This window comes from Macrotis lagotis, chromosome X (genome assembly GCF_037893015.1).
Source record: "Macrotis lagotis isolate mMagLag1 chromosome X, bilby.v1.9.chrom.fasta, whole genome shotgun sequence".
Taxonomy (NCBI): domain Eukaryota; kingdom Metazoa; phylum Chordata; class Mammalia; order Peramelemorphia; family Peramelidae; genus Macrotis; species Macrotis lagotis.
Window position 1 is genome coordinate 239,977,997 of NC_133666.1, and position 110,116 is coordinate 240,088,112.

A 110,116-nucleotide genomic window follows, 5' to 3' on the forward strand; every position below is an offset into this window, starting at 1 on the left:
GGATAAGTGGCTTGCCCAAGGCCACAGCGGCCCGAAGGTCAGTAGTCGCCTAAGTGCCAGGTAGCGGCTTCTCCCAGGCCCTTTTGGGGCCAAATTGAACATCAACCTAGGAAACATGAGACCCCGGAAGGGCTTCCGGCTTGGGCCTCGGGAGGCTCCTCTCGCCCCCACGCACTCCTTTGCGCCTCGGCGGCGCTTTCGGACGATTCGGGGCGGGAAAGCGGCTGCCCCGAGGACCCCCCGCCCCGTGCCCCTCGGCCGGACCCCGGGCCCGGGAGCCCCCAGGCGCGGCCCGCCCGGGAGCGCCCAGGCGCGGCCCGGGCCAGCTCGGCGGGGAGCCGCAGGCCGCGAGCTTCCGGTCCCGGGGCGCCGGAAACAGCAGCCGCGCGGGCCGGGCCGGGCCGTGCGGGTGACGTCAGCGCGCCGCGCCGCCGCGCGCCGCCATGACGCCGGGCGCCGGCCACAGCCGTCTGCCTGCTGGGCCCCGCGCTGGAGGGCCGCCCCCCGCCCGCCGCGGCCCGCAGCGGGGACATGAGGAAGAGGCGGCGGCGGCAGCCACACGGAGGCTGGGCCGCCCGGCGGCGGGTGTAGCCCCGGGCCGGGAGCGGCACCTCCGAGCCCCCTTTGTGCAGTCGGTGGCGCGGGCCGCGGCGGGGCCGGCCACGGCGCCTCCCCTCGCCCGCCACCATGTTCCGCAGGGCGCGACTCAGCGTCAAGCCCAACGTGAGGCCCGGGGCCGGCGGCCGAGGCCCGGCGGCCGAGCCCCCGCGCGGCCAGGCGGCTCCGCCGGAGCCCGCGCCGCCCGCGCCGCCGCCGCCGCCGCCGCCCGTGCCCGAAGCTGCCGAGACCCCGCCGGGGCCCCCGCGGGACGAGGCGGCGGAGCGCGGGTAAGACACGGCGCGGCCGCGCGTGGGGAGGGAGGCCCCGCGCGCCCGCGGCGTTACCGGGCGCCGCCCGCGGCCGCTGCTGCCTCGGCCCCGGGGAGCCGGGGAGGGGTGCCGCCGGCCCGGGCCAAGCCGCTCCAGCTTGAGCGTTCGGGGGGCACAGCCGAGCACACTGGCAGCAGTTGGCACGGCCTGCCCGCCAGGCGGGAGACTTCAGCTGGCCCTTGAGGGAACCAGCAGGCATTGAGAAGCAGAGGATTTCAGACCGGGAGCGGGCGGGCATGTGTACCATCTCGTGGAAGGAACTTCGGTTACCCCCAGCCTTTGGGGATTCACTTATCTCTTTATCTAGTTTTTATTTTATTTTATTTTATTTTAGGTTTTTGCAAGGCAAATGGGGTTAAGCGGCTTGCCCAAGGCCACACAGCTAGGCATCTTTATCTAGTTCTAACCTTCAACACCACACACCCTTCCAGCTGCTTCTTGGACATCTCCCATGGAAGTTCCTGGGAAAATCAAGATGTCCAGAGCTGATGTCACCTCATTCCCCAAAGCCTCCATTCTTCCTAATTTGTCTATTACTATTGAGAGTACCACCTCGATTTATAATCTGTATAATAATTTACAATCTCAACTATTGACTCTCACTTTCTCCCTTATCCTCTCATCCAGCCTGTTGCTGAATACTGTGGATTTTACCTTCATTATCTGCTTCTCTGCCACTTACTCTGTTTCCTTGGGGTGGGCTCTCACTATCTCACACCTGGACAATTGCAATAGCTTCTGCCTAGTCATTCCTCAGTCCACATTTCCTCCACTTAGCTGCCAGATTAATATTCTAAAGCAGGAGTCAGACCATGACACCCTCTCCTTCCTCTCATTCCAGTGCCTTTATATTAACTCCACAATCCAACATAAAATACTTTCTCTGACTTTTAAAGCCCTTTGTAACCTGGCCCCCATCCTTCTTTTTTCACTTTTCTGAAACCTTACTTCCCTCCTTGTACTCTTTTTTTTTGTTATTCCTAGCATACCCATCTCTGTCTAGAATGTACTCTCTTCTTATTCTACCTCCTGATTTCCTTCAGGTTTCAATCTCACCTGTGCCACAAGTATAGCTTGTTTGTATATAGTTGTTTTCATGTTGTCTCATCAGACTGAGCACTTTAAGAGCAGAGACTGATTTGTTTGTCTTTGCATTCTCAGCTCTTAAAAGAGTGCCTAGTGAATTGTAGGCACATAAGAAGTACTTGTTGACTTGAGAAACAATAAGGCCAATATCAGAGGAATGCTTTAAGGGAGAGTAAGGTATCAGAAGACTGGAAAAGATAGGATGGGGCTAGCTTTTGAGGGGCTTTGTCAGCTAAACCTAGACCTTTAAATTTTATCTTAATAGGGAACCACAATTAATTGACTTGATCATTGATGTGGACAGACTTATGTTTTAAGAAGATTGCTTTAACAGCTAACTAGTGTGTATATATAGAAGTGGGAAGAAACTTGAGAAAGTGGGGAGAAATACCAGCCAGCTGACTATTGTACAGTAGTGTAGGTGTGGGTGGTGATATGGGGGGGCACTATATAGAAAAGAAACAACAAAGATAGAAATAACAGGACTTGATATATGATTGGATATAGGGGAGTGAAGAAAATGAGGTGTCAAGGTTGGACACCTAGGGAGCCCAAGTGACTTAGACAATATCTTCCACAAGAATAGTGAGATTAGGAAGAGGGGAATGTTTTGAGGTAAAGATAATGTTAAATTTTGAACATCATGAATTTAAGATATCCATTTTAAGGTATCCGGTTGGATATGCTATGCACAATTAGAGACCAGGGAGAGGTTAGGGCTGGACAAATAGATTAGAGAGTCACCTGCATAGAGATAAATTGAAACCAAGTGAAATTGTACAGAGGGAGAATAAGACCCAGGAAAGAGACTTGGGAGACCCAAAGTAAGGAGATAGAAGAATGATAGTCAGATAGGGAAGAAGAGAATCCATAGAGTAGTGTTATGAAAACCTAGAGAGAAGAAAGTCTCAAGGAAAAGAGCATGATCAGCAATGTTAAAGTCTGCAGAAGGATGACAATGGAGAAAAGACCTTTAGAATTGAGTATTAAGAGATCATTAGTAACTTCTGAGAAAACAGTTTCTTTTCACTGATGAGGTTGGAAGCTAGAGTACAAAGAGGAAAAGAATAAGAGGAAAGGAAATAGAACAGTCTATGGCCTGCTCAAAGAGTTTAGACACAAAAGGAAGGAGAGATAAAATGATAAGTAGCAAAAATGCATGGATAGATCAAATTTTTTTTTGTTTGTTTTCTGAAGTAGATCAGCAGTCCAGAGAGAACAACTGAGATTGGATTGGAGAGAAGTAGGCCTGATAGAAGGGCGTTCTGCTTGAGAAAATAGGATGGCATGGGTTTATTTGAGCACAGAGTTTGCTCAGGAGAAGGACCACCTCTTCTGTGAAACAGGGAAGAGAAGAATGAGTTAGTGGCAGAAAGTGTCTCAATGATGTAAGATGAGGAATAGGGAGAAGAGGAAGTTCTCAGTAAATAGCCTCCAATTGCTTTTTTTTAAGGTTTTTTTTTTCAAGGCAAATGGGGTTAAGTGGCTTGCCCAAGGCCACACAGCTAGGTAATTATTAAGTGTCTGAGGCTGAATTTGAACTCAGGTACTCCTGACTCCAGGGCCGGGGCTCTAGCCACTGTACCACCTAGCCGCCCCTGAGGATAAATTTAAAAATTTGATACATCTGCTGTAGTGAGTGGGTTAATGAATCAGTCAGGGAAGTGTAATAGCATTCCCTCACTGCTTTGGGGGCTTAGTTGACATTATGTAACATAAATTTGAGGCGAGCTTATTCAAGAGTTTCATGAGAGGTATAAGCATTTTACGAATATTATCTCATTTGTTACGAGTGTCAAGATCAGGAAGGAAGAAAATAATTTCCAGTGCAGTAGTAATAAACTTGGAAAGAACTGAGGATCCAAGGCTTTGGCAGTTACAGAGCAGGGAGAAGTGGAGTATTACAGATTATGATCAGATATAAGAATTTCAGAGTTCGTGACCTTAGATGTGGAACACTTTTGGGTGATGGCAAGATGGATAGTTATGAGGTAGAGGAGTAGCTCATCATAAATGAGTATTTTGAGGAATTCGAAGAGAGTAAAATAAGTATGTTGAAGACTTCTGGTATGAGAGCAAGAGTTAGAAAGAACAGAGAAAGACTGAGGTATAGATTCAACTAATTGAGGAAGGGAGGATGAATGCCCTGGAGATCTGTAGACCACAGAGATAGCATCATTGAGGAAGGAATAGGATGTTTTGCTGGAGTGAGGGTCCAGTTAAAAATAGTGTAAATTTGGGATGGACACCTCATTTATTTATTCACTCATTTATTTATTTAGTTTCCAATTATATGCAAACATAATTTTCAATATTCATCCTTTTGCAAATTTTTGTGTTCCACATTTTTCTACTACCCTTCCTTCCCCCCCCCCCATGGCAACAAACAATCTGATATAGGTTGTATATATACAATCACATTTAACATTTTTCTGTAGTCATGTTGTAAAAGAAAAATTAGAACTAATGGAAAAAAATTATGAAAGAAGTTTTAAAAAGTGCTCATAGTATACTTTGTATTCAGAATCTATAGGGTTTTTTCTTTTTTTTTTCCTTTTTTTAATCAAAGATTTTATTTATTTTGAATTCTACAATTTTTCCCCCCAATTCCACCTCCCTCCCCCCACCCCACCCCCCTAGGTTTTTTCCCCTTTGGATGTGAAAGGCATTTTCCTGAACAGATCTCTCAGGATTGTCCTTGATCACTGAACTGCTGAAAGGACTTGCATCCATCATAATTTATCATCTCCCAATGTTGCTGTTACTGTTTACAATGGACAACTTTTTAAATTTCTCCATGTCCTGTCTGTAAGAGCAAAAGAGTCAGTCTTTGGGAGCAGTCCAAGATTAGGACTTAAAATATATAGTAGGGATAGAACAGAGGACAAAGGATTTAAATGTAGAAGATATTGTAAAGTTGAACTGTCTCACCAAGGATTTGAGAAAGGGAAAGGAGGAAACAGATGATGGTCTAGGAAAGAACTGGAAGGTCAAAGGAATGGAGATCTTGCAAGTATCATGGTCTTAGTATAGATGGAACAATAAAAGATTATAATTTGACAAAATAATTTTAGAATTCATTAACAAGGAAAACACTTTGAGGTGATTAAGCTTAAGGGTTTGACTTGTTATCTGTAGTTGGGGTGGAATGGAGTAGGTCAGGTGAGTTAAATTAATTGAGGAACTGATAAGTTAGGGTATTTGAGAGAGTATTAGTATTGAATTACTTTAAAATGAAGAGAAATAGGAAAGAAAGACTGAATTAGTCATTGAGAAAGGGAAGAGACTGTTCTGGGCAATAGATAATAGCCACAAGAATTTGTATTGGGGGAATAATTCTGGATGGCATGAACTTCAGATGAAGAGATGATGTTTGATGAAGGATAGTAGAGGAAGTGGTAATGTGGAAAAGAGTAGTCTTCCATTCCAATTAGCTAGTTGGGAAGGATTTGTAAAAAAAGTAGCCAGTATTATGGGAAAGAGTGATAAATTTGGTGGTATTAAGAAGAGGGATTCATGTCTCAGTGAGGGCTAGAGACTAGGAGGAATAACAAAGAAAGAGATTTAAGATGAAAAGAAGTTTGGCCATCAGGAATCAAGTCTTAAGAGCAGTGGTTTCAAACTCAAATAGAAAGAGATTTCCTTCCCCCCCCCCCTTTACCTTCCCCCCCACACATATATATTGACTTAGAAAACTACAAGTTAATATTATGCTTGTATTGCATTTTTATTTTATCGAGCATTTCCCAGTTATATTTTCATGTGGTTTGGCCCTCTGTGTAGGTCAGTCTGACACTTCTGTTCTAGAGGACATGGGAAAAGGCCTGGTCTGGTGCAGTAGGGAGGGGATCTTGTTGTAACCAGTGTTTCTAGTGTACTTGAAGGTTTGCAGGTGCTTTACACTTGTTCTCTATTTTGAGCTTCCTTTGAAGGAGATACTGTTATCTCATCTTACAAGTTAAGTGATGTGTTCAGCCAGTAGATGACTCCAAGCCTCAGTGAGGGTAGAGACAGAAAAGTAAAGCACAAACAATATTTATGATACTCTAAGGGGCCTTAAGAATTCTTTATAGGAGAAACTGAAAATAATTTTATTTATAGCTAGGATGAAATAATTCTTTCTATAATTTGTTGTTTGATCCACTCAGTTTTTAAAATGAGGTTATTTAGTTTCCAATTGGTTTTGGGTCTGTATCTCCCTGGTCCAGTATTGCATATGATTTTTATTGCATTATGATCTGAGAAAGATATATTCACTATTTCTGCCTTTCTGCGTTGATCATTAGGTTTTTATCCCCTAGTACATGGTCAGTTTTTAATAAAATATTTCTAAAAACAACAAAAAAACCCCGAAAACTCTTGGAGACATCCTTCCTTTTACTCAAATCCCTGTCATACTTTCAAGGAAAAAACTCTAGGTTCTATAAAATGAATTCTAAGAATAGGCAAGATTCTTTGATGAACAGGATCAAACTCAGGTATTCCTGAACCCTTAGCAAAGCTGGTACAACTTCCACCTGCTCTATTCCCATCTACTAATGAAGCCAAACCACTTAGCTCCAGAATGAAGGAATCCTGGTGGCAAGCTTCACATTCATCATACCCTCCCATGCAGTTAGTAGCTCTCAGAAACTCTTTCATGATAGCTGTTACTGGCTTAGAGAAACTTAACCTTCAGCCTCCCTCATAACCTTAGCTGGACTCTCACTTTGGCAAGGCAAATTTTTCTATATCTTTGTCATTCTAATTCTTTTCTTTCTCTTCAAACTTTCCATGTCTTTCCCTCCATCAATCTCCTGGATGAGAACCTTACCTTGTATTTTATTGGAAATATTGTGACTATTCACTCAGAATTCCCTCTTCTCCCTTATCCTCATCTCACATGACTCAGATTCTCTCAGCTACTATTTCCTCCTTCACTGCTGTCTCACATGGAAAGATAACTCTTCTCTTTGCTTTCTACATGCTGTGCATCAATCCTATTCTAATCTGTCTTCTATTGTCATCTCTTTTTTTTCCTTTTTTTTCTGTTGTCATCTCTATCCCACCCTGTCACTGACTTCCCCGACCTTCCGCAAACCTCAGCAAAAGTCCCATCTTCACAAAACCTTTGCTGAACACCCTTACATCAGAGGTTCTCTCCAATTTCTCTTGTGTCTATCTTGTTTATATGTAATTGTTTGCATGTTGTCTCACCTATTAGTATGTGAACTTCTTGAGAAAAGCAATTGGTTTTTACCATTCTTTGTATCTTCAGTGCTTAACAGGAATGCCTGGTATATAAAAAGTATTTAACGAATGCTTGTTGTGTTGACCTTTGCTGCATTTGACATTGACTTGTTCAGGATGTTTTGCTTTCTCCAGATTTTCATAGCACAACTTCTCTCCTAGTTTTCTACCTTTCTATTCAGTTGCTTTGATCAATCAAATAGCCTTTGCTGGTTCTTCATCATGCACAACTATTAACTATGGGTTCCTCCAGTCTGGGCTCTGCCCTGGGTCCTTTTGTATTCTCTACTATTTGGCTTGGTGATTTCATGAATCTCATCAGTTTCCTTATGAGTTCTATACAGATGATTCTCTGGTCTCTATTTCTAACCCTAATCTCTTTTTTTGAACTAATGGCATCTGATTGAATAAGATTATACCACGTTTGTCTTAATAATTGTTTTAACTGCAAGGAATTTTAAAAATAAGAAAATAAATGCCCCGTAGTAAATATTTTAACTTAATAATGACACTTTTGTTGGTATTTCTACAGTGATGAAACGCTCATTGGGAATGATACTGGACAATCCAGTAAATCTTCATCAACTGCTTTACAAAGAAGAAAGCGAGTATCATCTGTGCCTAGTCTCACTAAATCTAGTGCCCTTGCTCCACCAGTTCCCCAGTCCTTGTGCACTGCTCAACAGGAAGCATCCCAATCAAGTCCCCTTCCAGGAAAAGAGAAACAGCCATGCTCAGACCGTTATAGGATACTTAAAGCTCAAAAGCTGAGAGAAATGCTAAGAGAGGAAATGACAAAACGAAGGGTAAGGACCTCCATTAAGAATGGGATAGGGAAAAAGAATGGCATTTTGATTCTAGAATTCTACTGGAGTTCTGTTCAAGTAACTGTAGACTATATCCTAGGAATTGTTAACCTGGAAAAAATTCCATGGGGTCCTGTATCTCTTGCAAGTAATTGGTATAATATCTTGATTCTTTTGGGAACATCTGTAATGAAAGACAATTAGGCTTGTAATATGAATTCCATTTCTTTTTATAGAAGACTTTTTTTCTTTTAAAAATGCCTTACCAGTTTTTTTAAACTACATTGTCATGTCTTAGTACTGATTGATAGAGAACCTTCCCTTGCAACAAAGTTGTACAGCTAAGCCAGACAAATTTATTCATTGATACTTTCTAAATGAATATACCTTGATTTGATAATATACAATCCATTGAGAGGATTTATTACACTGATTTGAATTATTAATATTAGTATTCGATATTATCATGGCTGTTATGTTTATTGTTCTTTTGGTTCTGCTCACTTCATTATGTATCATTTCAAACAACTTACCAATTTTCTTAGAATTCCTCAGTTTTATAATTTCTTATGACAAAATATTTCATTAAATTTTTATATAGTACAATTCAGTCATTTTTCTAATAAACATGAATCTGCATTGTTTCCAGGTTTTATTTTATTTTTTTGCTACCATAAAAAATACTGCTATACATATTTTGGTGTATATAGGTTCTTTCTATCTGTCTTTAACCTGCTTGGCTTATATCAGAACCTTGTTGCTATTTCAAAGGGTATAAGCTACTTAATCACTTTTCTATCATAGTTCCAAATTGATTTCTATGATGATTGGAACAATGTACAATTTTTAATTAAACTTAGTATAATTTAATTTAATATTTTTTTGTATTCTCATATGTAATAGACCGAATGAATAATATTTTCAAATAAAGATCTCCAAGTGATACAAGTTTTTACAGCAAAGAAAGAAAAATGAGAGAATAGAATTGTGTGGCCCCTCCTGAGAAAAGTAAAACACTCAATTTAGGCTAAAAACTCTGCAAAGTGTATTCATGAAATGCTTTTTTTCCTTACTTTTGGAATATTATCTGTCAAAAACCAAAATTAGCATTTATTTGCAAAGGGCAAATATTGGATACTTTCTTAATAAAGATAGGTAAAGATTCATGTTTTCCCCAGTATTATTCAATATGGTTCTAGAAATAGTAGCAATAGCAATAAGATACGAGAAAGAATAAAGACATAAAAATAAAGAGAAGACAAAACTATCATTCTTTGCTGTTTTTATAATAATTCATTCACGAAGAAAATTTTATGGAATCAGAAAACAAATGAATTGAGAAAAATAATGCTTCATTAAATTAGATGGCAGCAAAATAAAGCTGCATCAACTGGCAGCATTTTTATGTGCTAATATAAAATCTAGGAGTCAATATTAGGAAGGAATATTCCATTCAAAGAAAAATGCAAACTGCTTCAGAATCTACTAAAGCATCTTCAATATTTATGTAGATGTAATTATAAAATATAACTTAAATAAAGAACAACTAAAATAATTAGAGAAAAATGATGTTCCTAACTGGGCTAAATATAATAATAATAATAATAATAATAATAATAATAATAATAATAATAATAATAATGACTGTGCTACCAAAGTTAACATAGAATTAATTTAATAAAATGTTTTCCCATTCAAAGTACTAAGTGGACACATTATATAGAGTTAGATATAAAATTCATTTGTAGGCACAAAAGATTTAACATAGCTACAGGAATAATGGAAAGTGATGGAAATGAACAAAAAAAAGCACTTTCATATCTCAGACAAAGCAAAAAATCAACAAAACAATTTGGTACTATATAAAAAAAGTAGACCAGTAGAATGGACAGGAAAGAATCAGAAATAATTGAACTCAGAAAACCAGTTTTTGATAAACTTCAAAACATAAATTGAGAAGAACTGCTATAACTGCTATAAAGTAGTCTTTGAAATTCATTTACATCAGCATCTTATATTCCACAGTAAATTAAAAATGGTATAAAAGCTGAATGTTACTGGTTATGACATAAAAATTTAGAAGATAATCAGCCTAAACCTTTCACAGCTACTCCTAAGGGGTGAATTTAGGATTAAATCAGTAATAGAGGCAATTACTAATGATAAAATAGATCATTTTGGTTACATTAAATTTTGCCAGAACAAAATTGATAACAACTAGTATAAGAAAGGAAATGGTTGTCTGGGGAAATCTAAGAAATAGCTCTATACATATACAAACATAAAAGCCATTTCTTATTAGTCAAAGGTATTTGAGCATAGTGTTCTCAAACTAGTAACAATACTATGAAAGAATATGCCAAATCACTAATAAATGAGAGAAAAGCAAACCAAAATTACTTGAAGTTTTCAGGTCACATTCAATAAATTGGCCAAGATGACCAAAAAAAAAAAAACCAGGCTTAGTCAGTTTTAGAGGGGTTGTGGAATGATAGGTACACTAGAAACCCTGAATGTGAAATGGTGGAAACTAAAATGACCTAGCTTTCTTGGAAAGCAGTTTGGAATTAGGCAAAGAAAGTGACTAAAAAGTCCTCTTTTTATAGATTCTACTCCAAGGCACATATGCCTAAAGGAGATTAGAACCAAAGGAAGTCCTTATATGTACATATATATATGTATATGCCAAAATATTGCTAGTCACAATATTTGTCACAGCTATATGAATTTAATGGAATATTACTGTGCTGTAAGAAATTATGACCATGAAGAATTCGGAGAAGAATGGAAAGACTGAACTGCAAAGTCAAGCAAGCAGAGCCAGGAAACCATATACATAATGGCTACATCTTTGTAAATGAAAAGAACATTAAAACACTCAAAACTTAATGCTGTGAAATTATAATGAACAAATTTGATCTCAAAAAAAGAGATGAGATGTCCCTCAGTCCCCTGTTTTGCATGAGGTAGGAGGTCCTATGATTTTAGAGAAATGCACTTCTGACTTTTTTGAAATGTTAATTGGTTTTGTGAGACATCTCTTTCTTTTTTTATTCATTATAAGAATGATTCTGGGAGGAGTATGGGCTAGAGTATATACAGTGGGAAATAAAAGTTACGTGAAACAAGAAGTCCACTTTACCTGATAGAACAAAAGAAATTGAAAAAGCCAAGAACTTTTGTTCCTAAAACTACTAGGAAGAGCAGAATGAGAGAACCTCTACTCTTGTAGGTACTAGATAGAGAAAGGTAACTGCAGGACTCCTCAGTTGAATAGAAAGAAAAATAAGAGGTAACATTGTACTTTATGTTTTCGAAACCAGTTCTTAAAATCAGACATTCAGCCTTTTCAAGGAACAAATCATCTTTGGATCAAAGAGATTTCTGGTTAGAACTCATTGAGGGAAGGGTATGTTTTTTTGACCCTCCCCCCCTTTCCCTTACCCTGCCCTCATTCCATACAACTTGAAAGAACTGAACTTCAGTATACAACTTGATTTCTTTGGAGAATGACTGACCTGACAAATTCCTTAAGTTTGAAGAATTCCATGTTAAATGAGAAACCACATGCTTTGTCACTCAAATTAGATAACCTTAAAATCTGGGGGATTGTATACTTTTGAACATATAGCACAAATCAAAATGTATTTGCTTTACTATAAGCATATGTGTACAAATTAACTCACTTGTCCAGACTGGTCAGAGGTATACTTTAGACCAGCTTTCCATATACTTTTGAATTGTCTTTGTGCTTTCAAAACAGACTTCCCAGCTAGACCAGCTTGTTTTTTTATAGTTAGCATTTATTTAATTTGTTTATTTTAAAGAAAGATTTTATTTTGAATTTTACAATTTTTCCCCTATTTTTGACCAGCCTTTTAATAGTGTGCCTGTTTCTTCACAGTTCTGAAAGCATTGAATTTTATTGCTTTTAATTATCTTTGCTAATTTAAATATGATGTATTTCCAGATTTAATTTAACTTGAGAGGCAGCATGACAAATTAAAAAGACCATTCAATTTAAGTTATCAAGGACCTGGGTTCAAATCTCAATCCTTCAGCTTCCTGCCTTGTGACCCTGGGCAAGTCACTCCCCCCCCTGTCCTCACCTGGAAAGGTGAGGAACTCAATGACCTCTAAGGTCACTTTTACATCTCAATTTATGAGCTATTAATTTTTCTGATTATTAGAGAGTTTGAGCAGTTTCGCAGTTAAACTTATGAAAAATATATGTTAAACAAAAAATTTTCTAGTTCTTTATTTTAGGTGCATTGCTTGTTGCTATGCAAAAATTGTTTATTTTCAATGTTTTGTCTCTAATTTTTAATATATGACTATTTAAAAGATCTCTTTATATTTATGAAAGTACATAATATCCTGCCATCTTCTAAATTATTTAATGGATGTTTTAATATTTAGATTATTGAATCATTTTTGGATTTATTATGTGCTATTTGTGATAAATTGCAGCTTTTATCCCTGTTTCATCTTTTATTCAGTGTCTTGTGTAAAGTAAGGACATTACTATTTGTACTACTTCTCTCACTGAAGGGAAATACTTTGTAAATTGCAGTTTTGTTGTGAGTCATTTGAGTCATGTCTGACTCTTCATGATCTTACTTGGGATTTTCTTAGCAAAGACACTAGAATTTGCCATTTCCTTCTTCAGTTAATTTTGTAAATGCAGAAACCAAGGCAAACAGAATTAAGTAACTTGCTCTGGGTCACACAGTTAGTGTCTGAGGCCAGATTTGAATTCAGTAAGATGAATCTTCCTAACTCTAGGCCTGACACTCTATTCATTGTACCACTTGGCTGCTCAGTGCTGTATAAAAATGAATTGCCATTACCCTAAATTGATTAACTTACAACTTCTTAGAGAAAGTTTCATCTTTTTATATTCATGTTGAAAATGTTTTCCTTAAAATAAAATATGGGATGGGATCTTATTAAGGTAATTTCATTTGAGAAAATGGTAGATAATGTCAGGTTACATTCCATGTTTCAACATGCCTTAGATTTATATGTATAAAATAATACTAAATAATTGTGTGTATGTGTAGAAGCAATGGAAAAACAAATATGCTGGAAATGAAAGCCAAATGCCACCAGACCGTTCTAAAATGACTATGAGAGACCTGATATATTACCTGCCAGACAGCAATCCTATGAAGTAAGTCTAATTACACCTTTTTATATTTATATTGGTTTGGTTTAATGATCTAAGTAAGATTTCTATGTATTTGTTTAAGGTTTTCCCAATTTAAGGACTCAAATTTCTTGTCATCTATTTATAGCATATAAGTTCTTTCTCCTGGGTTGTTATGAAGTGGAAAAAAAAAGTTTTGATAATTAACTTTGGGGGAATGAGGCTTACTAGTGATGCCTAACTTTAAAGGAACAGATTGATAGTAAATCTTAATCTCTTTGAGATTAAAAGTATTTGTCTGATTATTGATTATATTAATTATATTATCATGAGATAACCAGAAGCTTAGTTCTTCTTATCTAAAGGGATTACAGGCAAATCCTTTACTCTGTGACTCACTTTTCTTATCTATAAAATGATCATGTTAATTCTTGAACTATGTGCTTCATGTAATTGTGAGGAAAACACTACATAAATCATAAATTGTCACATAAGTGTGCATTACATTTATGTTTAAGCTTGAATTTGAAATAATGGATACATCTTCAAAACTGACCGTGGAATAATTAAATGTAGTGATACTTCAAAGAATAAATCCTCAGGGAACAAAAGTCTTTTTAACAAAGTTGACCTGAGTTTGAAACTTCATTCTAGTGGGATAGAACTAGAGAAGAGCTGAGAGGAGACCATATTTGGGGGTATCAGAGACCATGCCTTCGGTGGTCAGAAAGGATCAGTCAAACGCAAGGTAATATGCAACCAGCACATGACTGGCTGGCTTTGCATTAATAAAGTTAGGAATCTTTACTAAGAAGGCAAGGAAATCCTAGCCTGCCTTTGCAAGCAGGGAAAGAATGTCAGGAGGGTAAGTTACTAAAAGTCTCCTAGATCAACCTCTACAGATTATTTTCTATCTAATAATGAAGTATCTGAAAAAGCATGTCATTGACATTGACAGGTAGAAGAAATTAAAAGTAATAATCATTCAAATTTGTCTTGTGTTATATATTGTTTAATAGATCTTCTTTGGAACAAGAAGCAAAAACTGAAAAATCTACAACAGTACAAACAAAAGAGTAAGCTTCCATTTATAATTTTCAAAGCTTCTATTACATATACTTTTAAAAATAATTTTAGTCACTTAATTAAGTCAATTAAAATCAAGTATAGTGGGTTGGATTCCATAGAATCATTATCAAATGTAATAATTCATTTGAATTGAAATGGGAAAACCATTTGTATGTTTCTGTTTTTAATTTTGACTTGCAATAAAACTCTTTAGGATTTTTTGGGAATTAAAAGATGGAGTATTGAGCATTAAACAACAATTTTTTGTGTGTGCAGGTTCATAGAGTGCTTTTCATTTGCATTGACTTTTTTCTCTTTATCTTTCCATTGACTTTTGGTAACTAATTCCCAAACAGTTACTCCAAAAGATAGAGCAGCATGCCATAGCACAAGAGATACTGGATTTGTTCACTCTTATACTTCCCTCTGTCCAATGTTTGTGATTTCAACAGTATGAATACTTGTTCCACTTATATAAACCACAGTCTTTCCATAATTTGAAATAGAGCTTTTTTGTTTGTTTGTTTTGGCCAGGTAATGAGGTTAACTGACTTGCCCAAGGTCACAGAGCTAGGTAATTATTGGGTGTCTGAGGTCTCTGAACTCAGGTTCTCCTGATTCCAGAACCGGTGTTCTATCCACTGCACCACCTAGCTGCCCCTTGAAATAGAGCTTTTAAAAATTGATGTGACCTGAGTGATGAGTCTGAACTTTCAAGATAGTTTGATCTTTAGATGATGAAAGTAGTTTGTCACTGGGTCCATGCTTTTCTGCCATGTTCGTGCCTGCTAAAGCTTTTGGTCCACTGTCAATTGATTTTAAAATTCTGAGTCATTGCTATATATAAAACTGATGAAGATTTTAGGACTAAGGTGGGGTCTTTTCATTTAGGCAGGAATAATTGAACTGAACTATTGGGGGCTCTCATTTCTTTTCTTTTTTTTTAAATTTCATTTTAAAGTTTGAACTTGCATATCAACAGTCCCCACACAACAATACCCCAATCAAATTCCATACACAATACAGCACAAAAAGGATTATATATGAAACCATGAATCTCCATCTCATACTGTTTCTTAAAAAGTTATTGCCACACAGTACTTTCAAAAGTGCCTCATTTGTGCTTTCTTCTGAACATTCTTCATGTATATATATATATATATATGCATATATATATATATATATATATAAAATATATATATATTTAGTTTTTGCAAGGCACTGGGGTTAAGTGACTTGCCCAAGGCCACACAGCTAGGTAATTATTCACTGCGCTACCTAGCCACCTATATATATATATATATATATATATATATATATATATATATATATATATATATATAATATATATTATATATATATAATATATATTATATATATATATTTAAAAATGTTTCCTTTGCCCTTTTGTTATTAGCATCTTCATTGCTAATCATTCCTTTCTCTATTTAAAAATATGAAAGGAAGGGGAAAAAACCTCTTAAACAAACACAGGCAAAATGAATATACCAGTGACTGTGTCCAATATTGAATATCATTCTGCATCTTTAGGATATCATATCTCTGTCAAGAGATACGTTTCATCATGAGTTGTACTGACTGGCTGGCTTTGCATTGATAAGAGTTAGGAATCTTTACTAAGATGGCACAGGAATCCCAGCCTTCATGGTTCATCATTGTATTGATCACAGTCTTTCAAAGTTAATTTGCCTTAATATTGTTGTAGTATAAATTGTTTTCTGGTTTTGCTCACTTCACCCTTATCAACTGATTTCTTTGAAATATTTTGTCATATTTTATGGCAATAATTCCACTAATTCATTTAACATAACTTTTTTGATGGTAAGGGTTGTTTTTTGTTTTTTAGGTTTTTTCAAGGCAAATAGGGTTAAGTGGCTTGCCCAAGGCCATACAGCTAGGTGTCTGAGGCCGGATTTGAACTCAGGGACCCCTGACTCCAAGGCCAGTGCTCTATCCACTACACCACCTAGCTGCCCCAACATAACTTCTTAATTGATATTTTGTTTTTCCATTTACATGCTTTTGTAGTTTTTCAGTAATTATCCATTTGCAAATTTATGAGTTACCCATTTTTTTAACATCTTCTCTTCCCTTCTCCCTCCCCTTAGTGGTAGAAGTTATACATATACATTTCTGTTTAACATATTTACATATTAGTCATTTTGTGTAAGAGGAATTAAAAGTAAAGGAAAAGAAATAAAAACCATGGGATAATAAGGAAAAACATAAAAGAAATTTGAAAAAATGAACATAGTATGCATTCAGATTCTGTGATTTTGTTTTTGTTTTTTTCCCCCTCTGGATGTGGATGGCATTGTCTTTAACAGGTCTCCAATGCTTGTCCTTGATTTCTTTTCTTTTTCTTTTCTTTTTTTTTAAAGTTTTTGCAAGGCAATGGGTTAGTGGCTTGCCCAAGGACACACAGCTAGGTAATTATTAAGTGTCTGAGCCGGATTTGAACTCAGGTACTCCTGACTCCAGAGCCGGTGCTCTATCCACTGTGCCACCTAGCCACCCCTTGTTCTTGATTTTTGATCTACTGAGAAAAGATGTATCCATCATAGTTGATATTTAACATAACTTTTTCAGCTATTTCCTAACTGATGGACATCCCCTTTCTAACTCTTTTCCATTACAGAAAGAACTACAGTAAATATTTTTTTACTTATAGGTCTTTTTATTCTTTAGTTGATCATTTTGGGGTACTGTCTAGTAGAAGTGGTATTGCTAATTCCAAAGGTTAGCATAGTTTAGTGACTTTTGGGGCTATGTTGCAAATTGGTTTCCAAATGACTGAACCACTTCACACTTTCACTAATGGTGCATTATGTGTCTTTTTTCCTGAAGCTCAGTCAACAGACTGACCTTTCTTGATATTTTGACACCCTTAGCACCCATCTACCATTTCCCCCCCCCCCCACCTATTTAGAAAATCATCCTTTGTGTTAGGGTAGTTCTAAGTAGTACTTATGTTAAAGCTGATTAGAAAAGTCAAATTGTCTTTTTGCATTGGGAAAACACTTGCCTGCCATGTACTTAGAAATACATTTCACTTTTAATCTTTGTCTAGTTAGTGATGACCTGACCTTGGTAGTTAAACATTTTTATAAGATCTTATTGATCAGCAAATGCTATTTCCACAATTGAATTAAACTTTTTACTTTGGGAATATTTTAGTCAGGAAGAGAAAAATATTCCAGATGCTGAAGGTGATGTTGAAGACATGGAAGAAGAGAGCAACGATGGCCCTTTACTTGTTCCTCGTGTAAAAGTGGCAGAAGATGGGACTATTATTCTGGATGAAGAAAGGTAAAGAAAGAAAAATTTATGTTTTTGGAACAGAGGAGAAATTACACTTTTTAATTCAGATCATCATGGGCTACTGCCACTTAATCTCATTCTGTTTCAGTTTTTTCATCTACATAATGTGTAAGTTTTTTTTTTAGTTTTTATTTTTTAGGTTTTTGCAAGGCACATGAGATTAAGTGGCTTGCCTCACGCCACATAGCTAGGTAGTTATTAAGTGTCTGAGGCCACATTTGAACTCAGGTACTCCTGACTCCAAGGCCAGTGCTCTATCCACTGCGTCACCTAGCTGCCCCTTGGATAGTTAGTTTGTACAAATGTTATTGGTTTGTACAAATGTTATTGGTTTTAACTGAGATATACTTATACACCATTTTGAAAATTTTAACTGTTGCCTTTTCCACATGAAGATAACATTAATTAGTTATCAGATTTTTTTTTCCACTTAGTGTAGTGGTGCTAGATTTATGCTGAGATGTTCACATTCTTTTTGGTCTTGTTATTAGGAAGGTAGCTTTGTGTGATTAATTACTGTAGTCTTGAGGTGTGGTTTATGAATGTTTACTATTTTTGATCTCATACACTTAACCTCATTACTGCTTTGTATCCAGTCAGATGAGATGATTGACATTTCAAGAGATTCACACAAATCTACCTTACCAAGGAATGGGCAAATACATTTTATGATTTTGAATGGAAATTTATTTGATAATCTTAATTTTTTTTTGTACTCTTAAGTTTAACAATAACTCACTGTAATCTTAGCATCTTGAAATTTCCTTTTTTTTTGTTTATGGTGTTAGTTTTCCTCGTTATAGTAAAAAAAGAAAAACAATAAATGAAGTAAAAAATGCACTTTATCACCAAGATTTGAGTGTCTAATACTATGTTCCAGATAGTGGTAGATCCAAGACATACATATATATATATATATATATATATATATATATATATATATGTGCATACACATATACACAATGTATGAAACAGTCTTTACCTTTATGTACTACTAATAAGGCAGACAACTTTGTCATGTATTAGGATATGCATAATAATTATAAAGAGAATAATTAAAAGATAAAAACTGCTATCATTTTCTGCATGGTAATTAAAAAATGTGATCTTAATTTTTGGCATTGTGTTCTTCATATCTTTCGAAATATTTGTGTCTTTCAGTTTAACTGTAGAAGTTTTAAGGACAAAAGGCCCATGTGTTGTTGAAGAAAATGATCCCATTTTTGAAAGAGGTTCCACAACTACATATTCCAGCTTTAGGAAAAATTATTATTCTAAACCGTGGTCAAATAAAGGTAATCATTGACCCATTTTGGTTAATAGTGTCTTATATGAAAACATTTTCAACATGATATCTAACTGTATAATCTATGATTATAAATAACAATGAGAGTAAGGATGTAGAATTTTTTGATGTTCAGTTGGTAAATTTACCTTTGGATTTTGCTTGTGGTTTTATTTATGATGGACTTGTTTAAATTCTAAATGTAAGTTCAACTCCCTAATTTAAATTTCTCCTTGTGATTTAGAACTAATCTGTTTTTCATTTCACTGTTGTTCATTATTGTAGAATGGAATAGTTTAAAATAAGTTAATATATTTCAGATGCTAATCTAGTAATTTTTCTTTGATATATTATTGGAGTCCTAGAAAGTTATATGGTATGAATCACTCTGACTTAAATTAATGTTTTTTTAAATGAAAACAGTCATGAAGGAGAAATATTTCTCTGAAGTAAGTAATCTCATGGCAGATATAAAATTAAGGTTCAGGTTTTTGGTTTTTTGGGGTTTTGGGGCTTTTTTTTGCAAGGCTATGGGGTTAAGTGGCTTGCCCAAGGCCACACAGGTAATTATTAAGTTTCTGAGTCTGGATTTGAACTCAGATACTCCTGATTCTAGGGGCCGGTGCTCTATCCACTGCACCACCTAGCCGCCCCTTGTTTTAGTTTTAGTTTTTAAGCAAAATATAATAGTTACATTTTTGGAGTTATTTTGCTGGACTTTCTAAATTACTGGGGTTTCTACTAATAAAATCTTATTTAATTCTATACTTGGCAACCTATTTCCTTTTTGCCTTTTGCTCACAATGACTTCCTCTTTTTGGTTATTTATTTAAATTCAACTTTATTTTGTTTTCAGGTCAACATTCTCTTTGAGCTTTCCCCCATTTGCAAAGCAAAGAATGCTGTGTTTCATTTATTTATTCTTAAATACATTTTTTCAACTTGGTCTGTTGTTTTCACCCATGAAAATGCATCTTTGATTTTATTGTGAAAAAAAGTAAAAATTTCAACCAATTTTGCTAGAAGGAGAGAGAGAGAGAGAGAGAGAGAGAGTTTTATAAATATGCTGATAGATTAACTTATTATATTAACCAGTTATTATAATTCAGGCAGTATGCCTCACTTGATATCAATTCAGGACTCCTTAGTTTTTATAGTCATTGTTTCTTATAGTGCAGTAATATATTCCTATACCATAGTTTGATAGTCATTTCTCTGTTGCCCCCATGATCATCACTTGCTTTGTTTCCATTTCTTTGCTGTTGACAAAAAGTACTGTTGTAAAAAATTTTTTTCAAAGATGAGGTTTTTCCAGTTTTGTGTTGTTGTATTTTATTGTAAGGTCACGCAGCTAGGTAATTATTAAGTGTCTGAGGTCACATTTGAACTCAGGTTCCACTGTTTACAGGGTCCTTGCTCTATTCATTGCTTTGGACTAAATTCCTATTTTTAGACATCTGGATCAAAGTGTATTTTTTCTTAACTTGATTGCAAATTGCTACACAGAATTGTTGAGCCATTCAATAAAATTTGAAAATTTCTTGTGATTTTTGATACTTTGTGGTTTTTTGCTGTAATCACTTTGTAATTTATTTATGGTTCTTCATATCTTTTGTCCTTATTTAAATTGGAAAAATGATTTGACTGATAAATTTGTTTTAATGCCTTATAAATTTCATGTTAAATTGTTTATCCCATTTACGTGGTTTTCCTTTTCTCTGGCCCAGTTTTGTTTCCAGGAAATTTCTGGATGAAATTTTTTTTTTCTACAAAAAGCTTTTAATTCAACAAATTTATCTCCTATATTTTTTTCTTTTTGCAAGGCAGTGTGGTTAAGTGACTTGCCCATGGTCACATAGCTAATTTTGAACTCAGGTCCTCCTGATTCCAGGGCTGGTACTCTGTCCTTTGTACCACCTAGCTACCCCTCCTATAATTTTTTCAAGGCACAGCTTATCAAGAATTCATTCATTCTCCCTGTAAAGCATATCATTATTCTTTGTCCTTTAATTTAATTTAATTTAAATTTTTTATTATATTCTTTTCTGTAGAAATGATTTTTTTATATATTACTAAAATATTTTTGTTTAAGAGTAAACATAATACCCCTTCCCTCAAAATATTGAGCCTCATGAGAACTAAAGGAAAGAGAAAAAATATAAATTTAATAATAATAATAATGATGATGATGTTGATAAATAGGGGCAGCTAGGTGGTGCAGTGAACAGAGCACTGGCCCTGGAGCAAGGAGCACCTGAGCTCAAATCTGGCCTCAGACACCCAACAATCACCCAACTCTTGTGACCCTGGGCAAGTCACTGCAACCCCATTGCCCTGCAAAAACCAAAAAATAATAATAATAATAATAATAAAATGTGCTTCAGTCTGTGTTCCAACACCACCAGCTCTGTTGTGGGTGGATCACATTTTTTTTTTTAGGGGTTTTTTTTTGCAAGGCAAATGGGGTTAAGTGGCTTGCCCAAATCCACACAGCTAGGTAATTATTAAGTGTCTGAGACAGGATTTGAACTCAGGGACTCCCGACTCCAGGACCAGTGCTTTATCCACTATGCCACCTAGCTGCCCCAGATCACATTCTTTATGATAAGTCTGTCACAAAAGCTACTCCCATATTTTTCCACTGTTGCCATTGCTGATTGCAACTCCATTCGTTTGTAATTCCCCACTACCATACACTATTTTCTCTCTGTCCCGTTTCTTAAATGTGCTGTAGGGTAGCTGAATGGCACAGCAGACTGATCACTGGCCCTGGGGCCAAGAGGCCCTAAGCCCACATACCACTCCTTAGGCCCAGCTACCACCCAACCCCGTGATCCCGGACAGGTCGTCCAATCCCAGCCCCTTGCAAGAAGTAAAAAAGAAAATGTGTTATATCTGACCACTCTCCCCCACGGTCCACTCTCTCCTCCATCACTCACATCCCGCCCCCCTTCCCCGTCCCCCTTCTCTCCTTCTTACTCTAGATGTCTATACCCCATTGAGCATATTTGCTGTTTCCTCTCTGAACCACTTCTGATGAGAGCGAAGATTCCCTCATTCCACCTCGCCTTCCCCCTCTTCCATATCATTGCAACAGTTCATTGTAATAAAAAAATGTTATTTTATGAAATATCTTAGCCTATTCCACCTCTCCTTTCTCTGACTCCCATTACATTTCCCTTTTAGCCATTGACTCAATTTTTACAATATTATATCTTCAAATTCAGCTCTCTCTTGTTCTTCATCTTCAAAGACTCCTTCTATCTGCTCTATTAAATGAGAAGTTTCTTATGAGTATTATCAGTATCATTTTTTTTGTGCAGGAATACATACAGTTCATCATCATTAAGTCCCTCATATTTTACCCTTCTCCACTTTCTATGCTTCACCTGAGTCCTGTATTTGAAGATCAAATTTTCTGTTCAGCTCTGGCCATTTTAACAGGAACATTTGAAATTACCCTGGTTCATTGGAAGTTCATCTTTTTCCCTGGAAGAGGACTTGCAGCTTTGCTGGGTTGTTGATTCTTGGTTGCATTCCAAGCTCTTTTGCCTTCTGGAACATCATATTCCAAGCCCTATGAGCCCTTAATGTAGTTCCTGCTAAGTCTTGTCTGATCCTGACTGTAGCTGCACAATATTTGAATTGTGTCCTTCTGGTTGCTTGTAATATTTTCTCTTTGACTTAGGAGTTCTGGAACTTCTTAGGTACTCTCACTGGATCCTTCTGTGGGTTCTCTCTCTGGAAAATTTAGTTACAGTCATTATTTTATGAGTTTTGAAAGATTATAGAGAGAGCACCTAAGAAAGGCTCTTCTGCTGTTGCCATCTTGGCTCCACCCCCACCCCCCCCGGCCTTTAATTTTAAAAAGCATTTCTATTACTGGTTTTTTATAATTATTGTGAGATTTATTGCCAAGTCAAAAAACACTGGGTAGATTATTATTTATTATTTGGGGGTACAAAAGACAAATGTATGAACCCGGTTCTACCTTACTAATCAGTCAACAAGCATTTCTTCTATTCCGCCCCCCCCCACATGTCCTATTTTTTAGCATGTTTTTCTTATTTGTTTTTTCATGTGTAAGACATTTTATCTATTATCTTTTTGGCCTCTACATAGGTTTTATTCATTGCTTGGAATGCTCTCCCTTCTTACCTTTACCTTTTAGAATCCCTGATTTTAAGATTTATGTCATCATAATATGACCTACAGGAATACTGCTGTAGGACAGGAAGAGTTTTTTGTTTTGTTTGTTTTAAATCTTTATATACTGACACCTGGCACAATGCCTTGCATTCACTAAATCACCTTTAATTTTTATTATATTGGCTTTAATGAATTGTTCTTTATTTCTGTAAAAAATTTCTTATAGCGTCAGCTAGGTGGTAAAGTGGTTAGAGCACCAGCCCTGGAGTAAGAACTTGAGTTCAAATCTGGTGTCAGACACTAGGATATTTTCTAGCTGTGTGACCTTAGATGAGTCACTTCTGACCCTATTGCCTTGCAAAAAAAAAATTACCCTTTAATTGATGTTGTATTAAGTTTTGTATGTATTTTGGTTGTTGACTATCTTTATTTTTAAGTTATTTATCTTTTTTATTTTTGTTTGATTTTATGGATGTTATATAAATTGTATGTTAGGAATATGTATATGATTTTTATTTTGTCAGCTATGATTGCTAATATTACAGACATGAGGCAGAAAGCTATAAAGCATTATCTAAATTTATATAAATATGCTAATATTATATACATCTTTATTATCTATAACTTCTCTACTTTCAGATATTGAAGTTAATTTGTAATTTTTCTGAAACTTTGTTTTAACAGAAACAGATATGTTCTTTTTAGCCATCAGCATGGTAGGAACTGACTTTTCCATGATTGGACAACTCTTTCCTCACAGAGCAAGAATAGAAATTAAGGTAAGAATGAAAGTAAACTGTGTGGTTGTAATCAGGAAAATATTTAGCATGTTTTCCTATTAAATTTGATTCTTGTTTCTTTTTTTGTTTCAGTTCATTACTTTGTTTTACATTTGCTCTTTGTAATAGCAAAAGCATGTTTCTCAATCTTTAAAACAGGAGTGTCCAACCTAACTTTTAAAAGTTTTTATTGAAAAAATAGACAATATATTTTGATTTCTGTTTTAGTGAGAGCTCTGCAGTAGCTTGGCTTTGTTTACTAAAACATTTAGTAAACCCACAGGTGGCTACATAAAATTGTCATGTGTCATATGGGGCCGGGGGGGAGGGCATTTTTGACAGCCCTGTTTGAAAATACATATTATAGTTGGCCTTGGAGTGAGGAGGACCTGAGTTCAAATTCAGTTTCAGACATTTGACACTTACTAGTTGAGTGATCCTATTCGAATACACTTAACCCTGATTGCTTCTCCACCCCTCCCAGAAAGTGTATTATGTAAACAAGTTTAGTTGACAAAAGAGTTATGTAGCTTTTACTACTATATATAGTTGGTATTGAGGTAGCACTTTGTTTATTTTGTTTGATTGTCACAACAGCCATGTGAGTTAAGTACTTCAGTTACTAATTCTACTCTTTTACAAATGTTGCATACATTTTCTTTATTGGAGCTCAGAGATGTTAAATGACTTGCCCATAGTAACAACATGAGGAAGTGACATGTGGCATTTGAAGCCAAGTTTCCTCATTTCATGTCCCTTATAGTTTTAATTTTTCCCTTCTGTCTTTCAAATTTGAGTTTTATATTTATGTTTTACAGTAGATGAATAGTTTTGAGTCTACTAAGACACTTTCTACCAAAATTCTGGGGCCTAACCCCTGTTCCAGTTATCTTTGCTGTTATCATCCTAAGTCATTAAAGCCAACCTTAACATCACTTCCAAATCTGGAGAAGAGTGTGTTCTGGTATCTGTTATCTGTACTATTTCCCTCAAGCTAAGGTGGGATGTCATTTTTACTTGTAGTAATTTTTTTTTAGAAGATTCTAACCTTTTTATTCAATATTTCAATACATGTGTATAAGAGGAAGGGTCTTTGAGGGTCACTATTGTGGTATTGCCTGCTTTTACAGTAACCTTTTGGAAGGACACATATTAAATTAATTCTATAGCTAGTCTTCTGTGATAAGCTAGACATTTTTGTCTAGGTGTTCTTTATTTACTTAACAGCTTTTTCTGAGTTTTCTATTTTTTTAATAACAGTTATTTTTCTGTTTTTCTAACTAAATAGTCTTTATTGATTCTTTCCTCTTTTTCTTCTCATCCTGCCACTTGTTAAGTCCTGTTAAATCATATGTCCATAGTAATCCTCTAAACCATTGCTTCTTTTTTCTTCCCATTTTTGTCATACTAGTTCAGGCCTATTGTTAATACTTTCCATAGGAGATTGAGGTTGGGGATAAATTAGGGTTAAGTGACTTGCTCAACAGGGTCACACAACTAGTGTCTTAATCCAGTCTTGAACTCAGGTCTCCCTGATCTCCAGGGCTGGTTGTTCTATATCCTAGTCCACTAAGCTGACCTTCAGAACTTCACTGATAATGCTGCCTTTAGATCTAAAGTCTTGAGATTCATCTCTCAGTTTTGTCAAGCAAAACTTTGCTCATGCTGTTTTCTGTTTGGAAATCTATATTCCAATTTTTTTTTTCCTATTACTACTCTTCAATGCTTCTGATAAATTTTATCACTTGTCATTCCTTCAATATTCACAGCTTTTCCCCCACCTCTTCATTTACTTTGAGCTTGGGTTTTCCCTTTCCTCTATCTCCATCTATCACAGTCTTATACATTTTCAGGTCCCATCTGAACTCTTTATTTTTCTGATAAAAATTCCTTCTTTTCCTCTTTTCCTTTATAGATAGATCTTTTTTTTCTTTGACAACCTCATAGTCTCTTAAGATCTAGAGTTGTAAAGGATGTTAAAGGTCATCAAATACAAATTCTACTCTGTCCCATTTTAGCATTCTTTCTAGTGAAGAAAAATTATAGATGAATTTTATTTTTTACAGAATAAATTTAAACGTGAGGAAAAAGCAAATGGGTGGAGAATTGACAAAGCATTCCGTAAGTATCCTAACTTTTAAAAAGAATAAATATTATTTGGAGAGTCTTGTAATAAGCCTTATATATTTTTATTCATTTTATTTCAAAGTGGACTTTTTTGTTATTGTCAAGCTGGAGCTCTACTGGAATATAGCTATCTAGGAGAGTCCAAGCCCAAAACTCATGGTAAACATAAAAATACTTAGCACATGGTCCAGACCTTGGCAGAAAACATGTCATTCAAATTAAGACTGATTAGAGAAGATAAATATCTTGACTCTATGGAAACATGATTCAGATTTAAGGAGGTCTGTGAACATATGATAAAAATAGGCACGTACCATATTATGGTTGACAGAGAATACAGAATCTAGGAGGTTGAAAGTCAGTAAGGATTGAACACTGTGGGATGAACCAAAGCTATTTGGAATTTGTTTCCCTGTTTTATACTACCTGGTACTTACCAGTATCTAAGTACAAAAGTATTAATCATTCACATAAAAAGATAAGTGCAATAGAAATTATCTCCCCTTTAATTGAAGAAAGAATGGTGGTCCCAACATCACTAGGTTTTAATGTCAGTTTTTTCTCTTTTATATGAATGTTTACTATTTCTCTTACATACTATTTGATATTTAAGGTTCGTCTCTAATTTGTTGTTTTATCTATAATTTTTTTCCTTATTGAAAGTGTACCACAGGGGTGGCTAGATGGCACAGTGGATAAAGCACCGGCCCTGGAGTCAGGAGTACTTGGGTTCAAATCTGGTCTCAGACACTTAATCCCATTTGCCTTGCAAAAAAACCTTAAAAAAGAAAGATTACCACATAGGAAAACTACAGAGATGCTAAACATTTAAAATACTTTTAATCTTAACCTCACTTTTCTTTAAGTTTTTATTATGGTCCTTCTGTCAAAGAAAATCATGTTCATCAGGAGTGTTGTATAATATCAGTATTAAATTACTACTTGGTTTGCAAGTTCATTAAATTTGGTGTGGGGTTTTTTAAGGTCAGTAATGTAAAGTCAGTGGACCATTATAGTACCTTTCCCCCCCCCTTTTTGTTTTTTTTTGCAAGGTAATGGGGGTTAAGTGACTTGCCCAAGATCACACAGCTAGGCAATTATTAAGTTTCTGAGGCCGGATTTGAATTCAAGTACTTCTGACACCAGGGCCGGTGCTGTATCCACTAGACCACCTACCTACTCCATTATAGTACCTTTTAATTAATGGAAGGGTTGTGTTAGGTTTAAGGCTTAATATGATATACTTGGGTTAGGCACAACAATGGAAGAATACAACTAGAGAAACTTGGAACCTTAGGTACAATCTCATTCAGACCATGGCAGGAGAAGGCAGCGGGCTGGTCTTTTGAAGGATTTGTCCTTGGACTTGGCACACCCAGATTTATTAACTGTCCATCATGACTCATCTTAGTTTATGTGTATGATGGCTATGATCTTGTCTCTTCCACTTTAGGGCATTAAGGGAGCAACCATGGAGAATACCATCTGTATTCAAAGAAAGAATTGTGGAGTTCAAACAAAGACCAAAGACTATTACCTTTAATTAATTTTTTTTAGGTTTATTTCAAGGCAAATGGGGTTAAGTGGCTTGTCCAAGGCCACACAGCTAGGTAATCATTAAAGTGTCTGAAGCCGGATTTGAACTCAGGTACTCCTGACTCCAGGGCCAGTACTCTATCCACTGTGCTACCTAGCTGCCCCCATATTTCCTTTAATCTTAAAAAAAAAAAGCTATTTTTTGTATTTTTGCTGTCTCTTGTATTTTATTTTTTCCTTAAGGATATGATTTCTCTCTCAACACATTCAATTTTGATCAATGTGTAGCACTGAAACAATGGCAGAAGTTGCTTTTTATGGGAGGTAGTGGGAGGGAAGTGAGATTGGGGAAAAAATTCAATAACAATAATCTCTTTGCACAAAAAAAAAGACATCAGTGCTATCTATGCTTATTTAATTTGAGATCTCATAAAGCTAGAAAGAATATGGGAAATTATGTTGATGATAAAGCCTAGATCTCAAAAAGATCTCTAGGATTGATGGAACAGATCTAATTAGTTGAAATTTAATAGGGATGAATAGCCTTACCTTGGATTATAAAAATTAGTTGCATAGTTCAGGCTTGGGGAAGTGAGCAGCAGGTTGTGAGATGTGAAATTATCGTGGACTACAAATTCACTTTGATCAGTAACATGACAGAGCAACCAAAAAACTGAACACAGTCTCAGGTTACCTTAGTCAAGGAAGATGTAGAATATCAAGTTAGTTCTGAGTGCCTCATTTTAATGATGAGACAATCACAAACTCACGTGTGTAAAGGAGAGATAACCTGGAGGACAACTAACTGGAGCTCAAGCCTTATCATTTGAATGAACTGGAGATGTTAAGCCTACAGAGAACAAGGGCAACATTGTAGTTATATTAAAGTGTTTGAAAGGTTGTCTTGTTAGGTATCAGTCTTTTTCTCCTTTGCCTCAGAAGACACAGGTAGGAGAAATGCATGAAAGTTTTTGAGAGACAAAATTTTGGCTAACTGTTAAGAAATATTTCCTTATATATATTAAAGATATCCCAGAGCAGAATAGGCTACTTCAAGAGATAGTGAATTTCTTTTTACTGAAGGTTTTCAGTCTTAAGAGAATTCTGCTCAGGTTGGTGATCTCAGGTCTATTTCAAATGGAGGTTTTGTGAAATTTGCCACAGTTGAAAAAATAATAATTTGGTACAGAAGGAAATGATGTATAAAGGTGAGGAATTAAGAGGAATTTAGAAAGATAGATATGAACTAATATAGAATAAGGAGATGATACAGTCATTATAGCAATGTAAGTGAAAATATCACTAAAAGAAAGTCAACCACTGAAGCCCGACTTACCTTTTCCATCATGAAAAAAAAGTAACAGGCAAATATGACAGAATATTGTTTCATTGTCAGAACAAGTTTCCAGGGGTGGCTAGGTGGCGCAGTGGATAGAGCACCAACCTTGGAGTCAGGAGTACCTGAGTTCAAATCCAGCCTCAGACACTTAATAATTATCTAGCTGTGTGGCCTTGGGCAAGCCACTTAACCCCCATTGCCTTGCAAAACTAAAAAAACAAAACAAGGTTCCTTATCAATTATTTTTGCTTAATTGTTTTTCTTTTATCACAAAGGAAGAGTCTGTAAAGAAATAATGTTGAAATGACTGTGATGTGGAGAGAAGCCATCAGTAAATTGTGTTTTTAAGTCTTTTTTTAGATCTAAATTTGTTATACAACATTTTTAAACATGCACAATTTCTATGAATTTTATTTGGCTTGTAGTCTCGTTTTCTTATTTTACAGGTAAGGAACTGAAACCTAGAGAAGTTGACATGAGGGTACTAGTAAATAGCAAAATTGGGATTCAGATTCAGTTCATCTGATTTAATCTGGCTGCAATAAAACCTGTCACGAACTTTTGGAATTGACTCAAAATAATAGACTAATAGAGATACTATAGACCTAGTCCTGAGCCTTACCTAGGATGTCCGATATTGAAGATTTTATAAAGATATAGGGTGGTGGTTGACTTCTTGTGATGCACCAACTTTTTTCTTAGGTCAAATTTACTTCTTTTTTTTAAGACTAGCCTCTAAGCTCACAGCAATTAAATATATAAAGCATCAAAACTTACTCAGAATTTGGATCAGGATATTTTGTTGTCCTTTCCAGATCTTCCTATAAATCCTTGGAATCCTACCTATGAGTCTTTTAATGTCACTGCTTTGGATGCATGCCTTGATGGTTTGTAGTTCCATTCATTTGTCTATTGTTTCCAGTGCTGCTGAAAGGGATTTAATAGTGATGTTGATGATGATAATGGTGGTTGTAGTTGTGGAGGTAGTAATAATTAACAATAATAAGTATCATATTCTACGCATAAATATTGTGTGTGCATACATGTATATGTATATAAATATATGCATACACAATTATATACACATACACACATTGATAAACCTATTTTAGCATATTTGCTTTACAGATAGTTTTTATTTTGATCTTCACAACAACATTGGGTGGAAATTGAGGCAAACGAGACTTGTGTAGGGTCACACAATAGGTTTCTCAGACTGCACTCTAGTCAATCTACCTCTTGGTTGATTTTTGTCAATATTGGGTTTGCATTTCCTATGTATTATGAGGCTGATAGTAGCAGGAAGATCCTGAATAGGCTTCTTGGCATGTCCTGAGGTTACAAGATAAGGTATTCTAACTTTTAGGTTATTTTGGAAACCATGACTAGAAATGCTTTTTACATTATATTTTATTTTATTTTTTTATTACATTTTATTTTGAACAGAAGAGAAACGCCCCTTTGACTTCAATTTCTTTGCTCGTTTGCTTGAGAAGGTCCTTGCTGAAGAGGAGAAACGAAAACAGAAAACTGTTAAAAGTCAAAATACAAAAGAGAAGAAGAAGTCTTCTAGACCTCGAAAAAAACAAAATGGTATTTGTTGTAAATGAGAGTATGAAATAATATTAATTTATCTTTATTCTCAATAATTCTTGGCATTTTATATGTGCTTCTATAAGTTGGGAACCTCAAAAACCAAAGGATAATTGATTTTTCTTCAACTTCATAGTTATTTATGAGTAGCAATCTGTATAGGAACTGTTCCTTAAATATTTTTTGGAATTCTGCATCAAGAGGCTCTTGCTACTTATATATTCTTTAGTTTCATTCTAAGAAACCTGGAGTATATTGGGTGATATATGCTATCTATGTAGGCCCAGTTAATATTATGTCATAGTACTTAATACTGATTTCCAGTGTAAAGGCAGTCTGAATTATTTTGTATATTCTAATTTCCTTTTTTTAAAAAAAATTAAATTGTATTTAAGGCAATGGGGTTTAGTGACTTGCCCAAGGCCACACAGCTAGATAATTATTAAGTGTCTGTGGCTGGATTTGAATTCAGGTCCTCCAGTGCTCTATCCACTGTGCCACTTAGGTACTCCTCTCATTTACTTTTTTTTTTTTTTAAAGGATTTTGCAAGGCAAATGGGGTTAAGTGGCTTGCCCAAGGCAACACAGTTAGGTAATTATGAAGTGTCTGAGGCCGGATTTGAACTCAGGTATTCCTGACTCCAGGGCCGGTGCTCTATCTACTGTGCCACCTAGCTGCCCCTCTCATTTATTTTTTAATAAAAATCCAGTTATCTTTATTTTAGGAGATCTATTTTATGCCCTTAATGCATTTGAGTATTTCTAGTATTGAAAGGCAATTTTGTTTTTTGATGGAAAATTATTTCTACATGAAGTTCTTATTATATAAGCATGAATATTTATATTTTCTTATCTACATCTCTTAAATCTTCCTTCTATAGTATATACTACTAAAATAGTGCAATCATAGGATCTTAGAGCTTGAAGGTTGCTTTGTCATTTTACACCTGAGGAATTTGAGAATGGTGAGCTTAAGTGACAACCAAAGTCAAACTACTAGCTAGTCAGTAATAGAGTTAGGGCTAAATTTAGTGCTTTTTCCTCTTTGTTGTTAATATCTTTTTGAAAATAGTAATGCAACCATCATACTCCATTTCTTTTTTTTTTCTTACAAATATCTTTAATATTAGGCAAAATTAAGGTAATTTTTTTTGGAATTTACTTTATTTCTTTTTTTCATTGACTCTAATTATTTATTTATCCCCCCATTTATTTATTTATTCTTATTTTGTACAAATGTTTTTTATACATTACTAAAATATTCTTGTTTGAGAGTAAAAATAATACCCTTTCCCCCCAAGAAAATATAGACCCGTGTAAGCGATAAGGTAAGGGGAAGAGAAAAAAATTAACAATAATAATAATAATAATAATAGGTATGGGCAGGTGGTGCAGTAGATGGAGCACTGGCCCTGGAGCCAGGAGCACCTGAGCCCAAATCCAGCCCCAGACACCCAACAATCACCCAGCTGTGTGACCCCATGGAAGCCATGCCAACCCCATTGCCCTACAAAACCAAAAAAAAGCCAAACCCAAAATAAAATAAAATAGTAATTATAATAATAATTGTAGGGGTGACTGGGTGGCAGACAGATCACTGGCCCTTGAGCCATGAGCATTCAGGTTCAAATCTGGCCTCAGACACCCAAAAATCACCCAGCTGTGCGTCCCTAGGCAAGCCACCCAGTCCCATTTGCCCTGCAACCCCCCCCCCCCCCCAGAAAATAATAGTAAAAAATTTGCTTCAGTCTGTATTGTAACACCATCAGCTCTGTCGCAGGTTGGATCACATTCTTTAGGATAAGTCCATCACAAAAGTTCTTTCCATATTTTTCTACCATTGCCATTGCTGATCACAAACTCCCTCCTTTTGTATTTCTCCACTACCATGTACTATATTTTCTCTCTCCTTTCACTCTGAGTCTGCTGTAGGGTAGCTGAGTGGTGCAGCAGATAGATCCCCAGCCCTGGGGCCAAGAGGCCCCAAACCCACATACCACCCCTTACCCAGCATCCACCTGGCCCTATGGTCCCGGACAGACCATCCAATCCCAGCCCCTTACAAGAAGTAAAAAAGAAAATGTGTTATATCTTACCACTTTCCCCCCATGGTCCATCCTCTCCTCCATCACTCACATCCCCCCCCCCGCCCCTTCCCCCTGTCCCCCTTCTCTCCTTCTTACTCCAGATGTCTGTACTCCATTGAGTTTATATGCTGTTTCCTCTCCTAGCCACCTCTGATGAGAGCAAAGATTCCCTCATTCCCCCTTGCCTTCCCCCTTCCATATCATTGCAGTAGCTCATTGTAATAAAGAAAAATTTTATTATATGAAATATCTTAGCCTATTCCCCCCTCTCCTTTTTTTCTCCCATTACATTTCCCTTTTATCTATTGACTCCATTTTTATATCACAGTTTATCTTCAAATTCAGTTTTCTCCTGTGCTTCATCTATAAAAGCTCCTTCTACCTGCTCTATTAAATGAAGAAGGTTCATATGAGTATTATTGGTATCATTTTTCTATACAAGAATACATGTAGTTCATCATCAGGTCCCTCATATTTTCCTCTTCTCCTCCACTCTCTATGAGTCCTGTATTTGAAGATCAAACCTTCTGTTCAGCTATGGCTATTCCAACAGGAACATTTGAAATTTCCCTGGTTCATTGAAAGTCCCATCTTTTTGAGGCAGCTAGGTGGCACAGTGGATAAAGCACACTGGCCCTGGAGTCAGGTGTACCTAGGTTCAAATCCGGCCTCAGACCCTTAATGATTACCTAGCTGTGTGGTCTTGAGCAAGCCACTTAACCCCATTTGCCTTGCAAAAATCTTAAAAAAAAAAAAGTCCCATCTTTTTCCCTGGTAGAGGATATTCAGTTTTGCTGGGTAGTTGATTCTCAGTTGCATTCTAAGCTCTTTTGCCTTCTGGAATATTATATTCCAAGCCCTATGAGCTTTTAATATAGTTGCTGCTAAGTCCTGTGAGATCCTGACTGCAGCTCCATGGTATTTGAATTGTGTCCTTATGGCTCTTGTAATATTTTCTGACTTGGGAGTTCTGGAGCTTGGCTATAATATTCCTGGGTGTTGGAGTTTTTTTTGGGTCTCTTTCTCGGGGAGATCGGTGGATTCTCTCCATTTCTATTTTGCCCTCTGCTTCTAGGACATCAGGGCAATTTTCCTGTAATAATTCTTTGAAAATGATGTCAAGGCTCTTTTCCTGATCATGACTTTCAGTTATTCCAATAATTCTTAAATTATCTTTCCTAAATCTGTTTTCCATATCAGTTGTTTTTTCAATAAGATGTTTCACATTTTCTTCTAATTTTTCATTCTTTTGGTTTTGAAGTACTGAGTCCTGATTTCTCATCAGCAATCTTCCTGAGTTCTATTCTTTGTCTGAAGGATTTGTTTTCCTCAGAGAGCTTTCTTATCTCCTTTTCCATCTGGCAAATTCGCTTTTTAAAGCATTCTTCTCCTCAATAACTTTTTTGAACTGTTTTATCCATTTGACCTATGCTGGTTTTTAACATGTTATTTTCTTCAACATTTTTTTGGATCTCCTTAACTAAGCTGCTGACTTCATTTTCATGTTTTTCTTGCATCTCTCTCATTTCTTTTCCCAATTTTTCCTTTATCTCCCTCACTTGCCTTTCAAAGTCTTTTGAGCTCTGTCATGGCCTGAGCCCAATTTCTGTTTTTCTTGAAGCCTGTAGATGCAGGAGCTTATACCTCCTCATCCTCAGACTGAGTGTTTTGATTCTTCTTGAGATCACAGGCAAAGTATTTCTTAGTTGTGTACCTCTTTTTTCTCTGCTTACTCATTTTCCCAGCCTGAGCCTGGTTTTGGGGTGCTTCCTGAGCTTTTGAGACACTCCCACAAGGATCTCAGAGTGTGAGGCTCTGTCCTCCCTCCTGGTTTGTGAAAGACCATAAGCGCCCCCCTCTACCACAGGGCTGAGGTGGGGGGGGGTTCCTAGACTGCAATCAGGGTCTGGATCTGAATGTGGTCAGAACCCCAGAATCCTGTTCCAGGGGCAGTGGACAGAGCTCCTCATTCTCTTTCTTCACTCCCTGCGCTTGGCTCAATGGGCTCATGCCCTGGGGCCTCCTGCTTACTGGCTCTGCCTGCTTCTGGTTCCTGGATCTGGGCTGCCCTGGTCATGCTGCTGGCTGTGTGCCCTGGGGCCAGGGCTTCACATGCTCGCTCTGGCAGAGGTCCCCCCACTGTTCCCCCAAGTTGTGTCTGGTGCTCCCCAGGGTGTAGGTAAGGAAATTGCCCTCACTGCTGTGAGCCCTGGGGCTGCCTCCCGGAGGCTGAAGTTGTTTTTGCTCTGGTGGGCCACCCCTCTGATCCCGTGGAACCGAGCCTTTCCTCTCTTTTCCAGGTTACCTTGGGTTGGAGAATTGCATCACTGGATCCCTCTTCTGTCTCTCGAAAATGTAGTTAGAGTCCTTAGTTTATAAGTTTTGCTCCAGAGCAACTGAGAGACAGTCCTCTCCTGTCACCATCTTGGCCCCGCCCCCTCCATACTCCATTTCACAGTAATTTGTTGTTATTTTTAGTGGGTGATTTTTTTTATATTGATTAAAAATTTTCTTTGCAACTAGAGTCCAATCTGCTTTTCTCTCCCTATTACCCTTATTATATTTTATCTTTCCTTTCAAACTTTCTTGACAGAACATCTCTATCTCCTTAATGCTTAGAATAGACTGCATCCAGACCTCACAGTATAATTCCTTTTTTAGTTTTGTTTTGTTTTTTAGGTTTTTTTGCAAGGCAAATGGGCTTAAGTGGCTTGTCCAAGGCCACACAGCTAGGTAATTATTAAGTGTCTGAGACCAGATACAGTATATAATTCTTAACTATTTTTAACTTGCCATCTATACCAGATGGGAAAAAAGTAACTTCAATTCTGCCATAATAAATTCTAAAATAATTCTTCAAATTCTGATTTACCAAGTTCTTTAGAACATTCTTAGTTCATAGGATCATAAGCCTCAAGTCTACTCATAAGAACATGTTTCCAGCGTCTTTAAATTGTGTTCACTGTTCTGATGTAGAGAAGATCTGATTTAATTTTTCATTTGTCCTCTTTCCCTTTTCTATACTTTTTATACTCTAAACTTCATTTTTATATTATTTCATTGTTTTATCTTTATCTTTCCTTTAAAGTTGGTTATTAGTCTGCCTTTAAAAATATTATAATTTAAAAGGAAAAATAGACAATTCAAATATGTTTTTGTTTTTAGTGAATAGAGTTGCCAGTGGTGAAGTGGAGGATGACCCAGATGGTTCTCCAAATAGTAGAATTTCAGACATGGAAGGAACTGAAGTGGATGCTGAGACTGTTGAGAAAGAGAATGACCAGTCTTTGAATATCACAGGACAGACTATATCAGAATCACTTGTAAACAGAAAGAAACGGAAAAGGAAGAAAAAGGATGACACTGATGAGCAAGAAGTGGAAAATATTTCAAAAGAGTCTACTGACCCCTCAGACACTTCTAAAGGAGAAAAACCCAATAAAAGTAAGTGATATTTTAAAGCAGAAATCTATATAATAAAGTAAAAGATTATGCAGTACTTATTTTGCAACTGAACTTTTTGATTTTATTTTACTTTTGAATTTTTGTCAGATTGTCAAATATTCATGACTCAAATTATTTATTATTTTGATTGAAATGAATTGAAATTAGAAGATGGTTTTCATTGGAAGAATAATAATACTGATTAGAACTCGTATGTTTTTGCCTACTGATTGCTATGGCAAGGCAAAATTCTAGATATAGAGCAGTATCATTCTTACTTTATAGATAAGGAAACTAATGCAAAAATATTAAGTGATTTACTATGTCTTAACACCTACTGAATAGCAGAGCTGTAACTTAAAAGTTGTCTTTATGACAACTAGTGCTTTTTTCTACTACACTGTAATATCTGCTCTCAGATTTTAAGGGAGTCCTGATAAGGTGGTTTATGTGTAGTCAGTGATCATAAAAAATTTATTGATTGAATCAGCCATTGAACATCCAGTATTTTTCAAATCTTAAAAAGATTTTTATTCTCCTAATGACACTGTCAGAGATTGCTTTTCTGTTAAAAAAAATTGAGAAAATTTTTCTCTTCATGCGTTTTGAAAAATAACTATTTTATATCATTGTTTATTAATAGAGAAATGTCAACTTTTGGTAACTATCACAAATGGGGCTGAATGTAATAAAGACTTAGAAGATTCCACTTTAGAAAACCAAGATGAGATTGCTTGCATACCATTGAGTGAAAATGATGAGAATGAGACTGAACACATCTCTTCATTAAGGTAATTATAATGCTTTTCAAGAAGTTTATTTTATCTTTCTAGTTGAAAGATTTTTATTTTATCTATGTAGATTATACCAAGCTTATGGGTATAAAGTTGTTATTTAAGTCATTTAAAATAAATGTATAGTAAAATAAAATCTTACTTTCTCAGCACAGTCATTTGATTTGAAAAATTGGGCCATTTGCTTGCATTTTATATTTAATGAATGGGGAAGAGTTAGAACTTGAAATTTAAGTTTAGAATTGTTTCTTCCATTCTTGCAAAACGACTCCTAGTATTATCTAGAAGGGAAAGGCATCTAATCTCCTGAAGTTTTCCTCTTTGATGTGTGTTATAGCTAATGCCCACCAGTAGCCAACTTAGTAAATTCCTAATTTTGTCTTAGCCTAGTCTCTTACATTAAACATTCAATAAACACTGATATTTGTTTGGTTTGTTTGTGGAAACAATCATATTACTTTATGGTCACCTACTGCACAATTTCCTAATAACTTGTCCTTGAAAGGACAGTTTCAAATAGTTTGTATATTTTAATTTGTATCATCAGCCTCATATAATAATTTTATATTTTGCTAGGGTATCTCTTGAGCAAAACTTGCTTATGTTAACTTGTAGTAGCTGCTTACTATGAAGATGGATTTTTTTTTCAGAATATATAGTTACTCAGTAAATTCAGTTTTTCTTTGCAAATGACTTTTAGGTGCAATTTCTATTCAATCAAGATAATGCAGGTTGCTTTTTTAATAGCTAATTTAATTTCCTTCGCTTGTAAAGCCTTGTAAATTTTTGATGGTGAGAGATATCTTACCTTGTATTTTTTAAAGAATGTTAATGTTTAAAAATACTGTTATATATAACAGATTGAGTTAATTCAGAACAACTTTAAATATTATTCACTTAAAATGGTATACAAAGAACCTTCAGGAGCAATACAATATCAAATTGCATTTCTTAACATATGAGATCATTTTCTCAAATGTGAATTGCGTATTTCTTAGAATTTCTTAGCTGTAAGACCTTTGAATGCCTTTGCATGCTAAAGTGTAATACATCTTTCACCATGCTTTTCTTCTTCAGTAATCAAGATGTTAATGCCACATCTGTAGCAGCAATTGAAGCCTCTCAACCAAAGTCTTTAGATTTGTCTCCTTCAAAAACCAAAATTACAGAATTGACTCAGATCGTTCCAGTTGACAGTGATGTTGGAGGAAAAATTAGTGATGCTAATATTAAACTGCTGTAAGTATTTTTTAATAGATGAAATTGTAGGAAACAGAGAAGTATTGTGTTGAACGTGTATGACACTTCCAAGGGCTAGGTTCAGTGCACTTTTCTTTTACTATTCAGTGAATATATTAATGGCATCTAGCATTCTGTCATTAGCTTTTTAGATACTATAGAATAGGCATATGATTTGTAGTAAGTTATTGATTGTAACAATACCACTACAAGAAATTAAGTCCTTTCATTTTTACTTTTTTGTGGATTTTGCAGGACATAGGCTATTATCCACGTGGTCATTCTTTCCATCATTGCATATCCTAATCCTTTGAGATCTTTTTGTCTTTTTTGTTTTTTTCGTCAGTGCTGCATCATTGCTTTGCTCTAGTCAATATACTGGAGACTTTCCACTTTTTTAATATCCTAGTTATGCTATTATACTATTTAGTCAGTCAGTTTTCTTTCTAACTAGATGAGTAGTCTGTTCCCTTTTCTATTTGCATGAGGCTATATTTTTTATACTATTTATTGCCTCCAAGTTGATGGTTACATGGCACAACTTTAGTTATATCTATACAGTATCTTTTCATTTGCCATTTTAGAGATTTGTGGTGTGCCATTGTGTGTAGCCATGTAACACCAGGGAAGGAGCAGGGCCTTTATAGAAGCCCGTAATTTGAGACCCTTGAAAGCTCTTTGCAGTTTCCTGGATGTGTTTCCTATTGTATTTCATTGTGTGTTTCATTCTATTTCCTACTCTACTTCTGGGTCATGCAGTACTTACGTTATTGTTGTTCTATGAATGTGAGTATTTGAAGTACTTCTCAATTCATTTTTGATGCATTTAGTTGGGTTTTTTTTTTGTTTTGTTTTTGGTTCATCTGGCTGTTTAGACCAGTCTCTTGTATTGCATGAATTTAACCAAAGAGATTTGGGATTTGATGTAATTTAGATGCCATCTACTAATAGTTGTTTTAAATAACCTATCATTAGTGACTTCTAGATACCTCATTGTTCATTCATCTGATTAAAAAGTAGAAGCTATGAATCATTGATCAAAGCAGACCTCATACAGTATCTTTCAAAAAAATCTCATGAGTTCAATCATCTAAAAAGGCTTGAGAGCTATAATTTCTTTTTTTGATTCTAAATGAACACTTGCATATAAAAAGTAAGACAGAAAAAGGGATACAAAAATACATATGCCATTTTAAAAAAATATCAAATTCAACATGGTATTATAGCTATCCTGCTTGTTGAGTTTCTTCCTGATCTTTTATTCCTTCTGTGTTTTTTTAAGTTGTTTCATATATTCTTTTATTTCTTATCTTTTTTCAAGGCAATGGGATTAAGTGACTTTTACCCAAAGTTACACAGCTAGATAATTATTAAGTGTCTGAGGCTGGATTTGAACTCAAGTTCTTCTGACTTCAGGACTGGTGCTATATCTACTGTTCTAGCACCTAGCTGCTCCCCTCTTTTTTTTTTTTCCTGACAGTACTATCACTAGCTAACATGATTTTCTCACAGTAATACTGTGTCAGAGCTGGTATCATTATTCATTTTGGTTTTTTTTTTTTTTGGCAAGGCAGTGGAGATAAGTGATTTGCCCAAGGTCTCACAGCTAGGTAATTATAAAGTGTTTGAAGCCAAATTTGAACTCAGTGTCCTCCTGACTCCAGAGCTGATGTTCTGTCCACTGCTCCACCTAGCTGCCCCTGTATCTATCAATTTTGCCCCTATTTTTTTTACCAATTAGAGAGCAGAGGTTTAAGGATAGTAAGTGATCTAATTTGGGTTCACAGTTGGTATGGGTCAGGTCATAGACTCATTCTGCAGTCTTGTGCTTCTTTAAAATGATACCATACTTCAGTAGACTCTCTTTTTTTAAATTAATTTATTTAGTTTATTTATTTTTCCAACTACATGCCAAGGTATTTTTCATAATTTATTTTTTTTGCAAGGTTTTGAGATCCACCCTTTTCTGCTCTCCCTTTTTCTTCCCCAGTCTCTTGATATTGATCATCTGATATAAGTTTATATATATGTAACTATGTTAAACATATTTCTGTATTCCTCAAATTGTGAAAGAAGAATAAGAACTAAAGGGGGCAAAACCACAAAAGAGAAAAAACAAAGCATAAAACAAATTTCAAAAATTGAAAATAATATGTTTTGGTCTACATTCAGACTCCCATGGTTCTTTCTTGAGATGTGTATATTTTCCTTCACAAGTCTTTTAGAATTTCTTTGATCATTGTTCTGCTGAGAAGAGCTAAGTCCATCATAGTTGATCATCACATGCTCACTTTTAATATGGACAATATTCTTCTGGTTCTGCTCACTTCACTTAGGATCAGTTCATGCAAGTCTTTCCTGACTTTACTGAAGTCTGATTGCTCATGATTATGTACAGAACAGTAGTATTACATCACATTTATTTCATTTTCTTGAGCCATTCCTCAGTTGATGAGCATCCCCTCAGTTTCCAATTCTTTGCCACTACAAAATGAACTGATATAAATATTTTTGTACAGGTAGGTTTTTTTCCCTTTTTTATGATCTCTTGGATCTACAGACCTAATAATGGTATTGCTCAATTAAAGGGTATGCACAGTTTTGTTGCCCTTTGAGCAGTTTCTAATTGTTTTTCAGAACGGTTGGATCACTTCACAACTCTACCAACAATGCATCCAGTTTTTATACATTCCCTCCCAACATTGATCATTTTAGTTTATTGTTGTATTGGTCAATCCAGTAGTTACAGGCTGTATCTTTTATAAAAACTTTGTTTTTAGCATTTTTTTCCTGCAATTGCATGTTTCTGACCATAGGAAATTTGAATATAGTTTAACCATTATGCTATGCTTTTTTTAAAATTTTTTTAGGGAAGCTGAAAAAGCTGATACTAGTAACCCCAAAGTGAGAGGGCATGCCCTCAGACCTAAACCCAACTTGTCCGAACCATTTGGAAAGAAAGCAGAATCTACTGAAAATAAAATCGAAGTTGAGAACAAAAATTCACTTTCAGAACTTCCAGAAAATGTTGAAAAGGTATGGAATAGGGAGAGATTGAGTTGAAAATAAATAATAAAATGTTTTTCCAGTTGATTGAGTAAGATGCCTGAGGTTTTACTGTGAAGTAATATTTTGTGTATTTAAACCAATATGCTAGAATTTAGGTTTTTTCAAGGCAATGGGGTTAAGTAGCTTGCCCAAAGCCACACAGCTAGGTAATTAGAAAGTGTCTGAGGTCGGATTTGAACTCAGGTACTCTTGGGGCGGCTAGGTGGCACAGAGGAGTACCTGGGTTCAAATCTGACCTCAGACACTTAATAATTACCTAGCCATGTGACCTTGGGCAAGCCACTTAACCCCATTGCCTTGAAAAATCTAAAAAAAAATGATACTCCATGAACTTAGGTACTCCTGACTGCAGGGCAGGTGGTCTATCCACTGTGCCACCTAGCCACTCCTACGCTAGAATTTCTAAATCCAAATGATAAAGTTTTCTAATAAATCATTATACTTTTATTGCATTGATATTGCCATTACTGAAGACATTTTTTGAAACTTTTCCAATATCCATAATGTTAGTAAATGTTTGTTCTTTGAAGATAAATATGATTTTTGGAAATATTCCAAAATGAATTTGACTATAGTCTTATAAGTTGAATAAGTCCATTTTTGTGTAAAAAATGAATTGTGATAGGATTAGATATCTAAAGTGGAGTTGTGCCACTTTTTTTTCATTTTAATATTTTTTTATCTTTGTAACTACATGCAACAGTAGTTTACAGCAATCTTTTTTTTTTTGGCAAGGTTTTGAGTCTCACATTTTTATCCTTCCCTCCCCCTTCACCCTGACAGAAAACAATCTAATATAGACTATCTATTTATCTATCAGACTATACTAAACTTAGATTCTTTTAATTCATGTTCTGAAAGTAGAATCACATCAAAATGCGGGAAAAAATTAGAAGCATAATAAAGAATTGAAGCAAATGAGCTGTAAACATTGCCTGTTTCTTTTCCAGAGTTCTTCACATAGTTGACTTAAGATGCATTCATAGGGGGCAGGTAGGTGCAGTGGATAGAGGACCCATCCTGGAGTACTGAGTTTCAAATCTGGAGGACCTGAGTTCAAATTTGGCCTCAGAACTTAATACTTACTTAGCTTTGTGACTTTGGGCAAGTCACTTAAATCCATTGCTTTGCCAGAAAAAAAAAAATTGACACCCAGTAACAGCGTTCATTCTACGTCTCCTGAAGAATTTTTCATTGATATTGCCCAGAAGCATATTGTGGTTAGTAAATATTGATTGAATAGTCCCTATGTGACTCCTTAGAAGGGACAGTTCCATTTGTATGTCTAAGTTTTGGTATATGTATTTAAAATAGCTGTTTTCACCCTACATTGAATTATAGTCAGACTTTTTTTATTTGTTGTATTTGGACTTATGTGATTTTCTTCTGTCCTTAAATCCAACCATTAAATTAAATTTTAAAAGCTTGTTTGACTATGACCATCATTTTTATACAAGTTAACATTTTATAATTTTCCAGAATTTCATGGAAAAAGATATATATGATCCTCCTGATATTACTGGAAAGAAAGTCACAGAGACAGAGAATCAAGGACCTGAAGCTGAATCTCAGTAAGTATTAGAAAAAATAAATTTTAAAATAGCATTTAGAAGTGGTGGCAATATGATTTCAGATTTTTTGTTTTATTTTGTTTTTCAAGCAATATGTATTTCTTTTCTCCCTTTAATTTAAAAGTAAAAAAGAAAAACAATACCCTTGTAACAAATATGCAGTCAAGCAAAACAAATCACCACATTGTACTTGTTTAAAAATGTACATCTTATTCTAATTGCTGATTTTTGTTTCCAATTGTTGTATTTAAGATTTAAATTTAAATTAAAATGTGAATGTAGCTAACTCAATTGAACAGTGTTATGTTCATAGGTACAGAAATCCAGAAATGGTAGTTATTCCTATAGGTTCTGAATCTCCTTACTAAGTTACTGTTGTCAAAGAATACTAACCAAATCCATGTTTAATAAATGAAAAGGAGACAGCAGCTTGGCAAATTTATTGATTTATTGATTTTTAATTTTTTAAAATTAAAATTTTCAATTTCAAATTCCCTTTTTCTCTACCCTTTTCTACTCATTGAGAAGATAAAAAATATATACATAGGAAATCATGCATACTTTATTTCTGCATTATTTGTGTTGAAAAAAAGCAAGAAAAATAAAGAGGAAAAAAGCATGCTTCAGTCTATACTCATGGTTCATCAGATGTCTCTGGAGGTGGATATCATTTTTCTTTATAGGTCTTTTGGAATTATCTTGGATAACTGCATTGATCTGATCTAAGCAAAATCTTTCACAGTTGATCATCATTGCAACATTAGAACATTGATTTGTTACTGTATACTATGTCCTGACTTCCCATATTTTTCTGACAAATCCTGCTCATTATTTCTTACAGCACAATAATATTCCATCCCAATCACATATCATAACTTGTTAAGCTGTTCCTCTAAATGAAATGCTGTAAATATTTTTGTACATAGAGGTCCTTTTCCTTTTCTTTTGATCATTTTGGGATATAGACTAGTATTAGAATTTCTAGGTCAAAAGTTTTGTGTGTTTTGTAGCTTTTTCAGTGTAATTACAAATTGTTCACAGCTCCACAACTGCAGCAGTATGGAAATTTTAGAAAGGAACATATTTTATGAAAAGAGACAAAAGAGCATCTCTTTTGAAATCATTGTTTCCAGTGATCGCCTCTAAAATGTATTTCTTCCTAATTCTGGATTTGTTACTTACCCACGTGACTCCCCAAATCAGTTCACCTTTCTGAGTTCTTCATCTATAAAATGAGTGATTGGACTCAAAGACTTCAGGGTCAACTCTAAATCTGTGATCCTTGATATGAGAAAAAATGGTGTCACATGTATCAAAGGTAGTAAATGGGTAGGTTGAGTGGAGAATAAGCAATTATGTAGTGCAGGGATAGGAACCATTTTTCTGCCAAGGGCCATCTAGATATTTATAACATCAGTAGTGGCCTATATTTGGTCAAACGTTTAATTAGTTCACCTCTAAAAAGCTTATCCATTTATTGAATTTTGAGTTCTTCCTATGGTTGCTTTGGCAAAGCCAAATCAAATGATTTTGGGCCCTTACATGTGTTCCCCACACCCATACCTGCTGTAGGCTATACATTGTGCTAAGTGCTTTATAAATTCTCTTTTGATCTTACAGTGACCTTGTAAGTTAGATGCTGTTATTACATTTGAAAAAACTGAGGCAAATAAGTTAAATGATTTGTCCAGGATAACACAATTAGTGAGTGTCTGAAGCATAATTGGAACTCAGGTCTTCCTGACTCTGGACTGAGTACTTTATCTACTGTCGCCAGTTGCCTCTAACTATGCCACGAATTTAGATCTCACATGATCAGGAAGCAAAGATACGAAACTTCTTTGTGCTTATTAGAGTCAATCAGATGTATAGTTCATGTTGTAAACAAATTGTCAACTGCTTTTTTAAAAAAAAAATTTGCTTCCAATCATATATAAAAGCAATTTTTAACATTGCTTTTTACATTTTGAGTTCTAAGTTCTAATCTTCTTTTCTTCCCCTCCCCTACTCACTGAGAAAGCAATTTGTTTCAGTCATGTAAATCATATTTCAATATTATGTTGTGAAAGAGAAGAGACCAAAACAAAACTGCAAGAAAAAAGAAAAAATGTATGCTTCAGTCTGCATTCATATTCCATTATTTCTTTTTCTGTTGTTGGATAGCGTTTTTCATCATGCGTCCTTTGGAATGAGAATAACTAAGTCTTTCACAGTTGATCATCACATAATTCTGTTACTGTGTACTCTGTTCTCTTTGTTCAGATCATTTCACTTTGCATCAGTTCATATAAGGCTTCCCAGGTTGTTGTTTTTTTTCTTAGATTTTTGAAGGCAGTGGGGTTAAGTGGCTTGCCCAAGGCCACACGGCTAGGTAATTATTAAGTGTCTGAGGTCGGATTTGAACCCAGGTACTCCTGACTCCAAGGCCGGAGTTCTATCCACTGCACCACCTAGCCGCCCCAATAATTTTTTTTTTAATTGAAGGTAATAGTCTTTAGTCTTCGTTTAAATTCCACAATTCTTTCTTTGGATTCAGATGGTATTCTCCATCCCTGCTTATTATCTCTTATAACATAATAGTATTCTGTCACAGTCATATTCCATAACTTGTAAGCTATTTTTCCAGTTGATGAGCATTCTCTCAGTTTCCAATTCTTTGCCACTACAAAAAAGAGCTACCATGATATTTTTATACATATAGGTCCTTTTTGTTTCATTTTATTTTATTTCTTTAGGATTCTAATAGGTCAAAGGATACGCAGTTTTATAGCCCTGTGAGCAATTTCAAATGGTCTTCAGATTGATTGGTTAGTTCAAAACTCCACTAGTGCATTACTGTCTTAGTTTTCTCATATCCCCTCCAAAATTCATCATTTTTCTTTTCTGTTTTATTAGTCAGTGTAATAGGTGTGAGGTGCTACCTTGGGGTTGCTTTAATTTGTATTTTTCAGTAATATAGGACATTTATTCCATGTAATTATACATAGTTTTGATTTCTTCTAGCTGAAAATTGTTTGTTCATATTGATCATTATTTGATCATTTATCATTTGATCATTTATTGGAGTATGATTCATTTTTATAAATTATAAATTTGTCTCAGTTATATATTTGAGAAATGACTTGGCAACTGTTTAGTTCATAACATATTCTAGGCTGTTTGAACACTTCATTCCTAACATATTCCTTTCCCCAGTCTTCCTTTCTTCTTTCCCTCTATCTTTTATAGAAGTTGAATGGAGTGCCTGAAAGGTGGGGATTTTGTGTACACATTTCTAACTTTACAATTGATAATGATAAAAAATGTTATACATTGATTTTACAAAGGATTTTACACATGTTTTACAAAGTGAGTTATTTTTCAAATTGTCTTAGTTTCACATTTGGAAAAATACACTAAATAGCAGATCATTTAATAGAAAGAAGACATTTCTTATTTTAGCATTCCTTTTTATTCCCCAGTGAAAATCTTGATTTACAAGAAAATAATAAGGCAAGTACTTTCAGACCATCTCGGTTAATGAGGGGTCGAATGCAGAGAACAAAAGTACATATAGGAAGAACAACCAACCAGAAAGAAATAGAAGCAGCAGAAGACAAAACTGGAACCAAGAAAGAGAAAGCTGAAAGTGAGTCCAGTGTCACCAAAGATGTAAGTATTCCCCACCCCCTCACCCCCCCCCCCCAAAAAAAGCCTTGAATCCAGGATGAAGCCTGATTTGTTAGTTTGCTTTCTAGTCAATTCTGCTTTTCAACCCTTGCCTCAGCAGTAATTGCTTCTTAGGAAATGAAAAGTAATTTGTAATATTGTCCTAAGGTAAATGCTTTCCCCTTTTGCAAAACAATATGAATTTTGGCTCTTTGGCATAATTGACAGTTTTCTCTACTAAATAACAAATATAAAGTAATCCCTCTCAACTATGAAATTTATTATGAAGACTTTGAGATTGAATTTTAGATTTACATTGAATAGTAAAGTCTTTCAATAAAGTTGAAACTAAAAGTCAGTGCAGTTTTAAGCAGTAACAACTTAGATTAATAGTTCTACAGACTTAAAAAATGACATTTAAAAATTTTAAAATATTTGTGTTTTTGATTAAAATTCAAAACAATCAGATTTTATAGAAACTTTAACCAGTTGCTGCTCGGTGACTCCAAGCATTGCATTTATTTCCCTAGCCTTAATACCTTGCAAAAATGAGATTTTGATGCATATTACAAGAGTTTTTAAAGCTTAAAACTGTGCTAAGACTTTTGGAACTCCATGTATACTGATTGCATAGATTTTATTCAGCTATCAGTGTAGGTATTTTTCATGGTAGGTGAAGCACTGACAATTTGGAAAAGAAAGAGAAAGCTGGCAACCAAAAGAAGTGTGACAGTCATTCCTAAGTTGATCAGTAAATAAGACTGTTAAAATTCTATTAAGTAATAGTTATTGTCTAAAGTATTATGATCCCTTCAGTTATTTGTGATGATGATAATCAAGACAACAATGATTGGCCAGGCAATAAAGGTTAAATGATTGCCCAGGGTCATATAGCTAATAAGTATCAAGACTGATAAATTTAGGTCCTCCTGATTCTAGGACTGGTGCACTATCCACTGTGCCACCCCCCCCCCCCACATTTTTAAAAGCTGGTAGAATTCAAATTTTTAAAATGGAATTATATTTTATATGTAATCAAATTAATTTTTCTCTGTTGGTCTCTGACAGGGTTCCTCCTTATTTTTGATATTGTTTACTATTTTCATCTTGTTTATAACATTCATTACCGTTGACTGATGCCTTAAGTCTGACATCAGACTTTGAAATGATGACTATAATACCTGTGTACAATGGTCATATCTGTACTTCTGTGATTGTCATTAATAGTGGCCAGTCAACAAAATTTAGGTTAAATACAGTAGTCATTATTAGTACCATACTATCAAAGCTAAGGCATCCATCCTTTCATTCTGTACTTTTTGTATTACATACTTTGTCATTTGTCATTTGTCACTTCTTTTTTAGGGAATGACTTGCATTAAAACCAATCATGTCAGTATATTTAAAGTAATAAATGAAAAGGATCAGTATAGCTTTCTTATAGGCAGATTTAAATATCTTTGGTTTTTAGGCTACCATTTGGTGCACTGTAATAGTTCTTTTTTTTTTAATTTAAGGCAGTAGTAGGGTTAAGTGATTTGCTTAAGGTCACACAGCTAGGCATTTATTAAGTGTTTAAGGCTGGATTTGAACTCAGGTCCTCCTGACTTCAGAGCCTGTGCTCTATCCACAGCACCACCTAGCTGCCTTTGTTGTAATGATTCTTTATGGCTTATGTGGTTCCCAATAACATATATAATACTAGTTATACCTGACCATATATAGCATCACATTTGATCCCCAATTGACTTGATATATTGAAGGAAGTTCAATTCTGAATGAAAAAGTATTTTCGAAAAAAGATAATTTCGAAGGTCACAATTTGCAGGGATAACATTGTGGCAACTTTTTGTGTGTTAATAAAAAAGGGAGAAAGAATGAATTCTTAGAGATGTGAAAACAAGGGAAAGGGAAATGGAAGCATGTAAATGTTATCAGCTATTTAAGAGGAGTATTGAAAGGACAAAATTTAAGGAATCATCTTAGAATTTTATTTATAAACAGGATACTTTGCCTTTTTATCTCTTGAAGTTCAGTAGTCTGGATTTTCAAATGAAGTTCTTTTCCCCATTTGGTATTAAGTGCCCTTGATACCTTTTTGTGGTATGGAGTTGATCCATTTTTGACTCCATTTATTTATTTATTTATTTTGAATTTTGCAGTTCTTCCCCTAATCTAGGTTTCCCTCCTACCACCCCCCACAGTCTTTACATTGTTTCCATTGGTAGTTGATCCATTCTTAAAGACTATCTCAGTAGATTACAAACACTAGTAGATTTTTCTAAAATGAAAAGGCTTCTATTTCAAGCCTAGGACCATGTTTTGCTTAGCATATGCACATCAACATTCAGAGGGTTCACCTTCAGGCTATGGATTTTTTATTCATAAAAACTCTTGAAGCTTATTATTGTATGAAGGGATTATTAATAGAGGCATTATGTTCACCAGGAAAAACTTGAATTATTGAAATAACAAGTACATTTCTTAGAGTAACATTTTTTGTGAAATGTCAATTTGCCATTTCTTATTTTAAGGCCCAAGCAGAAGATCAGTCATTCAACAAGTTAGATATTAAGAACAATAGTTCACAAAGTGAAAAGGGAGATGTAATTTCTCAGAAGTCAAAAACAGATGAGCCTGAGGCCATTAAGGAAAGTCAGAGGTAAGTGTATCAGCAGGAATTGATTTAGTTTTGTCTTTGTATTCACAGGTCTTAGCATACAATATGTACTTAATAGATGATTGTAAGTTAATAGATTGTTTTGTAATGGGAGATTTTATGGCTGTACATGATAATTTTTCCAGAGCTTAGCTGGAAGAATTGAATATGGGCTATTCCATTTCTTAGAACATGTGTCTGAGACTGCATTTGAACCCAGGTACTCCTGACTCTAGGGCTGGTGCTTTGATCCACTGCGCCACCTAGCCACCCCACACTTTGTCCTTTTTTGAAAACAGAATATTTATATGTCTCTAGTTCTATAAAAGTTCTCAGGTTATCTAGAGTTTTTATATTATATAAATTAGTTCAGCACTCATATCTGCAGATCCTTTGATATCTTGATATAGAGATTTCTGGGCCTAGTGAATTGAATTTATTAAATTTATCTAGTTATTCTTATATTATTTTTCATTTGTTTGGGATTTCAAGTCCCTTGCAGCATTTCTAGTACTTCTTAGCAGGAAGATTTATGGTCATGGCAGGTGGTGGGGAATAGAAAAAAAAGTTCTGGTATGCATTATTGTCCTTTCTACTCTTTGCGGTAGTTTTCTTCATTTATTGACTCTCTGTTATTACCAATATAGCTAAAAAAGATCTTTTTCACCTTAGCTCTCTTATCTTTTGTTCTTTAAAAAAATCAGAGCCTTTTGTTTTATATCATATTCATTTCCCAGAAACAAAGATAAGGAAAAAAATAGTTTAGTAAATCCAATAACCAAAACATTAGCCATATCTGATAGTAATTATGATATTAAATACCTGTACTCCTTTTTCCCTTAATTTAAGAAAATATTTCATTTTGGCACCAAATAAAATGAGCATTTCTATATGTGAAAAAGTATATGTGAAACTATATGTGAAAAAGGTGTATGTGAAACATTATGCATAGCTTTGTGTTTTAGTTATATGTATTTGGTTTCAAAGCTGTCTTAATTGTGTTAACTTTTTTTGGCTTCCCTTTATGTAATAAGGAATGATGGTAGATTTTCTTAACTCTTTTAAGGGACAATTTTATTTATTTTTTATTTTTTAGATTTTTGTAGGGCAATGGGGTTAAGTGGCTTGGCCAAGGCCACACAGCTAGGTAATTATTAAGTGTCTGAGGTTGGATTTGAACTCGGGTACTCCTGACTCCAGGGCCGGTGTTCTATCCACTGTGTCACCTAGCTGCCCCTAAGAGACAATTTTAAGGGACACAACTTGGTCTTATAATTAATAAGATTCAGTTTATGTTTTTGTTCTATTTGCATTGTTGTAGTAATTGTGTTGTTTTTCTGGTTATTTTGGATCTTGTAAATCTCATCATACTTCCCAGAATTATTTTTGCTATTTCTACTGTAACATTTCCCAATCTGTCAATACCTGTTTTCGGTTTTTTGCTACTATATAGTGTGATGATGTAGGTATATTTGAAATTGTGTGATTACATCTTTGTGAGGTCTTTGGATAGCTTCCCCAGCATTCTTCATTTCAATGACTTATGTTTCAGAACAGAATTTTTTATTTCCAAGATTTTTATTTATTTCCCTTAGTTTTTGACAACTGCATCAATAGAATTATAGAGCTTAATATTTTTTACCTCTGCTTACTGTGAGTTTTGTGAAATTTCTTTTTCCAAAATTATAGTTGTGTATAGGTCAACCTCTTCAGAGTTTTCTCATCCTTCAGTATTCTGGCTCTGATCTTAACCAATTTGGGGCTACTTTTTTTCAGATCTATACTGGTTGACACCATGATATGTGACTATGATTAAAGGTCTAGCTCCACAATCTGTAAAAAGACCCTCTAAACTCTTAAATAATCACTCATGATGATCCTTTCCTTTTTTTCTGTCAGCTATCTTCTTGACACTATTTAGTATTACTCTGTTCCTCTTCAGATGCTTTCCTCTCTTTGTTTTTCCTCTTATCATTCTGTCAAGGTACATAGGCTGGAAAGTGTTGTTCCTCCTAACCTTTCACCCATTTCCCTAACCTAGAGACCAGCCTGCATATGGATGAGTGTGTCTATTTTCTTGGCACTGGAAGAAACTGAAGTAGTATAATTCCTGTCCATTTATTTGCTGAAAATATGAATTTCATTGTGGAAGACTCTTGTTAATATTTGGGAGATCAATTGATTTTAACAATTCTTACCGAAAGAAGGGCAGCTCAGTACCGTTTTGCTGGTTCTTCTGTGATCTTAAGATATCAGCTTTAAGTTCTTAACATTTTTGGTATTTATTGCTTTCTCAGAAGAGGAAATAATTCTTTTTTCTTTCCTTTCTGATATTTCTATATATGCTAGCATAAATTTTCAACTATTATAATTTTTACTAAAAGACTGAATAACTTGTTTGTAATTTTGCACTGTTTTGACAGTCTGCATGATGGCAATAAATCTGTTGCACTCAAACGAGGATCAGTAATGAGAACACGATTTCAGAAGCCAAGACCTAATATAGGAAGAGCAGCTGGAAGAAGTGAAAGTAGCACAGGGGAGAAGGCATCCAAAGAAATAAGTGTCACTGGAAAAGTAGAGACAGGTTTACTTCAGACTGGTGGTGAATTCAGTTCTCTTCCCCTCCCAGATGTAAGTTTTAATATATTTTTCTTTATTAAAAATATTCTTGATTATTTTTCAGAAAAAAATTATTAAATTTGTGCTATGAACAGTGCTTTACACCTAATGAAATTTAAAATCTTTGAAAGTGGTAATGGTTATTTGTAGATTCTAGAAGGAGGAACATATTTGTTGGGTACCTAGTTCATTACAAATTTCCATAAAATTGTCTTTAGGTACCATATTGTAGCTGAAATAATGCTATAAATTACCTTGGATAAGTCAGTTTTTTTCTAGATTCCATGTGTCTTATATGTAAGCTAAGAAGGCTTGTGTAAGACAGTTTCTGAAAGTTCTAAACAATCCCTGATTCAGAATTTTATCCTGCTTTAAGATCATCACTTGTTTTGTGAATTTTATCATTCAGTAATATTGGAGCTAGAGGAAATTAGAAAGAATTTGTCCTGATTATAGGATATTCCAGAAGATTTATTTTTAAATTGATTTTAAAAAACTCAACATTTGATTCTTGGATGTTTAAAAACAATTTCCTTTATTTGAGGTTTTGCTTCCATTTTATTTGAGGAGTCCACTATCCTCAAAGCATTTTGTTAATTAGTATTTTCCACTATTTCTTATCTGTTAGATGATTGGATTTTAAGGAGGTAGCCTAAAGAATGGAAACATTCTTTTTTTTTTTAAGAAAGTTTATTTATTTTGAGTTTTACAATTTTTCCCCTATTCTTGCTTCCCTCCTCCACCCCCCACAGAAGGCAGTCTGTTAGACTTTACATTGTTTCCATGGTATATATACATTCATCTCAGTTGAATGTGATGAGAGAGAAATCACATCCTTAAGGAAGAAAAATAAAGTATAAGAGATAGCAAAATTACAGAATAAGATGCTTTTTTTTTTCTAAATTGAAGGTAATAGTCTTTGGTTTTTGTTCAAACTCCACAATTCTTTCTCTAGATACAGATGGTATTCTCCATTGCAGATAGCCCAAAATTGTCCCTGATTGTTGCACTGATAGAATGAGCAAGTAACGGAAATGTTCTTACCGTAAAAGTAGCTTGGAAGTATTCACAATTTCAGATTTGACATGGCTTCTAAAAAAATTATTGGTTATTGATTGACTTAGGAAACTTTTAAACACTTGAAATCATGATTGTGTATTAGTTGATTATTATAGATGTCATTTCTAGATCATAAACTGTGGAGTGCCACCTGCTGTTGAAGAATTTGAAAAAGAAGCACCTTCTCAAAAAGAAATCTCAAGTACAGTAATTTCTCTGAAGCCTTCTTGCATATCCCCAATAGAAGGATGTGAAGAAAATAAGGAAACACAATCTGCAACTGATCTGGAGCAAGTTTCAGATGTTATCAAAAGGTATCTGAATGAATCTATTTATTTGTAAGAGAAAATCAAATTTAAATTTATAGTTGATAGTTAATTAAGTAGGATTTCTAAAACTCTCTGAAAAAAGGGCATTTCAATTTTAAAGGATGAATCAGAATTCAATAACAGAAGACTGAGAAGGACATTCTTATCATTGTGTAAAAGTATGATAGTGGGGAAAGCATGTTTTGAGGAAATAGGTCATCTGGTTTTAGCAGAAGTATAGAATGTGGATACAGAAGTCAGTCTAGAAAGGTTGATTGATGTTACATTGTACACAGTCTTGAATGCCAGAAAGAGCTATTTGTAGGCAATAGGAAACCATTAAAGATAATATAGAGCATAATGACATTACCAGATATGGGAATAATATGAAAACTGGACAGGAATAGGCAGAAACTGAAGATGGGGAGACTAGGTACAAAGCAATTATTTAGTCTAGTTGATGAGGATTTGGACTACTTTGGTTTCAATGGGGTTTGAAAGCCAGGAGTTCAAATGGAATAGTTTGGTTACAGTGGAGTTTGAAAGGAAGTGCTTCCTATGAAGCGATATCATTGAGATTTTAAACTAAAGATTTTGATAATTAATTAGAGATAAGAGGTGTGACAGACATGGAAGAATGAAAGATAACATTTGTGGTTTGAAGTGAGGGAGGGAAATGCTAGTACTACCTACAGAAAGTTTAAAGGAAGCATAAGCTCAGTTTTAGACATACTAAATTTTGAGATGTTAGTGAAACACACGAGAGTAGTTATAAGCAGTTGTAGCTATGAAATATAAAAAGAGCAATTAAACCCAAACATTAACATATGAGAGACAGAACTTTTCTGTGCAACCATTTTAAACAGGTGAAAATAGGATAAGCTAGATATTAAAACAAAAGGTTGAAAGAGAGATAGTGTAATAGATTTCACAGAAGGCCAGATACGCTATTGATATCCAGAAGGAAACAATGCCCAATGTCATATGAGGCAGAGACTTTAAGGATAAGGATTAAAAAAGCCATTTGTATTTGATGACTTCTTTGCGGGATCATTTCCAATAGAGTCATGAGGTTGGATGCCATCTTGTTATACGTTAAGGTTGATGATGGAGTGGAGACTTTGAATATTGAAAAGTTTTTCAATAAGTTTCATAATGAAAAGAAAGAGAATGAAGGAAATAGCTGACCTAAGGGCAGAGGGATTAAGCGAAGGTACTTTTTTTCCTTTAATAGCTTTAAGAATATAAAAATATGTCAGTGAGCAAATGGGAAGGAGTCAGTAGAGAGGGAGAAATGAGAACATTCTGAGAAAGTTGGAAGAAATGGGCTCAGAGTTGTAGCTAAAAGGATTAACTTTGCAAAAAGTAGGAATACTGATAACAGAAATTGATGAGGAATGAGTAATAATGAGAAATTTTGAGAAAATGGATTGAGTTGCCTTCAGTTGGCCTTAGTTTTTGCAATGAAATAGGGAGCTTAAATCATTTTCTGCAAGCTTGTAAGTGGGGATAAACCAAAGTCCTTGAAGATAAAGGGAAAGGTTTAGAATTGTTATTATGAGGAGTAGTATACCAATTAACAAGTATCTCTTAAACTCCTGTTGTAGCAGGCACTGTGCCAGGCTCTTGAGAGATACAAATACAAAAACCCGAAATCATCCCTACTCTTTTTTTAGAACATTTATTTTTTTATTCTCATTTTGTACAAATTTTTTTTTACATTAATAAAATATTCTTGTTTACAAGTAAACGAAATACCCCTCCCCCCATGAATATAGACTTGTATAGACTTGCTTGGGTGAAAAAAGTAAAGGGGAGAGAAAAAAAATTAAAATTAAAAAAAATAATAGTAATAATTGTAGGTATGGCCAGGTGGCGCAATGGACGAAGCACCAGCCCTGGAGCACCCGAGTCCATATTCAGCCTCGGAAACCCAATAATCACCCAGCCATGTGACATGCAAGCCACCTGATCCCTACTGCCCTTCAAAAATCAGAAAGAAGGAAAAAAAAGACCCAAAATAAAATAAAATAGTAGTAATAGTAGGGGTGGCTGGGTGGCAGACAGAACATTGGCCCTTGAGCCAGGATCACCTGGGTCCGAATCCGGCCCCAGACACCCAAAGATCACCCCGCTATGTGGCCCCAGGCAGGCCACCCAGCCCCACTTGCCCTGCACCCTCCCGCAAATAATAATAATAACAAAAAATGTGCTTCAGTCTTTGTTCCAACACCAACAACTCTGTCGTGGGTGGATCACATTCTTTATGATAAGTCCATCACAAAAGTTACTTCCATATTTTTCCACCATTGCCATTGCAGATTACAACTCCCTCCTTTCTTATTTCTCCACTACCATGTACTCTATTTTCTCTCTCCTTTCACTCTGACTCTGCTGTAGGGTCGCTGAGTGGCGCAGCAGACAGATCCCTGGTCCTGCGGCCAAGAAGCCCTGAGCCCCCATACCACCCCTTAAGCCCAGAATTCACCTGGCCCTATGGTCCTGGGCAGGCCTTCCAATCCCAGCCCCTTGCAAGAAGTAAAAAAGAAAATGTGTTATATCTGACCACTCTCCCTCCATAGTCCATCTTCTCCTTTATTCACATTCCCACCCCTTCCCCCTGCTCCCCCCCCTTCTTACTCCAGATGCCTATACCCCATTGAGTATATATATGCTGTTTCCTCTCGTAGCCACCTCTGATGAGAGCAAAGGTTCCCTCATTCCCCCTTGCCTCCCCGCTTCCATATCATTGCAATAGCTCATTGTAATAAAAAAAAATCTTATTATATGAAATATCTTGGCCTATTCCCCCTCTGCTTTTTATTTCTCCCATTACATTTCCCTTTTTTTCTATTGACTCCATTTTTACACCATATTTTATCTTCGAATTCAGCTTTCTCCTGTGCTTCAACTATAAAAGTTCCCTCTACCTGCTCTATTAACTGAGATGGTTCATATGAATATTATCAGTATCATTTTTCTATACATGCAGTTCATCCTCATTAAGTCCCTCATATTTCCCCCATCTCCTCCAATCTCCATGCTTCACCTGAGTCCTGTATCTGAAGATCAAACCTTCTGTTCAGCTCTGGCCATTCCAAAAGGAACCTTTGAAATTCCCCTGGTTCATTGAAAGTCCATCTTTTTCCCTGGAAGAGGACATTCAGCCTTGCTGGGTAGTTCATTCTTGGCTGCATTCTAAGCTCTTTTGCCTTTTGGTATATTGTATTCCAAGCCGTACGAGCTTCCAATGTTGTTGCTGCTAAGTCCTGTGTGATCCTGACTGCAGCTCCACGATATTTGAACTGTGTCCTTCTGGCTGCTTGTAATATTTTCTCTTTGACTTGGGAGTTCTGGAACTTGGATATATTATTCCTAGGGGTTGGTTTTTTGGGATCTCTTTCTCCAGGGGGGATAGGTGGATTCTCTCCATTTCTATTTTGCCCTCTGCTTCTAGAATATCAGGGCAATTTTCCTGTAGTAATTCTTTGAAAATGATGTCAAGGCTCTTTTCCTGATCATGAGTTTCAGGTATTCCAATAATTTTTAAATTATCTTTCCTAAATCTGTTTTTCATATCAGTTGTTTTTTCAATGAGATATTTCACATTTTCTTCTAATTTTTCATTTTTTGGGGTTTTGAAGTATTGATTCCTGATTTCTGGTAAATTCATCAATCTCCCTGAATTCTATTCTTTATCTGAAGGATTTGTTCTCCTCAGAGAGTTTTCTTATCTCTTTCCATCTGGCCAATTTTGCTTTTTAAAGCATTCTCCTCAGTAACTTTTTGAACTGCTTTATCCATTTGACCTAAGCTGGTTTTTAGCATGCTATTTTCTTCAGCATTTTTTTGGATTTCGTTGAGTAAGCTGCTGACTTCATTTTTCATGTTTTTCCTGCATCTCTTTCCTTTCTTTTCCTAGTTTTTCTTCCAACTCCCTCATTTGATTTTCAGAGTCTTTATTGAGCTCTATCATAGCCTGAGCCCAATTTCTGTTTTTCTTGGAGTCTTTAGATGCAGGAGCTTGTGCTTCCTCATCTTCAGACTGAGTATTTTGATCCTTCTTGGGCTCATTTGCAAAATATTTCTCAATGGTCTTCCTCTTGTTTCTTTGCTTGTTCATTTTCCCAGCCTAACCCTGTTTTTTGGGGTGCTTCCTGAGCTTTTGGGAAACTCCCACAAGGGTCTCAGTGTGTGAGGCTCTGTCCTCCCTCCTGGTCTGTGAATGACCATAAGTGCCCCCCTCTGCCACGGGGCTGAGGTGGGGGGGGGGCGTAGACTGGGATCAGGATCTGAATGTGGTCAGAGCCCCAGAGTTCGGCAGGGGCAGAGGACAGAGCTGGGCAGTCTCTCTCTCTCTCTCTCTCTTCACTCCCCTCCCTCAGCTCAATGGGCTCATGCCCTGGAGGCTCCTGCTTACCAGCGCTGCCTGCTTCTGTTTTTGGATCTGGGCTGCTGAAAGACCAAGCTGCTGGCTGTGTGTCCTGAGGGCTGGGCTCCAAGTGCTTGCTCTGGCAGAGGTCCCCCGCTGTTCCCCCACTTTGTGCCCGGTGCTCCCCAGGGTGCAGCTCAGGAGACCTTCCCCCCCCCCCCCCCCGCTGCTGTTAGCCACGGCTCCCAGTGCCATGGGGCTGCCTCCGGGAGCCTGAAGTTCTTTCACTTTGGCAGGCCGCCCCTCCAACCCGGGGAGCAGAGTCTTTCTGCTCTTTTTCCAGGTTACCTTGAGTAGGAGAACTGCCTCACTGGTTTCCTTTCTGAGTTCTGTCTCTCCAAAGTTTAGTTAGAGTCCTTAGTTTATGAGTTTTTATCAGAGAGCTCCTAAGACTCGATCCTTTCATGTCGCCATCTTGCCTCCGTGTCCCCCCCCACTCTTTTTTTTTAAGATTTTTATTTATTTTGAATTTTACAATTTCCCTCAATCTTACTTCCCTTCCCCCACCCCCACAGAAAACAGTTTGCCAGTCTTTACATTGTTTATATGGTATACATTGATCCAAATTGAGTGTGATGAGAGAGAAATCATATCCTTAAGGAGGAAACATAAAGTGTAAGAGATAGCAAGATCAGACAATTAAGATATCAGGTTTTTTTTCCCCCATTTCAGACAGCCCAAAATTGTCCCTGGTTGTTGCACTGATGGAATGAGCAAGTCCATCAAGGCTGAACATCACCCCCATGTTACTGTTAGGATGTACAATGTTCTTCTGGTTCTGCCTATCTCACTCAGCATCAGTTCATGCAAATCCCTCCAGGCTTCCCTGAATTTCCATCCCTCCTGGTTTCTAGTAGAACAATAATGTTCCATGACATACATATACCAGTTTGCTAAGCCATACCCCAATTGAAGGCCATTTACTTGATTTCCAATTCTTTGCCACCACAAACAGGGCTGCTATGAATATTTTTATACAAGTGATGTTTTTACCCTTTTTCATCATTAGAGCAATTTTTCATATGACTATGGATTGCTTTGATCTCATCTGTAAATTGCCTTTCTATATCCTTTGACCATTTGTCAATTGGGGAATGACTTTTCATCCCTACTCTTGAAAAACTTAAATTCTGTAGAATTTAACAACATGTATTAACGTTATAGAAACTAAATATACAATAAATGGTGAACAAGGCAAATGAAAAAAGGAATTCTTTAAGGTTGTAGGTTGACAAAATGCACTAAAAAGAGGGGAATGTCATTGTCACAGATACAAGAGATGGAGTGCCATTTGTGTGCTTGAGAGAATGCAGTTTTGACTGGGCTGGAGAAAGCAAGGAGGGAAATATGTTATGAAGAAGGTGGAAATATAGGTCGAGGCAGAGTTGCAAGGAGATTTAAAAATAGGGGACGTTTATACAATTTATCTCAAAAAATCTTAGTTTAAAGATTAACTATATTTGATCCTGGAGATGAAAGAGAATTTATTGAATAAGGGAGTATCATGGTCATAGTTTTGGTGATCTTCACCATGGAGGATGAATTGTAATGAGAATAAATTTGAGACAGGGAGATACCAATTAGAATGTATTGCAGTAGTTTGGCTAAGAGATGATGAGGTAGCAACTGTAGGAGTTACAGAAAAAGAATTGGATTCATTGGTGATAGAAACAATCATGGTGGCTATTATTTCATGTCTCCAAGATGTTTTCTCTCCTTTTTGTGGAAGTTCAGCACCTCCCCAGCCTCTGGGGTCTTTAGCATTGAAAATAATGGATGCTACTTTAAAAACTCTTAAGCTTTCAGTTCCTCACTCTCCTTCAGTGCCATCATCTCCATTCCCCCTCAGTCCCTCACTCTCCTTCAATCCCATCATCTCCATTCCCCCTCAGTCATAAACAGAGGTGTTTAAGTCATGGATCTCAGTCTTACCCATTAGTATTCTATTTCTTAGATATTCCTCTATCTTTCCATAACCTATCATTCTATCTTTCCCCATGCTTCACCCTCTTCCTGTGTCTTACCCATTTTTGCTTCTATTGTAACTTAGTATCTTTCCACCCCTTACTATTTTCTCCAGGACAAAATTCTCTATGCTGGGAATACCTTGCTTTTTCACCCCACATTATTCTCTTCTTTCATATGTAGAACCCTTATTCATTGTCTTATCTTTGCTCATCTGTTTTCAGACCCTATTTATGAATTACTCCCACCATCAGTCTCTTCCCTTTTTATTTACATCACTGTTTTGATTTGGTCCATTACAAATTAATACTCTCTAACCACAACTTACTTTTTTACTTCCTTAATTTAGATTCCATATGTCATTTCCACAGAAATTATTCCAGAAGTTCTCTCTTCAAACTTTCCCACAGTTAAAACTAATGAATTTCATACTTAAATATTTACTTAGAAAATTGATGTCATTTACTGTCTTCCCTTTTTGTATTCCTCTCAGAACCCTTTACTGTCATCCCACATTCTCTCCTATTTTCCTCATTCCCTGACAGGGTAAGCATTCTTGCCAAGATTATCCCTCTACATGTGCCCTTGATCCCATCTCCTGCCATTTTTATCAATAGATTGCCTTTCTCTTTCTTCCCCCTCCCAAACTTCTCTTTTTTCTTTTTCAGACCCACCCTAGAAAATCTATCTATACATCTTGTGTCCACTTCTTCCCCTCCTCTGCTCACTCTTCAATCTGCTGTTAAAGTCTGTCTTCTGACCTCATCACTCATAAAACTTTCTCCATAAGATTTCAAGGATTTCTTAATTGCTGGACCTGGTGGTTTTTTCTTAGTCCCCTTTGATTAGTATAATTTGAAAAATTTTTGATACAGTGATCTTATTTAAGAATAAAGACTATGGAACCATAAGGAAATAAAGAAGCAGAAATGAACAGCTTCCTTGGGCACTAGAATAATCTTACAGAATTTGTTACTTCTGGGAGAAGAGAGTGCTAGAGAACAAGGGATAGTTTTTTGGGTGTGGAAAGACACCATTAAATGCTTTATTAAGGATTGCAAGGTTTTTTTTCCATTGATAAAGGAGCTTTCTCCTGGCACATGGTTGTGTAATTCCTAGCTTAAAACCTCAACTTTGACATACCAGTACTTATTTGTATCTTTTAAGTACCTTCTTCATACCTTTTCTAACAAGTATTAATAATTTGTTTGGTGCTTAAATGGCCACTTTTCTTAACTAGATCCCCCTTTCTTGCTTTAGGTAGAAAAGGATTTGCTTGTAGGTTTCTTTTGGATCATTAACTATTTTCTTATGTTTAATATTTTTTTCTTCTCAAAAGCACATGTTCTCAAGATGAAAAGCTCTCTGTAGTTAAAAAAACCCCTTTTGTGAGAAGTCGATTCAAGAGACCAAAACCAAATTTAGGAAGAGCAGTTGAAAAACGTGGTGGTTCAGGAGCTGAAAAATGTGAGTTGTTGGAGAAAATGGAAACAGGAAAATTGGGGATTAAGATACAACAGGATGCCATCTTCTCCCCTCAAGATGATGCCTTTCTCGTTCAAGAAAATGCTTCCCCTCTTCAAGTTAATTCCTCCCTCTGTCAAGATGATTCTTTGCCACCTCGATTCACTGCCTCTTCCCCTCAAGTTGAAGCAGACTCTCTTAAAGATGATTCTGTTCCTCCTCAAGGTGATTCCATATCCCCTCAAGTCCCTGACTCCCTCTCTCAACTTGCTGCCTTTCCACCCCAAGACTGTGCTCCCCCTCAAATCTATGACTTTCCTCTTCAGAATGACATCTCTCCCTTTCAAGATGATGCTTCTCTTGAAATTCAAGGTGATGCTTCCTCACTTCAAGAAAATACCTCTCCCCTTCAAGGTGGAGCCTCTCCCATTCAAAATGATGCTTCCTTAGTTCAAGGCAATACCCCCTCCCTTCAAGATGAAACCTCCCCCATTCAAGATGATGCCTCCCACCTTCAAGGTAAAGCCCCCCCCATTCAAGATGATGCCTTCTGCCTTCAAGGTGATGCTTCCCTCCTTCACGATGATGCCTCTCCCCTTCAAAATAAAACTTCCCTCATTCAAGGCAATACCTTACCCCTTCAAGGAGAAGCCTCTCCCATTCAAGATGATGCCTCCCACTTTCAAGGTGAAGCTTCTCTCATTCAAGATGATGCATCTCTCCTTCAGGGTGAACCCTCCCCCCTTCAAAGGGAGGCCTCCCTCGTTCAAGATAATGCCTCCTCCCTTCAAGGTGAAGTCTCTCCCCTTCAAGATGATGCCTCTCCCCTTCAAGGTGATGCCTTCCTTATTCAAGATGATGAATCTCTCCTTCAAGGCAAAGCCTCTCCCCTTCAAGGTGGTGCCTCCCTTCTTGAAGGTGATGCCTTCCTCCTTCAAAGCAATGCCTCTTCCCTTCAAGATGAAGCCTCCCCGCTTCAAGGGGAAGCCTTCTCCATTAAAGGCAGTACTTCCCCTCTTCAAAATGATGTCTTCCCCCTTCAAGGTGATGCCTCCTCCATTCAAGGCAAAACCTCCCCACTTCAGGGTAAAGCCTTCTCACTTCAAGGAAATGCTTCTCCTCTTCAAAATGATCTCTTCCCCCTTCAAGATGATGTCTCCTCACTTAAAGGTGATGCTTCCTTCTTTCAAGGTGAAGCCTCCTCCCTTCAAGACAGTACCTCCCCTCCCCAAGGTAACACTTCCCTACTTCAGGGTGATGTCTCCCCCCTTCAAGGCAAAGTTTCCTCCCTTCAAGGTGATGTCTCCTCTCAGGACAATACCTCACCTCCTCAAGTTGGTGCTTTTCCTGCTCAAGTCTATGCTTCTTCCTCTCCATTGACTGCTTCTTCTCTTCAGGTCATTGGTTCTCCCCATCAAGAAGATGCCTCTGTCTTTCAAGATGATGTCTCTTTCCCTCAGAGGGTTGCTTCTCCCACTCAAGAAGTTGTCTCCCCCTTTCAAGTTGATGTTTCTCCCCTTCAAGTTGATGTCTCCCTTCTTCAAATTACTTCCTCCTCTACTCAAGTAGTCACCTTCTCTCCTGAAGATGATGCCTCCCCTATTCAGGTCACTGTTTCCTGTCCTCAAGGTGATGCCCTTCCCATTCAAGACATCAACCACCCTAGTCAGAATGTAAGTGATGCCATTTGCTATTAAATAGTTTTTGAAACTTTTAGTCATGTTTGGCTAATATGAATAGCTGTGGCTAGTTAAACCCTTGGAATTAATTGTCTAAAGATTTCTGAATTTGGTTTCCCATTATTTCTTTCAGTCATATAACTTAGGCCCGACTGCCCAACCTTACTTTTAAAAGTTCTTATTGAAGCAATAGTCAATATATTTTAATTTGCAATTTCAGTGAGAGTTTTGCCTAAAGCTTGACTTCAATTAATAAAGCACCTAGTAAACCCACAGGTGGTGAGCTGCATAAAATAGCCCTAAATGGGTCTACCCTGACTGGAGTTATAGTCATAGACATAATCATGGACAAGAACATGGAGAGAGTTTGTCATGAAGTCAGCAAGACTAGGTTTTTGACCAACCTTTCTTACTTATACTGTATTAATGCAGCATTCACATTTCTGACTGTTTCTATATCTCTTCACTGGATTGTTGGACAATAATGTGAAACAGTGGAAGTAAAAATACTCTGAAACTATACCTCTTTGTTTTAAATACTTAATTTATCTTTCATAGTGTAGATCCACATTATTTCCTATAATTTCAGGATTACATGTTGGATATAAAGTGAAATCTGTTGTTCATGCTAATAAATATTTAAACATTTTATTCAAATAAAAATTTTTTTTGGGCTGAGAATAATTTGACAACTTGTTTTAATTATCTTAATGTTTTTCTAATGTTTGTGGTTGCCTTCTCTGCATTTAAAAAAAATTAATTCATTTGTGCAATATTTCTTTTAGGATGCAGCTGAATGTTCTCAGAAGACAGCAGTTAAATTTGAGAAACCAAGTCCAGGAAAGGGAAAAGCAGATCTGCTTTTAAATGAACAGACTCCCCAAAAGTTGGTAGATTCAGTGAGTTGTGAACTGGAAGAGAAGTCTCCATTTATAAATGCCCAAGAAAACAGTTTTGCTGTTTCTATAGGGTAAATGGTTTTACTTTTTTTTTTTTATTGTTAGGTGGAATGGGGGAAGGGAAAAATAGGATAAACTTTTTTAAAAATTCTATATATTTTTATTGTCACATAAAACATTTGAAAACTACTTTAGTTGATCTTTTGGTACCTAAAATGCCAAAGTAAACATATACAGTTCAACAATTTTTAATGAACATTTAGTCATTCTGTTTTGAGAATTGAGGAATTTTTATATGCATTTTCATTAATGCATATATGCATTCATTAATGAGTGGTGGTAGGTTTGTTTCCCTTTATTGGTTGCTTATATGGTAGAGATAATTTCTAGTTAGTTACAAATTGTATTAGATGACCTGTGAAGTTGCTTCCAGCTCTTAAGATTGTATGATTCTCTTTGCACAAAGATATAGTTAATGCCTGGAAGATATTAAGCTTAGATTTTCCTTTAAAATTTAATGAAGGGGCAGCTGGGTGGTGCAGTGGATAGAGCACCGGCCCTGGATTCAGGAGTACCTGAGTTCAAATCTGGCCTTAGACACTTAATAATTACCTAGCTGTGTGGCCTTGGGCAAGCCACGTAACCCCATTGCCTTGCAAAAACTTTAAAAAAAAAATCTATCTAAAATTTAATGAAAAGGAATTTATGTACTAAGCACTAACTAAATTCTGGGGCTATAACTAGAAAAACAACACAATATTTGCTTCCAAGTTGCTCATGTTATATTAGGGGAGATGCATTTTAAAAATATTATATTTGCTTATAATTTATTAATAACTATATTAAATGTTTTTAATCTAACAGATCTTAAGTAATTCATATATGAGGAAATAATTTATGTTCTTAATCTGCTGTGAATTTACAATAATTCAGAAAATCAAGTTTTATACCATTCAACTACTTTCTTTAAGCCTGATGTAATAAAAACCTTTATCTTTTTCCCTCCATTCCCTTGGACCCTTAGCATCAAGAGTTCCCAGCAAGAAATTAAGAAAAATGATATCCAACCTGCACAACAACGAACAAGGAGTCGATTTAAGAGACCTAGACCAAACATAAGCAAAGCAGAACGGAGAGGATCCAGGACAGCAGAAAAATGTGTTATTGAAGAAAAGGATAAAGAAGAAGGAATAATACAGCATAAGAATGAATCTGAAAGTGAATTCTTTACCCTTGTAAGTTAGTCTTCTGCAATTTTATTGAATTATGGCAGGAATGTTGATAGAGATGTGTGAATCACAACTCAGAAGCAATCCTAAAGATAAATTAGGCAAGTTGCTTATAGGGCAAATATCCATTACATTTATAGTAAACCATGTCAGGATTTTTTTTACTGGTACTTAAAGAAATTCTTCAGTTCTAGTTTTTCAATCTACTTGATGCAAACTGTGAACTGGGCATTTTTAATTAGTGTAACAGACAAGAAGGCAGGTAGCTGAGTAGATAGAGGCTGCTGGCTTAGAGTCTCAAGTTCAAGTCCTAATTTTGTGTGGAACACTAATTGCCTCAGGCAACTCTTTCAGACTATTAATTACAGATTAGGTACCAATTTGCATTGATATTGGAAGTTCCCCACTAGGTCTCCAATGAGATAGCAAAGTCACTTTTGAAGTTTACCAGTACAGGGCCGGCTAGGTGGCGCAGTGGATAAAGCACCGACCCTGGAGTCAGGGGTATCTGGGTTCAAATCTGGTCTCAGACACTTAATAAATAATTACCTAGCTGTGTGGCCTTGGGCAAGCAAGCCACTTAACCCCATTTGCCTTTCAAAAACCTAAAAAAAAAAAATTACCACTACTGAATAGATGGAAATGAATCCTTTTTATTATTTTCTGTTCTATTATTTGATGCTTAATAGGTACTGATCATGTCATACTCTTTTAAAGAAATACAAACCAGCAAATTTTATATATAATATGCAGACTGCCTAGTTTTAATCGTTATTATTGTTATTGTTCAGATAATTCCCAAGTATTTTCTGTATTATATAATATGACCTAACTTTGGTTTTTTAGCCAAATTCTAAAATTGAAAGTGAAGTTGTACCTTCTGAAGTCTACAATATGTGTGGAAGTGAGAATCAAGGGGTATCAGAACAAAAGTTGCAAGTTAGCAGAATTGACATTTTAAATGAACAAATAAGGTAAGTTTGGCATTGATATTATCTAAAAAAGTTTAGAATTAAAAATATGTATGACTTTTTTATATCTAATTTTGTCATCTATAGGATACCTATTTTTAATATAGTTATTTTATAGCCAAACTTTCTATCATTGAGTAATTTTGTTCCAAAAATATTTGCTATAAGTAATTACTTCTGTCTCTAAATTTCCTCTGCTGTTTTTCTTTTTAATTTAAAGCAAGGATAAATATAAACCTCCTGCTATAAGCCCAGCACAATTGAGAAGGAGTCGATTCCAAACAGCTAAGCCAAATTTAGGGAGAGTGTACAGAAAGAAAGAAGAATCTGAAACAGAAAAGATTGTGCCAGTTAAAAATGACACAAGAAAAGGAGAAGATACGTTGATGCAGCAAGGAAACTCTGATGCCCACCAGTCTCTAAAAGTGAGATTTTTTCTACCTCCTTCTACAGATTTTTTTTCATATCTTTATAAAAAAGATGCTACTATGTTTTAGTGGTTATTAGACTACTTCTTTTGTTTTGATAGTTTTTTTAATGAAAAATATTTAAATTATATATTGAGAAACCTCTTAGACTTGAATTTACCTTAGTTACCATCAGTGTTTTTATAATTTTATTTTAGTATTGCTCTTTTGTAAGACTATGTCTTTTAGAAAAATTAGGGTTAGGGTTAGGTCTTTTAGAAAAATTAGGGTTAGGGTTAGAGTTTTTTAGAGCCTCCTAACTTTAGTGAATATTCTAACTTGATCATGAAAGACAGCATACTTTTGGGAATCTTCTGCTTCTCTTCTTGGGAATTTAGGAGCTTTTAAATATTAAAAAGATTGTTGAATTTAATATGAATATTTTTGAGCAAGTTTAGATTAAGAATGATATGTGAAATCACATTGTGATACTTAACATTTTTAAAAATTTTATATTTAAGGATAAAACAGAATTACTGTCATCCCTGGGGATTGCAGCAAGAAAAGAATGTATGGGTTCCAGAGACTCTACATTGTCCCAAGAATATAGTCAGCCAGAAAAACTGGATTCCTATGACAGGCAGATGGAATATGCTGGTCACAGTGGTCCAGGAACTACTTCCTCATCTGGTGGTGTTGAAGAGCAATTTCTAAATAAATCAACAAGGTACAGTTTCATACCAGAATAATATTAATAAACACACCAACAATAATAGCATTTATGTAGCACTTTAACATGTACAAAGAACTTTGCAACTATCATATCATTTGATCTTTACCACAACCCTTGAAAGTAAGGGGCTATTGTTATCCTATTTACAGATGAGGAAACATATAAATGACTTATCCAGAATCAAATGGTTATTAATAAGTTTCTGAGGTGAGATTTGAACTGGAGCCTTCCCAACTCCAGATCCAATTCTCTATGCAGTATACCCACCTAACTACTTCTCATTTAATGTAGCATAGCTCCTCTGATTAGAAGATTAAATCTATCTCCTTTTATGAGTGCCTTTTATTTCTTCCATTCATAGAGGAAAAGAATTCCTTATTTATTCCTGTCAATTTCTTTTCTAAATTTTGATTATTCTTGTCCTTTTGTTTTATATTCTCCTTTTCCATGCCAGGTTAAAATCCGGTGCATGTTATGCATGAATGGAAACTGCCCAGGCAGTAAATATCTCCATTGACTTAAAAGTGAAACTAGGGAGGATAGATAGTGTTGGGATGGTGATGGGGAAATGGAGAAAAATATCCCAGGTATATTCTCCTGACATATGTGAGAAGCTGGAAGCCATTCATTCATTGTTCTGCCAATGTTTTAGTTTCTTTTGCCCTCTTTTGTTATAGAAATTAGATTGTAATAGGCCCCTTTAAAATTTTAAAAGTAGTAGAGGCTTTCTGTTATCAAGTTCCTTAAGATTAATGCCTCTTTTTCTTTGTTTTTCCTTTTTTTTTCATATACTTGTTCTATTTTCCATGTGGGTAGAAAGGAGAAGCTAGCTCAGAATGAAAGCTTTGCTATGAATTGTCACATGTGGTTAATCAAAATTCAGTTTACTTCTGAATATGGAATAATAATAATAATAGGAAGTTCTTACCAACTGAATTATAATTCTTCAAGGGAAAATAACCCATTACAGTGGGTGATGATAATTTTTGTTGTGATGACTTAAACTTATACTTCATTTTTAGTGGTCTTTATTGTTAATAAAACTTCCTAAAAAGTATTTTGTGTCTAGTGACCACAATATATCTTAAAATGATTATTTAGATATACACAACAATCAAAAGAACCATATTGTCTGAAAAATAGTCTGACTCGAAGACTAGTTACCTCCTCAACTTCTGAATGTGAGATGGATAATATTGACAGGAGATTGCAGCGGAAATCCAAACAAAATCTCACCAAAGGACGTGGATCCAAACGTGTCCGTGGCAGGATTTCCAGGAAGGAGCCTAGGACCTCAAAGGCAGTATTAGTGACACTCCGAGCTTCTCAGGAAGAGGATGAAGAGGATATAGAAGACCTTGAGTCTGAATATGAGGAAGAAAACTACCATCTTGCACCAGAAGAAGTCAACAAGGCGCCAGTGTTTGTACCTATAGGGCTCCGATCACCAGAACCTGTTTCTGCCCAAATTGAGGAAACCATGGAAGAGGTATGCTAAGTTTGATTCCTTGATATTGTATTATTTCTTAGATTTGTTTCAGTTTTATGTGATATTTTCTTGTTTTGATCATAGGATTTAAAACACTTAAGTTGCCTCAGACTATTTAAACCCATTAAAATAAGAAAACAGTGTGCACTCCCATGTTCTGGGTTTAGCTCTGAGGGCAAGCCCAATAAAATGAAAATAGATTGAAAAGAGAGGGGAGGAGGGACAACTATTTTGACATGGGCATCAAAACTTTCCAGTATATCTGTGTTCTGTAACATGGTCGTTACTTTTTGGATCTCATTGACTGGGGCATAATAGTTGGGCCTAGTGTGATTATATTTTTCTCATTTCTTCAGTAAATGTGAGTCTCAACACTTTGTCCTCTTTAGCTAACCACAGACATCTCAGGATCCAGGAATTGGAGTGAAGACTCCCCGAGCCACTGATTATAATGGCTATTAGAAAACCAGAAGTCTAAGAAGCATGGCAGGTTTTGATGGTAGCAGTGACAGTATAATAAACTGATGTCATTTAGTCATGGGATCTGACCAGAAGTAAAGGAATAGCTCAAAAGATTAAGTTTCATTTATGTCCATAGGAGTAACAATGCAACATACCTTCACAGGTCATTAACAGGAATGATTACTTTCAAAGATTCCCTAGAAAATTAGAAGCAAAGAAGCTTGAAAATAATTAGGAAGGAAATTAAAATAGTGTTGATGATAAAATAATCTTTATTATGAGTGCTACCAAAAATTCAGAGGGTACCAGTAAAGTTGGGAAAGAAAATTCATACTGAGGGGCAAAAAACCCTACAAAAATTCCAACGAAAACACAGGTTAATTTTTTTTTTTCTCTTTTTAAAATTTTATTTGGACTTTTACTATTTTCCCCCTAATCTTACTTCCCTTCCCCCACTCCCCACAGAAGGCAATTTCCCAGTCTTTACGTTGTTTCTATGGTATGCTTTGATCCAAATTGAATGTGATGAGAGAGAAATCATATCCTTAAGGAAGAAACATAAAGTATAAGAGATAGCAAGATCAGACAATAAGATATCAGTTTTTTTTTCTAAATTAAAGTTCATAGTCCTTGGTCTTTGTTCAAACTCCACAGTTCTTTCTCTGGATACAGATGGTATTCTCCATTGCAGACAGCCCAAAATTGTCTCTAATTGTTGCACTGATGGAATGAGCATGTCCATCAAGGTTGATCCATCATCCTCATGTTTCTGTTAGGGTGTACAGTGTTTCTCTGGTTCTGCTCATCTCTCTCAGCATCAGTTCATGCAAATCCCTCCAGGCTTCCCTGAATTCCCATCCCTCCTGGTTCCTAATAGAACAATAGTGTTCTATGACATACATATACCATAGTTTGCTAAGCCATACCCCAATTGAAGGACTTGATTTCTTTGCCACCACAAACAGGACTGCTATGAATATTTTTGTACAAGTGATGTTTTTACCCTTTTTCATCATCTCTTCAGGGTAGAGCCAATAGTGGTATTGCTGGATCAAAGGGTTAAAAACACAGGTTAATTTGACCATTTACTTAGTAATCAATTTTGCCAAAATTAACTCTGTGACACTGCAGATAGCAGATAAAATATTCTACACTCATACTTATTTTTGAGAGAAGAACAATGAATGAAAATTAGTTGCCTTGAGGCGGCTAGGTGGCCTAGTGGATAAAGCACTGGCCTTGGAGTCAGGAGTACCTGGGTTCAAATCCGGTCTCAGACACTTAATAATTACCTAGCTGTGTGGCCTTCGACAAGCCACTTAACCCCACTGCCTTGCAAAAAAACCTAAAAAACAAAACAAAACAAAAAAAGAAAATCAGTTGCCTGATAACAGGGAAACAAGTTTTATGGTATATATGCCTTTGGGGACTATGTAGAATTATTCTGATAGATATTCTGCAGATAGCAATTTGTCATGATTGTCATTAGAGAAAGGTTTCGTTTATATTCCTTTTGCTAGGGCATGCAAATTACAATATATTTTAACTAATTCATCAAAAAGGATTGATATCCTATTCTCCAAACATGTTTAACTGTTATTGTGCCTTGTGTTTTATAAAATAGTTTTTTTTTAAGTGCCTTTTAGGGGCAGCTAGGTGGCGCAATGGATAGAGCACCGGCCCTGGAGTCAGGCATACCTGAGTTCAAATGCTGGCCTCGGATACTTAATAATTACCTAGCTGTGTGGCCTTGGGCAAGCCACTTAATTCCATTTTTCTTGCAAAAATCCTAAAAATAAATGAAAATAAATTTTAAAAGAGTGCCTTTACTTTTTAGTTCATTTTAGCTTCACAACAGCCTAGTTAAAAATATAGCAAAAGGTTTAATTTCCATTTTCCAGTTAAGAAAATTGAAACCCAGAGAATTTTTATGTCTTGTTTAGATCTAGCACTTAATTCAGGGTACTGATATGTTTACTTTTAATTATTAATCTTGTTTATTCCACATTCCCAATAGAACTACCTTCCATAAAGCCAGATATGTTATGAAGAAATTGAAGAGAAAATGTGTTTAGAGATTAGGACCAGAAAATGATGACAAAAGATAATAAGGTGTAGTTGTAATCAGTATGTAAGAACAGTATCTCTAGTTGTACTTTAAAAAAAATTTTGCATTATTTTGAGTTTTTAGCATTTTTATTTATAGTCCTTAAATTTGAACTTATTTATGATATTGTAATTCCAATATCTTGATTTCCTACAGTTTGTTCAGCCATTCCCCAAATTAGCTGTTCCAGTTTTTCTTTGGATAACAGAATATAACAGCAATAAACATCTCTGTACAGAGGGAAAAAAAAGATAAGGTTTCAGGGACTTAAGTATGGGTAAGATTACTGGTTAAGGAAAATTAAGAAAATTGTCTTATTAGCCAGTACACTTTTGCTAATATTAAGTAGGGATTATTATCTTTCAATCCTTAACTATGAACTATGAGCATGGAACATTGGTTTAGGTTGGCAAACATTTTATTTTCTGTATGTGTTGGATCCCCTTATCAAGCTATGAACTTTGAAAAGAAATTTTTTAATATATTTTGTTCTTCCAACTACATGTAACAGTAGTCTTTACCATTTTTCTTTGCAAGGTTTTGAGTTTTATATTTTATTACCTCCCTCCCTTCCCTCCACCTCCCCTTGACTAAAAGGAATCTGATATAGGCTCTACATTTATAACCATGGTAAACATAGATCCATAGTGATTGTGTTGGGAGAGAAGAATCAAATCCAAACGGAAAAAAAGAGAATATTAGAGAGAAAAAAATAATATAGTACATAAGACAGAAAATTGAAGATAATAAGCTTTGGTCTTCATTTAAGCTCCACAGTTTCTTCTCTATCTAGGGATGATATTTTTTCCTTCATCAGTCTTTTAAAATTGTCTTTATTGTACTGCTGAAATGAACAAGTCCATCATGGTTGATCATCATTCAATGATGCTGTTGATGTGTATAATGTTCTTTTGGTTCTGCTCATTTTACTCTGCATCAATTCATGCAAGTCCTTCCAGGCTTTTCTGAAATCCTGTCCCTCATGATTTCTTATAGAACTATAGTATTCCCTCTCATACATATACCTCAGTTTGTTCAGCCATTCCTCAATTGATGAGCATCTCCTCAATTTCCACTTTTTGCCACTATGAAAAGAGGTTCTATGAACATTTTTGTACAGGTGATGTTTTTACAAAACCTTTTTCATGATCTCTTCTGGACAACAGACCCCAGTAATGATATTGCTGGATCAAAGGGTATGCATACTTTTACTGTCCTTTGGGCATAAGAAATGTTTTATTGATATTTCATTTTGGGGTTTTGTTTTTATATTACAGTCATTTTTCCAAAAATAATTCCCTACTTTGTTAATTAGGGATTATATCTAACAATATATTCATCATAATATACCCATAATGACCCTAATCTCTAATCAGAGAAGTATGTTTTGTCATCTACCCTCTGTTACCAAGATGTATCATACTAATCAGCTATATCGATATTATTTAGTTACATTATTAAAGTCATTTTGTGTAGTATTCTCATGGTTCTGCTTTCTTCATTCTGTATCAGTGAATCCATATTGTTCTGCTTCAAATCATTATTCTATTTGTGTGTGTGTGTGTGTGTGTGTGTGTGTGTGATACATAAGTAAATTTATTAAATTGATACCCAGTCAGTAGATGTGTCCAGTAGTGACAGTGAAGGAATTTGAACAGGTTAGTGACTTTTCTTGCATAATTCCAAATTTTTTCCAGAATTGTTGGAACACTAAACAGTTTTGCCAGCAGTGTATTTGTTGGACTTTCTTCCCAAAGCTCCTTCAAACCCTCTCCCAAAGCATCCAGTTCTTTTTTTTTTAAACATTTTTGACTTAATTTAGTGGTTTGGGGCGGCTATGTGGTTCAGTGGATAGAGCACTGGCCCTGGAGTCAGGAATACCTGAGTTCAAATCCGGCCTCAGACACTTAATAATTACCTAGCTGTGTAGCCTTGGTCAAGCCACTTAACCCCATTGCCTTGCAAAAACCTTAAAAAAAAGGAAAAAAAATTAGTGGTTTGTAAGGTGTTTTCTGAGAGTTTTTAAAATTTGTGTTTCTTTTATTACTAGGGATCATGATTTTTTTTTTATATGGTAATTGGTAGGCTACAATTTTTCTATTGAGAACTGTTTATTTCCTTTGACCATTATCTCTTGGGCAGTCACTTTTTGAGTTATAGTTTTCAATTCCTTATATATGATAGTTATCAAACTTTAATCAGTGATATCTCATAGAAGTTTTCTTTTTCCTGCTTTATAGTTTCTTTTGCTATTTATCTGATTTTGTTTCTGCAAATTTTTTAAACTTTCTTTATTCAAATTATCTGTTTTACCTTTTGTGATGTCTTTTGTCTCTCATTTGGCTATATGAATTTTCTCCCAGTTACAATTCTGTAAGAGTTCTTGTTCTACTAGCTTTTTAACTTAATTTATTTAATTTAAAGAAATTTAATTTCTTATAATATGACCCTTTTACATTCATATTATTTACCCATTTCTAGTTTATAATAGTATATGGTGCCATAAGCTTTTTTATATCCTTAAATCCTTTCTATATAAGCACCTAAGCAAGTACTTGACATGAGATTAAATTCTCAGGTTGAATATGAAGTTTTCGAATTTGGTATTGCTAAATTTTTATTTCCACATGAAATAACAAAATATTTTCATTTCTATAGCTTGAAATTTCTGTGAACGTCCCAGATGTACCTTGCATTACTCTTACTGAACATCTCCTTCCTGATGTAAATATGTCAAATGAAGTTTTGAATCAGGAAGAAAATCTGAATGCCACAGTTGTAAGTATACTCTTCAATTTGTTTCCTTTAATTCATTCATAGGCACTCAAAAATAATTGAAGCAATATTGTCTCAGATAATTTACACATAAATAATAGTTAATGATATGTAAAATTGAGACTAATAATGGTATATTATGAATAGGTTATTACATGTGGGTTTCTTTGTAACCCTACTGTGGAACTCGCTTGACCAATGCTGATGTAAATTCTATTACTTAATTTATTACGCTGATCTATTTTATTTAACTTTCTAAAATTTCAAAATTTTATTTTTTTATTCATTTAGAATTTTACAATTTTTTCCCTAATCTCATTTCCCCCCATCCCCCACAGAAGGCAGTCTGTTAGTCTCTTTGTTTTGTTTTGTTTGTTTTGCAAGGCAGTGGGGTTAAGTGACTTGCTCTTGGTCATATAGCTAGATAATTATCTAGTATCTGAGACCAGATTTGAACTCAGGTCTTCCTGACTCCAGGGCTGGTGCTCTATCCATTGTGTCACTTAACTATCCTTAGTCTGTTAATCTCTACATTGTTTCCATGGTTTACATTGATCTAAGTTAAATGAGAGAGAAATCATATCCTTAAGGGAAAAAATGAAGTATAAGAGGATAGCAAAATTACATAATAAGATAATGGTTTTTCTGCTCAGGCTGATCTATTTTAAGTGAAGCCCCCCCCCCCCCCCCTTTCCCCAGTCTTTCAATAATCCCTTAATTCTTTGTAATGAATTAATACAAATTGTACATTGTTCCGAATATATTCATTTCCAAGTCATTTGGTAATTGCATTTATTGTTTTATGTTAACCTTATTTATTAAAGATTTGAAGTCATAGATTTTAATTTATATTTCTAAACTTTATAACATTCATTTTCTATTTTATATCTGTCTTTCCTTGCAAAAGGGATATTTTCAGACTTGTTTTTATTTAGGTTGTAGCTGACAGGAGAGATGTCTTGAGTAATTTATGATAATGATGAAGAAGGAGAGACAGGAATGATCAAGTGGTGTAACTCTGGAGCTTTTATTTGTGACAAGGATGCAAAGAAAGAGGAAAATAGTAATAGTGAATAGTTTTACCTTTTTGTACTTGTAATTTCATGAATAGTGATAAATTAAAAAAAGAAAATCAAACTTTAGAATTATCAAAAGACAAACACCCAGTGGCACATTGCACTATAGATAAGGTGCTCAACCAATGCTTTGGAAGATAATTTAGTTCACTTTTCTCCCCTCTTTTTTTTTAAGGAAATTACTCCAATTGAATATCCTGAAGAAGATGCAGGTAACTTTTAATAGGGAAACTACTTAAGTAACAATTAGTAAACTTAGTAATTGAATGAAAGTGATAGTGAAGAACTCTCTAGAGGTTTGAACTCTAAAGGACTGTATTGAAGAATTTTATGTATGTTAAATATATATTAAACATTTATAGAGCACCTACTTTATACCCAGAGTATATTTAACATAGATGAAAGAATATTGTCATTTGATACTATCAAGAGATTTCTATTCAAATGTGGTATATAATGACTTTCAGTGCTAAATTAAACTGATCAAATAATTCAGGGTCTCATGTTGATATTTCCTCATGTTTCATTGTAAGATGTGGACAATAGTATAATAAAGGAGAGGGACAGTATTTTCAAATAGATTCTTTAAAAATAAATTTAAATAAACTGCTTTCTACAATAATCCTTTTCTTCAGACTTGTATAAATTGGTTTATAGGTGTCAACGATGGAAGCACAGAAGCAGCTATAGCTTTACTTACAATGGGAAATCAGGTGTTGCAGTCAGAGACAAATACTGAAGGTAAGAACAAGATAGGTTTTTGGAAGAAAAAGAAAGAATTTCCTCAAAGTGTTTTCCACCATTTTAACTGAAGATGAATTTGTAGTCTTTCATGTATCAAAAATATTTTTAGCACTAAGATACTAAGACATGGAATTTTGAGTTGTTTTTCTAATAGTGGTACTGTATAGTAGTTTTTCAGTAGGATGTATCTCTTGTAGACCCTCACTGGCTCAGAAGTATTTACCATAAATGAATGTACATCTGCCCTCAGTGGAAAGAGGCAGACTCCACACTTGATATATTTTTGCTTAGATTGTTTGCACAGCAGTAACTGTTCAGTGTCTTATCACAGAAGTAAATCTGCAATCCTAATCTTTTTGACCCAGTTCCATGTCATTCTTTTTTGCCATTATTTATAATTATCTACATAGTATATGTAACCATTGTGTACCTACACACTTGGATGTGCTTAATTCCTTTAATGAATTTCGCAGAAGTTGTGAATTTTAAAATCAGAGAGTACTACAAAGATCATCTAAACTAATCTGTTATAAATGTGGACCCTGATGCCAAAAGAGGTTAAAGAACTTAGATGTGTCTTTTGATACTATGTAAGAGCTAGGACTAGAACTTCAATCTTCTGACTCCTGGAACTATGCTGCTTTCATTGTAAACTCTCAGGATGTTTGTTTATTTTTTGAAATAATAATTTAAATAAAGATGCATTATTTTTTCTTAAATCTATTGTAATACTTCCTATAATATAGCATATAAAGGCTTAAGTTCTTCACACATTCATTAAATTAACATAGCATTTGGGGCAGCTAGGTGGTTCAGTGGATAGAGCACTGACCTTGGAGTCATGAGGACCTGAGTTTAAATGTGGCCTCAGACACTTAGTAATGGCCTAGCTGTGTGACCTTGGGCAAGTCACTTAATCCCATTGCATTAAATTAAAAAAATTTAAAGAAAACCATAGCATTAAGTTATTCTCATGCAGTTATGCAATTTGCCATAGTATCACATTTGTTATTTAAATAAATATCCATTTTGAAATCCATCTAAATGAGATTTTGTTATGAGTAGCATAAAAGATTCCTTAGAAACCCATTTCACCGAAATATTTGATCTGCTAATATTCAGACCATATTAGACCTAAACTTCATTATAATAAAAATTTTTAAGGTATATCTTTAAATGTAATTAATTCTTCATTATAGAATTGTTCGTATAGGATTATTGCTTCATTGGATATTAAATTAATTCATTTGAAAATCTCCTTATTACTATCATTTCTTCTTCTCTTTTCATACAATAGGAATAGTATGTGTGCTTCCTGAACATGACTTAAGAAAACATAGTTCCACTTCTAATCCAGAGACCTTTGACCACAGGGTGCTTCTTGAACATCAAGTGCTTTCTTCAACAGTCCCTAGTACATTTCTTACAGCAGTGGATGAAAATGAGAGTATATCAGAGGAGCAAAGTAATGGAAAAGAAATGAACATGCCTGGGCAAATAAAGAAAAATTCTGTACCTTCCAGGTTAATTTCATGGGTTTTTCTTTATAGATCTAATTTCTTTTGACTAGTAGTATAAAATATAAATTATCTTGTCATTTAACAGCACAATTTTAAATTAACTGCTTAAATATACCAGATAGTATTGAGGCATATTTGTTCATAAAATGCAAATCAGAATAAGTATTGATGGTACTAGTTTCTTAATTTTGAAAAAAGCAATTGGCTTCTTTCTCTTTATGTTTCACATTGATGATATATCATGGTATATTCATCCTATGTTGAAATTTATTTAAACCTATCTAAAGTAGTTAGACTATTTTATGAACATTGAACCAAACTTTCTCTTTACTTTTTAACTCCTTCCTAGTTAGTTTGACATTTGGAAACTGATTGTCTTAGACTAATAAGATTATTGTGCTTATAATACAGGAAGAGATTCGGCATTAATTTTTTTATTTTTTTGCAAGGCAGTCGGATTAAATGACTTGCCCAAAGCCACACAGATAATTATTATTAAGTGTCTGAGTTGAACTTAGGCTCTCCTGAGTCCAGAACCTGAGTACCACCTAACTGCCAAGATAGGGGTATTTATGAAAGATTTTTATTTTGTGTTTTTCTTCCTCCTGTAGTGATGAGTCTTCTAAAAAGACAGGTTCACTGAGAACACGAAGCAGATTTCCTAAACCCAAACCAAACCTTAGTAAAATACTTGGAAAAGATAGACATGTTCGTCGGAAAGCTACTAGTCTTCCTGTGACTGTGGATCAACAGGCTGACATTCAGAATGGTGAGTGTTGTGGTTCTTATTGTAGAAGATAAAGGTGCTTTTGGTCCCACATTTGAAGTGGAATCTTATATCTGGTGGGAATCTGCTTCTCTAACTTTAGCTTGGCCTTCTGGTTTTTCATTTATAGGCTTTCTCATATTTAAAGACAGCATTTAAGTTATCCCCTAAATCTTTTTTGATGGGCTAAAAATTCTCACTTCCTTAATTCTTATTGAACTGGTTTCTATTTTTATACTTATCCTGTTCACATTTTCTTGGAGACATTCTAACTTATCATTGTCTTCCCTAAAATATTGTATCCAGAACTGACCATTATATTCCAGGTGTGATTTGACAGTATAGAATTCACGGGGACTATCTCCTCAGAATTTCTATTAATGTAGCCTGAGATGGCATTCATTACCTTCTTTGGTTATAACTTCAATTTTTTCACTCATATTAAGTTGGCTCTTCACAAACCCCTTTTCATATAGTCACAAATAAAAGGTCATTTTCATATAGTCACATCTCCTAGATAAACTGTTTGCTTCTTTGAATATCTTAAGTGTATTAAGAGAAGCCTAGATAGTGTATAGAATGAGAGCAATAATAGCTATCTACTGACATGGTTACCACATTTAAGGCAGGACATTAACAAACTAAAATAGAAGACACCATTTAGGATGGTGAGAGGACTGGAGAATATGCCATATAAGGGTCAGTTGAATGAACTTGAGACATTTGCGATAGAAAAAATAAAATTTTAGGGGTAGCAATATTCACTATTCATATATGCTAAGAAGGGCTGTCAAATGGAAAAGGGGCTATGTATTTTATTCCTTTTAGTCTTAATTTGTTTTGCATGCCCTCAGGTTCTGAACTGGAGCAGTGACTAGAAGTGCATAGACACAGATGTAGTTTTCATTTCAAGAAGCACTTAATAATTAGAGCAGTAGGAAAAAGTGGAATGTCCTCCATTGAAAGTTTATGGCAAGGGGCGGCTAGGTGGCGCAGTGGATAGAGAACCAGCCTTGGAGTCATGAGTACCTGGGTTCAAATCCGACCTCAGATACTTAATAATTACCTAGCTGTGTGGCCTTGGGCAAGCCATTTAACCCCATTGCCTTGAAAAAAAAATCTAAAAAAAAAGTTTATGGCAAAGATGGCAACAAGAAAGGATCATGTCTTAGGCGCTCTCTCATAAAACTCATAAGCTGAGGACTCTAACTAAACTTTCGAGACAGAACCCACAAAGGGACCCAGTGAGGCAGTTCTCCTACTCAAGGTAACCTGGAAAAGAGCAGAAAGGCTCTTCTCCCCCGGGGTTGGAGGGGTGGCATGCCAGAGGGGTGGCCTGCCAGAGCCAAAGAACTTCAGCCTCCAGGAGGCAGCCCCAGGGTTCTGGGTGCCCAGTCCTCAGAGCACACAGTCTTGGTCTTTCTGCAGCCCAGATCCAGGAACAGAAGCAAGCAGAGGTGGTAAGCAGGAGCTCCCAGGGCATGAGCCCATTGAACCTAGGGAGGGGAGTGAAGAGAGACTGCAGAGCTCTGTCCTCTGCCCTTGGAACAGGACTCTGGGGTTCTGACCACATTGAGATCCTGATCACAATCTAGGCGCCCCCCCACCTATATGGTCATTCACAGACCAGGAGGGAGGACAGAGCCTCACACACTGAGACCCTTGTGGGAGTGTCCCAGAAGCTCAGGAAGCACCCCCAAACCAGAGCCAGGCTGGGAAAAATCAGCAAGCAGAGAAATAAGAGGAACACCATTGAGAAATATTTTGCAAATGAGCCCAAGAAGGATCAAAATACTCAGTCTGAAGAAGAGGAAACACAAGCTCCTACACCTAAAGACTCCAAGAAAAAACAGAAATTGGGCTCAGGCTATGACAGAGCTCAAAAAAGACTTTGAAAATCAAATGAGGAAGTTAGAAGAAAAACTGGGAAAAGAAATGAGAGAGATGCAGGAAAAACATGAAAAATGAAGTCAGCAGCTTAGTCAAGTAAATCCAAAAAAATGCTGAAGAAAATAGCATGCTAAAAACCAGCTTAGGTCAAATGGATAAAACAGTTCAAAAAGTTATTGAGGAGAAGAATGCTTTAAAAAGCAAAATTGGCCAGATGGAAAAAGATAAGAAAGCTCTCTGAGGAAAACAAATCCTTCAGATAAAGAATAGAACTCAGGGAGATTGATGAATTTACCAGAAATCAGGAATCAATACTTCAAAACCAAAAAAATGAAAAATTAGAAGAAAATGTGAAATATCTCATTGAAAAAACAACTGATATGGAAAACAGACTTAGGAAAGATAATTTAAAAATTATTGGAATACCTGAAAGTCATGATCAGGAAAAGAGCCTTGACATCATTTTCAAAGAATTACTATAGGAAAATTGCCCTGATATTCTAGAAGCAGAGGGCAAAATAGAAATGGAGAGAATCTACAGATCCCCCCGAGAAAGATCCCAAAAAAAACAACCCCTAGGAATATTATAGCCAAGTTCCAGAACTCCCAAGTCAAAGAGAAAATATTACAAGCAGCCAGAAGGACACAGTTCAAATATCGTGGAGCTGCAGTCAGGATCACACAGGACTTAGCAGCAGCTACATTGGAAGCTCATAGGGCTTGGAATACAATATACCGGAAGGCAAGAGAGCTTAGAATGCAGCCAAGAATGAACTACCCAGCAAGGCTGAATGTCCTCTTCCAGGGAAAAAGATGGACTTTCAATGAACCAGGGGAATTTCAAATGTTCCTTTTACAATGGCCAGAGCTGAACAGAAGGTTTGATCTTCAGATACAGGACTCAGGTGAAACATGGAGATTGGAGGAGAGGGGGGGAATATGAGAGACTTATGATGATGAACTGCATGTATTCCTTTATAGAAAAATGACACTAATAATACTCATATGAACCTTCTCAGTTAATAGAGCAGGTAGAGGGAGCTTTTATAGTTGAAGCACAGGAGAAAGCTGAATTTGAAGATAAAATATGGTGTAAAAATGGAGTCAATAGAAAAAAAGGGAAATGTGATGGGAGAAAGAAAAAGAAGAGGAGGAATAGGCCAAGATATTTCATATAATAAGATTTTTCTTTATTACAATGAGCTAGTGCAATGATATAGAAGGGGGGAAGGCAAGGGGGAATGAGGGAATCTTTGCTCTCATCAGAGGTGGCTAGGAGAGGAAACAGCATATATACTCAATGGGATATAGGCATCTGGAGTAAGAAGGGGAAGAGCAGGGGGAAGGGGTGGGATGTGAATGATAGAGGAGAGGATGGACCATGGGGGGAGAGTGGTCAGATATAACATTTTCTTTTTTACTTCTTGCAAGGGACTGGGATTGGATGGCCTGTCTGGGACCATAGGGCCAGGTGGATTCTGGGCCTAAGGGGTGGTATGGGGGCTCAGGGGTTCTTGGCCCCAGGATCAGGGATCTGTCTGCTGCGCCACTCAGCGACCCTACAGCAGAGTCAGAGTGAAAGGAGAAAGAAAATATAGTACATGGTAGTGGAGAAATAAGAAAGGGGAGGGAGTTGCAATCAGTAATGGCAAAATTGGAAAAATATAGAAGCAACTTTTGCAATGGACTTATCATAAAGAATGTGATCCACCCATGACAGAGTTGTTGGTGTTAGAAAAAAGACTGAAGCACATTTTTTATTACTATTATTTAGGGTAGGGTGCAGGGCAAATGGGCCTGGGTGGCCTGTCTGGAGACACATAGGAGGGTGATCGTTGGTTGTCTGAGGCCGGATTTGGACCCAGGTGCTCCTGGCTCAAGGGCCAATGCTCTGTCTGCAACCCAGCTACCCCTACTATTATTACTATTTTATTTTGGGGGGGGGTTGGGTTTGTTTTTTTTTTTTTTGGTTTTTGCAGGGCAGTGGGGTTTGAGTGGCTTGCATGTCACACGGCTGGGTGATTGTTGGGTCTACAGGGCCGGATGTGGGCTCAAGTGTTCATGGCGCCACCTGGCCATACCTACAATTATTACTATTATTTTTTTTTAATTTTAATTTTTTTCTCTCCCCTTTATCACTCAAGCAAGTCTAGATTTATGGGGGGAGGGGGTATTTCATTTACTCTTAAATGAGAATATTTTATTAATGTAAAAAAATTATTTGTACAAAATGAGAATAATTATTTAAAAAAACAAGAAAGTTAATGGCAGGGGCGGCTAGGTGGCGTAGTGGATAAAGCACCGCCCTTGGAGTCAGGAGTACCTGGGTTCAAATCTGGTCTCAGACACTTGATAATTACCTACCTGTGTGGCCTCGGGCAAGCCATTTAACTCCATTTGCCTTGCAAAAACAAAAAAAAGAAAAAAGAAAAAGAAAGGTAAATGACCCCTTTCACAAGCAAAGATTAGATGTTTACTTGTTTTCAATATTATAAAAGGTTTTTTTAAATCTTAGCTTTTATTGATAAATCTTTTGATTTTTATATCACCTTAATTTCTAAATATATCCTCCTCACCCCTTAAAAAAATAAAACAAAAAAAAAGGTTTGAGTAAAACATAACATACAATGTGCATTTTTGGTCACCCAGTATTTTTTTTTTTTTTTTTTTTTTTTTGCTTTTTACAAGGCAATAGGGTTAAGTGCTTTACTCAGGATCACACAACTAGGTAATTATTAAATGTCTGAAGCCAGATTTGAACTCATTGCTCCTGACTCCTGGTGCTCTATCTACTACACCACCGTAACTGCCCCCAGAGTTGTATTTTCTTCACTTCTAAAAAAACAAGTTCACTGAGAACACAAAGCAGATTTCCTAAACCCAAACCAAACCTTAGTAAAATAGACATGTTTGTTGGAAAGCTACTAACCTTCTGTAATTGTGGGTCAACAGGTTAACATTCAAAATAGTGACTGTTGTGGTTTTTTTGGTAGAAGATAGACGTGCTTTTGGCCCCACATTTTGAATTTAAGGCATTATGATATTATAATTACATTGCATTCAGTTTCTTCTTTGATTCTTTCTCTTTAGATTCTTGTAGTTGTATGTATTCTTTTCTTGGTTCTTTCATTGTTTTCATCAGTTCATATAGATCTTTCTTTGCCTCTGAATATTTTGGAAGGAATTCTTGATCAGGTACAATGATGCCAGAAATCCTTGCTAACTCTTAAGTTCTACAGTTTTATATTCAACACTGTTAAATTTCATCTTTTTTTCTTCAGCCTTAGAGGCAGAATAGTAGGAAATCTAATCCTGAACTTGGAATCAGGAAGAATTGGGTTCAGATACTTGTTAGTTGTGTGCTATAATCTGCTGATTGATCTGTCTTCCACAATTTTCTCCTCATTCCAGTCTATTCTCCACTCAACTGTCAAAGTGATCTTACCACGTACTCTCCCATCCCCCTTCCCCAATCTTCCCTCCAGCCCTACATCAGTAAATTTCTTTGATTTCCCTATGACCTTTGAGTTTGAAGATGAAATTAGTTACAAAATCATACTAAATTAAGTATAAGATAATATAAAAATTATAGTCTTCTGATTTTAAGAGTTGATCTTAACCCATTTTCTTCTCTTTGTCTTACATCTTACTTCTCCCACCCCCCACCTTCCTCACTGTGCAGACCAGTGACACTGACCTTGCTAATTCTCATTCAAAGGCATTCCACCTCCAACCTTGACATTTTTTACTCTCTCCAATGCCTGGAGTGCTCTCCTTCCCTGGCCTCCTTCAAGTTCAAACTAAAATTCTGCCTTTGACCGAAAGCCTTTAATTCTAATGCCTTCCCTTTGTTGATTATTTCTAGTGTATTTTGTTTATGGCTTATTTGTTTATAGTTGATTTTATGTGGTCTTCTTCATTAGAAAATGAGCTCTTTGAGGGAAGGAATTGTTTTTTGATTTTCTTTGTATTCCTAGTGGTATCTGGTATAGAGTGGGTGCTTAATCATTGATTATTGACTTGTTCTTCATCTCAATCATTTTGTTTGAGTTCATCACCTTACTTTTAAGTTCATCTTTATTTTTGGATCATCCTCCTAAGTTGAAGTATTAGACTATCATACCTTACCTATCTGTTCTTTGAAAAGTCTTTGAAATTTCCTTTTCCTTTTTCATCTTTTAACATCTGTTGATCACTTCTTCCTGAGATTGTTTAATTTTTATTTTTTATTTTATTTATTTTTTATTTATTTACTATAGTTTCCTTCTTATTGTTTGTATCATATCCAAAATACCAATTCTCCCTTCATTACTTGGATTACTTCTAAAAGACATGGAATGTTTATTAACAAGGCAAAGATAATTTGTGAGAAGCACATAATTACAGTTTTAAGACTGTAAATAAAAATAGACATAGATATTATTTTCTTTTTATGTGCCAAGTATCTTGGTGGGGTCATGTTATCTTTTAAGAGGGTGATGTGGGCAAGAGCTTTGGAATTGGAATAATAAGACCTAGAATAAGTCTTCTCTAACCCTTAACATTTAAACGAAGGGATAATAACATTCCTATTTCACTGTGTTTTTCTAAATATATGAATAAATGTGTACTAAATGATTGATAAACTCACTAAAAGTGATATAGACAGATGTAAGATTTTATCTTTTAAATATGGTGATCATTGTTGCTTTTTACAGGATGTCCTTTTCATGCAGCTTTTAAAATGAAATTTGTTTAAATTGAATTGGGATTATTCTTGTGACACTATTCAGCAAACAATATGAGTCACAATATATTAATCATATTTAAAGTTCAATTATGGGACTGGCTGTTATTCTTTTTTCCCTTTAGAATAATACATTATTGTTTCTTGTTTAGGAATTATTTAGAAGAGCTAGTAATTGAGTAAGTTATGTTGATAGGAGTTTAATCAAGAATGTGGTTTTAGTATAAGTCACCTTGTACAATATGTTGAATGATTTGTTCTGTTTTTTAAAAGAAACAGGATGTATGACTTCCACAGGAACAGTATTGGAAGATACAGAGTCAAAGATTATGGGAGATGGTGTGATGCAAACAAGCATGTTGACAGATATACACAACTTCAGTGGCACTGATAATGGCAAAGAAGTCAAGCAAGTAGAAAGGTAAACAAAAGGAGTGAATTAGATTTATATGCTATTAGCCAGGGCTTCTAAAATATGGCTTGAAGGCCTCATGTTGTCCTCATTGCGATTTTATATGGCCAGCCTGTGGGTTTTAATTTTCATGAGTGGAAAAAATAAAATAATTATTTGCATGGAATGCATATTAGATTTTTTAATTCCATCACTAATAAATACTCTTGTTGATGTTAATTTTCTTGGGTGTTTTTAAGCAGTATTGTAGATGGAACATGTCACACAATTTTCAATCCATCTGTGGGATTTGTTTCCATCTGTAACATGTTGACTAGTCAGCATGCATCTACCTTTTATACTGCTGTGTTATTGCTTTGCTGTTTTGTGTTTGCTTTTGTGCTTCACACCCTTGCCTGTCATATTGAAGTTAAGAGGCAACCTTTTATATCTAAGAGCCTTGGCCCCAGAGCCTTCATGTGGTGCTACATTCACTGAACAAGGACTATATTTTTTATTCTGGGTGCGCCCTCAAATAATTATTTTATTTTAATGTGGCCCTAAGATAACCTAAGGTTGGATAGCCATATGGTAGACTGTTAAGAGGCTAGTCAGGAATAACTGAGTCAAAGCTAGCCTCAGATACCTTTAGCTATGAGACCCTGGGCAAGTCACTTAGCCTCCGTTTGACTAATTTTCTTCTCTCTTTTTTAAATTAAAGATTTCATCTATTTTAAGTTTTGCAATTTTTCCCCCAATCTTACTTCTCTCTCTCTGCACCCCCTCCAAAAGCAATTTGTCAGTCTTTACATTGTTTCCATGTTCTACATTGATCCAAATTGAGTGTGAAGAGAGAGAAATCATATACTTTTTTTCTTTGGATAATTCTTTTTTTAATTTTTATTTTTTTGTGGTATGCTTTTCCAATTCGTGTGTGTGTGTGTGTGTGTGTGTGTGTGTGTGTGTGTGTTCTATTTACTTCACTTTAGTTCATGGAATTTTTTTTTTTTTGAGGGGATAGCTCTTTTTTTAATATCTATTTTTTATCAAAGATGTTATTTGAGTTTTACAATTTTCCCCCCAATCTTACTTCCCCTACCCCTCCATGGAAAGCAATCTGTCAGTCTTTACTTTGTTTCCATGTTGTACATTGATCCAAATTGAGTGTGATGAGAGAGAAATCGTATCCTTGAGAAGGAAGAAACATAAAGTATAAGAGACAGCAAGATCAGACAATAAGATACCTGGTTTTTTTCCTAAATTAAAGTGAATAGTTGATCTTTGTTCAAGCTCCATGACTCTTTATCTGGATACAGATGGTATTCTCCATTGCAGACAGCCAAAAATTGTCCTGATTGTTGCACTGATGAAACAAGCATGTCCATCAAGGTTGATCATCACCCCCATGTTACTGTTAGGGTGTACAGTGTTTTTCTGGTTCTGCTCACCTCACTCAGCATCAGTTGATACACATACCTCCAGACTTCCCTGAATTCCCATCCCTCCTGGTTTCTAATAGAAAAATAGTGTTCCATGACATACATATACCACAGTTTGCTAAGCCATTCCCCAATTGAAGGACATTTACTGGATTTCCAATTCTTTGCCACCACAAACAGGACTGTTATAAATATTTTTGTACAGGTGATGTTTTCACCCTTTTTCATCATCTCTTCAGGGTATAGACCCAGTAGTGGTATTGCTGGATCAAAGACTATGCACATTTTTGTTGCCCTTTTTTTTGGTCATAGTTCCAAATTCCTCTCCAGAAGGGCTGGATGAGTTCACAGCTCCACCAACAATGTAATAGTGTCCCAGATTTCCCACAACCCTTCTAACAACGATCATTATCCTTTCTGGTCATATTGGCCAGTCTGAGAGGTGTGAGATGGTACCTCAGAGAAGCTTTAATTTGTATTTCTCTAATAAGTAATGATTTAGAGCAATTTTTCATATGACTATGGATTGCTTTGATCTCCTTATCTGTAAATTGCCTTTGCATATCCTTTGGCCATTTGTCAGCTGGGTAATGGCTTTTTTTTTTAAATATGACTCAGTTCTCTATTTATTTTAGAAATGAGCCCTTTGTCAGAAACATTAGTTATAAAGATTGTTTCCCAGTTTATTACATTTCTTTTGATCTTGGTTGCAGTGGTTTTATGTGTGCAAAAGCTTTTTAATTTAATGTACTCAAAATCATCTAGATTGTTTTTGGTGATCTCCATCTCTTCCTTAGTCATAAACTGCTTCCCTTTCCATAGATATTACAGGTAAACTAGTCCTTGATCTTCTAATTTGCTTATAGTACTTTTTTTATGTCTAAATCTTGTATCCATTTGGATCTTATCTTGGTATAGGGTGTGAGATGCTGGTCTAATCTAAGTTTCTTCCATACTAACTTCCAATTTTCCCGGCAATTTTTATCAAGAGAGCCAATATCAGACAGTTTTTATGACTGATACTTTATAATATAATTGTAGATTGGGTAGGGTTAAGCCTTTTGTGCTTTTTTTCATTAAATTCCTGGAAGTTCTTGACTTTTTATTTCTCCATATGAATTTACTTACAACTTTTTTCTAACTCATTTGATTTTTTTTGGAATTTTGATTGGTAGGGTTGACTAATTTTCTAACTACAAAAAAAGCATGACAATACCATCTACCTCCCAGAGTTGTCATGAGGATCAAATGAGTGCTTTTTGCAAGTTTGAAAATGCCAAATAACTAGATATTAACACTATTTGTAAAATGGCATTAAGCAAGTTTTCCAAACTACATGTTAATGAAAATGGTTTTTTTATAGCTTTAAAAATAAATAATCAAATGATCTGTAAAATTACCAGTTATGTATTGTATAGCAGAAATACTATTGCTACTTAGTAACTTTGCAACCTTGGGAAAATCACTGAACTTACCTGAATTTCTTTTTCTCAGCAGTTTAAAATGTGAGAATTAAATGAGATTATTAAAAGCCTTTAAGAGGGCAGCCAGGTGGCGCAGTGGATAGAGCACTGGCCCTTGAGTCAGGAGTACCTGAGTTCAAATGTGACCTCAGATGCTTAATAATTGCCTAGCTGTGTGACCTTGGGCAAGTCACTTAACCCCATTGCCTTAAGCAAAAAAAATTAAAAAAAATTTTTTCAAGCCTATATAGTAATAAAATTCTGTAATTTTTTACCTATTTTCCACATATTTTTTAACTTACAGTGAAGAAAACCAGGACAAGGAATCTCAAGAGTCTCAAATGGTATTTCCCTCTACACTAGCCATAACTGGTTCATATGACATCAGCCATAATCTCGCTGAGATTTCAACAGAATTTCCTAGCCATGATGATGGTGGAGACAACTTATTACTGACTCATTTTGCCCAGGTAAAAGACTTTTATCATTTTCAGCTTTCCTTTCCTGAATTTTTTACAAATTCTATGTTATTGAATTATCGAATAAATAGGAGCATATTTCAATTTGTTTTATGTTGAAGTGCTTTCATTATGGCAATGGAAGATTGGAAGGTATGGTACTACTCACTCCTCTTTCAAACACTGATACCTGGAGTTAGTTTTTGGTTTTGGTAAATTGTTGGAGAAATTTTATAGTTGGATGTTTAAGGGTAAGCAAGGATGAGAAGGAGTTAATAGAACATGAACATACACAGAGTAAATTCATATAAATTCTTGACCTTGACTCTGGGCTTGTGCTGAAATCTTTTTTTTCTAATTCCCTTTATGGTTGGGGAGAACCTGAACCTCATTTCTCTCATATTTTATCCATGCATGACTCAGTTCCCTTTAGTAGTTTCAGATTGACAAGCACCTCTGTGGCAGTTTGATCTGTCACTTTCTCTGTCTTTTACTCTGTGTTACACTCAGAACATTTTATGTGTCTACTAATTTGTGTTCAGTAATATGACTGCTGTCAAAGGCCAATATGCCAGAGATAATGCTGAGAGGTAAATTTATTTTTCTACATAACTTTTTTTTCTATCAAGTTGGTGCTTGCTATGTAAAATAAAAAGGTTTAGGACCACCATCTAAATTACTTCATTGGATAGAAATTGTTTAGGTGATTCAGTCAGCATGCTTACAGTAAAAATACTTCAGTTTTCACTCATAGGTTTCTTCCTATGTATGCATATACACAAATGAAGATTTTTAAATGTTTTCACATTTTAAAATATTTTTGGTTCCATAGGGCAGCTAGGTGGCACAGTGGATAGAGCACCGGCCCTGGAGTCAGGAGTACCTGAGTTCAGATCCGGCCTCAGACACTTAATAATTACCTAGCTGTGTGGCCTTGGGCAAGCCACTTAACCCCATTGCCTAGCAAAAAAAAAAAAACAAAAAACAAATAACTCCATAAATCTAAATCTAGTGATTGTTCATTTTGTCAAATTGTCCTAAAATAATTCAATTTGAATTTTTATAGCATTGTACATTGAATAATGCTACAGAAGTTGAACAACAAAATGTAATCATCCCAGATGATACAGGTATGGCAGGTGATACAGGTATTGTTTGTTACTCATTTGTTTCATTTGGGTCCAACTCTTCATGAAACCATTTGGAGTCTTTTTTTGTTTTGTTTTATTTAACAAAGATAATGTAATGGTTTGACATTTCTTTATCCAGCTTATTTTTCAGATGAGGAAACTGAGGCAAACAGGGTAAGTGACTTGGCCAGGGTCACACAGTAAGTATCTGAGGTTGAATTTGAACTCAGGTCTTTCTGATTCCAGACCCAGCACTCTATCTGCTATGCCACTTAGCTACCCTGTATATAAAGTGAGATGTTACCCATATTATCTTCCTGATATTTTGCCCTTATTTTGACCCATTAAAATAAAATATTTTTTTTTAACATTCATAAGAACCTATTTTATATCTATTCTCAAAAGGGTTTTGCTTCTGACTACTGTTTCCCACAGTCCACCCAACCCATCCCCCTCAGCTACGTGTTAAAGTTTTAAATTAGGCATCTTTTAAATTACCCTCCTCATAGTGAATAATCTTCTCTTTTTATATTTTATTTTTCCCCAGTTACATGTAAAAATTTTTTTTAACATTTGAGTTCCAAATTCTCTCTCTGCTTCCCTTATTTGAGAAGATAAGCAGTTTGATATAGATTATACATGTGCTATCATACAAAACATATTTCTGTGTTAGTCATATTGTGAAACAAAACAAAGACCAAAAACTCAAGAAAAATGAAGAAAATAAAAATGTATGTTTCAATTTGCCTTCAGACTCTTTCTCTTGAAGATGGATAGCATGTTTTATAAGTCCTTCAGAATTATATTTGATCATTGTAATTGCTGAGAATAGCTAAATCATTCATAGTTTATCATACAATATTGCTATTACTGTGTACAGTGTTCTGGTTTTGCTCACTTCACTTTACATCAATTCATGTAAGTCTTCCCAGGTTTTTCTGGAGCATCTTGATTGTCATTTCTTATAGCACAGTAGTGTTCCATCAAAATCCCATACAACTACATATTCAGCCATTTCCTGATTGTTGGACATCCTGTCAATTTCTAGTTTTGCCACCACAAAAAGAACAGCTTTAAATATTTTTATACTTATAGAGCCTTTCCCCCCTTTTCTCCATTAATTTTTTAATCTCTTTAGGATAAAGAATTAGTAGTGATAGCTTGGTTAAAGGGTATGCATAATTTTATAGCCCTTTCAACATAATTCCAAATTGCTTTATAGAATGGTTGAGTCAGTATATAATTTTACCAACAGTGCAATAGTGTTCTGGGCATCTAGGTGGCACAGTGGATAGAGCACTGACTTTGGAGTCAGGAGTTTGAATCCAGCCTCAGACTTGACGCTAACTAACTGTGTGACCTTGGGCAAATCACTTAACCCTGGTTACCTTGTATTACCTCCAGTTATCCTGGACTCAGATGTTCTGAAGGAGAAAGTGAGGCTGGTGACTTAGCACAGCATCTCCTCACTCAAATCCAATTCATGTGGTCCTCTTCAAAAAGGAAAGACAAACGCTAATTGTGTCTCAGTTTTCCCACATCCCTTCCAATATTTATCATCCTGATAATTGTGGGATAGTGGCTTGGAGTTTTAATTTGCATTTCTCAAATTATAGTGAATTTGGAATATTTTTTCACATGATTGTTGATAGCTGACTATTGATAGCTTTGATAACTTTGCTTGAAAACTGCCTGTTCATATCCTTTGACTATGTATCAATTGAGAAGTGGCTCTTATTTCTATAAAGTTGATTCATTTCTCTGTATTTTTAAGAAATGAGTTCTTTATCAGAGAAACTTGCTGTGAAAATTTTTTTCCATTATGATTACTGTTTTTTCTTAATGATTACTGTTTTTCCTTCCATCTTATTCCCCCCCCCCCCCATTAATCCTTCTCTCTCACATACTCTCTCTTTTCTTTTTTTGTCTCCCTCCCCTTCCCCGATTTTCCTCTCTTACTCCATCTAGTCTCAAAAGGGTTTTGCTTCTGATTATGGTTTCTTACAATTCACCCCAACCCCTCCCCCTCAATCATTTACACTTTCTTATAACCCTTTCCCTTTTGACTTTCCCGTGTGGTAATAGAGATTTCTATACCAAACTGAAATGTGAATGTTATTCTTTCTTTGAGCTAAATACAATCATCACTGTTTTAGAAATATTTTCATTTGTATTTTGTATGATCTTGTGTGCTAAGGCTAATATGATTTATAAAAAAATTACTAACACATCCTAGTTCAGATTTTCATTACTGACTCTTAAACTCTGATAGTGAATCTGGTTGCTGGTGAACATCAGGGAGAAGAGGAGGAGCAGACATTCATTTTAACTCTGGTGGAAATCCCAATAGACTCAGCAGAGGAGTTTACTGGTTTGTCGAATTCATTGACTTCTGGCCCCCTGTTGCCAGCACCCATATTAGTTAAACCAGTGAATAAAGAAGAAAGGGAACTCTTGAGGTAAATTATGAAAAACACTATTTTTGTTGAAATTTTATTTGTAGTTACCTTAAATATTTTATGTTAGCTTCTGGGTAGGCTAAAGAGTAGTATTATTTCCATTCTCATATTTGGGGGGGGAGACATTTGTATGTTGGCTATTTTCTTGAATATATTTTTTTTCTAATTTCTCTTAAAAAGTGTTAGATTATCTTCTAATCTATATAGAATATTAAAAGTCTTAGTGCAGTTTTAAGTTTAAAGCTTAAGAGTTATTCAAAGATACTTTTCAGCTACTAAATCTTGAAACTGTTGTCTTTAACAAATGTATTAGAAATCAAAATGTTAGAGATAATTAGACATATTTAAGTCTATCTTTTCACTTCGAAGATGAAATTTATTTATTAAATATCACAGATTTAAATCCAATGCATAAGAATGCAAGTTGAGATCAGACCTTAATTATGAATATAATTAGAAAGTAAAATTTTATGGTAGTACATAATTTGTCATCATTTTTTCATTGAAATGAGACTTAGTAATAGAATCTAATTTATTTTAACTGCAGCTTGAATTTCACAGTTGGTGAAGATGGCACAAATTTATCTAGTTATGGGAAGGATGTACAGCCTGAAAATCCCACAGCTGTTTTGGATCTAACACTTAGTAGTGAAACTCTTGGCTGTAGCCTTGAAGAAAGCACTGGCCTTGTCATTCCTACAACATTTAATGCTTCCACTGTAGAAGAGCACTGTCTGAAAATCACCTCTGAGGTAAGAAGACCTGAGATAATCATAGTCTATCATCTCTTTTTTCTGTTTGGAGTTTGAAATAGACCAAATATAATGGAGAGACAAAAGTAAACAGCAGGTACTATAACTGTTAGGAATTCTCTAAACCTCAAAGTACCATAGAAAGGTCAGCTGAGGGGCAACTAGGTGGCGTAGTGGATAAAGCACCAGCCTTGGAGTCAGGAGTACCTGAGTTCAAATCTGGTCTCAGACACTTAATAATTACCTATCTGTGTGGCCTTGGGCAAGCCACTTAACCCCATTTGCCTTGCAAAAACCTAAGGAAAAAAAAAAGAAAGGTCAACTGTATTGTTGTTAGATGTTCATGCATGTGGAGAAAAATAGTGCCAAAAGATTCTTCTCAAAGGAAAGAATAAAGAGCAATAATCTCTCTCACAGATGAAAAGTTAACATAGTATTTGTTCTCCTCTGAAAGAATAAGAAAACTGTGAGTAAAGTTCACATTCTTAATTCATAACTGAGGGAACAAGTGAGAGTTGCATCTATATTATTTATTAGATTGTGTACTAGTGTGAATAATCTGAACTAATCAAGGAAATACATTTCAGAAGTAAATGGAGAGATAAACTTTGGGACATATCCTTACAGTGCCCAGATTTACATATCAGTCTTCCTTTTCTCATTATGTATTCCTTCTCAGATATATTAGGGGAAACAGTAGAATGAAACTTCCTTTGGATATATCCTTTTTAAAGTTAGAGCAAATGACTTACATCTCTGCCTTGTCATTTTCCCTTCTTGTTATTTTACCTCTGTGACTCTAAGCAAGTCATTTAATCTGTAGACTGAGGGAAGACTTAAGACTTTAGACTCTAGAAGACTTAAGATATCCCTTCTACAATAAGTATGAAAATATGAGATATTTCCTTAAGTTCCAATGATTACGAATTATTGTCATTTCTTTCAAGAATACTGTTTTATTCTGTGCTCTTTATTTCACACTTTAATCTACACTTTGATGGATGATCCTAAGTTTGTATTTTGTCAGTAAGAAGTCTTATTTTATGATTTATAAAATATACTCTTTGTATATAAAAGTGGCACTATTGAACCACCACTATAAGGCCCAGAGACTTGATAATTTTTCTAGCAGCATTTTATACGTAAAAAAGTAGCATCCATTTGTAGATGACTGGCCCAAACTAAAGTAAATTCCTAAATTCATGAAGCACAATTCCAATTTGGAATTGAACCTGTAGCCTTGATTATCATAACTATACTCTAATCATCAGGGTTTTGTTTTTTTTAAGAAGATACTTTGTCATCTCATTCAAATTGCTGATCTCAACTTGCATTCTTATGCATTGGATTTAAATCTGTGATATTTAATAAATAAATTTCATCTTCGAAGTGAAAAGATAGACTTAAATATGTCTAATTATCTCTAACATTTTGATTTCTAATACATTTGTTAAAGACAACAGTTTCAAGATTTAGTAGCTGAAAAGTATCTTTGAATAACTCTTAAGCTTTAAACTTAAAACTGCACTAAGACTAAGCTTGAATAACTCTTAAGCTTTAAACTTAAAACTGCACTAAGAAGAAGAAAGAAATATATTTCTAACTTTAATAACATTTATTTAAAACAGGTGTCCCCAGAAGAATCCACAGATGTGTACAAGAATGCTGCAGGTGAGGGATTTGGTGTTTACATTTTGTTCATCATCATGAAGGACCTTAATCTAACTGGGTATTTCACAAACTTGAGTTAGTCCTTTGAAATGAGTCATAGTGATCCAATTATAAACCAGTCTCAGACATTATGGTTTAAATGAGACCTCACCCTGGTAATACCAAGAGTACCAAGACTTCCTGTCAGTAGAAATTCTGACTTCTGTATTTTGTAACTGTGGAACCATTGTGAAACCTCTCAAACCTCAGGTAATCTCATCTGTAAAATTGGAATGACACTTGGCATTGCTGTGTGGTAATGAGAAACAAGTTATGTGATTCATCATTACTATTAATGATATCTTTAGACTTTGCTTCTTAGGATCTTAGTAATATTTTCTTGTTCTTTCCTTTACATTGGAATTAAGAGGGTTTCCTTTGCCTTCCACAAAAGCAATGTGCTAGTTGTTAGCATCTTATTTTAGTCCCCAAACAAATAATTATCAGAATTTTTTTTTTAGCCCTGAAGCCAAATTTATACTAAATGACCGTAGTCCATACTTCCAGTTTTATTTTTATTTTTTGGGGGGGGTGCAAGTGAACTTTAATTTATTATTACTATTATTGCAATAATTTTGTTATAAAAGTAAACATAACCGCCCCCCCCCCCCGAAGATGAAAAACCTCAAGAATAATAAGAGAGAGAAAAAAAAATGTACTTCAGCCTGTGTTCAGATTCCAATGGCTCTGTCTCTGGGGTGAGTTGCTTTCTTTATCATAAGTCCACCAGAGAAGTTGCTTCAATATTTTTCCCACAGTTATTACTAGCTGCACCTTCACTCTATTCCACCCCACTCTCATTTATTCTATTCTCTCTCTCCCCTCTTTCTTCCTGATCCTGTAACTGAGTACCCTCTCCCTCAATCTTCCCTCTCTTCTGTCACCTATCCCCCCCCCCCCTTCCCTCCCCCCATTCCCCCTTATCCCATCCCTTTCTTCTCATTTTTCTCTAGGTTAAGATAGATTTCCTCACCCTATTAAGTGTGTATGTTATTTCCTCTCTGAGCCATTTCTGTTGAGAATGCTCACTCATTCCCCCCTCCCCATTGAAAAAGCTTTTTCTTGACTCTTATGTGACATTTCTTAGCTTCTTTTTCATCTCCTTTCCCTTCCTCCCAGGACTTTCCTTTATCACCCATTGACTCCATCTTTTTACTATATTATACCATTATATTCAACTCCTTCCTGTGTCTTGTCTATATATGTATGCTCCTTCTAACAGCTCTTATAAATGAAAAAGTTCATGAGTTATCAGTATCTTCTTCCCATGCAGGAATACACATAGTTCAACATCATTAAATCCCTCATAATTTTTCCCTTGTTGTTTGTATTGTTTTTCTCCTTGACCTAGCTGTTTCAAAATTTGGCTATGATATCTCTGTAAGTTTTCCTCCTAAGCTCTCTTTCAAGATGATCAGTGATTTTTTTCTATTTCTGCTTTCTCCTCTTATTCTAATACTTCAGGACAATTTTCTTTATTTCTTGTATTATTGTCTCGAGATTACTTTTTTGACTTTAGCTTTCAAATAGTCTGATTTATTCTTAGGTGTTTTCTTATCAGTTTTTTTCATTTAAATTGTTTCATATTCTCTCCTATTTTTTCTTCTTCATAGTTTATTATTTCTTAGTCTCATAGCTTCACTGACTTTCCCTGGATTAAGATTCTGGACCTTGGGCAGCTAGGTGGCACAGTGGATAGTTCACTGACCCTGGAGTCAGGAGGACCTGAGTTCAAATTTGGCCTCAGACACATAATAGCTACTCAGCTGTGTGACCTTGGGCAAGTCACTTAATCTCATTGTCTTGAAAAAAGCAAAACACAAAAAAAGAAGTAACTTTAAAAGATTCTGAATCTCCTTTTTTAGTTGTTGACCTTTTTTCCCATAATATTCTCATTTTTCTTGGATTGTTCTTATTTTTATTTATTTTTATTTGGGGGGGCTTTTTGGCTAGGAAATGGGGTTAAGTGACTTGCCCAAGGTCACACATCTAGGTAATTAAGTGTCTGAGGTTGGATTTGAACTCAGGTCCTCCTGACTCCATAGCTGGTGCTCTATCCTCTGTGCCACCTAGCTGCCCCAGATTGTTTCTGTTTTTTTTTTTGGCAAGGCAGTGGGGTTAAGTGGCTTTACCCAAGGCCACACAGCTGGGCAATTAAGTGTCTGAGGCTGGATTTGAACTCAGGTCCTCCTGACTCCAGAGCCCATGCAGTACCAGCTGCACTACCTAACTGCCCCTGATTGTTTTTTTTTTGTTTTTTTTTTTTGTTTTTTTTGTTTTTTTTGCAAAAGCAAATGGGGTTAAGTGGCTTGCCCAAGGCCACACACCTAGGTAATTATTAAGTGTCTGAGACCCGATTTGAACCCAGGTACTCCTGGCTCCAAGGCCAGTGCTTTATCCACTCCACCACCTAGCCGCCTCTGATTGTTCTTATTTTTTAAAAAAAATTCTTCCATTCTCTCTTAATTGATTTTTAAAGACTTTTTTGAGTTCATCCATAAACTTTTCTTAGACAGGTAGCCAAGCCATATGATGTTATTCTTTTGGGTTTGGGTTTTGTTTGTTTGTTTTGCTTCATAATCCTCCTCTGAAGATAAACCCTGGTTAAATTTAAAAATCCAGCTTTTTTGCTTCAAGGTATTTAATTAACCTTGGGGAATGCTTGAGAAAGCAAGGAAGTTTGGGCCTGATATCTTTATTCTATCAAATTATCTTTCAAGGATGTTTGCTTGCTATTCAAAATTGTGAGCTGCTTTTTTGTACCCAGACTCAAACAATGAGTGCTTAGTTTCTTGAGAGAGGAAGGGGTTGTTGCTAGTTCCCATTTCCAAACTTCCAAGCAGTTGTGAGGTTCTCAGATCTGTAATCCATCATTGCCCTTAATCCCATGATGTTGTTTACTTTGCTCTGTTCTTTGTTCTGTACTATCTAAAACCCTTATGAGGGGAAACTGTCCTTTAGCTCAGGGGTCTCTGGGAATAATGGAGGCAATCCATTGGCCGTTTATTGATAGTATAAATGGAGATTTGCCTCAGTTTACCCTTTTGTTAAGATTTAGTAATGGTAGTGTGCACAGTAAATAGAAGATATTTTTAGGGAGCATGCACAGGAAGTATCAGGATACGCTTCCTATAGAAGTTAAGTTAGGATTTGAGCTGAATCTTGAACAAATCAAGGAAGCTTAAGGGGCAAAGGTGAAAAGAGAAAGAATTCCAGTTAAGGGGGACAGCCAGAAGAAAGACATAGATGGAGATGGAGAATTGTGTGCAAGAAATATCACATAGCCCATTTAGCTGAAGAAAGGGTGACCAAGGGACCAAATTATGAAAGACTTTAAATGTCTGAGGCCTTTATCTTTGATCCTGTACTTGATAAGGTGTCACTGGATTTTGTTGAGTGAAAGAGGTGATATGATTAGATGTGTCTTTTAGAAAAATCACTTTGTGTCTTAGGTACTACATAATTTTGTTATCTCTAATATTTTATTTTCTCCTTAAGTATATGATTTCTCTCTTATAACATTCAGTTTCAATTAGTGTATAGCTTAGAAACAATGTAAAGATTATCAGACTATCTTCTGTGGGGGGAAATTGTAAAATTCAAAACCTTACAAAAATGATAGGTGGAAACTACTATTGTATATAATTGGAAAACAGAATTTTTAAAAATAAGAAGAAAAAGAAAAATTATTTTGACAGCTTAACAAAATGGAGCAAAGAGGGGGGAGAAACTTGAGGCAGGATTGCAGTAATTCTGATGAAGGATGATGATGGTCTGTACTGAGGTCAGACAGGTCAATGATGACTTTGAATAAATAGAAACATAAGATATGGATAAGCTAATACAAGCAGGAAAACTATTTGCAATAATGATCACGTCAGTATAAATGAAAACAAAACAAAATTGAATAATATAGAATTATTAATAAACAAAGTGTGATCCCAAAGAAAAGTATTTCTATAAATATTTTTGCACAAATAGGACCTTTCCTCTGTCTTAGACCTAAGTCAGAGGGTAGTACATCATTTACTTTCATTGCAGTGTGGTGCTTTAACTTTTTTTTTTGGCACAGAAATGTCAGCCATTTTCCAATTTAATCAATTCAACTTATTCTGAATGAACTTCTTAAATGTTCCATAATGATTTATTATTGCTTATAGTAAACTAGATATATGACAATTTTTGTTAATTGCTGATAGTTTTAAAGTATTTCAGATCATTTAAATAAATACTTTTCCTGAGTAATTTGCTTCATTGTACTCACTTTTTTAGTGTTTTCTGGAGAATCTTGTGAAAAGCAGACAGTTGTGCCTAACTTGGAAAGCACATGTATTGCAGAACTTGAGAAGACAGAAAAAGAACAGTCAGAGCCAACTGTTCAAGATTCAGAATCTGAATCTTGTGGTGTAGTGACATGCACTCAAAAAGAAGAGAATCTTCCTCATTTACCTCAGGATGAGATTGTAGTATCTGACAAGCAGAAAAGAAGCGGGGCTACTCAACACTTAGAACAGAGAAGCAAATCCTCTTCTTTGTTTTCCAGGTATAAAAAATAAATCTTTTAACGATTTCTTTCCTTTTTTAAATTTATTAAATAAATATATACTTTAAACAGATTCAGTGTCATCGTGAATGATAAACTCTTTTTCTTGAACTGAAATAAAGGAGTTCCAAACTTTAATCAAAATTGTCTTTTATTTCTGTTTCTAGGCCTGGCCGGAGACCTCTGGGATTTTTATCTTTGATATGTTCAAAGAGTAATATGGAATCTGAAGAAACCACACCAATAAATAGTCAAAAGCGCCTGAAACCTCTTATACCTGTATCAAGGCATAATTTTAGAAGATCAACTCTATTAAATGAAAGCAAGAGAAAAAAGGAAGATGATTGTCCCCCTCCACCTACAAGTGCTGAGTCTCATTCTGAAGCCAGTACTATTAGTAGCTCAACGCCTCAGGTATGAATAGTTTTCTTCTGTATTTTATTGCTTCTGTGCAAAATGAAGTTAATGACATGTACATAATGATTAACAGTGTTGAAAACTTTTTTATGTGAATACTAGGAATGGCAAGAAAATAAAACACTGAAAAGAAGAGGAAAAGTTTTTATTTTGTAAAGGGAGTAGTCTTGGAGAAATTTTTGAATCAAAGTCATTTATCTAATCCATATTAGGAGCTTTAATACAATTTCTTTAATACCCAAAAATAGCAAAAAAAGAAAGGATGAATAAAGAATAATTATGGTCTCATCCGCTCATATATATTCTGTTGTTTAAAAATTTCATTTGGGGGCATCTATCTAGGTGGCACAGTGGATAGAACACTGGCGCTACAGTCAGGAGTACCTGTGTTCAAATCCGGCCTTAGACACTTAATATTTACCTAGCTGTGTGGCCTTGGGCAAGCCACTTAACCCCATTGCCTTGTAAAAACTTTAAAAAAAAATTGCATTTGCCTTGCAACTAAATACTCAATTCCTATTACTGAAATGTTTTTATAATGCAATATCATTTATTTTTAGTTGCACTCTCTAGGTGACTGAAAATGTCTTTGCCCCTTTGAATGTCAGGAGCTGGCCCTCTTGATTTTTCTGGAGAGCAGTCACTCTAATTGGTTTAATTTCTTGATTGGGTTCCCTCAAACTGGTCAAGCAGTTAAGACTGGTTTATCAAGCTTACATGTTATACTTTTAACACAGTAAAATGATTTCATTAGGAGCTATTATGAAATGTAGGATTGTTTGCTCCTACATTGAATGCCTCCAAAGATACCTTAACCTACATAACCTAACTGATATATAGATAAAGTCAAGAGAAGACTTTTATGAAAAAAAGTCATTACAAGAAAATAATAATTTTGTATTTTAGTGTAGTGTGGTATTCTTTTTTTAAAATTTATTTTTATTGCTATATTTTCTTTATTTCTAAAGAAAATTCCCATGCCCCCAGTTAACTTTTCTTTATAACAAAAGTTTAAAAAGAAAACAGTTATAAGTAGTTTGGCAAAATTTGGTAGCATATCAACTGAAAGCATTCTATAATGTACTACTTTTCAATATTTATTTTTCTCACCTTATTAGGTTTCCTGTGATCAATCATTTGAAGAAGAAAGTTGTAAAAATGTCCAAAAGATGGAAACTGAAGAGGAGCCAACTAAAGTCACTGAATATTTTTTTAGTGATATTTTTATGGAAGTTGATGAAACAGAGCAAAACTGAAGCTTTTTACAGAGCTTGGAATTTTAATTCTGAATTGCAACAACAAAGCAGTATTTAACTAACGGATCACTGTTGGTTTTTCTTGGGTTTATTTTGTATTTAATGAACTTGGTCTTCAAGCTTTTAAAATCACTGGAATTCATTATGGATTTTTCTCTCAAGTTGTTTGAGTCAGACAGTTAAGACTGATTTACCAAACAAATAATGGCTCTTGTTTACATTTTGACCCTCCTATGCTGGCCACATATGGACACTTTGTGGTGTCACAGATAGATGCCTTTTTAATCATTGGTCTGATGTCTTTGGAGGTTAATTGTATATAACATTTAGTGAACACTTCTTTTTGTGAAGTAATTTTTTGGTAGGGGCCTTTTAATTTGCCTCTGTATGTAGATGGAAGCATATTGTAAAACTTTAGAAAATGGCAAAGAAGCAGTCATTTTCTATTATCAACTATTTCTCTGACTATAAATATGTATTTTTGTAATAAAAGAATTCATATTGATGTAAGATTGATGGTTCAAAATGAAAAGTAAATATTTAACTTCAGTACTTGTACAAAGGTGAAACATCAAAAAGCTTATTTATTTATTTTCTATTTATTTATAAGGATGCTGTTCTGTTTTTAGTCTTTTCACCTGACTGACTCGTAAAGTAGAAATGAATGTATATATCCAGTTAGGAAACTCTTCCTTAATTTTGAAGCCATTGGCCATGATTATTATAATGGATTATGTTTGGTCTCTTGGGAGTTGTGAAACCAGGGAGTTTCCCCCTCATATCTTACTTGACTGACTTAGCTCTCAATCCTCTTTTAGATGAGTTTTTTCTATTAACTCACGATAAGCACATTCTTTCCAACAAGAAAAAAAAATCTTGCATGGTATTTTCAGCTGGATAGGCAAAATTCTTTCCATAAGTTAATGATTGTAAATTGTAAGTCTTTTTTTTTTTTTGCTGCTTCTTTCTCCCCTAATTTCTACCTAAACAGTTTGACTTAGGACATTTAGACAATTGAAATGAAGCCATAACATAAACTTTGTTTTCAGTTTAAACTCTTGGCCATTTAAAGAGTTGTAAATTCAAGGTCTAGTTACTCATTTACATAATCTGGCACCCCCTATCTCCCCCCCCCCCATCAGCAATTCTGTTAAAACCTTCCAAAATATTAATTATTTTGTGTTTGAAGTCATGACTCTTGAAAGTAAAACTCTTCAGAAGGTAAACTAAAAATCCTCATTTCACAGAGGAAAAAATGAGTTTCCGAATCTACTATCACTTACAAAAATGTTCTTATTCTTTCTGTGCCTGGTTAACTATAACGAAACATGTTACCATACTGCAAGAAAAAGTTATTTGTTGAAAAATAATTATATAAATTTCCTATGTAGGATATACATTTACTGTTAAAACTAATTGAGGAAGGAAAGGGACCAGAATGTGATGGAATTACTCCAGTTTTACAGGTAGAGTACTAGAACTTGTGGAAGAGACATCTAAGTAACCAGGAAATGTATAGTGTTGAGTTCAGACTGGGAGAATGGGGGATGGCTGGTGGGAACTGATTACAAGATTTCTCACTTGCCTCCCTCTTCTGACAGGTTAAAAGCAAGGCAAGCAAAAACTGGGTAAATTAATCATAGGTGTAATTTAGGTTTTTTATAAGCCAAATTAAGGGGGGGAAATGATTCTTGATTCAAATCAAATTCCTAAGAAATTTTTTCTTCTATAGTAACTCCTACTTTGTAGGACCCATAAAAAATGGGAGAGTAAGTCTAAAGTCCATGAGGTAGCATCAGAATTAGAGGGGAGATAATGCATTTATATGTTTTTATGCAAATAAGCATCAAATACAGAAAAATCATGATAATTATCATACTGTGTTTTCACTGTGGTGTTTTTAAAAAAGTCTTAAGCTAAATTTCTTCTCTGAATTTGTTTTCAGTTTTAGATTGTACGATGGAACAGTAGTTTAATTTACCCCTTGCAAACTACTTTTTATGAACAGTGCTAATTAAATCTTGCAGATTTCGTTTCTAAACAGCAGCTTTTGGGGAAATGTAATGTTTATTATGTATGCAGTGGGTTTATCTAATTGTTTTAAGAAATCAAGTCAATCGGTTAAATGACTCTGTGAGGAAAAAGTGTTCTCAGAAAGAGACATTAAAGCAAATTTAATCCTACCATGAAAATGAAAAGATTTATTCACAAATATTTTAGGCCTTAAATTCAAAAGGTTTCAATTTTGTATTTTATAAAATATTGATTACAGAAAACATGATTTATCATTCCCTGTGAAATACAAATACTTTTTTTTCTAATTCCTATATAGATCAGATTATGTGTACTGTCTCAAAATGCATTTCTGAAAATAGGAAGTGATTATTCTAAAGAAAAAAAAGTTCAGGAATGATTAATGCAAAAAACAGATTTTTTTCTATGAATACCTGCTAAGTTGCATACTTGTGATTTGAAATAGAAGTGATCCTCTATACTATGTTGCCTAACAATTTATTGATAAAAATGGAGAAAATATGCTCATCTGTAAACTTTCTTGTTTCAGAGAAAGTTATGATCTTTCATATATGTAAATTATGTGAATAATAAAAGTAATTTTATATCACTCATCCTCTGTCCTTTTAGTCTTAATTTTTGAAAGACAACATACTTATTTATCTACAATAACCTACAAATGAGGGATCCAAACAGGAAGTATTTTATATTTATCATGGGGCAGCTAGGTGGCACAGTGAATAGACCACCAGCCCTGGAGTCAAGAGGACCTGAGTTCAAATATGACCTCAGACACATAATAATTACCTATCTGTGTGACCTTGAAGAAACCACTTAATCCCATTGCCTTGCAAAAGGCAAAAATAAAAATAAAATAGTTATTCACAACTTGATATGGAGGAATTAAAGCCACTTTGTACAGTTTTGTTTTTTCTGAGTTCAGATTCCATTTCTAAAACTAGTTGTATGACTAAGCACCTTCACTTCCCAATTTTGCTTTCCTCAATTGTAAAATGGGAGTTAACAATACCTGTACAGCCTCCCTTAAAAGGTTTTTGTGAGGATCAGATGAGATTCTATATATGAAGTACTTTGCAATCTTAAAACACTGCATAAATTCAGTTTTTTTGAAAGCATGAGGTACGTATTCCTTATTTTGGTCTTTCCGTTTTCTGCTTATTCTGAAGAAAAATGGATGCAAAGTTTCACATGTGAAATGTAACTTCTTGTTAGAGGCAATTATAATGCCAGCATTTAGTTCAGGTTCAATGAGTCAAGAACATAGTGACTTTAGCATCTCTGGGTACAATCTACCTCGGCTTGATATTGAAAACATTAATGGTCAACCAAATCCAAGGGAGCCCAACTTCACACGAAGTTTTTTATGCCCTTAAATGTTTAGGAGCTTGCAAAGAAGATTGGTATCGTATCTATGATGACTTGTAAAAAAAACTTCAGTTGTAGGGAAATGTGGTCTGATTCTATGCTAACTCTTCCAAACACAAGAATACAATTATAATTATGAATATGTCTCTTAATTCTTTCCTGGAACTTGGGTATCTGGCTCAACTTGTTCTCCCAAGTTATTTCCAGAGCAACTCAGGATAATCACGACATTCAATCTAGCAGATGTTTGATTTGTACAAAATACAGAAAAGACTTGTACCTGGGTCCTTAGACAATTATGAAAAACTTTTGACTTACGTTGGCAAAAAAAAAAAAAACTTAGAGCATACAGACAACTGAGAGGATTCTTTCCCTTCTCATAAGGGCCTCCATGGTCCAGTTGAATCATAGGATGGCTTGATGGTATGAGATTTAACAAAGATAAATAGATAAAATCTTTCCACAGTAGCAACAAAGGACAAAGTATTTTTTTCTTTTACATCATATCTCTGTGTTATATTCAGTTCCTGACCTCTTAGGGGTCTTGGTTTAATGGTTCCTGCTATTCTGATTATTTCCCCTCTTTTTGGGCACTCGATCATAAATCTGCCAGTTCAGTGCTAGCTCCTTCTCTCCGGGATCAGGCTTCATTCAGCACAGGTTTTCCTGGGTCCATATTTGACTAAAGGTTCCCATCTGATGTCAGCTCCTTCCCTCTAGGAGCAGAAGTCTCTGATGGAGCCACACCCTGCCTCTTGGTCTACAATGTCATAGGCTGTTTCTCTCATGTCCCATGTGGACTCTTGGGATATATCCCATGAGTCTTCCACAGATGAGGTATCAAGGGCTTATGTGACTACTTGGAACATATCAACCTCAAAAGTAAAGGCAGTTTTTGTATGAATTCAAGTTCAAATCAGTTTATAAAAAGTAATCCTACAGTAAAATAATTCATTTCAGCTTTTGCTAAAGGTGGTCACTATCACACATAGTATGGTTTGAATGTGGTGGTCAATTGAACAATTTGTGTATTTTCAAGTTTTAGATCAAATAACTTGTTAGAACAGGTGTTTTAGGGAGGCAGAAAAATAGAAATGTTTTCACAAGTTGGTCAAGAACATACTGAATTTAAATTTGACTAACATTGTAAGAAGACATTTTCAGGGAACCAATGATATAGTACTTAGATGTTTTCTGCTTTCTAGGTATACAAATATATGTATATTGGGCAAAGAAAACAAAGATCCCTTGACCTCAGAAAATGATCACCAGAGAGAAAAATGACAAGTGGTAAAGGATTTTGTAGATATCACAGATCATTAGTGAGTGTCACTAATAATAAAATTAGTACTTATATAGTACATTTAAGATTTGCAGGGCAAACAAATGTCTCATTTTTATTTTCATAACAATCCTGAGAAAGTTTTCAGATTTGTAGAAGAGGTAGAGACTTATCCAAGTTCACACAGATACTCAGCATCTGAGGTGGGATTGGAACTCAAAATTTCCTCCGCCAGGTTCAACACTATACTGTTCCAACAGCTAATTAGAAAAATATTAATGTTCAAAAATTTGGGTGAATGTCAGCATTCAGAAGGCGAAACAAGTGGAGTTGACAAGTGGCTTGTCAAAGAACATAATGTCCATTGAGATCATATCATGAGAGGTGGCTAGGTGGCGTAGTGGATAGAGCACCAGCCACTTAACCCCTATTGCCTTTTTCCCATTGGTTTCTTTCATTCTGCCCTTTCACACACATTCACTCTTCAGAAGTTCCCCATTGCCCCCTAAGGTAAGATATAGATTGATCAGCCTGGCACTTAAAGCCCTCCAAAATCTGGCTTTTGTCCATCTTTGCATTCTTAGTTTTATATGTTTCTAATTAGTCTCTGGGCAAATCAGGAGAATCTGCCAGATGTTCCCTATCCTTGACATTCTATCTTCTACAAATTGTCCCTTTACACATGTAGTTCTTCATATCAAGAATGCACCCTTTAGAAATGAACTCTGACGGCATATTGAAGCATACTTTTTAACTTTTATTTTGCCTGTATTTTCTTTTGCAACATGACAAAAATATGGAAATATGTTTAGTACGACCATACTATAATCTATTTCCTTTTTTTTTTTTTTTGGCAAGGCAATGGGTTTAAGTGACTTACCCACAGCTGGACAATTTATTAAGACCTTTGAAATCAGGTCCTCTTATCTACTGCGCCACCTAGCTGCCCCTATAATCTATTTCAAATTGGACTTTGTGAAGCAACATGTAGAAGAAATTTGACTGCCGGAGCATGTTGCTGATTTCCAGTTTGTCTTCCTAGGGACTTCAATAAATTTCCTCTCAAATAAGATAGACTTGATAGAACTGAGCTATCTTGTTCCTAGTGGAAGAGCTCATTCACTCTTTGTATTGACCAGAATATTCTAATTCCTATAACATCCTCTATTTTTGTTTGTTCGTTGCTTGGATAAATGGATTTATCCATTATTCACTATTTGTGATGATTTTTTTGGTATAACTAGCATTTGGTGGGAAGGAACCAAAGCCTTTGGATATAGTCTTCATGAACACTTTCATTTTTAAGGGATAATGATCTGAAAATACAGCATCAATCTAAGAACAAAATTAATTTCCCTAGATTAGCAAGATTTGGTGAGGGTCGGGAAGATATAATTCCAGGCTGGTACCCCTCTGTGAGGAATGCAGAGAAGTCAGACTTGTGCTCGCTTTTTTGGTTCCTCTCCTCTTCCAATTCAGAAATCAAAGTCTCCCTTTGAAAAGGGGTAGGCAAGAATTCCAAGATTCCCACCCCTCTAGAAGCTTCACATTTGAACACATATAACCCATGTGGGCAACAAGCATATTCCTTGCACTATAAATTACAGAAGAATTGGTGATCTACATCTGTAGAGGGAGTTTCCATATTAAAAGTATATCTGATTCTATCATTTCTCCCCACCATTCTAGTTATACTCATTCTTATTTCCCTGCCTTTCCTCTTCTTCCTTTTGTCTAGAATGCCTGTTAGTCCTCTTTGTGGATATAAATCCTATCCAACCTGCAAGGTCAAGCTCAATTACAACTACTATGTGAAGCCCACCTTGGGTCCATCAGGCCAAGCACTCTGTCTTAGTGGCTGAACTACTGTTGTCCTCATTGCCTATACCTCATAATAAAGTGCTTAATTTTTTCCTACTTAAAAAAATTTCTCTAATTCTTTTTCATATATATATCTTGTCTGTCCTCCCTTATCCCATGTAACAAAGGCTTTGCTTTTTGAGAGTAGGAACCATGGCATCTTCTTATGTTTTATAGTCTCTTACTTTTTCTTCTCAGTACATACCCCCCTCATCCCAATACAGTAGTTGGCACACAGTAGGTTCTCTGTAAACACTTTGTGCCTTGGCTTGACTAAAAATGAAAGTGTAGCATGGGCTGATTTACAGAGCATGTGAGCGTGGGTTTTTTTTAAATCAACCATTAAACAGTGAAATTAATTTAAATGCTAGATAATGTATGATTGCCTTGTCCAATCCCTTCTCTAGTTCCATGTACTTCATTGTGATTTGAAGACATCCTTGAAATAAGTGCTGCTATATTTATTTCTGTACCTCTAGTGAGATGTCACTGTGACATTCAGAATCAGTACTGAGGGTTCAGAAAACACAGAAAGCTAGCTTCCGGCTGCCCATCTTTCTCATGCAACTCTTAGAATAAGTCCAGTATGGAGGTTCTGTGTTAATCAAGATTGTATTTTTCTTTTGTCATGTTTGATGCTGTTGCCACTGACCATCTTACTAGGCATGTATGCTGAAAAGGATACCCCTTGCTCCCAACATACAGAAATATATATGTGTTTTAGGCTTCCTTAGGAGAACATCGTAAACTAGTTAGCAGCTACCACACTTCAAACTCTAGTGCTTTGTGAATACAGTGACTGATTTTAGGCCTTGATTTTTGTCCTCTAACAATGATGGGGCACATACTACACACATCAATCAATTGCTTCATAAATACTTTAGTGGATGAATGAATATTGTATTAGTTACATTCCTTGGTCTGAGTATGGGTGATGAGATAGAGAGGCAGATAGAGAGAGACAAAGACAGATACAGAGAGAAACACACACAGAGACAGAGACAGGGAGAAGCACAGGGACACAGGGAAAGATGTGGGGAGAGAAGTGAAGAGAGAAAAGAGACAGGGAAAGAGAGGAGGAAAGGAAGGAGAGACAGAGAAAGACAGAGAGAGACAAAGACAGAAGAGTGGGGAGAGATAAGGTGAAAGAAAACAGACAAAGTGGGAGAGAGGAAGGAGAAACAGAAACAAAAATAGAGCCAGAGTTTCTAAGTTTCCCTATCTGTAATATGAGAGTCAAGGGGCGGCTAGGTGACACAGTGGATAAAGCACCAGCCCTGGAGTCAGGAGTACCTGGGTTCAAATCCAGCTTCAGACACTTAATAATTACCTAGCTGTGTGGCCTTGGGCAAGCCACTTAACTCCATTTGCCTTGCAAAAAAACAAAACAAAACAAAAACAAAATGAGAGAGTTAAGATGGTCTTTAAATTCCTTTTCCTCTCTAAATTCATGATTTTATAGCTCCCTTCCCTAAGCATTAAACTTGAATCTATATTCTACAAAAGCTACTGATGAAAAGGTTAAAATGCTCAAAGATGGCACCCCTGTTTTATCAAAACTTTGCCACTCTATTGACTCATCATCACTGCTTTCCAAATCTTAAACTTGACTCTAATTTGTTTTGCAACACATTATCATTGTACTAACTTCTAAAGAATACCCTCTATTACTGTCTTTCTTTCCAGGGTTAAAAAAAAAATTATTGCTTTCCCCTCACCTTTTTTTCCATTGGTTCATTTCTTCTTAAGTAATCCCCAAATTCAATTGAAACCTTTGTAATAAAACAAAATAAGAAAAATAATTTTTAAAAAGAGTAAAAAGTCGGGACAGCTAGGTGGTGCAAGTGGATAGGGCACTGACCCTGGAGTCAGGAGTACCTGAGTTCAAATATGACCTCAGACACTTAGTAATTACCTAGCTGTGTGGCCTTGGGCAAGCCACTTAACTCCATTGTCTTGCAAAAACTAAAAAAAAAAAAACACCCTAATAAAAGAGTAAGAAGTCTCTGTCTTTAAAAAATTCCATATAAATATTTTTTAAAAAATCCCTCAAAATTCCTGGAAGCAAGAACCACCTCTGATAATCTATGCTGCCCATCACATCTATCGTCCCTTTGTTGTTTATTGAGAAGGCATATTTCCCAACCAGATTGTTCATTATATTTCATAATGATTCGATTAATTTTTAGAATTTTTATTATTTATTATAACTATTGTGCATATTGTTTTCTTGGTTTTCCTTTACTCCTTATCAGGTCAAACTAATCTTCCCATGTATCTCTGAACTGCTTACATTCTGTATGGCACAATAAATAACATCCCATCCCATCCATACACCACAATTTGTTCAGCCATTCCCTAATTGAAGGGCATTTTTGTCCCCCTTCTTTTTTTTTCCTTTCTTGCTACCACAAATGTATATTTTGCTATTTGTAGGAACTTTTTTTTTTATATTTTTGGGGCAAGGCATAATTGAATTTCTATTTCATTTTCATCAATTATTAAATATGAAACATTTAGATTTATAATTTCATAAAATTTCTGACTAAGATGGAAACTCAGGTAATGTCTATTTGGAATCTTATCTTTTGTATTTCTGGCTATCCAGAATTTGTTTTTTTTTGGGGGGGGTTAAGTTCTTTCAAATATGCCATCCCAAGCAGAGAGCATGCTTAGAGAATCTTCTTGGTTCTCAGGGACCACATAGGAGCTTTGGAATCTGCTTTTTTTTTTAAAACAAGGCAGTGGGGTTAAGTGACTTGCCCAAGGTCACACAGCTAGGTAATTATTGTGTTTGAGGTCAGATTTGAACTCAGGTCCCCTGTCTCCAGGGCAAGTGCTCTATTCATTGTGCCATCTAGCTGTCCCTGGAATCTGATTTTGGCTAGGTAGGGACCTAATACTAAAAGCACTTAGCATTTTAATATGATAAGGCAAATCCTAAGTGATCCTTAGTCCTTCCCTGCCTTTGCAGTTGTGGGGTGAGGGAGTGAAGGATGGATCATTTAAAAGGAGCCAGTGTTACCTTGCTTCATTCAGTACTCCAGATGGCATCATGTATGTTTAAGATTTCCAGTGAAACAATATGATCAATATGGACCAATGTTTAGCAAAGTTTTTAATGTAATGTAAAACCTCTATTAGATTGTCTTCTGTCAGAAGGAGGGGGGGAGGGTAAGAAGGGAGGAAGAAAAATGTAAAACTCAAAACCTTGCAAACAACTGACTGTTGAAAAGTACTATTGAATGTAGGTGGAAAAATAAATAAATGAAATAATTAAATTTAAAAAATAATGTTAATAATTTC

General features: G+C 35.5%; 1 protein-coding gene across 4 annotated transcripts; it reads left to right on the forward strand.

Moving 5' to 3' along the window:
- The first annotated feature begins 672 nt into the window (after positions 1-672).
- BDP1 (BDP1 general transcription factor IIIB subunit) lies at positions 673-102,706 on the forward strand. Of its 4 annotated transcripts, none has more exons than XM_074204211.1 (39): positions 673-887; positions 7,777-8,050; positions 13,114-13,223; positions 14,219-14,275; positions 17,466-17,597; positions 18,771-18,904; positions 23,728-23,822; positions 25,889-25,943; positions 30,271-30,417; positions 35,670-35,948; positions 36,592-36,739; positions 37,820-37,981; positions 40,852-41,017; positions 42,530-42,621; positions 46,083-46,272; positions 48,804-48,931; positions 51,352-51,562; positions 52,739-52,923; positions 60,654-62,451; positions 63,243-63,427; positions 64,381-64,591; positions 65,432-65,559; positions 65,777-65,981; positions 66,485-66,690; positions 67,798-68,185; positions 73,413-73,532; positions 74,781-74,817; positions 75,263-75,346; positions 76,647-76,872; positions 77,481-77,638; positions 84,525-84,672; positions 87,849-88,014; positions 89,069-89,132; positions 91,405-91,591; positions 92,139-92,343; positions 93,972-94,014; positions 98,326-98,596; positions 98,764-99,010; positions 100,132-102,706. In XM_074204211.1, exons 1-39 carry the CDS (start codon positions 688-690, stop codon positions 100,267-100,269), a joined length of 7,980 nt encoding a protein of 2,659 aa, XP_074060312.1. In that variant the 5' UTR covers positions 673-687; the 3' UTR covers positions 100,270-102,706. The 4 variants fall into 4 exon arrangements, with proteins under 4 accessions (XP_074060312.1, XP_074060313.1, XP_074060314.1 ...); XM_074204212.1 differs by having other exon boundaries at positions 98,392-98,596; XM_074204213.1 differs by having other exon boundaries at positions 67,900-68,185.
- Positions 102,707-110,116: the final 7,410 nt, after the last annotated feature.

Coding starts and splice junctions, on each gene's coding strand:
- BDP1 (XM_074204211.1), top strand. CDS start 688: ATGTTCCGCAGGGCGCGACTCAGCGTCAAGCCCAACGTGAGGCCCGGG. Junction 8,051..13,113: donor AGGAAATGACAAAACGAAGG/GTAAGGACCTCC, acceptor GTGTATGTGTAG/AAGCAATGGAAAAACAAATA. Junction 13,224..14,218: donor CCAGACAGCAATCCTATGAA/GTAAGTCTAATT, acceptor ATTGTTTAATAG/ATCTTCTTTGGAACAAGAAG.